Source organism: Archocentrus centrarchus, unplaced genomic scaffold (assembly GCF_007364275.1).
Source record: "Archocentrus centrarchus isolate MPI-CPG fArcCen1 unplaced genomic scaffold, fArcCen1 scaffold_52_ctg1, whole genome shotgun sequence".
Classification (NCBI taxonomy): domain Eukaryota; kingdom Metazoa; phylum Chordata; class Actinopteri; order Cichliformes; family Cichlidae; genus Archocentrus; species Archocentrus centrarchus.
In genome coordinates, this window is record NW_022060274.1 from 570,412 (window position 1) to 714,590 (window position 144,179).

General features: G+C 40.3%; 3 protein-coding genes across 4 annotated transcripts in view; 1 reads left to right on the forward strand and 2 right to left on the reverse strand.

Annotated features, from left to right (window-relative positions):
• Positions 1-23,237: 23,237 nt before the first annotated feature.
• Positions 23,238-112,478, reverse strand: chst11 (carbohydrate (chondroitin 4) sulfotransferase 11). The gene is made up of 4 exons (XM_030725315.1): positions 112,311-112,478; positions 46,652-46,737; positions 24,779-25,008; positions 23,238-24,612 (listed from the first exon to the last, which is right to left on the reverse strand). Exons 1-4 carry the CDS (start codon positions 112,426-112,428, stop codon positions 23,988-23,990), a joined length of 1,059 nt encoding a protein of 352 aa, XP_030581175.1. The 5' UTR covers positions 112,429-112,478; the 3' UTR covers positions 23,238-23,987.
• An 18,421-nt stretch (positions 112,479-130,899) lies between these two features.
• On the forward strand, positions 130,900-138,523 carry LOC115777389 (nuclear transcription factor Y subunit beta-like). 2 transcript variants are annotated; one of them, XM_030725289.1, is made up of 7 exons: positions 130,900-131,031; positions 134,283-134,376; positions 134,464-134,594; positions 135,264-135,461; positions 136,217-136,295; positions 136,405-136,484; positions 137,976-138,523. In XM_030725289.1, the coding sequence occupies exons 2-7, from the start codon at positions 134,283-134,285 to the stop codon at positions 138,006-138,008; spliced, it is 615 nt and encodes a 204-aa protein (XP_030581149.1). In that variant the 5' UTR covers positions 130,900-131,031; the 3' UTR covers positions 138,009-138,523. The 2 variants fall into 2 exon arrangements, with proteins under 2 accessions (XP_030581149.1, XP_030581150.1); XM_030725290.1 differs by lacking the exon at positions 130,900-131,031 and adding an exon at positions 131,092-131,325.
• A 4,257-nt stretch (positions 138,524-142,780) lies between these two features.
• Positions 142,781-144,179, reverse strand: part of LOC115777374 (inward rectifier potassium channel 13-like) — a 1,918-nt gene continuing 519 nt past the window's right edge. The window contains exon 2 of the mRNA XM_030725271.1: positions 142,781-143,364. Within this exon, the coding sequence (XP_030581131.1) occupies positions 142,781-143,364 (584 nt within the window). The remainder of the gene's footprint in view (positions 143,365-144,179) is intronic.

Consider the following 144,179-nt stretch of genomic DNA (forward strand, 5'->3'; position numbering starts at 1 on the left):
GTGAAGCAGAAATAATGAAATCCTCAATAAAAAACGTGATGTTGTTGCAGGGACTTCAAAAAGTAATGGTCATAAACTGTGGCAAAAACTTTATTAATCTAAAATATTTTAACTTAGTTCAAAACATTCAGACATCAGTTTTGAGCAATTAAGCTCAAAATCATTATTTACAGCTCAGATGAACCAAACTAAGGAAACCAGTCAGACTGTCTTAAATTCAGGTTTGGAGTTATAAACATCCTCATACGTCCCACCCACCCCACAGACAGAGTGTAAATGTGTGGGAACCACTGAGAACTGTTTGACTCACTGAGTAAGAAACTGCTTCAGATTCTGTTTGCATCTCCAGACATAAATCTCTGCTTCATCTCTTAGTCCACTTTATAGGAAATGTCAGATATTCACATGTCTAACATGTGGAGCAGCAGCAGCAGCATCTTCTTGCACAGGGACAGCAGCACACCTTCTTCTATGTGCTGCAGGTTGAAGGCTTTAGGATGTCATCAGGGGCAGCCTGGGAACCACGACTCTGCAGCTGTAATCACACAAGCAGCAACACTTCAGTGAACCTCCACTGAACACATCATTTTATAGTGTTAGAGTCAGCAGCAGTCTGACCCATGCAACCCATGCATAAATATAATACTTAATAATTTGCTTATTTAATAATTTGCTTCAAAGAGATCTGTGTGTTTGAGGTCTTAATAGATGTCAGTAAAATGTGTAACCACTGAACTTGATAATCCTGCACTGCTGGGAAAACTCTGGAAAGCTGTCGCAGCTAAAAGTTTGTTTTTTCTTCTATAATAAGAAGTGTAATGTAAAAATGAAGTCACAGAGTCACCATAAACTGCCATGAACTGCTGTGTGGAAGTCTGGATCCTAATGCAGACTCGTAAGACAAGACTGAACTGAGAAACATGCAGCTTTATATGCTGGTAAACTCCGGGAAGGGATACAAAATATAAACTGGGCTGGACAGGAGCCAGGAATACACTAACCAGGAAGAAACTAGGAAACACAGCGGAACACACAGTGTAGGAAAGCCACTGCGGACACACCAAAGAACTGAAGACAACACAGACGATATTTTCAAAGATGTAACGAGAGGAGAGGAAACTAAGAATCAAACAGAATCTGAAAGACCAAAAGAGGAAACTCTGGCTCACAGACCCAGGACAGAAACAGGCACAGGCACATATCAGGACCAGCTTAAAGCTCTGCTGGACGACGTTCTGCTGCTTGGTGGAAAACCCAGAGTCTGATGCGACTTTTTAGTTTTTTTGGAACTGCATAGTTGACTCATAATTCATATTTTACAGGTGGAAAAATAGACCCACTGCTGAAGAAAGAAAAGACTCAGCGACTGAGACTAATTAATTTTTTAGATAGATTCCAGATGCAGACAGACCCTATTCACACAATATTTGAACAAAGAGTCAATCAAAGTTCAGATTGTATTGACCTTAACGAGGCAGCATGCAGACATGAGACGGCCAGAATAAGATCAACAACAGTGAGCTGCAGGCTGCAACACAACATAGATGTATAATATTAATAAAGATGATTCATCTGAAAGAAACTGATGACATTTCTATATCCTGGAGTCCGCTCAGATCAACATCCAGATTCTCCTTGATTATTTAACTGTTCTTTAACTCTGGGAAATGACAGGATTTATGTGTACAGACAGGAACACTTAACAGCAAGGAAGCAAAACTTGAGCTCAAGGTCAGGAAATAAAAGAGCTGCTGAATTTGAGTGAAATAAATAAATTAAGCCCTTTGCAGATCAAACATGTCTCAGTGTGATGAAGCATTCAGAGGATGACTGCTGATTTAAATCGCTGCATTTCTGCTAAATTGAGCTAACTCCTCATATTTCTTAATAAAAATGACAAACATTATCTCTTACCAGGATAAACAGGTAACGCCATGAATGAAGCCTATTTAACAGAGTAGTTTACAGTAGTTACCTTAGAGAAGCGCTGCCGTCCAGTCCCTGCTTTGTGTGGGAGCGGCCGGTGTTGTGCCAAAAAGTGATTTCTGCTGTTTCTATGTGATTTTTATGTGTAATGTCGTTGCCTTCAAGGGTAAACAGACTGTAGTCAACAAGATTTATGAAGGATTTATATATAAAATGAAGAGATTATGAGTTTTGCAAGTATCTTTATGACTCTGTGTTATTACAATCAATCCAGAACTTTAGGCCACTTCAAATATCCTTATACAGCTGCAATGTTATATTTGTTGTAATTGCTGCTGCCCTCTTGGCCAGATCTGTCTTTAAAACATTTTTAATTTCACTTTTTAACCTGATAAGTAAACAATAGAAGCCACTTTGACAAAAAGTGATTGAAGCTTCTACCTTGTGACAGGAATGTTGTTCTGGCTCAAAGTAACTTGATATCATTCATGAGAGATAAGTTTGACATATGTTTCACAGATTATGGGCCAAAAAGTCATTTACAATAGTTTAAATACAGCCAGTCATTTTTTGGCCAGTACCAGAAATCTTTTTTGGCACAACACTGGTAAGTTGAAAAGGAAAAAAAGGGGGGGAGGCATGTTTGCTGAGGGGCTCCGCTGTGGGAGTGGAGCCGCTGTTTGATGATCTGCTGTCTGTAGGTGGGCTGGATCCTGTCCGGAGGGCCAGAAATGAGTGACAGGGAGGGGCAGATCAGTTCACACTCATCAAAAATACAAGAGAAACTGATGCATTTCCTTGAAAATTGTATTTAAAAAAACACAAACAACACAGGCTGTTGCTGTAAATTGCTAACACTACCCAGTCATATGTAAAGTGCCAATACCAATATGTGACCCACTCGCCACTGGAACACAAACTTCAATACAAGAGCCGTAAATTTAGGTCAGAGTAATGAGTCATTTCACAAACAAACCACCTTCTATTACCAGATCCAATTCACTTTTTACCTAAATAAATACATTTGTATAAATATGTAACTATGCAGACTTGTGCGTGGCTCACCTGCGGTACCTTCACGAGCCACCAGGGGCCCTGTTCCTGTTCAGGAATACCACAAGTGAGGATTTACGCTTCTCTCTCATAACAAATGGAGACCTGCTCACTCTTGGCCATTACTGACGTCTCCTCTCTGCTCTGGCAGAATGCCCGGTTCCCCTCCTGTAGAGCTAGCGTCTTCCCCAGTTACTCACCTGCGCTCCACAAATATCCTCTATCTCTTCAATAAAGCCATTAACAGTCACGGGAGCCTTCTCCTTGGGTCTGATTTGCAGTTAAACATGACAATTAATATGTATTGAACTTCCAATCGGATTTGTTTGTATAATTATCAGAAGTGCCAGAACAAAAGAAAAAGAACCTGGTGTAACAGTAGCACGTGTTAGGTGTACGTACTAATATAACTCTGTAACTTTAAGTGTGTATATAGATTTACACAGATATCTCAGTTCCTGTACTGTTATTTTAGAGTTATTTTATTCTAACTGCAGAAACTTCTGTTATTTTGTTTTCTTACCTCATTAAAATCTCTTTGATTTACTCCCAGCCTCACTGATATCCTGCATTTAAGAATGTTCCTGACAACAACATAAAACAGTAAATACATTCTGAACATTGCTTACCTGTGAAATGATTATTCATTATCATAATTTGCTTCATTTGGCCTGATAACATAAGGAAAGAGAGCTGTAACCCTGTTTTATTTCATCCCATTCATGTGTGCAGGGAACCAGCAGGAAGTCAAACTGGCATGCTCCCTTTTAGAGCCCCTGGGAAAAAAGATCAATGTGTACATCTGACTGTGAACAGTGCAAGCAGTTTTGCAATCTGCGGCAATAAATTTGTAAAGTGTGTGTTTGAGCTGCAAATGACTTGTTCCTTCAGGGAGCAGAGATTTTCATGCTAACCTCAAACTAAAAGGCTCTTTCTGGAGTAAAATGTACAATAAATATATTACACACTGAAAGGTGTGAAAGGTGTAAAACACAATCAACTTTTAAATCTCCACAGAGTGGACATGATGGATGATGGAGCAGTCGAAATGCAGAAGAAATGATTTGTTATGCAAATGAAAATACAAGCAAAGATGATTCATATTAAACAGTTTTAATCCATCATAATGCTCTGCAATTAGTAGCTATTAATCTACTTGGCCCATAACATGTTTAAACTCTTTAGCGTTAAACTAACGAACCTGTAAGCACCCCTTGGCTGGCCCAGCTGACTTGATGGGTTGTATCTTAATACCATTCTTATAGTTATGGATCATTATCACACATATAGGCACCAGTTAAATCAGAAACCTTTCTGACCTACTGCACCTTCAAAGATGAATTCAGTCTTGTTCAAACTGGTTTGATATGCAGCCTCATCTGAATTCCATGGTCTGCTAAGTTGTCCAGCCACTTTTGTTGGATTAATTAGTTCATTAATAAGTTAATGAATTCATTTATGCATATGAATTTGTAACTATGAAAGTACAGACAATTCTTCCGTTTTGTCAGCTATTTTAAGTTGGACCCAGTGTTTTGGCTTCCTAGAACCCCTTCCACTGTTTTCTTCAACAACACAGAGTACAGCTCAGTCAGCCTCAGCTACCTCACCTGAGGCGCCAGTGGTGTCCTGCACCTGGTGAAACAAATGCAAACGCTGCAGCAACAGTTAGTAGGGTTACTTAGAAGGGTAACCAAGTCTGCACTAACAGGCAGTCTAGTTGGTGGAGGGTTAAACTCCACCACTAATCATTTAAAATTTTGATCCAAATGTTAAGCCCCTATTTAGTATTGTTGCTCCTCACTGTTTGGTTGGGATCATATGTTTGGATCAAAACTACGTATTCATGTTCAGGTACTAAAACTACTTTTTTAACTATCAGCCTCCTTTTATTTATTTTTTCCATGGTTAAAAAATGAAGCTGCTGATTTTCAGCCTCCCCTGAGAAACACACACACACACACACACACACACACACACACACACACACACACACACACACACACACACAAATTGCTGTGGGCCTCCCTCTAATGACAGGGTGTGTGGTTGAGAGGTTAGCAAGGCCAATGTGTATTTCAGAGTTGGGACCGCAAGGTCAGCCAGGAGGCGGAACGCCTCCAAGCCGGTGTATTTCTGAATGCATATGTGCTGAAAAGGTGGACAGGCAACACTCAGAGGTCCATCAAAATAACAGCAGCACTCCCTGTCCTCTCTGTGTGCCTTGTTTACAGGGAGGAGTGTTTACATATTACAGTGCTACTGCTACAGTGGTGCTGTGTAGGGATGACAAAGTTTGTCAGCACTTCTATTTGAGGCCAAAACTCAGTGTATCATCTGTGTCATCAGTGTAAATGAATGCACTGATATAGTGTTTTTGTATCAGAACAGAACACACACACACACACACACACACACACACACACACACACACACACACACACACACACACACACACACACACACACAGACAGATCATCACTGGAAATATTTTGAGTTCTACTCAAGGTCACAACAGCCTGAAGAGTAATGTAGTGGATTAAACCATAGGCTAAATAATTAATGGAACATCATCTATTATGTGCAGAGGTCTGACTAAAAAAAACAAACAGCATTTAACCACAGTATGCTAACTATTAGTTTGAGTAGTAGTAGTTTTTAAATATGCAAATGTCCATAGTTTTCTTAAACTCTTCACAGAGCCAGAGGAGATTGGTTAAAGGGTTAAATTTGACCTGGGGTCCCTGCACACAGATTGTGTGTAGAGGTCAGAGGTCAGTCAGTGGGTTGCATATTTACTAAACACACTGTCTGTGGTGTTCGAGGATTAGAGCAATGTTTCTCAGCCTCTTTTTGTTTTGATTTTTTCTGTTTTTAATGTGGTATTTTTTGCCCCTGGGCTGTTTATTTAAGGCAGGCATCTTTAAAGCAACCACAGCGTGTGGCAGAGAACAGTGTTGGCGTAATGAGAAAGATGATGGTCTCTGCAGTGATGCAGAAACTCAGATGCAGGCAGAGATACAAACACAGCTGCTGCAGCTCTAATGAGAAGGAGTAAGAACCGGCAGGTGCATCAGAGGCAGGAACCATACGAGCTACTGGAGACTACTACTTATGCCAAAATCTGACTGTGTGAATATTAGACTAGCATTAACCAGTGATATCTGAAAGGATTATTTAATTACAGTAATACAAAAAATTTAAAAAGTTGTTAAGACACCATATCACATAAAAACATACTTCATTTATTTATTATAGCATGCTTATAATTTTATGTGCATAGGTTTTGAGGCATCAGTTGTCCCACTATTAGAAAACCTTGTATAGAAATAATGTGTTTCAAAGCTATATGGACATCAGTGTGAGGTTCTATCTCTGTGCCTTTTTCCCTCATAGTTCTTGTGATAGTCTACTTCAGCCTCTTCCAGGTGTCCACTTTATCGCCCTTGTGATTGCTATTGATTCACATGAGGCTGAAAAAATAACGAGTCCCTCCACAGTTTGAGAGTACGATGATTCACCTGACTTTTCATGCTCCTTAGAATCCTGCACACTTTCATTATGGATGCTTCTGTGGTTGAGAAATTTTATAGACTATAGGTCTTCTTGGCTTCTCACTGGTTCCAGCTGGATTTCTGGTTGACATACTTGCCCTTCATCATCTATCAACCATCTGCAGTACTTAAGGAGCAGCTTATCCACCCACTCTCTGCCAGGTCATTACAGCAGTCATAGTGGTAGCACATTCAAGTGCCTGTCCTGTTTTCAAGTTGCTTTTATACTTCCCTGTACTTACTTTTGATTCTTTTCTGTGCTCTAGAACTCCCACTTGTGTCAGCCAGCAATCAGCCATGTCTCTGGAGCCGTGGCTCTCAAGAAACTTAACTGCCAACTCACTTTCCATGACTCCTTCAGCCACAGTCTGACTCAGATTCACGCCTTAAAATAAATATCGTTGCACATAGCAGGGACCTGTGTCACAGAGCAAACATATGTTTTCTTTGTTTGGCTTCACTTACTTTAAAAATGGCAATTATGCCAAGTGGTCACATAAAAGTGGTTGTCAAAATAAAAACAGAATTCAAACTGGAAAGGATCATATCAACTTTTGATGCTAGGTGGTCCCGCCTCTCCCTGGGATACAGTTGGGATACTCGACTCTGAACAAAAGGATAAGTGGAAGAGAATGGATGGTTAGTTATTTAACTATTATTAGCTGAAACTGATGAGTGATTGAGCAATAATTTTGAACAAAAGCAGCAATAAAACACTATGAAAACACCTCACCACACATAAAACTGTATTACTAGCAAATTCTACATAAAGTGTCAAAAACAAAAACATTTATTCTGCAGATAAAATATTCCCCATCAGTATTATATGGATCAGTATTACTGCTGCACATGTTTAAGGCTGAGCTTGTTTTAAAGACCAAACATGTTAAAGGAACTTTGCACACGATCAGTTAACTGATGATTAATTTTTAAAAAAAGGAAGGTTGGAAATCATCTGGCTCAAGTAAGGGCCTTTAAAGTATTGGTTTAATATGGCCACTTTAAACATCTGTGGTATATAGCCTGTTAATAAATCTACATTAATCAAATCTGCAATATCTGCAACAACCAATAGCAGCGCTCTGGAGTTCTTCTTCAGCAGAGAAGATTATCTGGCTCTGAATGACTCCTTTATTTTCACACGTCACAATAAGAAATACTGATTGTGCAAACCTTGCTAATGACAGATGTTGGATTTATGAACAGATTTATAACACAATCTTCTAGCACTTACCCCTACAGAAGAATAATTGAATGCTTAATTAACTACGGCAAGGACACGCTGGACACACAGTTCACCATGAGTTAATTGTGTAAAGATACATTCTCGCATGAATGATGTCTCCTTTGAAGGAAATAATCAGTGGCTGGTAGCCAGACATACACTGCAAACAGCCGAATTGTGGAATTAATTGCACTGACACATGTTGATTTGTTATTTCAACTGCTGCTTAATGGCATTGACCTGTCTCTAAAATTCATGAGATTTAAAGATGAATTTTTTTAAAATCCCCTGGCGTGCACCATGAATCTCACATGTTACTCTGTTTTTCAAATCAAATCAAAGTTTATTTGTCACATGCATAGTCATACAAGGTACAACTAACAGTAAAATGCTTTGACAACTATCCTTACACAATAGCATAAGATGAAGATATAAATAGAATAATTTAAAGAATTTAATCAAGATATACTCAGAATGTACACTAAGATAAAGTGAAAGTAGAATAATTAACATAATGTAGTCAAAATAAAATATAATATAAAATGTAACAAATATATATACACTCAAGACAGGGTATGTTGTGGGAGGGGGTGTAGGGTGCATATTAAAGTGCAAATAATGCAGTGCATATAGCATGACATGATTGTCCAGATCAGTGGGAGAGTCAGTGAATGATGAATGGCACGTGTGTGTGTGTGTGTGTGTGTGTGTGTGTGTGTGTGTGTGTGTGTGTGTGTGTGTGTGTGTGTGTGTGTGTGTGTGTGTAGGGGTAGTCCATCAGCTGTCCTGATTCAGGGTCCAAATAGCCTGTGGAAAGAAGCTCCTCCTCAGCCTCTAGTTGGGTGTTTCTTTTGATTCAGTTATTGAAATGTCAAACATGTAACAAGTACTTCTACAGTCAACACTGTAGAATTAACCTGCATTGTTAAAAGAAGAATTATTAAGGGCACATATTTTCTGGCTGTCTTAGCGTGTAAACAACACCTGCCACAGACTACTGATGCATTTCCATGGCTGAGCTTTGTAAACAGACCCATCTACCTTACCTGGAGAGCAGTTATAAATGGTAAATGGACTGGATCTTTAAAGTGCTTTTCTACTCTACTTGAGCACTCAAAGCAGTTTACACAACACATCGTCATTCACCCATTCACACACATTCACACACATTCACACACATTCATAGAAGCACTTTTTTTCTACACCTCTGCATCTAATGCTTTCCATCTAACATTTGCGTACACATTCACGCTCCGATTAACACATCGAGAGCGACTTGGGGTTCAGTATCTTGCCCGAGGATACAGGCTGGAGCAGCCAGGGATCCAATCACCAACCTTCCAATTAGCAGATGACCTACATACAGCAAGTTACCTTCCTAAGCCACAAATCCTGCTGTGTGGTGCTGGCCTCGTCTCTTGTACCAAATGTTCAAATGAAAATCAAAATGCTGTCAATGCTGCATTCCTAAAAACAAAATCCACCTTTACAATCTTACTACATTTTGGACACAGAAAAAGCTTAATTTCAGGTTTTTATCATCGCATTTAATAATAACAACAATAACAACAACAACAATAATCATAATATAGGGATAGGCCATAGACATAGAAAGTTCTTATTTTCTTTTCATATTGCTTTGTGTTTTTACTGTAATGCATTTATTAAGGGAGTACTTTTAACAGACTAATTGTATTGATTAATTTTACAGGTCTTCTTAAGAGTTCAGCTGAATCCATTAGTTGATTACATGACTTATCAAACTGACAAATGCACTCACTGGGCACTTTATTAGGCACACCTTGCTAATACTGGTTTGGCCCCTTTTTGCCTTCAGAACTATGTCATTCTTTGTTGCACAGATTCATCCAAGGTGCTGGAAACATTCATCAGCAATTTTGAAATTTCTGGAGATTTATTGATAGCACATCTATATTGTAAATTTTCCATTCAATCACATTCCAAAGATGCTCTATTAGATGTGCTGACGGAGGGCCATTTGAGTACAGTTAACACATTGTCACTTCAAGAAACCAGTTTCAGATGATTTGAGCATTGATACATTGGGTGTTAAGCTACAGTCACCGGAGCCAGCAGCACAGCACAGACTGGGTCACTGAAATGGGGAAAATTTATCAGAAATTTATAAACACCCAGACACAGCTAGTTCATGTCATTGGTGACTAGCAGTCTACTAAGAGCAGCACAAATTTATGGCTCAAAAATGAGAGCGCAAGTAACGCAATAACAAAATATTAATGTCAGCACAGATTCTATGCATGTTTCGACTGCCTCGCGAGTTTGCAGCAGTGTTTGTCATGGCTGTTTACATGCTGCTGGGTACTAAGGCTAACGAGGCACTGAAGGAGCTACACAACACCATTAGCTCGCTTCAGAACAAGCACCCAGAGGCATGTTATGTGGTAGCGGGGGACTTTAACCACGTAAACCTGACAGACATTCTGCCAAAGCTTTACCAGCAGGTCACCATACCAACACGGGGAAATAACACACTTGACTGTGTTTACACCAACAAACGAGACACATTCAAAGCCATCCCCCGCCCCCGCCCCCACCTCGGCCTCTCTGACCATATCTCCATCATGCTGGTCCCGGCCTATCACTCCCTGCTGAGATGCTCCAGACCAACAAAGAAGACCCACTGATGTTGCCTCTGTACTGCAGGGCTGTTTTTAATATACAGACTGGCAGGTCTTCAGGGAGGCTGCTGTCTGTGAGGGAACAGTGGATCTGGAGGACTATACATCTGTTGTCCTAGGTTATATAAACAAGTGTGTTGGGGATGTTACCACCACCAGGACTGTGATGTACAACGCAAACCAGAAACCCTGGCTGGATGCAGAGGTTCGCTCTCTCTCAGCTAAAAGTAAGGGATGCTGCCTTCAGGTTTGGTGACTCACATGCACTGAGGAGGGCCAGAAGAGAGCTGACTGCTGGCATAAAGAGGGCCAAAGCCACATATGCTCAGAAGATCCAGAGACTCTTCTTCTCCCAGGATCATGTAGAAGGGCATCAAGTGCATCACAGACTATAACACCAGAGATGCACAATGCCCTATGGACCCCTCTCTGCCTGACATTCTAAACAGGTTATACCCAAGTAACGACCTCACCTGGGGCAACAACACTTCCAGTCTGGACAGGAAGGCACAAGAGCCTCTACTTCCTCAGGAGGCTGAGACGCGCTGGATTTGAAAGCTCAGTCCTCTCCTCATTCTACAGTTGTGTGGTGGAGAGCGTCCTGGGCTCCTGCATCACTGTGTGGCACGGAAGCTGCTCTGCAGCAGAGAAGAACGATCTGCAGCGGGTGGTGAAGGCTGCACAGAGGACTGTTGGAGCCAGCTTCTCCACCACCACTGACATTTACACCTCCAGATGCAGGAAAAGGGCCACGTGCATCCACACACCCACCACACACACTCTTTGTTCCACTCCCCTCAGGCAGGAGGCTGAGGAGCATCAAGAGCAGGACCACCAGACTGAGGAACAGCTTCTTCCCTGAAGCTGTAAGACCGCTGAACTCTGGTGGGGCTGTGTAGCTGGACTGCTCTTGCACAGCTCTGTATACATTCACACAGCTGTTGCTGCTGTCATTTTTATACTGTAGTCCATATTAATTTTTATGTATGATACATGAATGTGTGTATATACATTTCCTTTAAATTATTGTGAGTTATATTTATATCTATTCTTCTTTCATCACTGAAACTAAATCATAACTATTCTATTTTATTCTAAGTGCTTATTATCTAACATTATTGCTCCAACACTTGCATTGGAGAGCAACTTGGGGTTCAGTATTTTGCCCAAGGATACTTTGGCATGCAGCCCAGAGCAGCCGGGAATCAAACCACCAACCTTCCGATTAGTAGATGACCTGCTCTACCAACCGAGCCACAGCAAAGGTGATGTGAATGACAATAAAGAATCCTTGAATCCTTGAAATAGTGTGGCAGTTCAGACAAATGAGAGAATGCCGAAGAAGCATCAATACATGTATGATATGAGGTTGAACACATCAAAATGCTGCGCACTGTGTGTGGTCCTGAGAGCTGAAATTCAAGTGGAGTGCAGGATTTCTCTATAGAGTTGCTATACTTAATCTGGATGGCATTACCTTGGCCTCCAGTAACACTGTGAGGAATCTTGGAGTATTTATCAATGCACATATTAAACAAATATGTAGGACTGCTTTCTTGCATTTGCGCAATATCTCTAAAATTAGAAACATCTTGTCTCCGAGTGATCATGATAAGCTAACTATGCATTTATTCAATTCAATTCAATTCAATTCAATTCAATTCAATTCAATTCAATTCAATTCAATTCAATTCAATTCAATTCAATTCAATTTTATTTATATAGCGCCAAATCACAACAAACAGTTGCCTGAAGGTGCTTTAAGGTAAAGACCCTACAATAATTACAGAGAACCCCCAACAGTGAAAATGACCCCCTATGAGCAGCATTTGGTGACAGTGGGAAGGAAAAACTCCCTTTTAACAGGAAGAAACCTCCAGCAGGAACAGGCTCAGGGAGGGGGGGTCATCTGCTGTGACCTTTTGGGGGTGAGGGAAGGGAGACAGTACAAAAGATGCTGTAGAAAAGAGAGCCAGGAATTAATAATAAGTAATGATTAAATGCAGAGTGTAGTATAAACAGAATAAAAAGAGCTGAATGTAAAATAAATACTCATCATGGGAGTATTCCTTTAACTTAAATATTTTATGGTCTTTACCTTATAATATAAAGCATCTTGAGACAACTGTTAGTTGTTATCTGGCACTATATAAATAAAACTGAATTGAATGAATGAAGATGCTGACACTGTGCCACCTGCATAGTTTGCTTTTATGACTTATGCACTTGAACTGGTATCACACATCCTGCAGTTAGAAATCCTTGCAGACACACTTCTGAGTGACAAGATCAACTCTAACCTGTCATTCACTGCAGTATTTGCAGTTAGAACGTGCAGTCCATGATACAGAAAACCACATTACAGAGCTGAATTCATTTTTTTTAAAACTCTACCTGAAACTCAAAAAGTCTGCTGTTGAGTTCAGTCAGTGGAACATGATGCCCCTTATTTTGTTCTTTAAACTAACGGCATTTTGTGCTGTTAAACTGTTTGTATTGCTGCATTTGATTGCAAGTGTCTGAAGAGGAAAGCTTGAGACTCTGAATATTGCCCATATAAATTTAACTAATGTGAAGATATAAAACACAGATCCATTAATTTTACCTAATAGTGGCTATTGAGGGAAAGTCGGAAACATGAATCTTGCTCTGTGAAAGGACAGGGAGAGATGTTTTCATTGTGTACTGATCTCTGTGCAGAGCTGTGAGTAAAAGCCTGGAAACACTGGATCCTGCTCTGCTGACTGTAAAAAGGTAAACAAGATGTATCCTTGTATGCATCTTGCATTGGAATTCTCACCCCCCTCCTATGCTCTGTTCTGCTCTGTTTCAGTAAAATACCAGTATATGTGGGGCTTGGTTCTAAAAATTCAAAGTGAGCACTGAGTAAAGAGCGACAGAACAGAGCCAAAACTTTGGCGCACAGCTTTTACAGCATTTGGGCCATCCAGCAACTATCACACACAAATATCAGGTGCAATCTAAGACATGGTTGTTGGTGCTGAATTTAGCAGAATTTACAGTAAATTCCCTGCTACAAACCTTAGTAACTCAGGTTTGTGTGTTTCTGTCATGGCTTGGCTGTGTGGCAGGCTGAATGTGGACCCAAATGCAGGACTTGGGAGATAGACATAAACTCAAAAAGCAGCTTTAATGCTGAGCTTCTTCACAACATACAACAATACGCAGGGTAGCTGAAAATTTAATAAATGCCAAAAGCAAAGAATCTCTGGGGAAACATGGAACAAGGAAACACACAACTTTGAGGGAGAACAATGAACTAAAACAAACTGAGGGAATAAATACACAAGGAGATGAGGGCAAACAGGAGACACATCACACGACAGCTGAACCTAACAGAGGAAATGAAACAAGGGATGTAAAAGGCTGGACTATTGGGTAACGCTTTCTTTTAAGGTCCACCCTTAGGCCGTAACTATCCTGTAAGTACATTTTAGTTATGTGGAATTACGCCGTAATTATTTTTAATTCCGCTCGAATTATTTTTAATTCCGCCATAATTATTTTTACTACAGCTGAATTATTTTAAATTCCGCCTTAATTGTTTTTAATTCCACTGTAATAATTTTTTAATTCCGCCATAATTATTTTTAATTCTGCCTTAATTGTTTTTAATTCTGCTGTAATTATTTTTAATTCCGCCATAATTATTTTTACTACGGCTGAATTATTTTTAATTCCGCCTTAATTGTTTTTAATTCCACTGTAATTATTTTTTAATTCTGCCATAATTATTTTTACTACGGCTGAATTAAAAATAATTACGGTGTAATTCCACATAACTAAAATTTACTTACAGAATAGTTACGGCCTAAGGGCGGGCCTTAAAAGAAAGCGTTACCGACTTTGTAATTCATTATTATCAGGCTGTCCTAAAAGCTCCCTGAAAAGCCTTCAGCTGATCCAAACTGCTGCAGCTAGAGTACTGACAGGGACTAGAAAGAGAGAGCAGATTTCTCCCATATTGGCTTCTCTTCATTGGCTCCCTGTTAAATCTAGAATAGAATTTAAAATCCTTCTCCTTCTCTCACATACAAGGTCTTGAATAATCAGGCCCCACCTTATCTCAAAGACCTCATAGTACCATATCACCCCAATAGAGCACTTCGCTCTCAGACTGCTGGCTTACTTGTGGTTCCTAGGATACTTAAGAGTAGAATGGGAGGCAGAGCCTTCAGCTTTCAGGCCCCTCTTCTGAGGAACCAGCTCCCAGTTTGGATTCAGGAGACAGACACCCTCTCTATTTTTAAGATTAGGCTGAAAACTTTCCTTTATGATAAAGCTTATAGTTAGGGCTGGATCAGGTGACCCTGAACCACCCTTTAGTTACGCTGCTATAGGCCTAGGCTGCTGGGGTGTTCCCATCATGCACTGTTTCTTTTCATTCACCTTATTTAGTTTGTTTATACTCCACTCTGCATTTAATCATTAATTATTATTAATCTCTGGCTCTCTTCCACAGCATGTCATTTGTCCTGTCTCCCTCCCCTCAGCCCCCTCACAGCAGATGACCCCCCCTCCCTGAGCCTGGTTCTGCTGCAGGTTTCTTCCTGTTAAAGGGAGTTTTTCCTTTCCACTGTCACCAAGTGCTGCTCATAGGGGGTCGTTTTGACTGTTGGGTTTTCTCTGTATTATTGTAGGGTCTTTAACCACAATACAAAGCGCCATGAGGCGACTGTTTGCTGTGATTTAGCGCTATATAAATAAAATTGAATTGAATTTAATTGAATTGAACTGAATTAAAACTAAATACAAATCACAAAACTGAGAATAAAGTCATAGTCAGAGAAATAAGCTGGAACTGTGACTGAAGAAACACAAAACATTGGGCAGAAGACCCAGCACCATGACAGTTTTATTATTTGATGGAGCAGACAAGCTGTACTCATTGGTAATAATTCCAATGCATTGGCAATCTGACTGCATCTATAAATTAGATGGCAATTAATTTCAAACCTCGCCAATCTGTTTGAGAGTGACTGCAGTCAGTCCCAGCCAGATTGAGACAGATTGCATCCCAGCAGGGAACCTGTGCAACTGCCTTGCAACAAAAAGTGGTTGACCAGAGGGGTTGAGGGTGCTACACGCTAACCCCTGGGTGATCAGTTGGTCACTGTGACTACTTACAATCAGTCCAAAAAATGTAAAAATAAAAGTCAGTGCACTCAACCACTGGTACTATGTGGTTGCGTGGAGGTTGCTGTCCTATTTTTACCCTAGTGTGACTGAGGCTTTATCCTATTGGAAGCAGCCATCAAAAGGGATGGACATGGTCAACATGTTAGGCTTTTATGTTTAAAGGATGCTCAATTTGTACAAAGGAGCCCCACACCATTACACCACCCATGCAACTGGGGATTGATGCAACCATTGATACAAGACAAGATAAATCTTTGCTTTCACATTGCTTACACCAAATTCTGACCCGACCAGTCGAATGTGGCAGAAAATGAGACTCAGACTGGGCAACCTTCTTCTTTCTGTTGTCCAATTTTGGAAAGCCTGTGTGAACTGTAGCCTCAGTTTCCTGTTCTTAGCTGACAGGCAGAAACAATGAAAACACTTTAGAACACTCATATGGTGTCAATAGGTACTCACCACTGCATACTGGGAATGCTCCTTAAAGACCTGCTGTTTTGGAGATGTTCTTGTAGTGTATCATATGTACCAAAATATGCGTGGAACTGTGTCAGAGCTCTCCTCCATATATACTTTACAGCATATATGAAATCTACACACGACAGAAGCAGGCACAGGCAATGTTTCAGTGTCATTTTATTGTGAAAACATCAGACAGGATAAACTGCGGGTCACGCTGCTGTAGGATCCACACCACTCTCCCAGACTCAGTGTACAGTACACAGTCAATTATTCATGATTCTGGAAATTACGCCTGAAAATTAACGGAGTAAAAGGGAATAGTGAGAGGCTGTCCCAGGAGGAAAAGCACGATACAGAAGGTTTGGGTGTGTTGCCATGGTGAGGTGAGCAGGAAAGCAGTGTGGGCAGTTATCTTGGAATAAATAAATAAATAAATGGTGCATGCTGGAACGAGGGACTTGACTTCCTGGGACATGGAGCGGTGGTAACACGCACACGTGTGCAGAAACTCCACCTACACATGGCCGCCATCTAGCCTCCCCAGCTTTTTGATACAGCACAAGCATTTTACACACGTGGTGAAAAATGCTGATTACATGGTAGAACTCAGCATCAGACACTGATGATTTATAAGTTAAAAGGTCACCCACACATTACAGCACAACGTCCGTGCCATCTGGCAGCACAGGAAGCAGCTGGAAACACAAGAGGTGTGTGACCTCTGCTGAAGGAGGACATACATGATGCCAGGGCAACACAGAGACACGTGAAACCTGTCTGACCAGGTAAGGCCATGGCCATGCTAATGTTAACACATTTGAAAAATTGCTTAAATGGCACTGGGCATGTGAAGGGCAGGGCCTATTCTACTGTACATACTGTGCAACTGAGAACTTTTCAAAAATGGCATAGATCACTTGTATATAATGTGCTTTGTAGTCATGGCTATGAAATATTTACTGGCAAGAGTAACATTGTTACAACTAACTTTAACCAAAGTTAAAATCAAAGCTTTTCTAGATGCGAATAGCGCACACAATCAAGCAGTAACTACAACGAGATGATCAGCTTTTATGGAAATCGGACTCATCTGACTTTAATGGAAGTTATGGCAAAAAACAAATAAACACAGATGGCTCATATTTTTAAGATTGTTGTTAAAGGCAATTATACAATGAAAATGAACAGTTTTATTTTTTAAATTTGCAATGTAGGTGACATTATAAGGGGCCATCTGACATCTTCCATACAAACCACAGCTCACTGCTGCAATCCAGTGACTAAGTAATCGCAAGGAAATCTTCAGTGCAGCACGTATACCTATACCGATTTTTCCCTAGTGATCGGTGGTTGCCAGGCAGTCACCAACCAGTCTATAAGCCAGTGATACTAGGGCCTTAGACACTGTGGATAAAATGTGAACTGCCTGTTTGTTCTGATTTATGCGTCTTTCACATTGTTCTGTAGCTGAACAAAAATATGGAAATATATGATTCAAGCTGAAATAAACTGAGGAACTTCTGAAGAACGCTCTTTTGAACTGGACCACAAGACTGTAGTTACTTATGTGAAGTCAGGATTCAAATGAAAATTATGCTACAGCATTTTCCCCTCAGACGTGAAACTCTTCCGATCAGTTTTAATGTGTAACACAGTCATTCATCCTTGAGAAGAAAACTTTTCTCAGCTCTCTGTGGATGTGGGTGCAGTCACATGGACCTCTACAGGTGCCTCACTGCATCATATTTCAGCAAGTGCATTTATGTGTGTGTGTGTATTAGGGTTTAATCCCGGGATCCGGGATTCCCGGGAAATGCGATCAGAACCATTTCCCGTTTCCCGGGAAACGTTAGACGGGAAACCGGGAAAAAAGTCGCGCGCGTCGATTTGACTTTCAGAAAGAAAAGAAAGCTTCAGAAAGTTAAATTTAAGGAAATATTGAGAGAAGGGTACGTTTAATGCGAAAAGCATTACTCTTCATTTCAGGCACGTTCAGCCTCCGTTTAAGGCTTCAGCTTCATCTCAAGCGTTTTAATAGAGGTATTACACAGTTGTACTTTTTTCCTCTTTAATTTGTTGAAATCGTAGGCAATGTGTTTACCCTAAGGTATTTTGTATTATATAATTTTATATTATATATTGTTATATTGCATTATATAGCCTATAAAATATGCCTGCCCTGAACAATAAAGAAATATCTGTTTAACTTCGAGTGTTTCTTTTCCTCGTTTGCAGCCGCTTACTAACATATCATGAATTAGGATACGGGCCTAATGTGTGAAGAAATTATCATGAAATAGATTGCTTTAACATATTTCGCTTTTAAAATGGAGTTGAGTAAAATGTATATTTTTTAGGCTATAATGATTGGCCAGTTTTTCAAAAGACGATTCACAGCGAACCTACTTTAACCCTCAGACACGGTGTTATAAATTTGCTGTTGCCAGAATGGCAATGACCAAGTCGTAGTGCATTACTCAAGGCCCTGTGTTATGCCATATTATAGTGTAGTACGGTAGTTAACTTTTCAATGACTATTACAGCGTTCCTCTGGTGGAGATATAGCGCAACAGATGTCGCCACGACAGCGTGGCTGAGCCTTTATCAATGCTGTGGAGATGAACCGTATTGTTTTGCACCAGCAGTTGTAAAATAGCTTGGTATAATTCCATGTACAATGGAGGAATATTCTAATTATATTTGTTAAGGGAGTGTTGAGGAACGATACAACACCGCATAGCTCGAGCACTCGAATGTCCAGATGTAGGTTTTATGGCATTAATCAAGCCGACGTTGCCCCCTACTGGGCATAACAGGACATAGCTGGAAAGCTACCTCTACAATATCACAATAGGTTAAGGCCGACACAGGCTACAGAAGGCCTAATTAAAATAAAAAAAGAAATAAACTTTTTCCCGGGATTCCCGGGAAATGGCTCGTCATTTCCCGGGATTTGATTCATGTCATTTTCGGGAAAAATATTAAACCCTAGTGTGTATGCAAGTACTGTAGCAGTTTGTTATGTGAGAAGTGAATTTTAGGAGTTTTAATAAGTAGTGAAAACTCTTCAAGTAATCACTGCAATCATTATGTTTCTGTCTAAAATTGAACTTGGGTGCGTTCTCTTGGTTTTACATGTTCCTGTTGTTATTGAAAGTTTGCACAAAAGGCAAAAAAGGCCATGTTCTTATGACCAAGACACACTAACCCATTCATATGAATGGAATTTATATATATATATATATATATATATATATATATATATATATATATATATATATATATATATATATATATATATATATATATATATATATATATATATATATATATATATATATATATATATATATATTTATATATTATATGGGTATAACTCAGTGTGTGTCCCTCCCGTCCTAACAGCCCGTGTGACTGCAGAAAATAGCTGCTCTGGATCACTGTGTCTCTGTGTTGCCAGTGAATGAAAGGCACAGAGAAATGAGAGTTCCACACAGCAGTAGCGTGTGTCTGTGTGCGTATGTGTGAGGCAACCAAAGTAAGTAATCAATATCACATACAAACATGACACCTCAAAAAACAACAGCAGAATGAATGGAGTCATGTCTACACTGTACAAAAATCTCCTGCATTGGGAGCATAGAAATGTCTGACATGAAACAGGCATAGAATGAATATAAAAAATAATCCTGGCTTTGTCCTTCTGTGCTGATAACGAATGATATGTACATTTTCAAATATTGTGTCTCTGTTGATGAAAAGGCTAATGACAATGTCTAATGACATGTTAGCCAATGAGCGTGTGAATCCACACACTCATTGGCTAACATGTTGAAACCACACTCAGGTCCACCAGCTCCAGGCTACAAAGCTGAATGTCACTAACCAGTAGGTCCAGTCAAACTGGATATGTCCATCTTTTATACTGTTTATAGTCTCAGCCAGCTAGATCACCACAGAAACTGAACTGAATCAGTATTCCATTTTAACTTTCTAACCATCAAACACAATTTCCCTCCTCAAGAAATGATTGTGGATTGTAATTACCAAATGTACTAATCTAAGTGTCAATAGAATAAAAAAAACTGAAGCAAAAAGACAAATCACATCATTCATCCCTGAGAGGAAAATGATGTCAGAAGATGGTAAATATGTAGCTCAGTCTAAAAGTAGACATCGTCCAAAAACAACATAACTAGCTTGTCTTGAATAGAGACACTGCTAGGGAGCCTAAAAAAAAAAAAAGAAACTTAAAATGTGGCTTCTTGTTTTTAACTGAGACACTGAGACAGCAGGGGCCCCTCAGTGCAGCTTAATTCCCCGTGGGCCTTTTTAAACCAGCTGTTTGTTTAACCAGCTGTTTGTTTAACCAGCTACCTTTTTCCTGCATGAACAGTACTGATCGGGTACATCGGGTTTTTTTGTTCTGTTTTTGTTTTTAAACCAGGAGGCCACTTTTGGAGAATGTAGGAGGAGAGAAAATGGAGCAAGAAGAGGGATCTCTGTAATAGCTTGTTTGCAGGTTAAGAGGTCCTCTGTGCACTGTTCGTGTTTCATTCTGGGAGCAAAATGAGCAGTTTAAACTCAGCTCTGACTAAAGTGGAGAGGTTCTGCCTGCTGCTGCCTTTTCCTACAACTGCTGAGTAAGATGCTGCGTGGCATTAACCTCAGCAGTGCTAATGTGCAAGCTCTGTGTGTGTCTGTGTGAGTGTGAGTGTGTTTTTGTGTGCCTGACCCAGGAGGAGGCCCAGATGAAAATATAGCCATTGTTTCTTCTAGAGGACTGAGGCTACAGGCCAGGCCAGTAGCTTTTGTCCTTTATTACAGCCAGATGTCTGTGTGGGTGTAAAAAAAAGATGGGAAAGAAAACTGAGGTTACTTTACTATAACCTCCAGACACAGGCATAATTTAAACTTTATGCTGTGGTTCTGCTGACATTTGACTAACCAGGGGTCATGACTACATTTAAAGTGAAGTGGATCTACAGTTATTGTTTCAACAAAAAGATTTTAAAGGTGGTATTCCAGTGATTTCTTATTGCACTTCCAGAAAGTTAGGGAACTCAAAGGAGCCATTAAAAAATGTAAATGATCAGTCAGAAGTGAAGGAGAGGCTCAGACATCCTGACTCAAACACCATCAGAATTCTAAATTAACTGTTGTACAGTGAGTATGATTTATTTATTTTAGTTTGGCCCGTTTTGTTTGCTAAACACCTGTCTGTTCATCAAAATCTGTGACATCATCACAGTTGGAGCTTCAGGGCCAAAGAAGACACTGAACCACAATGAAAAACTGTGCTTGAAGTGAAAAATCTGTGGAGAGCCATTTGGAAAATAACTTGATCCACTTACACTTAAATATGCCAGTTTGTGTAATAGCTTTCATGTAATGGAATAATTTTTTTTCCAAAAAAAAGTTTGGCAGTGCACTCATACAGCTTTTTTATATCCTTACTTATGCTGGAATAATAGCCACCGGACTGACAATGAGAATTTGAATAAACACAAATGTAAGTAAGTACGAAAGTTAAAGAGCACTTTATATTGTCTTCTGTGTACTTAATTTAATATTATAATGTGTAGTTATTATTTTTTCTATATATTTTGCAAGTGCACTGAATTCAAGGCTCTCCATCCAGCTGATCCTGTGTGGACACCACCTGAAAGGAGGGAAGCACCTTTCCTTGTTTCCTGTGCTTTTACTATCCCAGTGCAAACTGAGGGTCAACAGATAGTGTTAGACTTTATGCTATACACATTTTTCAGCCCCTTCAGATCAGTTTGTAATATGGAACCATCAAAATAACACGTCTTCGAAATCTGATAATAAGCCAGGGTGCACATGCAAGGTCCTCATCACTATACGGATTCTCTTCATCAGGGTCTCAAGATCAGGTAATGGGACCAACCTCGACGTCATTATTATGTCAGTTCAAATTTAGTGGGGGGCAAATTATTACCATTAACACACTGCCCCTCATAGAGCGTGAGGTTTATGGGGTTCTATGGGAGTTTAGCACTCCTTTACAACATGGCAACCCAGCAGTATCAGCAGTGTGTGAATCTACTGGGTTAAAAGCTTTGATGGGTGGTTAGTCATCGTTAGCAATAGATCCAGGATGCATTAACCCATGACAAATATTACATTTCTGGTTCAGCCATGGGCACTGCTACTTTTCTTAGAAAAAAAGGAGTCTCTTACTTTGAAGCTGAAGTGGATTCAAATTTACAAAGAGGTGTAAAAAACCAAAATGATGCCTCTTTTGCTACAGTGTGAGACGGGAAGGCCAGATGTTCTCTCCCTCTCTCCCTCCTGTGTAAATGCTTATACACCAGGCAGTGATCCAATTCACAGTTTGATGAAGAGTGCAGTTATTAACCTTGACATTGCTTAACATTAATCACATTACAGTATCGCATACATTATCTTCTCTCTGCTATGCGGGCAGTAGACTGTTGATATGTACACTAGAAGAAGCATCTAATTCTAAAGTTCTGGTCTGTGCATGCTCACTGAACACTGACTGTGGAGCTCTGAGGCCCTCAGCCATTTTGGCACGAAATGTTTGTCAACAGGAAATGTAAAAGAACCTATTAATTTCTAATGATCACAAGCACAGAAAGACAAAGCCAGGGGCCAAACATTGATTATACACCCATCAGAAATGAAAATGCTGACAGTGTATCAGAGGCAAACTGTGAAGGAGGAAACCAGAATGACAAAACGTCTTCAGTGTCCTAAAATGTTCATCAGCCCATGAAAATAAAATATTAAATTCATTCCATCTTAGTTTAATCAACAAAGCGAATTAAATAATCTTTTTATTGCTGCTCGCAGCAATTATTCATAAGACAATAAAAACAAATAAAGTATGAAGACAAGTGGAGAAGATCTTAATTTGCTGAAAGACATGTTGGAGCAGGGCCCTTGAAGATGTGGCCCTGGGCAAGTCCACTGAGCTCCTATGCAGGGTATGGCGGTTATGAGATTCAGTGCCTTTAACCCTTTTAACAACCTAACAGGCTGTGTCGTCTTTTAGAAGCAGACTGTTGTGTCCAACTTCTGAGCGAATCCTGTACTTTTCCAGACACGTCCTGTAGCTCAAAGTGTTAAGGATGTTTGGTGTTACAGGCAATGATACATAAGCACTTCACTGCTGCAGCAGGAGTTTCTTTCAGGGGGTAACACAAGAGGTCCCATCTGCCAACAACCTAATGTTAGAAACCAGTGACAGTGAAACTTGGTTTGTTACAGCCGTGGGCTGCAGGCTACACCACCACACTTACAGATGTAGAGGTCTTGAGGGTGAAATCAGTAGCCATCAACTGCAGGCAATCCTTGAGGTGGTGATGAGTCAATTTCCCTCTTAACTGTAGGAATCCAATGAGGCCAAGCATAATGGGCATTAGCTCACCACGCTCAGAGCGTGGCGATGGACATGACTGCGTTTTACAATTTGACGGAGTTTCTCTATTGATCAGAGGGAGGGGGAGACAAGCTTAGCTCCCACAATGCATTGGGGTCAGGGCACGTGCGAGGATGCTGTTTGCTTTGCAGAATCTGAAGCAGCCTAATTTGTCAGCAGTTTGCTTAAATGTGTAGGGAACAACATCTGGAGAATCCCTCATTCAGTCCATCCTCTGAGGATAAGAACCTTGAAGACCTGCTTCACCCACACATTTCAGTCTTTGCATGCGTCTGGTCCATTTAGCCCACATTCTTGTCCAATAAGTATTGATTGGACATCCTCTGAATTATTCCCAGAAAATCACACAATACCGCAATCTTTCAGCACCTGTTTACATATCAATTTAACAACCTAAGCCTGAAAGGTACAACAGTTTTTTAAATTAAGTTTGCTTCCATAAAATTTTGCCCTTCGCTCATGTTGTTGTATCTCTTTGACCAAGGCAGCCACTCTCAGAGTCCCAGCTCTGTCCTCCATTAGTCCAACCTCAGGTAACTGGGTATGGAGTAGTTGAACATGAGGAAGTCTAACTTGTAAAGCTGGTAGAGCTGGATCTGCTGTTGAGTGCTGATATTGCTGAAGAACTGAGCCGTCATAGCATCTGTGGTGCGAGTAGACTTGGCATAGCTCGGGAAGCGCAGGGAGTCACCTACACCTACCAGCTGCAACACATAGTTTGCATCCTCCTCCAGCGTCTCGTACTTGCCCACCATGTCATAGTGGATGTGACATGGGTGACAGAGCTGGTACACAGTCTGCCAGTGCTCGTTTAGCGGGCCATCCCGCTGCGTGGCCGGGTCCACCAGATACTCAACAAATTCTTTGAATTTAACATCAGCACCGTTGAGCAGGGCATCCTGTGTGGCATTCTTGCGGTAGCGCCGGACGATGCGGGTGCCAAAGCGCTTGTGGAAGGATGAGTTGTACTTGAGGGTAAACTTGTTGCGATACGCAGAGACCAGCCTCTCGAAGGGCTCACGAACAAAAAGGAACTTGAGGTAGTTCTTGAGGCGGTGATTGATCTCGGCAATGCTGTACTGATTCAGTGTCTTAAGGTTGGAGGGAACATGGGCTTCATTGGAAGGAATTTCCATTGGGTTACTGTATAAGAGAGGCATCAAGACAGTGAAGAACAATAGAAACAACAATAATACGTCTATACCATGTATTCATTGTTATTTTTTTCCCTGTATGTCACAGAATAGAGATTTAGAGACTCCTTCCTGCCTCTCTGTCCATTTTTTAATCAACTAGGTACCAGACTCACCTGTATTTGCCCCGGCCTGTAAGCACCATCATGACACGTTTCCAGTTGGTACAGGCTACCTTGGGGACATAGCAGTAGATAAGCTCGTGGTCTTCATCCACCACAAGGTGTTTGAGGTCTCCAGGTGTCAGGACTCTCCGCTTACGACTGGATGCACTGTAGACCCGACAGGCATCAACTACCTGATCCCTCCTGGCCTGGTGGAGGACAGCGGCTCCTGATAACTCCGGCTGAGCCGGAAAAAAACAGAGGGGGGGCGAAGAAGAGAGATAGGATCACAACTGTGAAATGTGAGGGTAAGTATAGCATAAGATGGGAGTGCTGCTGTTTTACTTTAATTATGAAGTTTGCAGCGAAGAGTTGAAAAGAATCCACGAGTAAACAATGCATGATAAATGATGTGCAATGAAGGTCCCTGGCTAAATTTCAGTCAGGAACACTGTGGTTCCCAGCTGACATATTATGGTTAGCCAAATCAAGCTTTTATGTTACTTACCAAATAAACTGATGAACCTTTAAAACCTTTTTAATTAAAACAAATATATATTCTCAGTCGCTGTTTGATTAGTTTTAACTAACCACAAGATTTGGAGAAGAAAAAAAAAATCCCCAACATAGTTTGGGTTATGATAGAAGAAAAAAAAAAAGTTCTCTTTAAAATTGTTCAGCGTTTTTTAAGCTCTGAATAATTTCAGCTAATAAATCAGCTGATTTTGAAACATTTACAAAGAACATATTTTGTCACCAAAATTTATATTTATCTCATAAAAACTGATTCAAGTGGAGAATGTAGAAAATTTTAGTTTTACTTTGTTGTCATAGTGGAATAAAATATTATTATTGTTATTTGTACTTTAATTTAAAGAAATTTTAATATCATCTTGGCCATAAGCAGGTAGCCACGAATCTTTCAGCTGCAGTAAAGCACTGTAGAAAACTGAACTGAATCAGACAGGCAGATAGATAGTTATTAATCTCAGCTTTATTATCATACTCATCTCTTTATTGACTCTATCTTTTTCCCTTATTTGAGTTGCTCCACAGACTGTGGTAGAGATTAGTCCATGGGTATAGAGGGAAATAATGATATCGGAGAATATTACGGATATTGAGTGTTCAGTGTGAGTAGTTCCAGTTGGCAATCATTTATCTGAGGCGTATTCCATCTTCCCAGTGATGGCTGTGATGAAGCGGACCACGGCAGGAGAGAAAGGATGAGAGGTGACGGGGAGGAATGAGAACACTAAGAGCAGTCTGAAGGCTGCATTTTAGGGTCAGGAATGTTTGCTCATGCCTCTTGATTTTTTTTTCCTCTGGGTCTAAATTCCCCTGTAGGGCAGTGCCCCAGGTTCCTCACAGGATCTAAATTGATTTTACTGTGGCCTGCAGCCTTACCACTCTGTCCCACTCCAAACAGGCATGGCCTTTCAGTAATACACTGTGAAGGGCTGAGAGGGAGGGAGAGGTGCTGACATGAAGTAGTGAAACAACTCGGGGACTACCAGTTGGGCTCTGTACATGAAGGCAACTTGACTAAAGAGGTTTTATACGGGATTCTCTTTGAAGCTCATCTTCAAACGTCTCCAAGTGGGCAATTCATCATACGCACAGCTTGCTACAAGAACATGGGGGGAGATAATATTTTACACCTTTTTATCTTGTAATGACAATACACAGTACTGCAGCATTATCTAGCATGAAAATACCATAACTAACAAGAAATAAAGCAATCAGCCAAACACGTGACAAAATGTGACTAATTTCAGGATGAAATAGTAGTGCAGTAAATAAATTAATTTATGAATTAAAATATATGTGTTAATCTTGCTCTCTGCACCAGAAAATGACTTGTTGCCACACTCCAAAAATGTAAATAACTTGTTGGCAATATGACGTAGATAATACTCACGTGTGAAAGCATTTAGATTTTATCATGTGAGACAGCAGAACAGAGCTTATCACTGCACACAACAATCATTTGTTGGTTCTTTTTTTGCACAAGACATAATATTTTATTCCCACAACATATCTTTTGTAAAAAAAGTAATATCTAGGTACAATAAAATAAAAAAAATCTTTTCCCCACTGTTAATGGGGAGAAAACTTTTATTTTCAAACTTTACTGTCTTTATTAGAATAAATGCAGTTCATGCCTTCCCTTCTTCATGCTCTTAACCCGCTTTAGGGAAGTGGAAGGATGGATATAATGAACGTTTCTGCTCAAGAAGATTCTTTTATACCTCTGCCACTGTTTTGCTCTTCTGCGCGTCCTCCAACCCTCCTTACTCATGTTAACTCCAAACATCAAAGCCCACTAAGGCCCAACAGTGCTAAGCAAACAGCAGCTCTTTGCTGATAAAAATCTCTTTAAAAAAAAAAAAAAGGAAGAAGGCGAAGCATCAACTTATGATTCCCATAAATGTCGCAGCAGGCATGCAGCCTGTTTAAACAGTGCATTTAAAAAGACAAGGGGATCCTGTCATGTCTTGCTTGGCCTCAGTTTTCCTCTTCTTATATAAATTCTTTCTATGGGATTATTTTCTATCACTTATCTCATCTTCAGGCAGCCCTGTGACGTCTCTTGTGTAGTTTTGATGAAGGGAGGAAGAGATGTGGTGGAGGTCACTGACCTCTGGCCATTCCAAGCTGTTCCCATGGGAGAGCAGACTCCATTACTAACCAATACGCTTGCACATTTCTGCCCTGATACTCGGTGGAACTAGTGAAACAGCATCAAATAAGAGCCGGCGCCATAAAGTGTCATAAAACCACAGCTATAAAAGTAGTTAGCAGCTTCACATGATATGGTCAATTTAGTTTGATCTCTTCCGATAAGGGCCTCAAATATTCAGCTCAGCAGTTTCCCCGTGCAGCTCCACTCTATGATGCATTACTTAGTGTTACAGCACGCAGGCACTACATATTGATATAGATGTGATGGTGTGTGACAAATATTATAGTCTCTGTTTCTCTCCAGCAAACATCATCAAAACTTTGAGATAAGTAAAAATGCTGGGGGTGGTGTGGGGGTCCTTAATCTCACTATGAAAGTCATTGTCAGCAGTATATTTGCAAACAGGGAAGACTTTAATTCCTTATCCTCAGATTTTGGGAGGATGAGAAATGCACGCTCTCTTTTTATTGCACATTTGTTGTTAAAATGTGAGAGAAACTGATGAAAGGGCGACATGGAGACCGTGTTTCCATATTTCAAGTCTTCATTTCCTCGCTACGGCTGTGTTATTGTCTCTGAAAGTTGTTATGAGTTTGAAATATGATCTGAGGATCAGCACTGAGCGGACTTGTCGCAGCGTTGGTAATGAATAGCTTCCTCCTAATCTGCTGATGGTAGCAAAGAAAGAGATAAAGAAAGGAAGCCAGGAAGTGATTACAGAAAGATAGAAGAAAAAAGATTGAATCTACATATTCCAAGGAAATTCAGTGTAGTCGGCTACATACTGAGGTAAATCCATGGCTAGAGTATCAATAAAACAAAGCAAGGCTACTGGCTATCATATTTGCCTGTAAAGTACAACATCAACTTACAAGAGCCTTCAGTTAGTAACTGTAGTCCTCCTCCAATCCTTTGAGCATCAGAAAAATGTATAAAAATCTTGATTAATCATCCCCATTCAGTCACTAACAGTCTGGTCCCAGTACAGGGACCAGTCCAAAATGTAAGGGGTTAGGAGCCCATTCATCATGTCATGCATTTTGCATACTGCTATAAAAAACAGTTCTGGTGTCAGTGCAGCTATTATTGCAGGGTCTTTACCTACAATATAAAGCGCCTTGAGGTGACTGTTGTGAATATAAATATAAATAAATTGAAGTGAAGTGACCAGTGGCCGGTATATAGTGACAAATTTAAATAATGGAAACTTTATAGTTAGTAAGTAGAATTAGTTCCTGTTAAAAGCTAGTTCGTCCTCCCCACTGTTATCAAGGAGATCGAAGGGTTTTACAGACATAATGTATTTTAACAAAAGGTTTTGAAGGTTCTGAGTTTAAAACTAAAATAAAGATTAAACCAGCCAAATTTCTGACAGTAAAAGGTGTTTAAGGATCCTTTGCAATCCCCTGAAAGTTAAACTGGGCTAATCAAACACTTATAGTACAGATTAGGTCTTAAAACCTTGGAACGTGCAGCAAAAAATACACTGATGCACTAACAAAATATTCCAGTTGGAGCTTTTATTCATGAATTTTCATGGAGCACAATGACATTAACAAAAATAAATAGTCAAAACTGTCATAAGATGAATGCGGCATGTTATCAGAAAATACTGGAGGAAAATATGCACTCATCAGATGGGACGTTTCAATATGACAATGATCCAGAAAACAAGGCCAAGTCAACCTGTCATTGGCTAGAGAAGAAAAAGTGTAGGTTTTGGAGTGGAGGCTCCTGACCTTAATATCACTGAGTCACTTTGGGGAGATCTCAAACGTGCAGTTCATTCAAAGGAGCCCAAGAATTTACAGGAACTAGAGGCATTTTATCGAGAAGAAAGTGCAGATTCACCATCTGAGAAAACAAAGAGCCGCATCCACAACTACCACAAAAGACCAACAGCTAACACTGATGTTAAAGGAGGCGATACACGGTATTAAGAACTAGGGTATGTAAACTTTTGATCCAGGTCACGTGGGTAGTTTCTGTTGTCATTAGGATTTTAAAAAAGCAAACACAATTGTCTGATAATAGATGGCTTCACCCCACCACTAACAAAAGACCCAAAGCTAACCACGAGTTAAAGAAAAGCTCATTCATATTCCTGGAAAAATGGACAAAAAAATTTTTTAAATCACATATTCTGCCAGGATGTGTAAACTTATGAGCACAACTGTAGGCAGCAGATTTATGGATCTTTATTTGTGATAAATATCAGAGGTAATGATGTTCTCAGAAAAGTATCCAACTAAAATTAAAAATATGTGTATCTGTGTGTTCAGATTGGACTGATTCACACATCATGCATTAAGAGTAGGGGTGTAACGGCACAAAATTCCACAGTTTTGGTTCGGGTCATTTGCAAAAAAGAAAATTTCTGGATCAAATGAAGATTTATGTGACTAAAACAAACAAATTACTTCTTTATTCATTGGAAACAACAACAAAAAACTTTCAATGAAAATAAAAGACACATTTGTCTAGAAAACAAATGAAAATTGAGTATGAAAATAACTGATGATCAATTGATCATCATCATCATTGATCAATTAAAAAAAAAGAAAAATTTAAAAAAATAATAATTGGACTCCTGTCTACATATCACCGGAGGGGTTTGTTATTGTTTCACTAACAAAACACAATGCAACACAACGTTCCTCAGAAAATAAAGCTGACAAAATTATCCTATTCATGAGATTCATGAGAATAAAATGTATCCGTGTCTACATGTTACCCTAGTATCACCTCATGCTTATATATTCCAAATATTTTCAGCAGATGACGTACCTGTGGAGGTACAGAGATGTCTGGGAGAGAGGGCAGTGGACTTTTTTAACCAGACTGTTTAACACAATCTTGGAGAATGAGAGGAATGGAGAAGAAGTGTCCTGGTGAAGAACAAGGGTGTTGAGCAGAGCTGTAGTAACTACAGAGGGATAAAGTTGATGAGCCATACCATGAAGCTATGAGAAAGAGTTGTTAAAGCTAGGCTGAGAAGCGATGTGATGATCAGTGAGCAGCAGAATGGCTTCATGCTGATGACGAGCACTGCAGATGCAATGTTTGCTTTGAGTGTTGAAGTGCAGAGAAGGTCAGAAGGAGTTGCACTGTGTCTTTGTAAATCTATAGAAAGCATATGATAGAGTGCCAAGACACGAACTGTATGAGGGGGACAGAAGTGGCAGAGAAGTATGTGAGGGTGGTGCAGGACCTGCATGAGGACAGTGAGACACTGCATTGGTCATTATTGCTCTTTAAATGTAACTGTAACTGTGCTGTCCTGTTTACTTTGTGTACAGATGCTCTGCTGCAGCTTCTTAGGTATTTATACTCTTCTGTCTCTGGAAGACTGAACACTTGGTATATAGAAAAATGACTGTGTGGGTGAACTGGTTGTGTCCAATGAGAGGGTGAAGTACAGATGCAGAATTTATCCTCAATTTAGCGTGATGGTGTTTAATGTTTTAAGCATGCCTTTTCCATTTTGTCTCCTAAAAACGGATCCATCTGCACTCCTCGTCTTGGGTTTGGTGAATCAGCTTCTCTCTCTGCTCGCCAGCTGTGAAGACAGCTAAACAAAGATCAATAGGATTCATCAAAGCACCTCTCTTTCACACACACTGAGCACTAAAGGCAGTCTCTGTCTCTGCTCACAGGCTGGCATTCATAAAGCAGGCAGGCACAAAGCTGCCAGTGTACCACAACTGTACCAAATACACACCTGATTTTCAACTATGTAGAGCTTTACGGGAATCTGTGTAAATGGTAACAAGGTGAGGCTCTGCTGTTAAACCTGGATAGTTTACGAGGCAGATTTATTCTTTTCCAATAAAGCCAGCAGTACATTTCCAGTATTAATGAGTAGTGCTGTAGCTACTGATGAGAAACTGGGCCAGTCATCATGACACAATGACCGCCTGCACCCATGGTGACACAGAACAGACCTCAGGAAAAGTTTCTCTTTACCTGTAGTTTTCCAGTGGGATGACTGAGAATGCGTGCTTTTACTGAAACTCTCTGCTTCATATTCATTCATTCCTCATATATTCATACCTGGAAAAAGCATGACCACAGATGTCCACAGAGCTGCTGTGAAGGAGGAATAGGTGGAGTAAATGCATTTACTCAAAGCACCTCAGTGGCAAATATAGAAAACTGCAGGAAATAAAAAGCTACAAATTGACTATTTGATTCTGAAGCAAGATATTTTTGATAGTAAATTTGAAAAGTATTGCTTGTGTTTGATTAGAGATCAGCTGATAGATGTTTCATTCTAAGTTGCAACTGTTACATTGTAACTCCATAAACTTTATTTACTTATTTATTTACTAATTTTAGTCCTGCCCTCTCTGTCTTTGCTACACTATAACTATAATATCATATTACTGGATGAGTGAATAAGTATAAAATGTACTTAAATTCAGTTCAATTTATTTAGTGCTAAATCAGAACAAACATTTTAAAAATCCTGAAGGAGAATGTCTGACCATCAGTTTGTGCCCTGGTGGTCAAGCGCACGTGGAGAAGCTAAAGAAGTAATCAGTGCATTAGAAGGCCTTTTACCAACGGTCACCAGAGGCAAGTTAGAACAAGAACAAGAATGCCGTTGACCTCTGCCTTGGTCTCCTACTAGTTGGATACAACCAGAAGGCATCGTGACCAGATAACTAAATCACATAAATTGGGTCCTGGTGATTCTGCCATCATTACTGATGCTATGCCAATGTGCCCGTAACCTCATATTCACTTACTGATACACACTTACTTACCACAAATGCCTAAAGTCAGACTGAACTATGTTTATCTTACACATAGCCAGTGCATCAGGGGTTAAATCCTTCAACCTCACAAAACCAGCTTTTCTAACCTACAACTTAAATCACTGAATCTACTGATTCATGATTTTTGTGCTGACGCTGTTATATAAGGGCAGTGTGGGAAGATCATGAATGGAGACAGTGTTTGTGCCAGGAGCTAAAAGCACTGGGCTTCCCTGCCAGGGGCCAACAAGATCAAACAAACATGCAAACACAAACATGATATGATGCGTTTTGCTGCAGGGTTTAGTTCACTTCTTAACTGAATCTCAGTACCAGTTAAAAACACTACTAATAATGCAAGAATAATCTGGTAACAAAACACCACCCTCGGCAGAACTGAGGCACAAACGTTTCATTAGAGTGTGCGTACATTGTTACACATGACCCTTCCTGGATGCTAAAAGCAGCAGTGAAACCTTGAGACCTCACCGTCCCTAAAGGAGCTGTTAACAGACCATCATAAAAACTTAACTAGCAGAGGTTTTAATGGAGAGTTTTTAGTGTCTTCTCATGATCTGTAGCTTTTCAACCCAGACAGTGTCATAATTCTGGGGGAAGCAGTGAATCCTTCTCATGCGATGTGAGCACAGGATTATGTTGAGGTCAGTGAACTCTGTAGCATGGCCACTGCACTTTAAATCGCCAGGATATTGGACACCTGGGTAAGCCCGGCTGTCCCTGTCCCACGGTAACATTAAACCAGCAACCTGAACCTAGAGGCAGGCCTCCGTCCCAGGGGAAAGTTAGCCCACAAAGACAGAGATAAACTTTTACACTCCTTTATCTCTGATGCCAACCCATTACGTTTAAAAGGTCCTGTGAAAAACATGACAGTGGAGAAAGAAACTATGTTGTTACTCAGCTGTACCATATATAAAGCTCTGTTCAGAGAGCATGTGGAAAAAGGAGAGTCAAAAAATGTGTCTGTTTTGTTTGGATAGAGAGAAACATTTTCTATTACAAACAGGCCATTTGAAATAGAAAAAAAAGAGAGACGTTTGGTAAATGGCATACCAGCCAATCATTTGTGCCCGTTGTTTATGGCCTAAATTTGTTTACAACTGCTAAATTGGCATCTTTATAAATAAGCAGAATCAACTATTAGAAGCAATGTAACATGGCTTTATGACAACTTGAACTAACATGCTGAAGAAAATCTCAAAATCTGATCACGTTAAGGGGAGACTTTTTACCCTGATGCTTTCTAAACAGCTTTCTAAACATTTAATATTAATGGGTTTAGAAGATAATGACTAATAATGCCTTCCACTGATTGTTAAAACATGAGTTATAACCCCAAAAGATGTAATATATTTACTCATATTCATTGCATGAGGCAGCTACTTTAAACTCTGGAGGAGAGGCTTGTGCCTGTCTCTTCTGGCTTTATCATGCTGAACGTATACGCCTGTTATAGACTACCCTGTAATTTCACCAGGGTTAAAAAGCCACTTGGAACAAAGAGTTCAATTATACAGGCAGTGCAGTGACATAAGAGAATTAACCCAGTGGCCATAAATTTATGCACTGATAGATGTTTACTGTTTGTGTATGTATAATGTGTGGGCTGCTGTACATCTCCGGATCCAGAATGTGTTGTGCTTAAATAAATACTTGCAATGTGCAGAAAGCCAGCATGTGTACGTCTGAGTAAATCTCAAAGAGAAAAGTGTGGGGTATAATTATAGCACCAAAGACAAGATAATGACAAAGTGCTCTGACTTTCCCTCAGAGCCATCAAAGTTTCTCTCTCCTCTCATGAGCACTTTACATTTTTTTTCTCTCTACCCCTCAGGGAGAAAAAAATCAGACAAGAAAGAGACAGAAGGAAAAAGTGAGAAATATGATTTGTTTTTTTTTTCCCATTCCACTGGGATAGTTTTTAAGTTGTTGGACTCAAACGCAGCAAAGAAGAATTTGTTTGGGTTTAGAAGGCTTCATTATCAACAAAATTATGCAATATGTTTCAAAGCTAGCAAACATCAGTGTACTGAGAGTTTTTTTTACTGTTACTCAACCCCATCATAAGACTAAAAAGAATAGTTTACCACAAAGATCGACAAACTTTGTTGTGAGTAGAGATACTGTGGTATCAGTCAAGTCTTGATTCAGAAAACTGGATTAGGCATCTGTCATAACAGGTTGATGTATTCAGTTTCAGTCTAGCTGCAGTTAATGTTTTCAGCTAGGGAAAACTTTTCCCCTTCAGCCACGCTCCGAGCTTCGTTTGGTAAGAACATGCACTCACTGGCCACTTTATGCATGGTCAACTGCTTGTCAATGCAAATACGCAATCAGTCAATAAGACGGCAGCAACTCGGTGCATTTGTGAATGTAGATATGATCAAGACGGCCTGCTGAAGTTCAAGCTGAGCATCAAAAAGAGAGGATTTAAGAGACTTTTAATGTGACATCACTGTTGTTACCAGACAGACTGGTCTGAGTATTTCAGAACCTGCTGATCTTTATTAGTTGGCTATGTCCCACAGGCCTTCAAGGTGGCTGTTATTAAACCGCTACTTAAAAAGCCATCACTGACCAGAAACAGCATTAGTGAAGGTTACAAATGATCTTCTTACAGCCTCTGACAGTGGACTCATCTCTGTGCTTGTCCTGTTGGACCTCAGTGCAGCTTTGATACTGTTGACCATAACAGATTAGAGCATACTATAGGTATTAAAGGTACTGCACTGCAGTGGTTTGAATCATATTTATAATAGACTCCAATTTGTTCATGTAAATGGGGAGTCTTCTTCACACACTAAGGTTAATTATGGAGTTCCACAGGGTTCTGTGCTAGGACCAATTCTATTTACATTATACATGCTTCCCTTAGGCAGTATTATTAGAAAGCATTGCATCAATTTTCATTGTTATGCAGATGATACTCAGCTTTATCTATCAATGAAGCCAGATGACACACATCAATTAGTTAAGCTGCAGGAATGTCTTAAAGACATTAAGGCCTGGATGACCTCTAATTTCCTGCTTCTAAATTCAGATCAAACTGAAGTTCTTGTACTCGGCCCCACAAATCTTAGAAACATGGTGTCTAACCAGATACTTCCTCTGGATGGCATTACTTTGGCCTCCAGTAACACTGTGAGAAATCTTGGAGTCATTTTTGACCAGGATATGTCCTTCAATGCACATATTAAACAAATATGTAGGACCGCTTTCCTGCATATGTGCAATATTTCTAAAATTAGAAACATCCTTTCTCAGAGTGATGCTGAAAAGCTAATTCATGCATTTATTACTTCTAGGCTGGACTATTGTAATTCATTATTATCAGGCTGTCCTAAAAGCTCCCTGAAAAGCCTTCAGCTGATCCAAAATGCTGCAGCTAGAGTACTGACAGGGACTAGAAAGAGAGAGCAGATGTCTCCCATATTGGCTTCTCTTCATTGGCTCCCTGTTAAATCTAGAATAGAATTTAAAATCCTTCTCCTCACATACAAGGTCTTGAATGATCAGGCCCCATCTTATCTCAAAGACCTCATAGTACCATATCACCCCAACAGAGCACTTTGCTCTCAGACTGCTGGCTTACTTGTGGTTCCTAGGATACTTAAGAGTAGAATGGGAGGCAGAGCCTTCAGCTTTCAGGCCCCTCTTCTGTGGAACCAGCTCCCAGCTTGGATTCAGGAGACAGACACCCTCTCTATTTTTAAGATTAGGCTTGAAACTTTCCTTTATGATCAAGGTTATAGTTAGGGCTGGATCAGGTGACCCTGAACCCTCCCTTAGTTATGCTGCTATAGGCCTAGTCTGCTGGGGGTCCCCATGATGCACTGAATGTTTCTTTACATTCACCTCTTTTTACTCTGTTTATACTCCACTCTGCATTTAATCATTAATTATTATTAATCTCTGTCTCTCCCCCCTCAGCAGATGACCCCCCCTCCCTGAGCCTGGTTCTGCTGGAGGTTTCTTCCTGTTAAAGTGAGTTTTTCCTTCACACTGTCACCAAGTACTTGCTCACTGATTGTTGTTTTTTCTCTTTATTATTGTAGGGTCTTCACCTTACAATATAAAGCGCCTTGACTGTTTGTTGTGATTTTATTCTATATAAATAAAATTGAATTGAATTCAGCTTGGTATTATTTTGCAGATTTTTAATTTATGGTGTACATCATAATATCTGTCAGTTTAATCACTGTTGCGGTAAAAAAATTATACAAGAATTCATTTCATATATTAGATACTTTAGACAATATGAAAAACATTGTTATATTTTCTTATACCTCCAGTAGGGGTATCTCAGAAAATTTGGGACATTTCCACTGCACTATAAAAATGGTAAGCAGTAATGCAATTGAGGAAAATACCATGTACTGAGAGCACTACACTAAGAAGAGCAGTTATAAACATGAGGAAACCCTGAATAAATAGGCCCTCGGTCTGTGCAAAAAACCCAAAAATATATATATTAAGCTGTACTGACTCACTACTTTAATACACAGCTATAAGAAAGATCATTGTGGTATGGAAGCTGGAATCACAAAACCAATTCAAAATTAGTTTGTAAAAACTATATTAGGTTTTAAATACACATTTCAGTCCCATACCTGTGTGCTAAGGCTTTTCTCATTATATATTTCTATTAATCACAGGCAATTCTACCATCTTAAACTATTGCAATCAAAATGTAACTTTGTTGGGTCTTAATAAGCAACAAATTTATCTTTGTTCTAGATTTTTGCTTTACTTTCATATACCAGAACCTTTGAACATCACTGTGTTCCTTTCTGAGTAAGCGTGGGTATGTTTTTCTGCAAAGACTGGTAACAAAAGTAATGAACCTAATGCCTTCTGGGAAGATATGGGGATGACATGCTACAAAGACCTCTGCTGGAAGTGAGCTTGGTTTGACCTGAGTATATTGTGAGGAACACAATATAATTATTTTATGATTTTAAGTAAACAAACTTGTAATTTCAAGATCATGAAACTTGTGATCTTGATGATACACAAAGTCTTATTTATCCATTTCTCTATGGTCTTATGTACCATAGCTCCTCTTCCATACACAGTTTATCTTCTCAGAGAGCAAAACAGAGCACGCATCTCCTCTAAATCCCTTTGTCTCTCTCCTTTCACCGCCTTTCTTCAGCCCTGTTTATATGCGGCCTCTGGAGATAGACGGAGACAAAAAAAGAGCAAAGCCTCCTCCTCTAAATCCCTTTGTCTTTAAACCCAGAATGACTTATCCAGCTCTCCTGCACACACATCTTAGAACCCACACCCACAGCGTATGGCTGTGCTCTGGTCTGATGGGTTTACAGCAGAGGAACACTCGAGACAGCTGCTTTGGCTTCTTTGCTGTGGGTGAAAGGTGTGACGCTTCTTTCAAGTCTGTGCCAGTCTCAGCTGCTGTGTTCCTGCATAATCTGGACCAGGGTGCCAATTCCAGGGAGTGCAGGAGAGGAAGCATGAGAAAACACGCACACGCAGACACACATACGATTAACGTGTGGGGATTGCAGGGTTAGAAGCTGAATCTGCAGCTGGTGAAACATCCAGACAGGTATTATCTACTGGCACAGACACTTTCCTCCCTTCACTGATTACATTTATTTATGAAGCACTAAAATTACCTGTCTCCACAACATGATTAAAGTCTGAAAATCTGGCCTGAAAAGCCCCTCTGAAACATGCAACCTTATTTGTACTTAATATTCTGCACAAAATAATGTACAGTTCTGTCTACAACAACCTCCTTTACATGTAAGACGAGGATCCTCTGTTCACGTCCAGTTTAGCTTAGCTGACACTGCAAATATTCATATATCGTGTGCATGAAGAAGACAGGGGTTCTTGTGTTGAGCCTTGATGATTGGTGGATGGATTTGGTATGGTGAGTCATGGAGCTTTGAGTTACGAAATGTAATACTCACTCATATCAAACTATTTCCAATTACAGTTGCTGTTTTTTCAACTGACTAATGACCTGCTCATTTCATGGCAAATGTCCGTCTCAGCTGTAATTTCAGTGGATCAACCGTTACCAAGTAGTTACCTTCCAGCCTGGTATAATTGTCATTACTGGTCAATTTATTATTCAAGGCTACCATCCAGTGTTTATCCTGAGCTCTGAGTATGTTTTTCATGTGATTTCCCTCAGAAATTCAGTAATGTGGGAATAAACTGTAAGTTGAGTGTCAGTATGAGGACAGAGGTTCTGGTTCTTCACACTGAAGCAGCTTTTTACACCCAAAATACTTTTCTGGTTTATGAGCTGCTTCCATTCAGAATTCTGAGAAACTTGATGTACGTGCATCAACTAGCCCACGTTTCCATCAGTTTGGGATGTGTCATCCGTGGGGGGTATTGCAAATCCTCTAATTCAGAACTTTTACAGTTTAACACACTGAACTTACCATGGTTCATACTTCAAACTTTTTATTCTAGCTTTCAAACTAATTTATTTTTTCAGTCATTCAAAATCAGATCAGGAACAGAATGGAAACCATTTGGAGTTAGTATGAAAGGGCGGCTGTGCCAGAATGCAGCATATTGCCTGAAGAAGTTTGATTCTTTTATAATGAATGACCCTGTGTTTTTTGCTTGTTTTTTTATGGATCACGCTGCTGTGTCAGTACAGTGCTGAAATGAAGGAGAATGAATAAATGTAGCTGTAAAAAACACTCCTTTGACAGAACGGTATCTTTCCAGTTCTCTGTGAGGTTGGGCCATTCATTGGGTTTTAATTCCAGTTACAATTTTCAACCATTATGAAAGCCAGAGAACAGGGATGAAGCTATTTCACAGCTCCTTTGTTTCGTCTTGTGTTATAAATCAAACAGTGGCACACTTTCATCCAAACTCGCTCACTGCTTAGATCAGCAAGTTTTACAAATCATCTTGAAACAGCTCCTTGCAGTCATCTGAGCAGTTGTTTTGTGACATTATTTAAGTAAACTGCAATGACCACAAATAGTGAAACCTGATAAAAAGTAGTTTGACTACTTCTTTTCTCCTGGAAAAGCTACTCTATCCACAGTTTTTGCTGGTGTGGAATCCTCTCAGAAATTTAAATTCTTTGTGCTGTGTGTGTCTTTCTTATAAAGTCTCTGTAGTGGAGTTCCACAGAACCAAGGCCACAAAATTTAATACGATGTTCTCTGAGGATAACAAATATGGAGAAAGATGTTTAACAGATTTTTAACTCTGTTGTCAGTGCTAACTTAGGAAATCTAGGAAAAAGCTTGAATCTTTTGCTATTATTTTTTTCTCCCCTTCTTTGAGCACCATACGGACATCAGTCAGAAGCAGTTTTCTCATATTTCTGTATAACTTACCTATCCCTTCAAAAAATATATTTTATTCCAATAAAAAGTATTTATTCAAGGAAAAAAGTAAAAAATGAGACAACCGCCTTTTTTTTGTAAACAGGCAGCTGAAAGAAAGAGCATGAAATGGGAAGCATGGAGACACAACAGGAATTAAAGAGAAGGAGCCTCAGAAGAAAAAACTCTGAGATACAAGAAGAACAACAACAGAAACTGGATTATAGTGAACCTTCTTCATAGCATCATTTAACCTGATTCTCATGTATTACTGCTTTACATATCATGTGTTTTACGTCCACATCTCTGGTTTTAAAGGAACTGCTATCATTTTTTTGCCCTGTGTATGTTTTATAATGAACATACGTAGAGCTGGGAAATCTCATCATTTGTGGCGGGATCCCCTCGAGCCCCTCTAGCAAACTCAGTTTTGGACATTTCAAATGTAAATGTTAAGTGGATTGGTACATATAAATCACTTTTTTACTCTGAGCATTCAAAGCACTTTTTACTACAAGCCTCATTCCCCCCAGTCACACACATATTCATACAAGCACTTTTATTCTATGCCTAAGTGCCCTTTCTAACATTAACACACACACTTACACTGTGATGAATGCATCAAGGGGAACTCAGGGTTCAGTATCATGCAGAGTGGAAGAGCTGGGGATTGAACCCACCCCCAGTTTAAAAACTCTTCATATAGCCATGCATGCATATCTGAACTGTTTGGCTTTCAAGAGAAAAAGTCACCAACAAGCCAAGAAACCCGTAAAACTCTGAACTGTTACATTGTTTCCTATCGGAGTTGCTAGAAGGAAAATTGTGTTACTTTTGGATAAACTTCTGGACAGTGTTTCCTGTGCTTCCAGTCTTGCTGCTGATACGCTCACAGGCAGCAGAACGCCCTGGTTTTAAAGAGGAGCTTGCTAGCAGTAATAACAAGATTTTAAACCTTTTATTATGTACATCTTGGGGAAAAAAATCCCAACATCTGGACTTCAGTGATCTCAGTGGTGGAGATGGACATAATTAGGAGACATCTGTGTGTCCTTGGATCCTTCGATGCACACGTATAACGAATACACACAGACGAGGAACACATTTCCACTCCAGTGATTCTATATTAGTGCTCACATTAGCTGAGTCTCGCTGAGTCATTTCTCATATGGCACAAAGCTGAAGATCCTTTCCCACCAGCCTCAGGTCTGATCTCTGATTCAGTATTTACATGTGAACTGTGCCCTGCTCAGTTATAATGTTGCCTCTGTGAGGCAGCCTGTCATTACTGGTCAAAGAAAAAAGAGGAAGCACAATCATTATATCCGACTACATGTGCGGCCACATTAAATTACTTTATTACATTCAGCATCTGATATTCATTGTGGTTAATGAAACCAGCATTAGCCCTGAGGACTCATATCTTAGCTTCACTGTAATGTATTCTAAACACATGGGTTCAAATTGAAGAAGAAGGTGTCATTGAGCTTCTGGAAGCCTGCGAGAGACCTTGTTGCTCCCTGCCTTCTGTGCCTCCAGGGCTCAGCAAGAGGGAAGTTAAGCCCTGAATTAAACACTTGACTTCAGATTTATTTAAAGTGAGCTTTTTTGTAAGAAAACCACTGAGCCTGTATTAGCTAAAAGCAAAAACATCCTAAACAGAAAAAAAGGCGAGAAGTGAGAGGAGTGCAGATTAAAACGCAGCTGAATATTAAAGGGTTGTGAGAAGCTGAGTGGGTAAATGAAAATACTGCAAGGGAAGCTTTCATTTATTTTCATTTAATATACTCTGCCACAATAAAGTGAAGCTCTGAAATTATACAAATGCATATGCTTAACTTCCTAAAACTATGTAAAAATCTCTATATGTAAATAAAGAAGTTGGAGCTGCAGGCTTGTCAACAAGCGATCCTGCTCTGTGAAGGTTTTATTTGCCAGCCAAATATTAATCATGTCTTCTGTCACAATGGGCATGCTAACAGAGTCCTGAAGGATGAGACATGCTCAGGACATGACCTTTTCCTTCTTACTTCCTGCATATATGGTTAATACAATATCTGGATTTCTGATAATCTTTGAGCCACTGTGTTGTTCACTGATCTAATGCCAGGACTTCAAGTACAATATCCAGACTTCTTCAATCTGGATAAGACCTTATCCTTACATACAGTAGCAATCTGCCGTGCATCTATCACAGCCTTGCTTCTATTCTTGCTGCAGAAGATTTTGCCAGTTTTCAAGCAAAAGAATAATCAAAATTTTAACAGAAAATTGGCAGATCAAAAATTTAAATTAATTTCTGTTTTTTTCCATTGCTAGGAGCTTGCTCACTGAACGGTGGATGGGGTTATTCTTCAGTTGGGCGCACAATAAAACTAGCGCTAGTCAAGGCTTTGTCGGTGAAAAACAATGTTGAAAATATGACAGAAGTCAAGCTCTGTTTTACGTTTAGGAAGCTCATAGTTTCCTAGTTGCTCCACACAGATCTTTGCTAGCATCGTGTGGTTCTTGTACATCATCATTCTTACATCTCTGCCCCGGTCTGTCAGCAGGGTTATGTAAAAACTGCCAAACTTGCTAAAATAATAGATGCATGAGCAAAAGAAAAAACAATACATTTTGTGTTTCCACCTCTGCAGACCTTTTCTACAATATTTTGAAGTTTCATGAACTTTGCTGCATTTCCATCCCCAAAATTCTATGCTTAAGTTAAAATAAAAACATTTGGATAGAAACATGCCTACAGTAGATCAGCATGGGTTCTTAACCTTACCTTTGTCTTTACCTTACTGTATAAAGCACCTTGAGGCAACTGACTGTTGTGATTTGGCACAAATGTGATGGTACCTAAACCAGCTGTTTGCTTCTACAGAAACATGGACTAAAAACACAAATTGGCCTTTTTTTTATTATCTTAAGTTTGTTATTCTCACTTTCTCTCTCACACACACACACACACACACACACACACACACACACACACACACACACACACCTCTTTCTTGACCACTGACCCCAAGCACCAAACTAAAATTTACTCTAGCTGCACTAACACCCTCCTCTGCACACACAAATATATCAATGGTGCTTCACATGAGTGAGAAGGTGTGGAAAAAATCATCCATGGAAAATTAACCCATGGTGAGTCCATGTGCACCTGGTCTAATCTTAGCTGTCCAGAAAACCATTTAAACCCCCCCACGGTACGCTTTTAAAAGGTTCTGGGTGATAAATGGCCAACAGCAAAATGGAAACAAGAGAGAGAGGATGTGAGAAGGATAGGGTAGCTTGAGACAGCAAAAGACAGAAAAGGCAGAGCAGAGGAAAGAAAGGAGAGTTGGAAGTGTAAGGTAAAAGACTGGTTGGTGTTAGTAGCAGAAGAAAGAGGCAGGCAGACAGGAAGTGACAGCTAGTGAGGAGGACATTGAAGACAGAACAGAAGAGGAGCAGAAACTATCCAATCTATCACCATGATAGCATCACCTCCAGCAGTGTCCTCCTGTCATGCTCCTCTCTTCAGTGACTGCACTGCACTATTCACAGGCCATGCTCAAATACAAGAGCCATCGCTGCACAAAGGGCGGTTTTTCTTAACTTATATCTCCACAGTGCTCCAAAATGTGTAGTTTGTGTCATGGTCCTGGGCCGTCTGCCCAGCGTTTTGTGTTTTTTAGTTTATTTTCCCTGAGTGTTTAATTCCCGGTGTGTTTGGATGATCTTGTTCCCTTTGTCTCTGTCTCCCCTGCTCCATGGTCTTGTCTGTTTTGTCCTGATGTCTTGTCCCTGACCTCCTGTGTTTTCATGTTGAGTTATTCCTAGTGTTGTGACTAGTCTGCGTCTCTGCCCCGTGTCTGTGTGCCAGTATGTAGTCTGCGTGCACCTTGGTTAGTCACTTCCTGTATTATTTTGACAGTCTTGTGTTCCCTGTGCTTTGTGTCTAGTTTTGCTAACCCCTGTTATTAGTTTCATTTGCTTCACCTGTTGCTCCCTGCTGTTTCCTCTTGCCCTGATTACCTGCTGTGTATTTAAGCCCTCAGTGTTCATCTGTTTCTTGTCGCGTCGTCTTCAGTGTTCCCTCGTTGTGTATGTTCCTTCTCTGTAGTTACTTTAGTTTAGTTTTGGCATCTGTCCAGCCCCTGCCTAGCTGTGTTCTGGTTCCTGTTATGTTTTCCCAATAAATCCTCTAAGTCCTGTTTTATGAGTCTGCATCCTGGGGTCCAATCCTGCCTGCCACACACACGCCATGACAGTTTGGTTTTGCCCGATTTAGTCCATAAACTACAAAATGTGTATACTTTCCATCCTTTCCGACCATTTTCTGAACATTAAGTTGTTGAATTGATTTCCTACCTTCGAGGCACTCATTGGTTTCAGCTCACTTACTTGAGGCTGGTAATCCATCACAGTGAACATCGAGGCGCTTTGCTTTTTTTGTCAGAGTTTCATTATCACTGCAAGCAGCGTTTCTTTGAAAGGTGCCCTCGCTGATGAAAGGACTGTCTGAGGTCAAAAAGAAGAACGCTACATGTACAAGAGAAAACAAAATAACACTTCCAGCCCAGACTAGCTTACAGCCGCACTCATGTGTTCAACTCTGGCCTACTTTACTTGCTGTAGTTTAACTTGCATCCTAATAGGGATGCGCTAAGACAGCAAAAGAAATTCTTGGTTACAAGCAGATCAAACATCCAGAATCATAAATATCTTTGGCCTAAATTAATCCAATCCTTCATTATGTTAACTAATGCCACATATTCACCTATTATTTGCCTATTTCCATCAAGCTCTGTTCAGCAAAAAGCAAGCCACCGAAGGACTCAGAGACTTCAGAAACTGCCTATGAATTAAACAAAATCCCGTATAAAAAAGTAACTCCTAACAATTAATTACACTTTAAACCAAACAAATTGGATATAAGAGAGTGTTTACGGTGTAACTCGGTGCACCATGAATAGCTGAAGCTATTTGTTATTTAGCCTGTGTTATTGCACTGTTTCTTCAGGCTGCTCCTTTATTCACACACGGTCACTACAGCAGATGAATTGACATATGTGATTTTACACAAACCTCCATGGGAATTTGTGGACCTTTTACCATGTTAGGCAAATGTGTTAACCACTACAATATTACTGCACTGAAAGTGACCACTTAGAAGAGGGCCAATTCCTCTCTGGGTTTCAGGACAGGTAGATTTCACATGCAGATTTCAACCTTGATAATAATGTGACCTCCAGGACTCCACCACCAAGCTGAAACTCTTGCACACATGGTGGCTGCACTTCTTCAGCCAGTTCTACATGCACAATTGTCTCAGGTGTACACAAGGATGTGTGTTATGCCAGTAGCAGTGAATTCCTACCTGGAACACTGTAAAAATCAATCCTATACTAGCACCAAATAATTTGGAACTGTTAATCTTGTTAATCTGTTCATTTGTATAATCTTTAATGTCCTTGTGTCTATTGTAACTCACTTATAACATGCATTTCTCAGTCCTCCCTTGCTGAGATCTGGATCAATTACAGATGGGAACCTGATCATCTGATAACAGCCTTTGGATGGATGGATGGATGGATAGATGGATGGATAGATGGATGGGAGCCCATATGCATGTGTTCCTTAATGTCAGTGACTTAATGAGTCTGTACTTGTATCCTGGGACATGTACATATCTTTAATGTATGTTTTATTATTATTACCTGGATGGGTGAAATAATATTATTTGCTCGAGCTTTATTGTGCTGTTGGCTTGTGATCAAACCACGTGTGAGAATTCACAGATTATCCCAGTTTTCACTAGATTAGACAAAGTTTTCCATGAAACAAAAAACTGTTGCAAAAACTTGACAGAATATTCTACACGTAGCAGTTTTAAGGTAGTACAGTTAGAAATTGCTTTGCTGGTGTCAATCTTTTAAAAACATTTGCTTTGTGTTCCAAATCTGATTTCCCTTCAATATAACTTATGAATGCAGCACTTTTTGGCAGCTACATATAAACTGACTTTGCTGCCAAAAAGCTTCTTTTTAACCTTAAATTAAATAACTGTCTGGCCAGTAGGAAATCATTCTAAAACATAGTTTATGGTGTGGAACATGGTCAAGAGTAATGAACAACACCACCACCTGTACCTAAAGGACTGAACTGTGCAAAACCACTGATACAGTTCTTTGATTAATTTTATCTTATCACATCTATAATGCAGCATTTTATCCCACACTGTGACTTGTAAAGTTGTTCATATAATTCATATGGTAGGTATCTTTCTATACATTTTATTTTGTCCTTTGCTGCTATAATAATAGCTGTTAACACAAGGTGTCTTGCTAGCTCAGCAGGCTAAGTCCTTTGTCTTCATCTCCTAATTTTTCCTGTCAGTCTCTCTTCACTGTAAACTGCCCAATAAAATGTGAAACTCGTTTAAACGGCAACCCATAATATGCTTTAATTTCATGCCAGCAGTCTCACCGTTATAGCGGGTGTCATGTTATCAGATGGTTGCCATTTTGTAAAGCTGTTTAAATTGTGAAATACTAAATTAAACAAGGCTTCACTGGCTAGAACAGACACTGACAACATAGTAATAGTCCTGCTGCTCATGGCGACATGTACAGAATACTATCTGCTCATGCTAAACACTTGACTGCAGGAGTTTGTTATTTCCTCTGTCCTTGAGAAAGGCGAATTTTTAGACCTGAACAAATCGTCTGTCATTTGTTGTTTCCTCTCATTCCTCATAGACTGTAACATATTCTGACCACCAGACGGAGAATCATCAATGGTCGTCATGCTGAAGCTGACCCTGGAGTTTTCACAAGCAGTCAGGCTGCTGTTACTTTAGGTCCCGATGCACCTCACAGGAAATAAAGACTGCGCATCAATCCCATGTGGGAATAATAGGAAGGCAAAAACCTGGCTTCTAAACATGCAGGCAAAAACAAATACAGTAGTTGGGGTCAACGCCTCCGACAGTCATTTTCAGGTTGGCCCTCAAGCAAGGCAAGGAGCAGAATACAAAAAGGAAAGAAGATGCAGGTGGAGAAAGATAGATGGCAAGAGCACTTATAGGACTGGGTTAGCTTCCTACCTGTGTGGGGTTGTAGAGCTCTTGCAGGGCATTGCGGGATCCTTTCCTACAGCAGCCTTCCACCATGAAGGGGTTCCTCCGCATGACTGTAAAACAGATATGCACTAATAAGAATGGAGGCATTCCAACTGACTGCAATTGCAAAATTCTGACATGTAATCGTTTTGACAGGATGTAGTGAGGATGAGATGCAGTACAAACTATCACATATGAGACGTATCTTTTGGGATGGGTTATTTTTTGTGCAGGTATCAATGTGAAAATGCCAACCACTGCTCCTGAAGTGGACACTTGGGGTTGACTCCAAAAGAGAGCCGATCCTTACAGGCCATCTATGATCTAACCACACAGTATCTCTTGCTTGACAGCGCCCACTGTGGCCACATGTGGTAATTACACAATAGTGATGCAATTGGTTTGTCACACTTAAACTGAGTCCATCAACATCCATGGGGGGGCTGATATCCTGTGACTGATGGAAGATTAAAATCCAACTACCCTTTATTTTTCCTCCATGGGCCTTTCCTCAAGCACACCACATTTGGAAGCATCGCCTTGAACAACCAACTGCTGCAAGTGGGAAGCAGAAAGCTACAGGGATAAATTATAAGAGCAGCGACTATATGCCAAGGGCAAAGCCACAGTTCAGTGTTTGTTTGGCTGATTCTCAGCTCTTTATACAACTCGATACAGAGCAGTAGCTGCTGGCAGCAGCTCAGTGGGAGCAGCCAGCGCAACACTTTGCCTCCGCCAACACACTCTCTCCAATTACTCTGGATGGAAAAGCACTGAAGGACAACACAGGATCAACAGGAAAGGAAACGAACCACTAACAAGAAAGCCAAGGACTTAATGGCATTTTATTCTGCACGTCATCTGCCTCATGTTCATGGATGAACACGTGTTCCTGCCATCAGGGAAGCCGATGATGAGAATAACAAAAGATGTAAATTTGCACCTCTGAATCCAGTGTGACAGTGTGTTTCCATTAGTGAATCTTATCAGTCAGGTTTCAGTGCATGTTTGCCATTCACACTGCAACAAACGAAGTTTACAACAGATTATGTAGTTCTTAAACACACTGATATACTTTTACATTGATCAGCTAAAGAGCGAGAATTTAAAAGCAGGTGAGCATGGAAGCCAAACAACTAAAGAAATGCAGCAGGGGTTCAAGATTAAGCATCACAATCATTTCTATGGCCATAGTTTGCAGCCATCTTTCTAAACTGCAAAGAATTTTTATGAGCGACATATATCAAAACTAATATAAGTATATGAAAACAAACTGTATGTATTTGCAATCAAAAATACAGTTTTATAATACACTACATTTCCAAATGGGAATGGTTAATATTTCTTACTTCAGAAATAATGTAGTTCAAATCAAGAAAGAGACGGGCCCAGAGGCTGAGGCAGCCCCTCTGTATCAGTGACCACAAACACAAACGCAAAGAAACGAAGGAGAAAAAACTGCACAGAGATGAAAAACAACCAGAAGGACACAAATTACCACAGAGACACAAGCTGTACATAAAAAAGCAACCACAAAACACAAAAAGAAAACAAAGAGACAGAATGACCTGAAATAGAGACAAAATCACAACAAAGACTCAAAAAAATACAACCCCCGCAACACACACACACACACACACAAAGACAGACAAAGCACCTGTGAAATGATAAAACAAAGTCACAAAACAACAGAGATGCAAAATTAACACAAATAAAGACAAAGCTCTGTCACAAAGTGATCACAAAGAGACACAAAATGACTGAAAATGTGCTAAATGGCCACAAAGAGCAGCAACTCTAGAGCACAAAGACCTCATTTTGGCAGTTTGTGCAACTCTGATGTGTGGAGCTGATAATGTCAGAATTCATATTTGCTCAACTGCACAGCAGCTCATGCGCTAACAAATCTGTTGACTACAAACATGTAAATCGGTCTCTGCTTTCTGGCTAGTGTACACAATACCAGATGAAGACGTTGGTTGCGCGTGTCATTGTTATTTATTTTATTGGCTGATTCACTGGACAACTTCCCCGTCAATAAGGGGGTGCCTTCTCCTCTCTCATCCCCACATCAGACGAACATCAAAGCAAAAAAGAAAAAAAGAAGCCACTTAATTTTTTAAAATCCTGTTTAACAATTGAAGACTGGAGTGTGAGAGGACTGGCGCTGACCACAGATCTGCCCAGGATCCCTGTCAGAGAAGTGTAATCCCTCTGCTCGCCTGAATCAGATCCTTTGACCGAACCCTAGGGAGCGAGCTGGGTGCTTGTTAGTGTAACGAGCCCCAACAGACAGCAATGACCTTCAAACATAGAGAGAGGAGGAATGCCTTTTACACACACTATGTGCAATTAAAAACACACAGACACACACGAGAACGTGATTGATAAGGGTATTGCTAAAGCTCATCTTTAATAATGCAGTTCAGCACTCCATCCTACTGTGGACATTGTAAATAGGCAATTAATGCTGGCTCCGAGAACAAGCGCTCACAGCATAATAATGCAATCATGTAGTATTTGCTTTTCAGGCTTGCTTTCACAAAAAAAAGCTGAAACCCAACACATGCACACACATTTCCAGTACCAGCAAGCTGAATCAGCAGAGCAGTGGTGATTGCTGACTGCTGTGGACACAGCCCTGAGGTGGGTCTCAAGGTAATGAGGATTCGGTCTCTGTGTGGGTGTGTGATTGCATGGAGTAGCACTGACAGGTCACAGAGCTGTGGTGATCTTTATCCATTAGCACCAGCGAAAAACACAAAGAAACCACAGCGACAAACAGTCAGCAACTAACAAGAGATGCAGAATAACTCAGAAGTGATATTAAGTGACCAAAAAAACAGGTCCAATCTCACAACTGGAGGGAGGGCTATCTCGGCTGTCATGGGACAAGAGACAGAGTACACCCTGATCAGGTCTATGGGCAATTTAGAATCACCAATTAACCTTACCCCACTAACTGAATGTCTTTGGACTGTGTGAGGAAGCTGGAGCACCCTGAGAGGACCCACACAGATACGGGGAGAACATGCAGACTCCACACAGAAAGGCCTGGATTTGAACCGAGGACCTTCTTGCTGTGGGGCAACAGTGCTAACCACCATGCAACCCACAATGTCATTATCATGTTATATAAGTATATAGAATGTAACCATAAATATGCTGGAGATGCAATACAAGTGCATTAGTTATATATAACAAACAAAGACATAATGTGAATCTCATCTCCCTTGGCAGCTCACTGTTTACTCTTGGCAGTCACTCAGGACATATATAAAAATGTATAGCTATATAAAACATGTATTTAAAACCCCGATCTGACCAAAATCAATTGGAGGCAACTGTTGTATTCAGCCACATAGGTGCTTCCATCTGTTTTAAAGGTGAAACTAATTTCTCTGAAGGTTTAAGCAGATGAGCCCACCCAGGAGAAAGAAGTGAGAAAAGCTCATCTTTCTAAATCCCTTTGTCCTTACATGTGCAGAACTTCCCCCAAGCACACACACACACACACACACACACACACACACACACACACACACACACACACACACACACACACACACACACACACACACAAAATCTAATGTACAAGATATATTAAATCTCACCACACAGGCCTCATGTCTCTGTGCTGTGGTCTGTTCTAATGCCTCCAGGTTTATGCACACATACACACAGCCAGCGTGCACAGACGTACAGATGAAGTGGTTAATCTAGCAGTAATCCTGCCTGTGGGCTGTCTGTTACCTGTAACACTTCAGCCCACAGCCACTCTGAAGGCTCTGGGACCTTTACCATGAGGGTAAAAACTAGCTTCCAGAACTCAGAATGTAACCCAGTCACCGAGAACACAAGGTCACCTCTACCAACACCTGGCTCATTGATTGGTGGGAACTGAGCTGAACCTCTACCGTTCACCATCCTCTCACCTGCACCAGCTGGCTGGATGCCTAAGCTCTGGAATCCAGTAAGGTCACGGGAGAAAGCAGAACCTTTTTCATTTCCTCAGTGCTGACAGGTATTGATTATGCTCTGTCATAATGTACAATCACACTCACACACATGCTTACAATGTGGATGCTAATAAGCTCAAATTTTAAAATAAAGATGAAGCTAATAGTGCTGACTCAAAGAGTATCAGCTTACTGGTGAACACGTACATTTCTAATGCTGCAGCTAGCAGAGCATGTTGAATAACAGGAGAGCTCTTTTGTGTTTAGAAAATAAACTGGAAGTCCATTGAGAAAGTTTTTCTAAGCAGAAGATTTGGACAAAATAAGAAAGACTGTAGGGCTGCGGTGGGTATGCAAAATACCCCCCCCCCCCCCCCCCCCCCAAAAAAAAAAAAAAGATCAGAGTTGTCCCTTCTCAAAATTTGGCTACTTGTAAAATCAAACTTTTAAAATAACCACACTTTCAGCCCTGTTTGGTATTCTTAATTTCTTAACGTAAATAAGCACAGTTTGCTTTTGACAGTTCCTTCTTACATTGTAACATTGTAGCAACTGTTATTGAATAACTTGAATATGTACATACCTGACAAATCTCAGGCAAGTTAAGCCTTGTTTACCAACTATGACACTGTGACATCACCACAGGCCTGTCATTATTAATACTGGCACTCCAGGTGTAATGGACACACTGCAGTGTTCTTCTGAATGACTCAGAAAAAGGAGTAGGTATAGGAGTAGTCACGATAATCGCATCTGCAGCCTCCAATAAGCAGTTCTTTGTTTTAGATCAGCCACTTTGTGCTATTCTCAAACTAGTACTGTTAGCTGAAAGCTGGTTATTTGTCTGAATGAAATGCAAGGACCTGGTTTGAGATAAGGCACCAGCTGCAAACTGGCACCTGAATTTCCTTGCGATATATGAAACGTTTTTTAGAGCCAGCAGATGCAAAGGCACATGAATGAAAAATTTGGCTAGAAGCATCTGAAACACATCAGAGGTACTGAGACAGACTGATACAGAGTCCCACTTTCAACATTGTCACAGTTCCTGCCTCCTCCTCACTCAGTAATACTCACTCCCCTGCCAGCCCAAATGCCAGCAGCCTACTCAGTCTCAATCTGAATCTTGAAAGTAAGAGATGCTCTGTGCACTGCACAAACATCCACACACATCACAGATAAACAGTGCACACAGTACTCAGCACTCATCAGTCAAAGCAGGAATGCTGTCACAGTGACATGCCTCCGCCTCTCCTCCTCCATGTTGTCACCATCATCCCACTGTTGAAAATGCTCCAAAAATGTTTTGATTTGGAGATTTGGAGTCCTTGCAAAAGCAGGTGGCGAAAAACCTGAATCATTTACCAGTGAAATCTGATGTTTCTCCTTCACGAGGCACAGATTCTCGAAATGAAGCAACATTATGAAAAAGAAGATCAAAAGCAGACTGATTTCACAATTCACTTAAAACATAAAACAAAACATTTGCTGGCAAAAGAGTCACAATTTTCTGAGAGTACGATGGAGAGCTGATTTAATAGCTCATCAGCAGAGACAAACACGAGTGTTCAGAATAAAGTGTGTGCCACTCTACATTATCCACTTCTTCTTCAAAAGAAGCTGTGACCTTCTTATGTGGAAGACCATTTAAGGCCAGTAAAATCAAAAATAAAGTGTATAAAAATATCAAGTCACCAAAAATTCTATAACTTATGAATAAATGCATTTATTCATAATCCATATTCCTGTCTGTTTAATCTGCAAATTAAACTGATTTAATCTCTGAAAGGCTTTAGGAGTGAAAAGGGAGATTAAAAAAGGGTCAGAATAAACTTTTAAATTATGTTTCCACTTTATTTTAATTTATCATTTTTTAACCTATCACTTCACATGTAGTTTTGTTGTTATAATGTGCTGAAAAGTCAAGCGGGAACACCTCCTGTGTTGTCACGTTGTTAGTATTGTGTTTTTAGCTACTTTTGTGTTTTGGTTTCACAGCCCAACACTTTAACAGTCACTGTAACCTCTCTGTGTAAACAGATTCCAGCAGCAGCAGAAAACTGTTTTCAGTTATTAAACTTTTAAGATACCAGAAAAAAAAAACCTCGTAAAGTGTCCAAAAATATGACCTAGAAGGAATGCTATTGATCCTAATATATATTGTAATACCAATTAATGCTTCTTTGCTTTGTGATTAGGAAGAAAAAGTTTCAGATCAAACATTATGGGCTATGACCTGACATCTAATAAAGTCCAAAAATAATAGTATAGAGTTTAAAATGAGGTCCTTTAAAAAGCATCATAATTAGTGAGACAAAAAACAAGAATACAAAATAAATCAAGAACTTTCATGAACTAAGCAAACATTTGATGAACCCGTGTCTGGTTTTTTTGAGACTGCCATTTATTTTACAGTCTCAGTTGACAAGCTTTAAAGTGGCCTAATGCAAAACAAGCACTGCAGCACTGCAAGTATTACACTGCATTAAATTTCCTCACCATTTGATTATGCACAAGGCACCTTATAAACAGTGGGGCTGCTTTTGCACATGGTGGGTATGGGTCTGCAATCATGCAAAACATCTGCCGTCATCTATCAGCAGAGGATTATGGGCTACTGGAGGATTAATTTGTCACTAATCTTACCTTCACAGTGGGAAAGAGAGGAGAGGCCATTCGCACTGGGCCGCCTGCACATAATAATCAGCCAACACACACACACACACACACACACACACACACACACACACACACACACACATGCATGCACGCACGCATGCACACACACACAGAGGGTTGATTTGGTGTGTGTGTGTGTAAGGTTTGTTATCGTCGTACACAAAACTAAAGTGCTACAGTCTAATTGGGATTTAAATGAACAATGCAACTGGAGCAGAGAAGTAGAGATACAGGTGATTAGCAATGTTGGCACAACTTCATTAAACAAAGCTCAGTAAGAACTTGGGGAAGTGATTTTCTCAGTGTGAGTGGGTAGGCTATAAAACCAATCAAGTCTCCAGTGATGATTGACTGCATGTGTCTCTTCCTGGTTGGAGTGCTCGGTCTAATCCCCTTAATGATGATTACTAACGCGATGATAATACGAGAGCAATTATGGCTCCGACAGTCCTCACCTGAGGCTTACAGGCAGAATCCGGAATGAAAAAAATATATTTCTCCAAACTCCATTTCTACTCTACTAAGTCTTATTGTCAGCATGCATCATAATAAGCTTTGACTGATGGCTGAGTGCAGCAGGGAGTAAGAAATGCCCCTGCTGCACTCAACTTGTTTGAAGATATGCCATATTGCCAAAAGTATTCATTTACCCATCCCAATCACTGAATCCAGTCACTTCCATGGCCACAGGTGTATTAAACCAAGCACCTGGGCATGCAGACATTTGTGAATGAATGGGTCGCTCTCAGGAGCTCAGTGAATTCCAGCGTGGTACCGTGATAGGATGATACCTGTGCAACACGTCCAATTGTGAAATTTCCTCACAACTAAATATTCCACAGTCAACTGTTAGTGGGATTATAACAAAGTAGAAGTGATTGGGAATGACAGCAAATCACCCATGAAGTAGTAGGCCACATAAAATCACAGTGGGGTCAACAGATGCTGAGGGTCATAGTGCACAGAGGTCACCAACTTTCTGCAGAGTCAATCACTACAGACCTTCAAATGTCATGTGGGCTTCAGATCAGCCCAAGAACAGTGTGCAGAGAGCTTCATGGAATTGATTTCCGTGAAGCTGCATCCAAGCCTTACATCACCAAGCTCAGTGTTAGTACTAACTAGATCAGTAAATACCACAGGTGATACACTATTGCTAAAAAATAATAAATGAATACTCAACACTATGTACATGTAAGGGAATATAATATGTAGCCAAAATAGTTATGTGTTGTATTCTTCACTTCCCCACAGTGAAGTTCCAGTGTCCTCTAGAACATTCTTCAGTGATTAGATTGAGACAAATCCATCTTTGCAGCAGAAATTAGGTGTCCTGTCCCCTGTGCATCAGATGCGCTGACCTCTGTCCCCGGAAACATTCAACTGCATAAAGTCTGAATACTTTTAAAATAAGAATAAGACCAAACTGACCTGATTTTCCTAGCATCAACTAAAGAGTACTGTGTAGTGACAGAATTGGACTGGGACATAAAAGCAGCCCTGAAGTGTGACCCACAGTGATAAATGCCCCCCCCCCCCCCCCCCCCCGCCCTCTTGTGACTATCTTGATCTGTCTGTCTCCTGCAGCCTGGCTTCCTGCTCCTTCCTGCTGCTGCTGACAAATAAAACATTGAACACATCTGCTGCTCTTCTCCCCCTTAACCTTCTGTGAATGACATGCTAAATTTATTTGCATATATCCCAGTATCGTGACTCCAACACCAAATATTAGTAATAAGGAGACCTTTAATAGTATCTGCCTGGAAATTGCTTTGTATCAGTTACCCCAAATCAAAATTGAACAATTTTGAACTGGAGGAGTACTGTTAGTGTTTGCTGCAAAGGAAATGTGCAGTTACTAAATAACAGCAAGAATGTTTTGGGTTTAAATATCTTTGTGCACTTTCGCTCTGTAAAGTTTGCGTGTTCTCCCTGTGCCTGCATAGGTGTCCTGCAGGTCCTCCGTGTCCTCCCACAGTCTAAAGACAAGAATTTAAATGAGTGATTCTGATTCTAACTTGACCGTAGGTGTAGGTGCATGATAGATAAAGTGTTTAAATGCACAGAGCATGTGCAATGTGACTTGTAATGTGGAGCACTTTGAATGATCAGTCAGACTAGAAAAGAACTATATACAAACTAGTATGTTCCAAATGTCAGTCTACAGTAAATGCAATTATGCAAGTGATCTCATGTTCTATCAGATGTATCCAATCAGATTACTGAAGCATAATGAAGCTAAGCTAAACAGCATCCAGGAAATTGGCAGATATGCATTACTCCAACTACATTTATAATCTACAGTACAGTGCAAAGTCTTGAGTCACCTCTAATTTTGTTTTTATATTTCACTAATAAAATGGGAAATGAATGAATGCAGAAATTTATTGAAACGTGTGCAAACAAACATGGAAATACTGCATATAAGGCAAAAACAGAGTTTGTACCATTCTTGAAAATATATATTTGGTATGACCACTTTTATTCTTCCACACAGCCTGAACTCTCTTAGATGAGCTTTCTTATAATTTCCTTTCAGTAGATTTCAGAAATAATTCTCCAGACTTCTTGAAGGACATCCTAAACCTCTTTTGACAAGATCCCCCAAATCACTGCCTGCAATGCAGCTCCCGATCATGACAGAGCCTCCACCATGTTTTACAGATGGCTGTAGACAGTCACTGTTGTACCTCTCTCCTGACCTCCACATATTCACGTACCATTCAGATACTGTTCATCTGCTGTAGATAGGATAGCTCCTCGGGCTTGCCCCTTCTTCTTTTGTCCTCCACTTGTCTGGTTTCTTCAGTCTTTTTGCACACCATGCTGTCAAACTATGTTATTTTTGACATTTTTATAGATTCAACTAAAGAAATGGGGACAAATGATGTGTTTTCACAACAGGCTGCTAGTAACAAAGTGCCTAAAATTAAAATTTTAAAATTAAAACAACACTGGTTTATGAACCTTGAGTTAGATGCCTTTTTATATTTTAAATGATTCACAGGTCGGTGTTAAGTGGCTTAACGAAAAAAAAATAAAATCTAAAATTGGTGAGGTACAAGGACTGGACTGAAAATGAGTAAAAAAAAACAAACAGCAGCCATGTCCAAAGAAAAACGACATTCAGAAAGATGAAGAACTATTTATTGCTCAAGACCACTTTAAAAATGAAAGTCTGGCTCCTTGAAAACAAAATATAAAGGAATGAGGGGTTTTCAAGACTTTTGCAGAGTACTATAAATTTAAAATTTCCACATGCACACTTATTTAAAGGAGTTAAAATCCCTTCTAACCATCCAACAGTTATGCCCACTTTGTCCTATGGACAGCCACAAAGGAGGGTGTCACAACAACCACGCTGTGGTGCCGCTGCAGGAATGCACTGCCCCCAGAACCAATGCAGCGAACTCATCCATTTTATGGGAATGAATTATAAAGATATGCGTGTGCCATGCTGTCCACCCACTCTTCTAACTTCCGCCTTCTCAGCTTCTTTCTTACTGAGCAAAATCAAGGCTACTTATATTGAAGCCAGATTAATAATCCAAAACAAATGTTGCTTGACAACATTACTCATCTTACATAAGAAAAAGAACTTGATTATTTTTGGAGAGCTGAACTCGACTAAATGCACTCTGTAGTCGCATGCTGCTGCCTACTTTACTGCGCATTCTTTATTGCTTATTTACATCACATGTGAGCTCTTGTAATCCTATATCAAGTATATATATTTTACATATCACTTCCAGCCCTGATGTGACTGAGACAAACTCCTGTGAAAAAAGTAACTTAGAGTGCACATGACAAGAGAAGAGGAAAAGTGTGGATTGAATTCACAAGCAGTGCAGACAAAGACAGCTTCTAAACATCTATATCATAGCACAGGAACAGTTGACCAGGCTTCTCAGGCCTCCTTTAACTCATCAGAGCTGTTACTGAGCACAGTGGAGCATGAAACACAAAAGAAGTGGCAGCAGGTCCGGAGGAGGCAGGGTGAGGAGGAACAAGAGTACTGGTGGAGCTCACGTCCAGTCACTCAGATAACCTCTGCATCATCAGCTTTCATTCATTTAACATGTGGTGTACCATTACTGATGCATTATTCCAGTGTAGCTGCTACAGTATGTAGACAACGTACATGGAACCAGAATCAAATCCTGCTGTGCTGCTATACTATAGTCTATATCCAATAAATATATTCACAGCAATAGGATCACTGTCATTTCTCCACTGGCTCAGGCCTCGATACACCAAAAAGCAAAGCAGCCACCAGAGAGGAATGGTTCCTAAAATACATGCTTAATAAATAAAGTTATTATTATGTTAGAATCTTGTAGATAAAGGTTGTTTCTGAGAAAAAAATAAATAATGCATTCACAGCTTCAAGGCCATTTTTACTCGTTAGCTTAATAATTAAAGACTTATGGGGAAATTAATATAATATTAATATTTTGCAGTGGATGCAAAACAGAATGCAGAATAATTATGGTTTCCTATTCCAAGGTGGCTGTGAATGCCAGAAGTGAAGGACATGCAACCATCTTTGTCTTTTATTGCCTTTATCCATCTTCATTCTGACGTCCACTCATGTACAACAGATCAGTTCACCTGTGGATGTATTTCAGCAGCTTGAGTGGTACCTCCAGCACATGAGCTGGTGGTTTTAATGTTGTGGCTGACATACAACCCTGATGACTGATTTTATTCTGTATGCAGTACTTGTTAGAACTTGATGCATATTTTTAACAAAGTTTTGAAAGAAAAACAACACCAATCAGCACAGTGGCTGATGCTGAGCTGTATTCCCAAGGAAGATCTTGGGAAACTGAAGGTCAGAAGAGCAAAAACATAATCTGAGTCAGTCAGTTTATCCCAGATGTATGCGCCCAGAACACTTCCCATGGGAAGTACTGAGATGGGATCCTAAACCACCTCATCTGGCCTCCCTTCTAATGTGTGACCTTCTCTGAAGAGTAAACTCATTTTAGTCTTTATCACCAGCCAGAGGTCATCATTACAAGTTGGGATATAAACTTATATGAATCAGTAAAGTGAGACCTTTCAATTTAGTCCAATTCAATTTCACTGATATAGCCCAAATCACAACAACAGTTGCCACAAACGCTGCAGTGTAGGTGTATTTATGTTGCACTACTGATCCCAATAATGTGTGTTATCCAAACAAATTTAAAGGGGCCATTCAACCAAATCTTTATTCTAAATAAACTTTCTTATGCCTTGTGGCATATAGCAATAGAAATGGTGCTGGTTGTTTTTAACTTTGACATACCTATTATTATTTTTTGCCATCACATTTTTTAAACTTTTAGGTAAAATGTTTGAGAACCAGTTCTCATTTACAAACATGACCTGACATCAATACAAAAACATCTATCTTAAAAATGACATCACAGATGGGGGTTTCTGCTTCCACGTCTGCTCATTCCCGCTCCTCCAGAACCCCTGAGTCACAGCCCTCTACATGACTCAACATTCCCTCAACAAAAAGGAAAGGAATTCATACTCAGTAGCCTTCAGATGGGAATAAAGACCTCAAATGTCCACTTAAGTCTTAAGTCTGGAAACTGAGCATGACTCAGTCAGACAGAGGAAACTTGAAGATTTGCATGCCAGACTTTTAGTGGCAGTCTCCAGAATAATCAGTTACAACGGAAAGATTTGGAACCTGAATTTAGAGCAGTGCATGATGGGAAAATCTGCCACTAATGAAATTCTAAAAATGTGTATTTCCTAAAATTATTTGGAGTTTTCCCTCCAAATGATTATTGAATAAGAAATTTAAGAAATAAAATATGCAAACAATATAAATTTTATGAGAGCATTCCATCATATCAGTTTGCAATATAATAATTTCAGTAGGTGGAGGGAGACGGAGACCCCACACACTTAATGCAGCTCAGGGTTTTGATGGATGGCAGAAAGTGAACAAGTGATGACTGCTTATACTCCACCTCTCCCTCGGGACACACACACACACACACACACACACACACACACACACACACACACACACACTGTGACTGAGGGGAAATGGAACAGTGGTGAAATGCGGCCAAGCAAGGACTAATTTGGTCGAAAGGTGGCCAAGCGTGGAGACAGACCCGGGCACATGAGTAGGGCCAACCAGGGGCATCGGAGCAGACACCACAAAAACCACGAGATCACCGGGTGCAGACACACAGGAGAGAGTCATGAGGAGAGTGAGAGAGAAAGAGAGAGGGAGAGAGAGAATTCTGCCTGGATACAGACCGGAAAGCTTAAATTGAACTCACTGAACCTCTTCACACATGCCCTGCGGGAGTCACACATCCACACATTTCATGTCTTTTACCCTCCACCTCCCCAAACTCCACCCTTCATGAAAAAAGCATGCATGGAAGCAAAAATCAACTATGTGAAGAAGAAAGACATGCTGGGATTAGGTATCTGAAGCAAGCTGACAATTTGAGCTTTCACCTGTGAACCATCACACACTGGCAGACACAGGCAGCATGCAAGGAGACGAATAAGTTAGACAGGAAAAGGCAGCAGCAACGTCACTAAATTCTCAACATACTACAGGGTGAAATGATCTTTGTCTTCCTTGGTGCTCTCCGCCTGGACTCCAGGCTCTTATGCATTAAACATCTTAAGTTGGAGAAATGCTCTCAGAAGAGAGAAACTAGTGAGTAATTCATGAGGGTTTTTAACCGTGAGAATCCTTCAAGGAAGGGGCGATATTGAGCTGTAATAATGAATAACTGCAGTTGTGTTCTGTTAGCAGGGGCAAGCCTTAACACCCACTAACACATACACATTAACCCTCTCAGGTCTAACCTCCAACCCCAACCCTGTGTTTAGAAGACAAGCAAAAAGTAATTAACATAAATTAAAATGTAAAAAGTTTCGGATGCACGTCGGAAAAATTATTTTTGTCCCTTGACTCCCAAGGTTTGGAAGAACATTTTTTAAAAAGAACAAAAATTAGATATTCTGATAGCACAGGGTTAGAGTTCGGGTAATCACAGATGATGACTTAGACCTCAGAGGCTTAACTTGAGTAAACATTATAAATTAGGGATGTCTTAATACCAGAAATGCAGTAGTCAGTACTAATTACTGAATTGATTTGATACCGAAAAAAAAAAGATCATCACACATACTTAAACATAAAGTCCTATATTTAAAAAAAAAAAGTAAAAACATTAACATGGTGGCAGGTCATTTATTTAAACTGTTAACATTATATTCTGTTGACAAGACAGATTGAAATGGTAGTTGCAAAGTAGCCTACGAGTGTTGCGGTTATATTACGTTATCATAAGCATTTAATGTTAGCCATTGCAAACAATTTATCCCATGGAACAAAGTTTATTTCACAGCAGCACTTGATGATGCACCTGGCTTGAAGTTGGCCTTGAGTGTTGTTTTCCACATCACCACTGACTTCATGATGAAGGCTCTTAGGGTCCTGTTGATCCTGCACAGTTCTTATAATCAGGCAGTGCACAGGTTAGTCAGTCTTAAGTGACTGCTCTATCTACCAGTAGCTGGTGTTTTGCTCCTCTGGTGTTACTGCTAATTCCTTTCCGGGCCATGTGCCACGTGCCTGTTCATTTTAGCCACTATGATGCCTGACAGGACTTTCCATGTTGTGGTTATTGGCCGGTAGCTGGATTGGACAGGTCCCTTCTGGGGATCCTTGAGAATCAGGAATGTTAGCCTTCAGTCTGCCATTCAATTCAATTCAATTCAATTCAATTTTATTTATATAGCGCCAAATCACAACAAACTGTCGCCTCAAGGCGCTTTGTATTGTGGGTAAAGACCCTACAATAATACAGAGAAAACCCAACAATCAAAAACGACCCCCTATGAGCAGCACTTGGTGACAGTGGAAAGGAAAAACTCCCTTTTAACAGGAAGAAACCTCCAGCAGAACCAGGCTCAGGGAGGGGCAGTCATCTGCCGCGACCGGTTGGGCTGAGGGGAGAGAAAGACATGCTGTGGAAGAGAGCCAGAGATTAATATCAATTAATGATTAAATGCAGAGTGGAGTATAAACAAAGTAAATAAGGTGAATGAGAAGAAACAGTGCATTATGTGAACCCCCCAGCAGACTAGGCCTATAGCAGCATAACTAAGGGATGGTTCAGGGTCACCTGATCCAGCCCTAACTATAAGCTTGATCATAAAGGAAAGTTTTAAGCCTAATCTTAAAAATAGAGAGGGTGTCTGTCTCCCGAATCCAAGCTGGAAGCTGGTTCCACAGAAGAGGCACCTGAAAGCTGAAGGCTCTGTCTCCCATTCTACTCTTAAGTATCCTAGGAACCACAAGTAAGCCAGCAGTCTGAGAGCGAAGTGCTCTATTGGGGTGATATGGTACTATGAGGTCTTTGAGATAAGATGGTGCCTGATTATTCAAGACCTTGTAGGTGAGGAGAAGAATTTTAAATTCTATTCTAGATTTAACAGGGAGCCAATGAAGAGAAGCCAATATGGGAGAAATCTGCTCTCTCTTTCTAGTCCCTGTCAGTACTCTAGCTGCAGCATTTTGGATCAGCTGAAGGCTTTTCAGGGAGCTTTTAGGACAGCCTGATAATAATGAATTACAATAGTCCAGCCTAGAAGTAATAAATGCATGAATTAGCTTTTCAGCATCACTCTGAGAAAGGATGTTTCTAATTTTAGAAATATTGCGCAAATGCAAAAAAGCGGTCCTACATATAAAGTCCATTCTGGGTGTGTCTTATCCATTGGCAGCAGCCAGAAACGGTGGGCCTAAAGGACAACACTCTCATGTTAGTACTGACCCAACTCTCCGAGAATGGTGTCAGCGATATGGGGGCTCAGCATTGCCCTGATCTGGACCAGCCGGGGTTTCCAGAGACGCTAATTGTTTTGCAATGAACCAGCCCAGCAGGGCCTGAGCTGTACTGGTTGGAGGCAGATCGTTTCAGCTGGCCTGGTGATGACTTTATCTTTCTGAGAGTGTGTGAAGACAGCGAAAGTAAAAACTGGTGGCTAAACCCATTTCCCCTGACAAGTGGCAGTGGTGCAGTGGGTAGGCGCTCGCCTTCCAGCCAGAAGGTTGCAGGTTCGAGCCCCTATCCCTGCGTTGCGTTGTGTCCTTGGGCAAGACACTTAAACTGCATTGCCTAATGGTAGTGCCGGTCTCTGGCTGCATGACCGCAGATGCCCGTCTCTGGATGAGTGATCTGGAACCATCATTTCGTTGTGTGCACAATGAGTTGAATCTAACATCTAAAAATGGAAGAAGGTATGTCTTGGTTTATGGACTTGTTTTTTATTCCGTGGGCAGACTGGAGAGCGCTGCAGTGTGTTTAGTGAGGTCAACGGTGCGATCAAGAAGGACAGGCTCAACTCTGCTTATGAGAGCATCAGTAAATGTCTGGATTTTGACGATTTTGTGTGTGGCCTGGGGACTGGTTAGCCTTCTGATATACCCGCATCGAATGTTATCAGTCCATTAAATGCACGTTATCAACAGTTATTAGACCCATAATTAAGGGCCAGGAGGGGCTGTCTCCACCTCCTAGCCGGTCAAAAAGGTTGTTATCATCGTTCTGATCCACTCCAGACATCCACTCCAGTCCACGTCACACCGGAACAGTGATCCTCGATTACAACGATGATAACAACCTTTTTGCCGGCTAGGAGGTGGCAGAGAGAGAGAGTTAGATATAACACTAATAATAACAATAATAATATATGCATCGAGGAGTCCCCTAAGTCTCCCCGTCCATCAACGTTGGGACAGACCTGGGACATGACAATGACCACGATATTAATCCAGCACTGTTTCACATGACTGGGAACTATTGGAGTGGGCTGCATAAGATTTAATGTGTTATAATCTTACTGTACACATCTTAGTATTTTGTGTGGTGGAGATAAAAATAAAATAAAAAGACTTGTTAACACTTAGAGGCTGCTCATTTGTATCTCACTGCGATCATGCAAAACGCTCTGCGTGAAGGTATCATAACCCTGCTCAACCTGCAGGTTTGGGAGGTGTGAATAACTTCGAGATGCTGTCAGGGAGTTAACAGGGGTGACACCGACATTACAGGAGGTGAAACATTATTTAAAGGGGGGAGGACACTTATGCTCTTCATAAACCTATGAGGATACATTTCCCCAGAAACCGAGTATTGGTTAGAGGAATTGACAAACAATTTAGCGGAGATGCGTGAATATTCCACAGATAATGATATGTAAGATACTTGCTGGCAAGTATAGATGTATTCTCTAAGTATGCATGGGTTAGGTGTCTTAAAAACAAGTCAGGCGTATCTGTTACGGCAGCTTTGGAGGATATTCTGAGTGAGAGGCGTGTACTCTTAACACATCAAACAGAGTTCTACAACTCACATTTTCAACGGCTAATGGCTCGGTATAATATCACACGTTTCTCAACATCAAGCGAGATTAAATCCGGGGTCACCGAGCAGTTTAACAGAAGCCTGAAGTCTCATATGATGAAATACTTGACATCTGTTAACTCTCAAAGATATGTACACGTGATCCAGGATCTTGTACAGGCCTCCAGTCTTATCACAGATCTGTCAAAAGGCTCCAGCTGAGGGGAACAAAGATAATGAGAAAGAAGTCTGTAACACGCTGTACAAGGCAACACCCCAGAAGATGGTGGCTTTTAAATTTAATGTGGGTGATGCGGTGAGAATATCAAGGATTGTTTAGAAAGGGTTATGAACAGACATTCACAGATGAGTTCTTCACCATAAAAGAGCGTTTAGGGAGACACACAGACTGGCAGATCTCACAGGTTAGTGAAAGGTGCATTTAATGAGCCAGAGGTACAACATGTGATTAGTGAACAAAACCTTTAAAACAGAAAAAATATCTTCCAGAAAAAAAGTGGGGTGGAAAAAGATAGTGTTGGGGAAATGGCTTGGATGGCCTCCCCATTTTAATTTGTGGGTCTCCAAAAAGGATACTGTTGATGTCCGATAAAAGGAGGGCCAGGCGCGCATGTTAATTCACTTTACACCACAATGATACGATGGACGAGAAGAATGGGTTTTATGTCACATTACCGTCTAATGCTTCAGGACATGTTCATCCAAATAATAAGGTATGGAATTGCAGGACAAAACTAGCTAAGCCGATCATTGTGAATGAGCCTTATGAAGCTCGTTATCAAACAAGGACGAGCACGGCCGCCACTTCTTGGGGAAGTGCACACATACACGAACATGGACGAGCACGATGGGGGTGGGGGCAAAAGCCGCCATAACATTATTACTTATATATAAGGTCACCTTCAGTCTTCAGCTGAAGAAGCTCTTTTTCACACGAAGAATTTTCATGACTAAATTCTGTGCTAATACTCCAGGATATGTTTTTAAATCACCAGCATTTAGAAAAATCTTCCTCCTAAAGTTTTCTGTTGGGCTGGAGACAGAAAACCCGAGGGAGTCTCAGAAATACAGCTTCTGCTGCATTTACATTACAGTCTAGCTATTTACAGTGTCAGGAGAGTTTAACAGCAACTGCAAGCTTATAAAAGCCTTCATTCCCCCCAAATCACCAACCCACAATACAGAGGCCAAGGCTCAAAACCCACAGGGGTGTGATAATAGATGTAAGAAATAGAGCTGAATATTTCAGTGTCCTTAGTGAGACAAAGGACTGCCACATGAAGATAGATGAGTCAGACACAAGCAGTAGAAGAGGGGGACGTGAAGTGATTCGTAAAGAGATGAGTTATCAGTTCAAACTAAAAACAAGGAGCGACTGCAGCTTCCCCCGAAGCTCGGCAGAGTAAGACGAATGAAACACAGGTGGAGTAATGCCTCAGCTGCTGCTTGCAAGAGAGGACTGCGTTTATGCTAACAGCTCAGAGTTCAACTCATCTGGTAATGTGAGGTTGTAGCTCCTGCAAAGGCCGGATACACTGGAGGCGCCCCACCCCCCCAAAACACTCACACTGTCTGTGCGCCCGTTAACACACTCCATGGGTCCTTTGATAATGTGGGATCTACTTCTCAATGAACAACCTTTCCTCGCAGCCCCTGCTGTAGTTAGTGATGTCCTACATTTCCTCGACATTTCTTCTCTTCCTGACTTTTCTTTACTATTGCTGTGTTTATGGCAAAGTGTTTGTATGAGGTAAAAGCTAAAGACATACATTTGTGGAAAAAATTTAAAGCCGTTTAAATCAGTATTTTTACATCAGCCATAGTTAAAATGGCTGAGCTTGACATGAAAGAGGGAAAAATGTCTTCCAACTCTATTTTTTTCCCATTTTTAGCTCATTATTGTGCTTCATGTAACAACTTTGCAAAACATATTTGATCCTTATAATGATGGTGATACAGCCTATTAAACAGAAATATTACCAGGGTGTTAACTACTTTTCAGTGGCTGCAAATGCATTTTAATTATAATAATATCATGTTTTTGTATGGTTATTGAATTATAGAGCCCAACTTGGACTCAAACCTGCTGCTGACCTTCTACCGCTCATCCATTGAGAGCCTGCTGACGTACTGTATCACAGTATGGTACGGCAGCTGCACTGAGGCAGACAGGGTCAGGCTTCAGAGGGTAGTCAAGACAGCACAAAGAATCGTTGGCTGCCCTGCATCAGGTGCATCAAAGCCAGAACAAACAGACTCAAGAACGGTTTCTTCGCCAGAGCAATCACCACCCTGAACTCTCACACTCACCCACTGTAACTGTGCAACACCCACATCTCTATGCAATATTAGATTATTCATACTGAACAATATCCAACATTCCTGTATTGTGTAATATCCAGTATTCATTCACTAGTGCAATATTCATCATCTTCATTATTATATGTATACACTTATTTACTTTTCTTACAATGTACAGATGCACCAATGTATGTACCGTATTTTCCGGACTATAGAGCGCACCATACTATAAGCCGCACCTACAAATTTTTTGGAAAAAACTGGAAACGTACATATATAAGCCGCACCGGGCTATAAGCCGCTGGTATCTCCGCCGCTCTCGGTTTTCCACAATTACTCGGCACTCAGCAGAGGGGGACAGACAACCCCAAATTTGAGTTATAACAAGTCAATTCACCATTGATTCGTTCACGCCGAGCTTACGTGCAGCGGCTCTATTTCCCTCCTGTAGTGCCAGGTCGATAGCCCTCAACTTAAAAGCGGCATCATAGGAAGTTCTTTTTGTGGTTTCCATGATGAGGGAGTTTGAAAAAAATCTCTTTTGTGCCTGCTGCTAGCACTTGTTGGCGCTTTCTTCTTTGATTTCCAACTTTGACGTCCCATGATTCATATCCTGCTAAAGAGCCCCCTGGTGGTTAAAGAAAATCCACAGAAACGCCGCACCGGGCTATAAGCCGCATGGTTCAAAACGTGGGAAAAAAGTAGCGGCTTATAGTCCGAAAAATACGGTATATATTTTTATACATTCTATTTTTTGTATATTTTATACATTGTTATTTTCTGTATATTTCTTGATTATACTAGATTATAATATTTTTATTTTTATTTTAGAGAGTTTGATTTTCTGTTGCATGGCACTGAACAGGAGTGGCCCTCCAATCTCATTGTACATCCTGTATAATGACAATAAAGGCATTCTATTCTATTCTATTCTATTCTATTCTATTCTATTCTATTTATTGGTATCAACATTTAAAACAACCAAAAAAAAAAAATAAAGAGAATGGGAGAAATACCCTTGATGGGGGTTAGTTTGTCCACTAGAAGCCAACTCTTTTTTTTTCTGTTTGTTTTTTCTTTTTAAAATAAACTTTCATAATAACTGAAACCCATCACAGTCTAATAGCTTTAAGAATAGTAAAAGTCAAAAAGCCCACATTAAATGTTATCCTGGCTAACGTCCAGACACAGACTTTCACTGCCAGCAGTGTTGGCGGTGACGCCAAACGAGTTTGTCCACTGGATCACTTGTGTGTAAGCATGCATGCTAACCATAGCTAATGAGGTCTCAGCAAAATTAAGTAAATGGAGAATGTAAAGAATCACTTACAGGAATGATAAATAAAAATGAAAACATAAAAAAAAAAACTTAATCACTGTTGATTTTCAAATTCATACTCATATAGTACTTTTGTCAAAGCTATGGGAGATGGGCAAAAGAGCTGCAGGTTCAAGACCCCACCTAGTCGTTGCAAACTGCTGTTGATGATGTAAGGCTATGTCATTACCAAGGCTTGTAAGAGACTTCACCTTCCAGCATGGTACAGGGTTTAGCACTGTTGCCTCATGGCAAGAAGGTTGTGGTCAAATGGGGCCTATTTCCCTGTGCCTACATGGGTTTTCTCACTTTCTTTGTAGATCACAGTCTTTCTTTCTTTCTCTTTCATGTAATGTGCTGTGATTTTCCCTTTTTGTGTTATTTCTTACTATCTGACATTCATCATCACATTTGCCAACAAAATTGGTTGGTGTTGAAGTGTGTATGAGTGGTTTTCCTCCATCAGCCACAGGGGGAGAGTGAAAGAGAGAGAGTTAGTCTACATGTACAGAAAAAATGACTAAACACATCTAATATAATTGGACGGAGTTATAAATCATAACAATCTGGCTTGATGCTTTAAGGAGCAGATTTTTAAAAGTGCTATTTGAAACTAAGATTAACACCCTGACACGCTGCATTTAAATCACCATTCCACATGTCCTACACCAGGGCTCTTCAACTCCAGGCCTCGGGAGCCCCTGTCCTGCAGGTTTTAGATGTGTCCCTGATCCAACACACCTGAATCAAATGGCTGCATTACCTCCTCAGTATGCAGTCAAGTTCTCCAGAGTCCTGCTAACGACTTCTATATTTGACTCAGGTGTGTTGAAGCAGAGACACATCTATCCTGCTGCACAGGAGCTCTCAGTTGTAACACAAATGCAGGCATGGTTGTCTACACATGGTCAGTATGTCTCACTGGGTAGCCTGAAAATATGTATCACATCCAAAAGAAAGACATTCAGTATGCTTAAAACTGCTCCCAAGTAACGTGAATATATTAACAAGAAATCTATGATAAAAGCACTTGATATTTCTGCAGCAACAAATCATCAGGGACCATTTCATCAAACACGGAAAACTGATAAAGCTTGATTGGATGTTTGATGAAACTTATTTTTTAATTGTTTAAATAACTCAAACCTTTGAAAGTGCTCAGATTATTCATCTTTAAAACTACTGCAGGTCTAATCTAATGCTACTAACACTCAATATTTTTTAAGATTAGAAATAAATAATTAATAATTAATAAATGATTATTTTGTATGAAAAGGGTAAACTCATCTTCTAGCTCTGCTGTTTTTCTCCTGCTTATAGCCTGTTTGTGTTTTTGTTTTTGATTTTCAGACTACTTTTCATTTTTTTAGTTTTTTTCTCACTGCTCTGATCAAACAGAACTGTTTTCATCATAAAACCTCTTAAGTTGGCAAATATGTGCAAATAGCTACTTATTTCCTAACATCCACCCATTAATCCATCCATGATCTACCACTTAATTCCAAGTTGGATTGGCAGTTGTTTGCCCAGACCGCCTTCTTACCTGCCAGCACTTCCAGCTTGTGTGGGTATTTACTGAAGTGTTCCCAGTTCTGTCAGGGGACATAATCTCTCCAGCATATCCTGGGTGTCCTCCAGAATGCCCAAAATATCTCACCATGAGTGCTAACATGTTGGCTTAAAGACTTGCGCAGAATAAAACTATATAAATATGCTGCTCAAAAAAATTAAAGGAACACTTTGAAAACATCAGATTGCAATGAGAAAAAAAAAAATCATTGTGGATATCTGTACTGATATGGACTGGATAATGTGCTAGGAATGAAAGGATGCCTCATCATTTGATGGAAATCAAAATTATTAACCTACAGAGGTTGAATTCAAAGACACCTGAAAATCAAACTGAAAAACTGATGCAGCAGGCGAGTTAATCTTGCCAAAATTTTATTGCTCCAACTCAAAATGATACTCAGTAGTTTGTATGACCCCCCATCCACTTGTATGCATGCATGACATTGAGGAATGTCCTTGGGGATCTCTCCCCAGATCTGCACCAGGGCCTCACTGAACTCCTGGACAGTCTGAAGTGCAACCTGGCGGCGTAAGATGGACCAAAACATAATGTCTAAGAGGTGTTTTATTGGATTTAGGTAGGCGAGGGTCACTCAATGGTATGAATTCCTTCATCCTCCACTAAATGCCTGCATACTCTCACCACCACATGAGGCTGGGCATTGTGGTGCATAAAGACAAACACAGGAAACACTGCATCAGTGTAGGATCTGACAGTGGGTCCAAAGTTTTCAACCTGATACCTAATAGCAGTCAGGGTGCTGCTGCCTAGCCTGTAGAGGTCTGTGTGTCCCTCCATAGAAATGCCTCCCCAGATCATCACTGGCCCAGCACCACACCAGTCATGCTGAACGATGTTACAGGCAGCATAACATTTTCCATGACTTCTCCAGACCCTTTCTGTCACATATGCTCAGGGTGAACCTGCTCTCATCTGTGAAAAGCACGTGGTGCCAGTGGTGGACCTGCCAATTCTGGTATTCTATGGCAAATACAATTGGACTCCAAAGTGCCGGGCAGTGAGCAGAGGGCCCACGTACAGGACGTTGGGCCCCAGGCCACCCTCATGAAGTCTGTTTCTGATTATTTGATCAGAGACATTCACACCAGTGGCTGCTGGAGGTCAGTTTGCAGGGCTGCTGATGGGTTAAGGACCTTCTACGGCCCTGTCCAGCTCTCCTAGAGTAACTGCCTGTCTCCTGGAATCTCCTCCATGCTCTTGAGACTGTGCTGGAGACACAGCAAACCTTCTAGTAAAGGCACGTATTGATGTGCCATTCTGGAGGAGTTGGGCTACCTGGGTAACCTCTGCAGGGTCCAGCTATGGCCTCATGCTGCCAGTAGTGACACTGACCCAAGCCTAATGCAAAACTAGTGAAAAAACAGTGAGAAAAAACAAGAAGGGACAAAATGTGAGTGATATCCACCTTTAAAACCATCCCTGTTTGGGGGTTGTCACCTTGTTGCCCCTCTAGTGCACCTATTGTTAATTTCCTTAATACCAAAGCAGCTGAAACTGATTAACAACCCCCTCTGATACTTAACTGACCAGATCAATATCCCAGAAGTTTAACTGACTTGATTCACTTTTTTATAACAGGTTTGTTCACTAAAAACAACAAAAAGTTAATAAATCAATCTTACAGGAACCAAGATACTGGATTTAAATGTCCATGTTAAAACTAAACTGAATCATATTTGGTTAGCTAATGTGTTAATATTATATAAAGTGTGCACAGAATAAAAGGTCATTGTGTCAGCATTGCAACATCAGAACTAATCTATATCTGGTGATTCTTTTTAAAAATAAACTGAGAGTGAAAAATCCCACAAACACATCTACTTCTCTTGGTTTTTGGGAAGCTGAAAGATGCAAAGCTGCAAAGATGCAAATGCAGCCTCTTGGACTAGTTATGAACACATGGAAAAAACGAGTTTCTTTGAAGCATGTTGAAGCCTTTACTTTCTGTGTTTTTGGCCAAAATGTACAATTAAAGTGAAAAGTGAGCCTGGACATTGAAAAGTTTGAGCATCAAGCTTAAAAGAGACAACAGCTCAGAGTAGTGTTTCATACTCACAGATCAGCTGTCTGCCTCTCCAGCTTTTAGATCTCTGTCAATTAGTCCAAGCCTCTTTTAAGACTCTCAGCCTTTCAATATGCCATTTTTAAGAACTTGTGTCCAAACTGCCTGCTCGCTATTTACATTTCCCAGTGGAAGGTGATGAGTTTATGATCATCATTGCATCGTTTCATGTTTTAAGCACACCCTTCTTCATCTTTTTGAAGCTCCTCTGCATCGTTTTGTTATGTCTACTGGGGCCACCCATGCTAAAAATACATGCCTGTTCCATTACAGAATGGTTTTAGATGAAAGTGAATGTTATGTTTCCACAATGCAGAACCAATAAATACTTCATTTTTAAAGTTCTGCAAAAGGATACAGGATTTACGAGCGTGACCCCTCATTCCACAGCAGGGAGGACAAAAGACAGATAAGCAGTCATAATGCAGGTTTTACATACTGTGCAAAAATTACCACAGGGTAAATAAATCTACCAGAAACAGAGAATCATCCTTAGTGACTGGACTCTGCAGCGTGGCCAAACACACACACACAGTCAGCCACTTTCATTATAGTCCTAGATCTGATAACAACCCGCTCATCAGCATAAATACGACAACACTTACTGGTTAAAACCCTTTAAAACCTTACACAGCACACCGATCTGCAAACAGCTTAACACAGGAAAGCACACACACACACACACACACACACTTTATCTCAGCATCCTTGAAGAGATGAGGCGATAGGCCTGTGTGATGTTATGATGTCTACAGTATGTCACTGCTCATTTCTACAGTGATGGGCAAAAGCTGAAAGATTTGACGTGAGTATCTAAAACACTGTTCTTGGGGATAAGACAGGTTTATAACACTGTTCACAGAACTCTACGTTCTTAAAAAGACTCTAAAGCTACAGGAGCTTTTTTAAAAAATCTTAAATATGCTGTAAAAGATAAAACACCAACACACCCAGTGAAAAGTGACTCTCCCCTGTGAGATCTGTTTCTGGCCTTCAGAATATCTGATGATATTTCTGGGTTTCCTAATTGTGACCTTCTAACTGACTAGCTAGTCACTAACTCTGCCTGTCATTGGCTGCTGGGCAAACAGCGTGTTTTATCAGAGTGATTCTGGTTGAAAACAGGAAACCAGGGTGATGATAGAAACAATACACACAGCATTCTGAGCGGACTAAAGTACTGAGGGAGCTATGGGAAAGAACGGAGTCGGGAGATAATTTTGCCCTTAATCATTTGATATAGTGTTAATACAAACCCATACAGTATTAGTGCATATTTAATAGTAATAAGACAGTGTTGGAATATATTTACAGGGTCCAATCATGCTGCCTAAGGGATGAAAGTTATATTCATGACCTTGTTTTGTCTTCCTTGTAGTACCACCCTATGAAAAAAATGATTTCTTAGCATTTTTAATCTAAGTAAAATTTTACACTTTAGGGAACACCAGTGGGATTTAGGCTTTTATTCCTATTATCAGCTCTACCCAGTTCTATAAGTGCCTGCATGAAATATTTAACAGACCCTGGCATAGGCCAAAGGTCAAAGTGCATTAGTCAAATATAAAGTTGTTCTTCATACCACAAGTGTTGCTGGAGCTTAAACCTCTTTTGAAATATTTAACAGCACAGTAGCTCTCTGTCCAGATCTCAGCTGAGCATCCCTGCAGCAATATGCATTTCAAGGTGATGCACACACACACACACACACACACACACACACACACACACACACACACACACACACACACACACACACACACACACACACACACACACACACACACACACACACAGAGCTCCTGTTAATTCTTCAGTTATGCATGCTGTGATTTGAGTCCAGTTCGTACTTCATTCAGTGTGTCTGTGTTTCTCTGAAGAGACCAACTTAGACCTGTACTGCTGTAAAACAAAGAAGGGAATACATGTGCCTCTGCATGTATGCACTCAAGCACATGTTCCAGCAATTTCCATTTCTGAATCACATTTTTTGTCCAGACCAGACTGTTTTTTTCCCCCCAGAAATGTCCTTATGTGGAAAAGCTTCTGGGAAAAGCATTTAAATGATTTTAGGATGCTAAAACCCTCCATTACAGATGAAATCCCCAACTTTCCCAACAACACCATCCTCATCAGTGTAGAGAGGTAACTGAAGAAGTGCTGGAACCAAAGCAAAGGTGTAGGATTAGCTGTGTGGAAGCCTGCTGTCTGAATCAGCCACGGCAACATTTCCAAAACTCTAGGAGCTGGTAATGTGTGAAACTGCGAGGGTTTATGCTGCAGATTTAAATGGAAATGCAAGAAAATGCAAAAACGGTATAGAGTTCCTCAGTATGCTATTCTGAACACATTTTATTGGTACTGCTATAACCCAAAATTCTCCACAGAGAATGAAGGGTTGTATACTTTATCATAAAGATGGATGGATTATACGACAGTAGTTGCCCTCCTGCCCTCCTGCCATGCTTTTTTTTTTAGATCCAGGGTTGCAAATCTCTTCTTATTCAGGAGCGCTGAGACTACCCATCCTGCTTCAGTTTTAGACCTGTTATTCAAACTGGGCTGGGAATCAAAAAAGGCTTTGGGCCAGTTTGATTAAGGCTCCAGTCACACAACTAGTTAGTGACCACCTGGCAACCACCAGTCTCTAGGAAAAAATTCCCAGAGAGCAGTAAGTGGTTTCTGGAGGTTCCTCACAGTCACTGTGAAATCAACTGCTGAAGTCCCAGCCACGCAGGCCTGAGACCAGTCTGTGACCCCCTGGTAACCATCAGCCACTAGGTAAAAGAGTGTGTTCCCCAACCATCGCTTGCTGTTGCTAGGTGAAATTACATGTCGTTGCAACAACGAGGTCTCTGTGACCTTTGTTTTGAACCAACTAATATTTTCTCATTAACTCAACATTAATACATACGTTTATTCAATTTCTAGGTAATTCAACTTTAAATGTTGAAAAAAGTCATGAACATGAGCTCTTCAAACTTCAGCCCTTGGAGTTTGAACTGGAGGTGGAAGTTGGAGCTGAATCAATGAACCTGAGTCACTCTTCTTCTCCGTAGTTTGCAGAAAACATAAAAGAAGAAAACTTGGTCCTTGTTTTCAGTCCATCAGAAGTGGATGGTTGCTCATAGAATAGGTAATAGGTGTAATAACTGCTGAAGTGTGCGACTTTCTATGCCTGGCTGAATTAATTGGCTTTCTTTGTTCTACTGGCAAACAATGGGCAACTTGGCTGCAGAACCCATACCTGCTGGGCCCAAGCTCTGCTGCAACACCAACCCAAGCTCCAGTTCTCTGAAAGGAACCAACCTTTTTTTTATGTAAAAATGCAGTTCATTAAGCCTCCTGAATCATCTTGCAGCAACTACACAGTGCACATCACACAACAGAAACCATTAGAGCCACTGCAAACATTCACTCAGTCTTGGGAAGTTAAGTATCTGCCTCGGTCAGGACTATTGTTCTAATCTGGATCTGGATAATCTGCCCAGCAGCAATTAATCAATTATTCCTCGGCCAAAAGCCTAAGCATTCCCCAGTATACACAGAAATCCATTCAGCATCTTGGTGAAAGACAAACTAATAAAAACAAACATGCATGAATTAGGTAATGAAAGAAGTTTCTGACACTTATATTACAGCCAACATTACCCAGGATGTGGATGTGAAAAATATAAATTTGTATTAAAGTCATTCAAAACTTTGGAATCAAAAGTCAACACTGCTGTCAAAAGAACCCAAAAAATACACAACAGAACTATCCCGTTTTTAAAATAAGGTTATCTGTACTTCATCACATTCTCTCTGTACATTGTGTACTTCAGTGGAGCTGAGCTGTGACATCTGACCTTCCAGTCTGTCTTAATGTGGTTCACTGGACACATTGATTACCGGATAATTAAAAAATCATGCTGGTTAATGCCCAGATGACTCCCACACAACAGCCTCATCAGGAATAATAGATAATCACTTTGTAAAACACACACACACACACACACACACACACACACACACACACACACACACACACACACACACACACACACACACACACACACACACACACACACACACACAAAGCTCTTTATAGTCCTAATGACTGTCAATGACTTAATGGGTTGGGAACATGGCAGTTATGAATTATCCTCCCACTGGGGCAACATATGTGAAAAACACTACAGACCAGTACAGACTGACATTGAACTAATATGGCAACCATATGGCAGCAGAAATAAACTTCTCAAACCCCTGAAGCAAAGACATGTGACAAAAGTTCAAACTGGACTGGACATGTTAATTCCATTAAGATGCATTTGAATGAAGCTAATCCACTGCCTTTAGCTGTGCTTTGGCCTTTTGCTAATTTAGCAGTTAAATGCTGAACTACTATATGTTTACCTGCTAGCAGCTAACATGGTCCACTGTTCTCTTTGCTACTGGGTGGGCAGCATACAGAGGGTTTAATGGTTTTTGCTGTAAATAGTTGCCTGCTGTGACCGGCAGTCGATGAAAGCCAGACAAGTGAATCTAAAGAGTGAAACAGTTGGCAATAAAAAAAGAAACATTGAACAGGAAAATGCTTTAATGCACATAGCCATTAGATCACTTTTCAGTATTTTTAAGTAGATAAACACATACCCAGCACTTTTAGATGCAGGTGCACTAAAAGGTATCAGCTCAGAAATGAAAACACTCCACAGTGGCCTTGCTCAGCATCGCTTACATATAAAATCTTTTTTAGCCCAGCTTTCACTGAGAGAGGGTAGAGAGTGCTGAAGGAAAGGTTTTCATCTCTCTTTAGAAAGTTTAAACTTACTAAACTTGCTAAATTTAAATGTCTTGAGGAAACTGTTTGTTGTGGTTTGGCACTGCATAAATGAAAGGAAACTAAACTGAAACACAAATTATATTTTGAAAACGTCACACTGTCGGCTCAGAGACATTATCTCATTATCTCCTGTCTGAGTAGGCTTAAAGTCTGTCGTGTCACTGAGCCAGATGCATGTTTATATTAACGTGTTAAGATAAGTCAACTAAAACACAGACAAATTAAAGCTGTATGGAATTTTACACAACTTCTTTCACAGGGAAAGCAGCAACCTTTGTGATGAGCAACTTCACATTTACTTGGAAAATCATGACAATCCCAGTTTAAGAGTTCTGGAATTTGTACTGTAAGACTAAAGTTACATATGCAAAACATTTCCAACAGACAGACTAGGCTTTGCAGCTAAGTCTCCACTATAATCCCTTAATGGTGCATAAATGCATTTTTGTTACTTCTTGTGCGCCACATAGCTTATTTTCAGTTTATGAGCCCATACTTATTTCTCTACATTTCCTGACTCCTAGCTGAGCAAACATGCTTACATGCTCCTTAGATCAAACCATAAAGCTGTTGTGTTTATGACCTGCACCCTGTGGAGAAGTGCATTGTTTCATGGAGGCCTCCTACAGTGCTCAGGGGCACCATATCCACCAAGTCCAAGCCATCTGCCATGCGGTAGGTCCCCAACAACAGCACCACCAGAGCACCTTTTGAAACGCATCACTGGTTTGGTTAGAACATTTACCATGTTCAGATTTGAGGCATGTGCACTGCTGGAGTGTCCTTGAGGCATGGAGACACTGAATCTACATCAAGCTGACTCTGACAATTCTGCAGAGTGAGATGCATTCATAAAAGCTGCTGCTACAAATTAATTACCATAATAATATGCTTGTACATGACTATGTGAAACCACATGCACCATCTATCAGACGTCTGACATCACAAAGGCTTGTAAAAGGCCCAGTGGGGGCCATCTTAAATGTTTTCATAGGTAATGGCTTGTAGACTCCATTAGCTTCATCCACTGGTACCAGGTGTCATTTTTTTTTATTTTAAAGTTTATAGATCTTTTGCTATACATGGTATGATCAGTTCTTCAAATACCTCGCCGGAGTCTGAAGATCTTGGCAATGTGTCCCAGCTTAATTTAAGGACAGTGGATTGATTGATGAAGGACACTACAAAAAATATTCCTTCACAAGTCCAGACCAACTTTGGAGGAAAAATCCTCCTGGATTTTGTTCTGAAATAGAAAGTGAGTCCTTGTCGTCCAACTGAACAGTGACCTCTTGTGTCTTTGGCCATGAGACGTAATTAGGTGACCCTGAATCATTCCTTAGTTATGTGGTTATAGACCTATGCTGCTGGGGGTTTGTTTCCCAGGATGCACTGAGTATTTCTTTTTCATTCATCTCTATTTAATCCGTTTAAACACCCCGTCTTAATGTTTAATCATTAGTTATTATTAATCTCTGTCTCTCTTCCACAGCTTGTCTTTTGTCCTGTCTCCTGGTCACAGCAGATGACCCCCCCTCCCTGAGCCTGGTTCTGCTGGAGGTTTCTTCCTGTTAAAGTGAGTTTTTCCTTCCCACTGTCACCAAGTGCTGCTCACAGGGGGTCGTTGTGACTGTTGGGTTTTCTCTGTATTATTGTAGGGTCTTTACAATATAAAGTGCCTTGAGGTGACTGCTTGTTGTGATTTGGTGCTATATAAATAAAATTGGATTGAATTGAAATGACAGAATAATGGTAAGGAAGAGGAAGCGCTAAATCATTAAACTGAAATAGTAATTTCAGTTACACAACTTTTAATATTAAAATGTATATTAAATATAATTAAGCAGTGAAACTACCGAAACCCCGTCTTAATGTTTTTTAGACATGAAAATAAATGGAAACCAACTGCAGGGAACACTGCAGGCATGGTTTGTTAAGTAGTCCAGATTTATATAAAGTGTTCATGATTTGTAAGAAATGGGCTCCAATGTGCAAAATCCTATTAATTAAGTAACTTTCTTGGAGCTTATTGATTTTTCAGGCTTAATGAACTACAGGATAGCCATACATAACCACTGACAAATTCATCACAGGGCACAGGAAGCCTTGTGCTTCCAGCTTTCCAATTGCTCTTTGTGGAAGAGCCTGCTTAGTTGACATCACCTTAGCATTAGCGTTCTGTTGACACAACATCTTGATCTACGTCATCAAGTGCCGTCTTTCAGAAGGGAAAGTGCAAAAGGGGGAGGGAGAGAAGGGGAGTGGAAAGCCAGAGTCAGCAAAAAAAAAAGCTGGCTGTAAAATATGTGATGACATTCTGACAAAGCACAGGGTATATGTGTCTCAGGGCAGTACGAGGCAGTGAAGCAGACAGTACTTGTCCCTGTCAGAAGCTTCAATGTCAGCCATTCTGGTGGAGGCACGGCTGACAGACACGCAGACATATTATTATGTTCTCGTGCTGCGGGGATCTTGCCTCTACAAGTCACCTGGAGGCCACTTTTAAAGTCCGTCACTGTCTCTCTTATTTCTCATTTCTGTGTTTGTAGCTGTACATGCACCGTGGAGAGCTCAGAAGCAGGGAGGTAAACTTTGTCAAAGGGCGTCTCTTTTCACTTTGTATCTTTATCCTTGTGAGAAGCAGCTTGAGCTTGAGGTCATGTTTGCTGATCCTTCGAGGAGCAAGATTAAAGTTCAGACTGAAGTTGGGGTGATGATTAGAACTGGAATTAATTGGGCTTATTGGACGGTGCTGCTGAGACGCTTCAAACAAAATCACCTGAAATAAATGTCAGTTCAGTTTGTTTAATGACGTTCACATCGGTCTGATAATCTGAATCTGGGGGGAAGAAGATATAATGCGCAAGACCTTCAAACCAAAATATCAAAATATTCTTAACACATTTGTGTAGTTTTTCTTGATGTTGGCACTAGAAGTCTTAAGCAAATGAAACTGTCATTTTGTGTATTTTCTGTTGGCTAAACTAACTGTGTTCAGATGCCATAGAGAGGATCACACAACTAAAAAGGCAAAAAAGTAAAAGTCCTGATAACAGTGATTAATTATTTCAGCTATACTGAAGGTGGTCTTCATTTTGCAGTTAATGTGAGTCACTGTCATATATGGCATATATGTCATATCAGGGGTGGCTGTAGCTCAGTAGGTAGAGCAGGTCACCTACTGATCGGAAGGTCAGGGGTTCGATTCCTGGCTACTCCAGGCTACATGCCAATGTATCCTTGGGCAAGATACTTAACCCCAAGTTGCTCTCCGACCGTTCCGTCGGAGTGTGAATGTGTGTGAATGTTATATAATTAAAAAGCACTTAGCTTAGTTAACATGGAAGTGCTTGTATGAATGGGTGTGCATGGGTGAATGTAAAACATGTTGTATAAGCGCTTTGAGTGCTCTGACTGAGTAGAAAAGCGCTATATAAGAACTAGTCCATTTACCATATGATCTTATTAGATTGTTAATACTGGTGTTACATTTACAAATTGCACTTTAGACCAATGGTTTCCAAATTTAATGGGGGCCATGAGATGATTAATTGGACCTGTCTCTAATCTTTGATTTTATTGTAAAATTAGGGGCAATTACAGTTATGTTAATGAAACCAGTTCAGAGGGGAACAGTGGCAGGCGACGCACATCGAAGAAACATATATTTCTCTCTCTCGCTCGCTCTCACTGCTCGAGGACTAATCTGAGATAGGTCGCCTGCTGAAATGAGTGGTCTAAAGGAAAGTCAGTGCCAGTGAGGGACCAGGTCAGTTAAAAACACTAGCCAAACACATGCACTTAGCCTAGGTATGTTCTTGTGGCTGAAGCTCAGTGAATGCATATGCAAAGTTTTATGATACTTTATGACTGACTATAAAGATAAGTTTGCACCCATAGCCTTAATTTACCCTGAAAACAAGTCTTGTGAGATGCTGGTTAGTTAGTCCCAATTTCTGCATTTCTAATCTGGATAATTTGCACCCCAGATGAACACAGAAGTCAAATTCCAGTGCTGTCACTACACCATACTATATATTTTCAAAATTAAATGTTGATATTATGTTATTATAGCCAATAATATGCTTTTCACAGGCACAGACTCCGAGCCTACCTGCCTTCACTGATTGCAATTTAGTTGGCAAAAAAAGAATAAAAACACACAATAACCAAAGTTAAATATGAATCTGATAAATACAATATTTCTGTCTTTTTCAAATTTTCTGTACACTGCCAACAGTGTAATTAAAGTGAATTCTTACTGCCATGATGATCACGTAGGAAAAAGCCTGGAATCATGACAGCCCTAACTAACACACAGCGATATCCTACAACATTAGCAATCTAGTGGTGTGGGTGAGTCACATTTCTGGCCTGAAATAGTGTTTCAGTGCAGCCCAGAAGCAAAACCACTTTTACTTGAACTGCTAACATCTGATAGACATCTGGGTCTATCAGACTCACACTCAAAGCTTCTTTAAACATGTAATATATGTATGTATATATATTCCACTGTCATGGTCCTGGGCCTTTTGCCCAGCGTTCTTGTGTTTTGAGGTTTTGTCTCATTATTTAGTGATCCCTGGTTTTTGGTTTCTTGTCCTTTGCTTCCATTTGAGTTTATTTAATTGGTAAATCTTGCACTTGATGGTGGCTTGTGCAGTTGGTTGATGAAGGCTCTTAGGGTCCTGTTGATCTTGTACAGTTCTAGCAATTCCAGGATTCACGTGTGAGGCATCGAGTCACAGGATTTCTTGTAGTCAATCAGGCGGTGCACAGGTTGGTCGGTCTGGTCTTATAGTTTTTTCTGCTCTATCTACCAGTAGCTGGTGTTTTGCTCCTCTGGTGTTACTGCTAATTCCTTTCTGGGCCCCGCTCATGTATTGAGCCATGTGCCTGCTCATCTTAGCTGATATGATGTCTGACAGGAGTTTCCATGTTGTGCTGAGGCTGGTTACTGGCCGGCAGTTGGATGGGACGCCTCTTCTGGGGATCCTTGGGCGTCAGGACTGTCCTTGGAAAAGAAGGCTAGATACAGACCTCTTTTCAATGGAGAATAATCTTTTGGGAAGTTGACAGTATGTTGGTGGGCTGGTGGGTGGATGACAATACTGACAAACATTGACAATTCTAGTTATTCAACCTACACACAATGGTGTTTGGAAATCAGATGCAGACCTTCAAAAACATCACATCTCTAGCTCCATGTTCCAGATAATCTGAAAGCTAAAAGAAAACTCTGTCCTCACTTACTATGTCAAACATGAGCTTATATACTGTCACTCTGTGGTGTTCATTGCATTCAAAAAGTTATTTATGAAATGAAGTCTTATAATTAACTTTTGCGGTCTATCTCATCTTGCCTCATCTGTTTCTGCCTCAGCTCAGTGGTTTCCTACATTTCCCAGAATGCTTTTCATCAGCCCACAGAGTGTAGGTCTGAACCACAAAACTATCCCACAGCTCAGATTTTTTTTTTTTTTTACTAGTGGGCTTTAAAACCAGAACTGACCAGTATTTCAGTGATACTTAAATTTGGATGGTGTCCTTCAACAGACAGTTATATAATAACATTTATAGATGGATGTTAGGACCGAGCAGTTGACAGTTTCTGCCCAAAAGAGGCATGGCACAATCTATATAAGGAAAGAAGTGGGAGTCAGACATTTGGCTTTGTACCTATAAACACTTTTATACACCCTGAAATGTGATCCATTCAGCTGTGGGTGAGATATGTAACTGAAGGCAGCAGCAGTGATGACAAAAACAAAAAGTTTTCCACTTTAGAAAAACAGTTGTTCTGGTCCTCTGCCTGCCGTTGGTGTAGAAACGAGTCTCTGCCTTTCTGATGGATTTTATAACTGAAGGATTGTTGATTTTTCCTGGAAAGTGTTCGCTCTCACTCTGTAACTCGCTAAAAACCACATTGTATATAGGTCATTTAGCCAGCTGTTGTTATATGAATCATGCTGTAACATTTGGCCTGAGATGTGAATCGTTTTAAGATATTGGATTCATGTTTTTCATATCTTTGTTAGCTAGAATATGGTGTCCAAGTTCCTTTTAACTGGCCAAAACTTTAAAACAAAGTACATGGACTGTTGAGTCTTGCTTTGTCTGCATCTGAACCCTGAATAGGGACATTTTTTGACATTTTGTGCATCTGAGTTGGATAAGTGGGTATATCAGTAACTATAAATATGAATTTGATGGGAAAACAGAAAAATCATTGAAACTAATGAGGAAATTGTGACTTTTTCAAAGCAGCGCATGAAATGAGAAAAATACCACATTTTTAATTCCTTTCGTTTAAGGTTCTCTGCCATTCTTTAGACTCTGTGACTTAGTCTGGGCCGTCCTGCAACACTTTAATCACATTGAACTAAAAACAACAACAACAAAAATTCAGTTTATGACTTGGGTTAATTTTTAAATGTTTTAATTCTTATGCAGTAAGTATAAATGAGAATCCTAGTCGCATTTAGACAGTAGCTGGAAGTAGCTTCTAAGACAGAAAAATGAGGCCAATGCAGAAGTGCCTTAAACTTGCATTTTATTTGAAGACCACCAGATGGCAAAGCTGTGGTTGCAGAAGGATGAACAGAAATCTCTGGGAAAACAGCTTTCTGACTTGACCTCTGTAAACACTTTCCTGCAGAGTTTATGGGCTCAGGCAGTCATACAGAATAAAAAATTAAATCTGTATTATGAAATCACATGCTCATTGGTAACACATCAATCACAAGTTATTGGTTATCCATTCATTCTCTTCTGCGTATCCTGTACAGGGTCGCGGGGGGGCTGGAGCCTATCTCAGCTGTCATAGGGCGAGAGGCAGGGTACACCTGTACAGGTCGCCAGCCTGTTGCAGGGGTAACACAGAGAGACAGACAACCATTCACATCTATGGGCAATTTAGAGTCACCAATTAACCTAACCCCAGTAACTGCATGTCTTTGGACTGTGGGAGGAAACCAGAACACCTGGAGAAAACCCACGCAGACACAGAGAGAACATGCAAACTCCACACAGAAAGGCCCTGGCCAAGGTGGATTTGAACCCTGACCTTCTCTGTGAAGCAGCAGTGCTAACCACCACACCGCCCAGTGCCTAATTATGTATTTTACAGTCATAATGGCTGTTTGTTGGGGTTCATCACATCCTTTTTTTTGCAACCAAGATGGCTCATCTCGAGGCTTCAAAACAGGACTTCACTAACCACTGTGTGATGTCTTGGTAGCTACATCTGTCTTTTATACTGCCGATGCATTTTCATAGTCAGCTTGTTGGCATGCTAACCTCACTCTTCAAGGAGCAGCTACCATGGCCTTAGACTGAAACTAGTTTCAAAATTAGAAAGAATTGATGGTTGAAGCCAAAAATAAATACATAAATAAACAACTATACCTGTACATGTTGCTAATAACTTGTGAAGGAATTTTTTGTGACTGAAATGTTTGATGGAGCCTTTAGTTGGCAGCAGTGAAAACACAGAAGCCTGGTGAAGTCCTCACAAGTATATTTGAGTATATGTGCTTTTCTGTGGTGGGCCTTGCTGATCTGTGTGCCAGTACTTTTTCTTTTTTCTCCTCTGAAAATGAGATTTCAACACAAAGCTAATGAGCTGCTTTTATGGGCTCATTTTCAACCTTTCTCTCCCCCATTCTTTATTTCCCCCCATTTACACACTTGTTCTTTCAAATCTACTTTTCAGCTTTTTCCTAACATGCAGTCTTTTCTTTCTCCCGCTCTTCTTTCCAGCATCTCATTCATGCTGCTGTCTGGGGTGCGGCCCATCCGATTAAGGGTTTTGTGGGAGAGCTGAGCCCCAGTGAGGGCTGCTCTCAGCCAGATCAGCCCCCTCCGGAGCCACAGCTGGCCTCAGGGACTAAATATAGAGAGCGAGCTTAGGGCTTGGCAATTTAGAGAGAAAAAAACAGAGGCTCAAGGACACAGAGAGGGAGAGGGAGATCAATTCAGATAACTCCCCAAAGGTTTATTGCACAGAGTGACAGGAAAGAAATATAATAAAAACAGCGAGAAGGATATGAGAGTCCAACAGGGCATGTTTTGTATTCCTGATCTCCACAGTGGACTATGGTGATTTAAGGAACATGGCTGGGGACTGCTCTGGCCATGCTATCTATCTGTGCTCTCTGGCCCCAAGGCTGAAAAGGCTCAGTAGATCACAGCAGCAGCAGCAGCATGACAACCTCTGTACCAACTACAGAAAGAGGGCCAAAGCCAGTGGCTCCAGGAGCACATTTCACTGAGCACACTGCTGTTTGTGTATGTGTACCGGACATCATTGGGCTATAATCCATATTACACTGCATGCATCATTCTGACTGGGAAAAAATTAGAGAAATTGTACAGAATATGCAAAAATGCACACAGTCCCTGTCAACCTGCAAAACAGATGAAGGGGAAAATCTGACAATTATATTTAATCATGTATATTCTGATGGTTGTGGCCAACAAATATGGGCCCCAAGATTTTCAATATCAATAATAAGCCATAATGAAAATAGAAAAAATGTATATTTAAACAGTGTTTAAATATATATTTAAATAGTATTTAAAGTGTTCTCTAACATTTTTTTAATTTATTTTCTGTTCTTTATGTTTTGCACTAATATTGTTTGACAATATTAAATGCTTAATCAAAAAAGCCCTGGCTGTAATCATGTTTTATATATATAGGGTTGGGGTTAGGGTTTTTTTTTTTACAAAATAAAATAAATGATGCATTACATTCCACAACAAACATTTATTTTATAATAATGTTAAGGAACAAACTTTTATATGTGTAACATTTGTTTTCATACACATTCCCTGAATAACTGGCCTCAGTTCTAAAGATTCCTCAAAACACTGTTTGTCTTATGCATTGAATACAGTTGTGGTCAGAAGCTTGCATACATTCATCATGGACAATTCTGAGCTTTTAATTATTTCTTTGAACTGTTCTTTTTCCAGGGGGAGATGACTGTACAGCACACACATTTAATGACTTTACAAAGCAGAAGTGGGTGCACAAGTCTGAACTTACTTTGGATTTTCTCTAATCCACACAGGCTCAAATAAACACATACATCCCCAATAATATTTGGTAAGTGTCCCTTAGCAAGTTAGCCCTAACGCTGGTAAAGAGAAACTACCAATTGTGGTCAATCACAATGAAAATTTAATAAGCCTTTGATTTGTTAAGTTAAAAGATATTGTAGGACCTTCAGCTCCAGCTGCTAACTGGCTTTGGCCCTCACTGTATATATTTGAGCCTGTATGTATATTTTGACCGTGTGCGAATGTGTCAAAATCTAAAAGAAATTCAACCTTGTGCATCCAGTTCTTGTTTTTTAAAGTCATTAAAGATGTGTGCTGTGCAATCATTCCACCCTGGAAAAAGAACTGTTCAAAGAAATAATTATAAGCCCAAAATTACCATGAGGTTCATGATGAGCATTTGTAAACTTCTGACCACGGCTATAAGTTTATGCAATGAAAGGAAATAAATATCCTCACATTCCATAAGAAGAAATAGCCAAGAGGAGTTTTCCCCCTCATAAAGAAAACACTGAGACCAACAAAAACTTCCTTGAAAACCAAATTCACTCATGCCAAAAACATCAATATCCACCAGCAGAGAAACAAAATGAAATCTATCCTCAGTTCAGATTACTTTGCAGCCTCAGCTGGGAGCTAACTTCCTGTGTCAGCTCTATTTGTGCCTCGTCACAAGTGCGACTGATGCTGCTGAAGCATAAAATAGAGAGGTAAGGACCCCAGTTCAGCCAAAAAAAAAGAAAACAAATTTCATGTGGTGATGCAGCTGACACGAAGAGTAACGGGGCTGATTTTACACTGGCACTCACTCAGCATCCAGGCTGGCTTAAGAAGAGGAGGGACTTCCCAACCGCCTGCTAAATGGCCAGTAGTTGCAGCTGACCTGCAGCACAATGCAATATACATTTCCCAAGCAAATCAAACAGTTCTGCTGTGTAAGCACTTCTGTTTCACTCTGTGTCTTTTGTGGGTTGATTCCAAATTATTTAAATCATCAGATCTTAAGATGAACTTTTTAGGACTAGGATTATTCAAAGAAAGAAATTAGAAAGAAATGTCACTGAAAATGATAAGGCTGACACAGGTATAAAATAGGCAACAAATGTAGCAGCTCCTTGAGTAAAAATGTATCTGGCTCTAATCTCAGATTATATTTTCATAAAATTATAATCTCAGAGCATATCCCTCATACATTTACCACGTTAATCTCTGATTATTTTTATTTGTGTGTGTGTGTGTGTGGGGGGGGGGGGGGGGTAGTATTTTTTCAACCTAGTGACTCAAGTGTATTGTACATTTTAAGATTTTTATTTTTTTTATTTTTTTTATTTGACTTAGTGCAAACATCTGCAGTTTTGTTTTTTCTAAATGTTTTCCCAGGTTTCGCTGTATTCTCAAAAATACAATGACAATAAAGCTTCTTCTTGTTTGTACACTATGTATGTTCTTTTTGCAACATGCATAAATGTTTAAACAAAGAGAAAGAAGTTGCCATTATTTGACACAATGTGAAATCTAATTCCTGCAGGATGATTTGAAACAGATAAAACCAAGCATTGATTCTTTCAGCGTCCTCTCCTTACTGCTGCATTGTCTTTTCAAAGTATGACGCCCACAAGCATGAATCTCAAAAACTGTGAGCTGGGAGAGGAACATTTGGAGTGGACATGTGTGTGTGTTTAATTCCCTGATCACTGCATTCATTCATCAGTTCCTATCAGAGAGGACTGAACCATAAAAGCACATTAGGCTCAGGAAAGAGGAAAAAAGGAGCAAAGAAGATAATGATGACAGACTGATTGGAGTGAAATCATAGGATGTCTTGAATAATGCTGCTGCTCCTTTCCTCCTCCAATCACGGACATTCAACTTTGAAGTGTGAACAAGTTGGGCAGTCGGAGGGCTGTAATTATAAAAGCCATAATCAGCAGGGAGCAGAGAGGAAACGTGTGTGTGTGTGTGTGTGTGTGTGTGTGTGTGTGTGTGTTTGAAAATGGAAACAAAATAACTGTTGGACTGTGTGCGTGTCTTTGAGCCTATAGGATTGTGTATATACCCCTAAATTGATGTGCACAGCTAAAATATATGGTGTGCCTGTGGCTGAGGATCGTGTGTGTGTGTGTGTGTGTGTGTGTGTGTGTGTGTGTGTGTGTGTGTGTGTGTGTATCTGAATGTGTGGTTGCAAAAAGCCCTAAGGTGATTGTGTTTGTCCTCACATTGAATGCATATGTGCAGTATGTCACAGGTGTTGTATTTGTGTGTGTGGTCATTTGTGTGTGAACAATGAATAGAAAATATTAACAGCATGTGTGAAGGAGAGGAGTACATGTGTGTATTCATATGTGTGTATACAGCAGTGTGCATAGTGCGTTATAAGGATAACAAGTTGAGTCACATCATTCATTCCCATAGTCTTCCTTATTACCTTTAAATTGTTTTCCAGGCAGGTGAAAAAGCAAAAAAACAAAAACCACTCATCATTGTGTGTTTGTGGGAAGTGTAATTCTTTTAATAGTTTGTTTATCTCACATTATGTCCCTGACATGCAGGAGTGCATGTTGTCATTTTCTTCTTCATTAGTTTCTTCAGCGGCCAGCACTTTCTCAGCAGCGAGCTGCCACTTTGGTTTCATTTCATTTGGTTTCATTTCTCCACTTACATTTAGGGAAATGAACTCCTCATTATGCCACCAAATGAAATGAACCTATTACCTTTTGGCTGTCTTCTCCATTCTTTCTTCATTATACCAGGCTATTCTTTCCATTCACACACACAAGATAAGCGGTGCTTTTAGTAAACCATCTGTAGTGTGTTTCTATAATATGGGAGCATATTTGAGTTAACAGTATAATAGTGCTCTTATAGTGATAAGTCACATAATCTAAAACCTCTGAACTGCAGCAACCATCTCTGATTTAGCCAATAATTAAAATACTACTGGAATGTCTTGTGTTTACGTGGCACATTCAGCCACGTAAGGCATGATTCAAGGCGGTAACAACATCTTGGTTTGCTACTCAAAACTGCAAGAAGGCATGGATAAGAAAGGGGCTGCTTCATGCTTCCCATGAATAGAACTGAGTTTCTACAATAAATATCTCAAACATTTGGTGAGGCCAAAAAATATATCTTGCATGCAAGACTAAGAATGTAACACAACAACTATCCAACCACAAGTGTTCTGCAAAAAAGTAATTGCCTCCTGCCTGATTTTTGCAAATTTGTCAAAATTTGATGTCTCAGATTATCAAACAAATTTTTATATTAAACAAAGAAACCCTGAGTAAATACAAAATGTAAAATGACGAGTTCATTTTTTAAGGGAAAGAAGCTATTCAAAACCTATCTGGGCCTATGGGATGAACTAATTGCTCCTTAAACTAACAACTGGTTATGCCACACTTGGCAGCAAGAGCTGCAATAAAGTCTTTGTGATAACTGGCAATGAGTCTTTCACATCGGAGGAACTTTGACCCACTCTTCTTTGAAGAATTGGAGAATTGTTTTTGAATTTAAATAATTCTTCTTTCAATAAGAATTCCAAATTTTCTCTGTTTGTGTATAATGGAGCTCACCATGGTTTGCTGGCATCCCAAAGCCTTAATAATGGTATTATAACTTTTTCTGGGCTGATAGATTTTAATGACTTTGTTTCTTATCTGATCTTGAATTTCTTCAGATTGTGGCATGATGTGTTGTTTTTTGAGATCTTTTAGATTACTTCACTTTGTCAGACAAATTTAAGAGATTTCTTGATTCAGACAGACAGACCTGTCTGATGACAGCAGTGGGGGAAATAATTGTTCGATCCCCTGCTGAATTTGTATGTTTGCTTACTTATAAAGAAATGAACAGTCGCTACTTTTCATGATAGATTAATTTTAATGGCGACAGACAGAATATCAACCAAAAATCCAGGAAAAGCATTACATAAAAATTAGGAATTGATTTGCATTGAGTGAATTAAGTATTTGATCCCCTTACAACCCAGCCAGATTGGCTGAGCGCCCAGAGAGTGAGCATACAGATTACAATCATTCAATCAATCAGTCAATTACAAATACTCTTCATCTCAACTCATTATGTGTATAAAGCACACCTATCCACAGAATAATTTTTTTCCATTCAAACCACTCCACCACTGTGGACAAGACCAAAGAGCTGTCAAAGGACATCAGGAACAAAACTGAAGACCTACACAAGGCTGGAATGGGCCAGAAGACCATCAGCAAGAAGCTTGGTGAGAAGGTGACAGCTGTTGGTGTGATTAACTAAACTAAAGAAATGTAAAATGTCAGTTGACTGATGCAAGATCTTCCTCATGGGGTGAGGATAATGATGAGGTGATGGATCAGCCCAAAACTACATGGGAGGCCCTTGTTAATGATGGCAGTTGGAACCACAGTCACCTAGAACACCACTGGTAACACACTACACTGTGGTTCAGGAGGTAGACCAGGTCACCTATTAATGGGAAGTTGGTGGTTTGATTCCTGCCTGCTCCGGGCTGCATGCCAAAGTATACTTGGGCAAGATACTGAACCCCAAGTTGCTCTCTGACGCAAGCGTTGGAGTATGGATGTGTGTGAATGGTAGACAGTAAGAACTTAGCTTAGTTTCATATGGAAGTGCTTGTATGAATGGGTAAATGTGTTGTATAAGTGCTTTGAGTGCTTGGTCAGAGTAGGAAAGCACTATGTGAGATCTAGTCCATTTACCATCCATTTACACTACCCCATAATGGACTGAAAGCTAGAGACACCAGCAACCATTGCTGATTGTCTTCCAGAGGCCAAAGCAGGCAACATAGAAGTATTTCACATCCTCAACTTCCCCCAAAGGGTAAAACAGTTAAATGTGGATCATTAAACATTAGAGCTCTCTCTTCTAAGAGAGTAAATGATTTAATAATTGATCAACATATGATTTATTCTGCATTACAGAGACCTGGTTACAGCAGGATGAATATGTTAGTGATCAGTACCCATACTAGCTGTCAGAATCCTTGAAGCACAAGCCGAGGAGGAGGAGAAGCAGCAATCTTCCACTCCAGCTTATTAATCAACCAAAGACCCAGACAGAGTTTTAATTGACAGTACACAAGTTTAAGGATATAATTCCTCCACTATTACTTTCTTCTGTGTCATGTGTAAGCACAGTGTAGTGCAGCTACATAAACTCTCACAGAGGCTGGTTATCTTCTTAATAGTGTTAACCATTTCACCTGGAAAAAGAGTTTCTTGCTCTCTAAAAAAAAAGAAAAGAAAAAGCCCTCTGTAAAGCTAGGACATCAAACGTCAAAGCTCTGTTGAGCCGAATATTCCTTTAACCTCAACTAGTAATGACTTCATGAATTTCTTCACAAATAAAATTTTAACCATCACAGAAAAAATGATCCATAACTATCTCACAGACGTATCACTACGTACAGATACTTACTCTGGATGGCATTACTTTGGCCTCCAGTAACACTGTGAGGAATCTTGGAGTCATTTTTGACCAGGATATGTCCTTCAATGCACATATTAAACAAATATGTAGGACCGCTTTTTTGCATTTGTGCAATATTTCTAAAATTAGAAACATCCTTTCTCAGAGTGATGCTGAAAAGCTAATTCATGCATTTATTACTTCTAGGCTGGACTATTGTAATTCATTATATTCAGGCTGTCCTAAAAGCTCCCTGAAAAGCCTTCAGCTGATCCAAAATGCTGCAGCTAGAGTACTGACAGGGACTAGAAAGAGAGAGCAGATTTCTCCCATATTGGCTTCTCTTCATTGGCTCCCTGTTAAATCTAGAATAGAATTTAAAATCCTTCTCCTCACCTACAAGGTCTTGAATAATCAGGCACCATCTTATCTCAAAGACCTCATAGTACCATCTCACCCCAACAGAGCACTTCCCTCTCAGACTGCTGGCTTACTTGTGGTTCCTAGGATACTTAAGAGTAGAATGGGAGGCAGAGCCTTCAGCTTTCAGGCCCCTCTTCTGTGGAACCAGCTTCCAGCTTGGATTCAGGAGACAGACACCCTCTCTATTTTTAAGATTAGGCTTAAGACTTTCCTTTATGATCAAGCTTATAGTTAGGACTGGATCAGGTGACCCTGAACCCTCCCTTAGTTATGCTGCTATAGGCCTAGGCTGCTGGGGGGTTCCCATGATGCATTGAGTGTGTATACACCACTCCGCATATAATCATTAGTTATTATTAATCTCTGGCTGATGATGCCCACCCACATAGAAACAGGAAGACAGACTACCGGACATGCTATTACTTTGTCTTTCTCTGTATGAGCACAAAACCACTACAACTACTTCAGAGGATATTGTGACTTTTTTAAAAAGTAACTTACAGGAAATCCAAAGAGCTAATTTGCAAGAATACTGTAGCACATAAATGAGGGATACTGACTCATATGGATGCGTGTTGTCCTGTTCTGTCTTTCTGTCGGCCTGGCCTTTTTTCTCTGTGCACTCAGATACCTTTAATGCTGGCTGCTCCTGCAACACTACAGTTATGCACTGCTAAATTACAGTGTGTGTGTTTTCTTTCTGAGGATTCCAAGTCTTCTTAAAATAGATGGCAGGGGAAATTATGGTTCTGTGTGCCCATGTGTTAGTATGTGTGTGAGTGACTGAGTATGATTCAACAAGGGACAGAATAGAAGCTGCATCTTGGGTGTTTCTGTTGTCTGCCAATAAGGTCTACGCCAGACCACAACTGTGACTTGGCAAGGGGATGTGTGGGAAATCAATTCAAAATGGCACGTGAAAACATGTGTCCAGAAAACATGTGTCCAGCTCATCACAACTCAAAATCAGAGAGAAAGGATACAGAGATGGACATAGACGCAAGGGGCATTCAAAGACTGGGATTCTGAATTAACAGCTTGGCATCTGTCCTGTAAATAACCAGCGTACTTGCATAACACTGGGGTGCAATAACTTTAGCAAAGATGATGACATTAGCAGCATCTCCACAAATGTGCAGATTGTAACTGACCTCAGATCGGTGAAAACAGAGCCAGGAGCAGTTTGATAGACAAGCCTGAAGAAGATGATATCTCTGGTTCTGCTGCATAAAATCTGATCTGTTATTTGAAAGCTGTCCATCTAGAGTCCAACAATGTTCACAGGGCAAAGCGAAATTAGTGCATTTAAGGGTAAGACTTTTTTCACTTCTGCAGATCTCTCAGTGAGAGAGTGACATTTCTCACTCTGGTTTATTACTGCAGTTGTCACTCCTGTTGTCAAAATTTATAATAACTTTGTTTAAAATGTATATTAGAGTGAGAGGTGCAAGCCTCCTGGAGCTTTCAAATACTGGAAAGAAGATACTAAAAATGTATAAGTATATATATGCTTATCTTGAGTAGTTTCAATATTTAGCCTTTTTACCTTAGTGCAGAGATCTACTTCAGGGCAGCAGCTTATCAAGTCTGCTGCTCTTTAAAACTGCTCATGTCAGTTTGATTGGTGTTTAGGGAGGTAGCAAAAAGGACAAAGGATGAACACTATGTCAAGTCACTGTATTGCTTTTAATGCTAATATTGATAAACATACTATGGTAATTCAGATTAAAAGCTAAGATTTAGCCCTTTAGTCTGCTAGAAGACCTTAAATGAGAAGCACTTGAGCAGGAAATGTTAGATTTTATTGCTGAACCTTGAACCAAAAAAGGTCGGTGTAGAACTGACCACTATGAGAGTGGTCTGGGTATTTCAGTCCTTGTGTAAATTTACAGCACTAAAGACAAAAGGGAACTGCATCAGAAGTATTCCCTTTGCAGTGAAAGCATACTGTAACAGTAAGTTAAAAAGGGAGTGGATCAGAAAACAGTAAAAGATCTTCCTAAAATGTGGTTCTGGCACACAGAGAGTGTGGCGCATGGCTCTTTTATTCAAACCTCAATTTCTAGCTGTTACATCACAAACGCCACATGGCAACCTCATGTTTCTAAATTTGCTCTTTTTTTCAACCCCAAGTAAAAGATTAAACTGTTCTTTATGGGTTGAGAAAAATGTAATATATAATGCTTGTGCTGATGAAACCCTTTCAAACCCCACTGGATAAACTCACAAATGCACCGTGGCCATGCAGTAAACAGGACTATTACTGTCAGCCTTCTAAAGGTTGACACAAGGCTTTTTTACCTCATAGTAAATACAGGCACTGTTCTGTAATTTATTCATTGTCTTTATCTTCTCACATTTTGGATGTGTTGTAACCAAAAATATGAGGTGAAAATAGATTCCAACAAAACCCTTCAGACTCACTATCAGAAGTCACACTTCTGCTATGCTACTGTGTCAGGAGGACCCCCAGCCAACTGGGACGCCCATTACTATGGCAACCCCATCCTGCCTGAAAAGCAAGCTGGTAGTAGGAGGAAGGTGTAAATGCTTTGTGCATTTGTTTCTCTCCTTCTTCTGCCATCTCTTTCTGTCATGCTTTGCACCTCTTCCTACCAGACTCCGCCTCCATCTTTCCCCCCTTTCTGTCAGTGCGTAACAGAGGCCCAGCTATTCCTCATGAATATCTACTAATCACTATCACCAGTGATTCATGAAGAACACAGATATATAACTTTTAGGGTCATATACAATTCTGCTGCATACACACATGCAGAGGACAGATGGATCTTAGTGAGACTTTGAGGTTCTCCTGGACAGTTTGTATAGGCACCAGGAGAGAGGAGAGGAGTGGAGAGGAGAGGAGAGGAGAGGAGAGGAGTGGAGAGGAGAGGAGAGGAAGGAAAAAGGATCAGGATCAAAGTGTAGAATAGAAGAAAGAGGAGGAAAAGCCAGAGGCGAGCACAGAAAAGATGAGAGGAGAAAGTAATATGAGTTCCACACACATTCAGTCACAGCAGTATTTGACCATTTATGCCAGACTACAGTGTTAGTCATAGGTAAATACCTGGTCATTCATTCACTCATACTCTGTTGCACTGTAACCTATAATTTCAAACCACATAATTTTTCACCTTTTCATTTTCTACTGAAAAACACTACTGCATTTGCAATGCAGATGAATTTTGATCAGTGTCTTTCAAACAAATTTTGTGTCGCCTATTAATGGCTAAATATCCTCAAAGTGAGGAGGCCACAGTGTGCTGCACGAGTGGCAGATATGCTGCAGAGGTGTTCTGCAAAGTTGTATGGACATTTAATCCTATTTTCCCTGATTCTGAGTCACAACTGAAATTCAATATAACTGCTAGAGCTCAATATTTACTCAAAGGAAAGCTTTTAAATTACATGGTCCTCTAAGGCCCAAACCAAAACAGTTATGCTGTGTTGTTGTGTGTGGAGAGCTGGTAGAGCATTCAGATTTTGTTTTCTATAAGCAGCAGCTGTGTAAAAAGTGACTGCAGCAAAGAATGCTCTGAAATAGTAGATCAACATTCATGCTTCAGAAGGACAGTATTTGCTTACTTATGCATACTAACTACACATGTAGCTACCCATTTTTACTTTTACTTAATTTCAGCATAATACAAATCTGAATTTGGCTGAATAATTTATATTGATACATTCATATCAATGACAAATAGCTGAAAAGAGATGTGCAAATAGTGGAAATTTAAATATTACAGAAAAGAGAATACAACAGAAGAGATGAGCCTGAGCAGACTACAGCAGGGATCAGAGGAGCAGACAGCTGTTATTAAGTCTGATATTATGATGTTCTGCTGTGCTTGTCTGGATGTGGTTTGACTGGAGTCTGGGTCTGACTCCCTTGTACAGAACGCAGACTCACAAAGAACTCAGCCTTGTCTTTTAAAGGTACTACGTGTAGTGTTACCATATCAACAAGGCATAAATACATTCATTTTCAGATATTATGTAGTATAATTACTGTAATGAGAGGCGCTTGTAGAGATGATTGTTGAGGGCTAATTTTTTTTTTCAAAGCCTAAGTTGAAGTTTTTCAGGTTAGATCATATCAAAAAGCTGCAAGGAGCCAAAATGCTTTCAAGACTTTGCAGAAACAACTTTAAATATCCATGCTGGAAGCCACTGGCTCTGATGGTTAACGTCTCTTGTTGACTTCAAAGCATAGTTCAGCAATTTGGAAAGATTATTTGCCTTCTTGCAGAACATTAGACGAGAAGCTGCGGTTCACTTAGTTTCACTTTTAGTTTTAGTGGAATGAGAAGATTACAGAAAGCTCCAAATAAATAGTTATACCATAAACCTGCCTCAACAGGTAGATCAACTTATATACTAAAACATTATTAGAGTCACTTCTGTTATAAAATTCTAAAGGAAGTGGAAGGACTTCCTGCCCCCATGTCTGATCTCTCTTCTGGTTTCTTTGACTTCATCTTCCCTCCTGCTCTTCCACTTTGTCTCTGCCTTTATTCCCCTCCTTCCCTTGCCATGGGAAGGTCAAGGTGGCCACCACCACACAACAGATGCTTCATTTAAAGTTGCATTTCATTGGAATTTGTCTGTGTAAGTGTATGTTTGTTTTTGGGTGGGTGGGGGGATGGAAATTCAAACAAGTGGTTGTGGATTGCGAAGACTGTTTGATTCAAATAATCCACTCAGTCTGTTTCACTGTTCAGTTTAAGCATCTTCTAATTATCTTCTTTCTGTGCTGAAAGGTTCATGATATAGTGATTTCTTGAAGCTACTCTTTGTCACTGTCAGTTTGCGTGGCCAGCAACGCAACTTATACTGTCCCTGCATAAATTAGCTTTGACTATGTTCACACTGATTGTGAAAAGTCACTGCAGGGTTCCAGTTTTGCACCACAAAAACGATGTCGGCCTCTGACAAAGACGTTCCTCCCGAGCACACCTACTCTCCCAAAACAACAGAGCTTCAGTCAGCTGTGAGCTGTTTCACTGGGCACAGACACAGTCACAGGTCTGGAGACTGGTCAGTGACCCTCTAGCAAACACTGGCTGCAAAATGGGAATTTCCCAACCAGATGGTGCATGGTTGAGAGAGGCTGCTATGACATCAAAGCCCCATTCATGCAAACCTAGAGACCAGCCAGTGACCGCCTGGCAACCGCCCGCTGCTAGTGACAAATGTGTATTCTGCAACCGGTTGATGAATGGTTGCTGGAGGTTGCTGGCAGTCAGTAGTACGAAACTAGAGATGTAAGGGTTAACTGATATAGAAGCCATGGTTCGGTCAACAGAACCATAAATGAATCACATTCATTTTGACATATTTTTACAACGTCAACACTTATCAAAAAATTAGGAATAAAAGCAGATATCTGTTAATTAAATATTTTTCCTTTTTTACTCCCAAGTCACTGGCCAGCGTTTATCTAGTGAGTGCAGGCTCTAAGATCACTGTTTATCTGATGAAGCGGCCACGTCTATTTACTCTGGAGGAGGCTGTAAAACTTTGTGAAAGGAGTCCAAAATGAGTCGATGAGTCAGAGAAGCTCATTTGTGTCCAATTGCAATAGCAGTCCTGAGGTGTGTTGTTGAGGATTTCCAGAACTTCATCTGTTTTTGCAGCAGTTAGCTAATGTTAGCCGCCGTCACCGAACCTTTCTTTGAAGTGGATCTAATGTTGGCAGACTCGGACACTGAGTGAATAAACTCTCATATGATGTGAAAATGTAATCAAACTGTTTGTCAGAGGGAAAGTGTGATTTGTTGGAAGCTCGAGCCAAACATTAGCCAGCATAAAGTTAGCTTATAACTAGCTGCTGCTGTTTAGTGATGTTTTGCAATAAAATGATTGAAATAATTGCCTGCCAAAAAAAATATCAGAAGTGTATTTGTTAATTAGAGATGGCACGGGAACTACACACTTCATATTATTCTGTGGAAACTGTGTTTCTAACCTCAGATAAAAACGCTCTTCACTTGATTCCTCTCTTTAAACGGCAACTTAAACCCAGTGAGCCAGATATGGAATTATGATTAGAGGGGCTTTTTTGACTGTACATCATGGGACATTTTCATAGACATAGAACATGGATGAACACAATACTGTGGTAATGGACCACATAGAGTTCTGTGCTGATTATATTATACCAAAGAAATCCATCAAGATGTTTGCAAAGGATGAACTGTGGCTAAATGGAGCACTGAAAAAGGAAAGCCTTCCAGGAGGATGATGACGGGCAGGTTAGACTGATGCAGGAGGAAATTAGACAATTTGGTGTAAATATAAGTATAAGCAGACAATAGAACACAAAATAAATACAAAAATGCAAGACAGGCATGGCAGCAGGGAATGTACTCAGGAAAGAAACAAATAAATCACTAGGGATGATCGGACCTTTGCAAATTAATCAAGTAAATTATACGGGAGGCTTCTAACAACAGCGCTGAATACAGAACATTTATATTAGGCTACAACTTGTCTCTGGCCAGGGTGTTATAGCAACAGCAGAGGAACTTAGTCAAACTTTTAAAAAAATATTAGAAAGGCAGCTGAGACTGATGGACTAACAAAGGAGTGCAGGGAATGTTTTAGTTTTATCTACAAGCGTGTTTCAGATCCTGTTTGATGCACATTCCCACAGCCAGGAAATTCTCCCTAATAGATCCTGTACCAAAATCATCAAAACATGGGCCTTAAGTGTTATTGTCCAATATCACTAACAATGATTGCAATGAAGAGTGTCAGATCATATTCTCAGAGTGAAGTGCAAAACAATCTGGATCCACTTGAGTTTCATTTCATGAGTAAAATTACAGGTCTACAACATCATAGTCTGACACAACTTTATGAGTGATTATTACACCCTCTTTTTGGAGAATGTGTGTTACTACCATCAGGTGAGAAGTACGGGGTAAAACATTTGCAAACTTCCCATGCCAAGAGATCTTTTATACCTTCTAGAAGATCTAATTTGACCAAATTCAGGTGACATGGGAGGTGTGGGATCTTGCACATTGTGGTCCTTTGATTCTTGGTGATTTTGTTGACATTGTTATGCAGGACTTTGTTGTTGTTTGTATGTAATGTCTGTAATTGTGATGCCTTCTTTGTTCTTGTTGTAGTTAACTGACAGCTGCCACAAACACAAATATAACTTCCAAAAAGAGAGTACACAACTAACTCCCTATCAGCTCAAACACAGGAATGAGAACTTTCTGAGATGCTCGCTGCAGCAAGATTGCCTTGTAAAACTGGTCTGCAGCTCTTTCTTCAAGGTTTGCAGAGGAAGTGGTGTGTGGGTGTGGGTGTCTGCCTGTGTGTGTGCCTGTGTGCATGTGTATTCCTACTTCTTGCTGAGTCATTGATGAGAAGAATTTTGTTTGCTGGACACTGCCAACATGACCGTCCTGACCTCCTTGTAGGGACATGAGACGAGTCTTTGAGACTCCATCAGAGTGGCTGGCTGAGCAGGCCATGCTGCACCCTGGAATCTGCAGCAAGGCCAGTGGCACCATCCACTAGCTCCACAGGCCAAACTGGCCAGGCTGACAGGAAAAATATGGCTGGAAAACCTCCTGCAACACTGAGCTCAGAGATAGTGGCAGAGAGCGATGCATGGAGGAAATGAGAAAAGCACTGTGGTAAGAAGCAAAAGTGATTTCAATGATTGGGGAAACATTAAATCAATCAAGCAGAAATTAATAGAATGACTTCATATCCATATATTGGCATGTAAGCCGTTTTGAAGAAAAGTCATTTTCTCTATAACAGTGAAGGGGAACATGCACCCAAAAGGAGGATACACTCTCACTTTATTTAATTCATTCTAAAATAATACGGTATATAAGGTGTTCCTCAACAAACATTTTATTTTGTCAAGTACAAAATCCCATGGCAATATTAACAGCTGTCTCTGTCAACTGTCCATCCAACCGTGGCAGGAGAGACTCTATGAAGATGCAGCTGAATGATATCAAGGACTGCTGCACAGCAGCCTAGTCAGCTGATAGCTTGTAGGAAAGCACTTTAAAAATATGATAAATGGACTGCTATTTGTGTAGCACTTTTCTGGTGTTATTGATCACTCAAAGCATGTTTATACTACACACATTTTTCAATCACGCACATACACTCACTCGCCTCATTAACACTGACTTTTTCAAAAGAAACCTAGGAAAACTGGCCTCAGCCCTGACTGTGACACAGGTAACAAATTACCACTATTTCTTACCCGTGTTGTCTATGATAACAGCTGTTGTGCAGTTCAATTCTGCATTTTTTTATCATGCTGCTGCAGGTGCTGCTTTTGGGCTCAGGAGCCATGTGTGGTTGTGTGTTTACAGGCCTGTTAAACTGGACACAGATCATTTTCATTTTAAAAAATGTTCAGATGTAGCCTGTGGCACTAACATCATACGCCACTCATACTGCAATCATTGTGTTGTTTTTTACACCCTGTATCATTGTTATGCCTGTGATTCATTACAGAGTCTTCTGTTTCAGTCTAAACAGAAATATTTCCATAGATATCCTTACACTGTGTTACACTAGGCCATCTTCTCAGGCTCCCCCAGAGCCACAGAATAAGTTTTACATAATTTTTTTTTTCTTAGAATGAGCAATATATCACATGGTAGGTTAACAGGCCTGGAGGAGTATTCCTTTAGGAAAAAGCCAGGACTTAAATTGTATCTATTATCCTTCTAATTATCTGGAAATCTCCTAGTAAAGTAGAGCTGGACAGGACACAGTGAAAGTGCGTCCACAAAAAAAAAAGAAAAAAAAGAAGTTAACTGCAACATTTTATCATACAGTGACGAAAGAGTTCCAAAGGAAATGACAGCAGTGCTCAAAGAGTACACAGGGCAGATAATTCCTTTTCTCTAGCAAGCAGAATGAGTCAGGAGAGGCTAGAGGAAGAAGAGTAGAAGGAGTGGGAGGAGTGGAAATTCCCTCCTGTTGTTCTGTAAAGTGTCCCAGTAGCTGATGTAGAACAGGAAAGTTTAAATGTTCTTCCACCAGCCATTTAATGAGACACAGCTCAGCCCTCCTCCTCTTAATTAAAGCCATGATTCACTTACGCAATACAGTCTACAGTAGATCTGGCAGCCAGAAACACACTGTGACCCTCTTTATTTTCTCACATTTTTACACATGTTCTGTACACTGTAGTTTGCTGACTTTCAAAGACCTGAGCACCTCGCCATGCCCATTTACTGTACTTTCCCTAATTCATAAATCAATTCGGTGACATTCCAAAAGATAAGGATTTAAGGTGCATACACTTGCTGATTTGCCCTCAGGAGGCAACACGGCCAACTGTATGCCTACTCAGACTTCTTGAGCAGGCACACAAAACCACACACACTCCTCTGACTCCTTGCACTCCAGGAGTAAACAGGTCTGAAAGCAGTTCTGTCACTTCCTAAATATGCCCCCATCCTGGACTGCAGTTTCTAATGCCCAAATGTGGCAAACACACACCACTTGATGTACTACTTGAGGCTAAAACCTAACAACCAAATCGATATTTATCGGCAGGGGTGTTGTGATTACATTCCCATCTCCACTTGCTGCTGTTGCTGTTGTGTGCCTGCAGATGCGCGGGGGCACTGTGCATGATGGCCATCAAGAACCATCCATTCCCATTACAAGCTACACTGCAAGCAGCATGCTAGTAAATACACAAACCCAGTCGTGCAGCACACCTCACTTCCAATCAACTCACACATCTCATTTATAGCTGCTCTGGATTTTCCTGTAATTATTCAATTATTCCTATCAGTCACAATTAAACAGTCTCAACTGTCTCCTCTACGTAGTTAAGATGTTACAGCACGGATCATTCTCAAACACTGTATAATTCACCCAAAGTAATGCTTTATGTCACGCTCAAGGTAATGATTGCATATGTGAGCTACATGTTGGAGAAATCCAAGGTAAGCACAATTAACTTGGAAAACATTCCATACAAAAAGGTAGATCATTCCATAGCCAAATATAGCTGTTCACTCAAGTGAATTAAAATTCTCACTTGCGTCGCTGTATTTTAAGCTGCTGTCTTACATCCACTTTTATTTTAAGCACTGGTACTCTTCCTTCCTGTAGCAGACACCTTTTTCTAACAAAGACAACCACAGATATCACTGCAGACCATTGATGTGTGACACATGGTAGCCATGCTTCAGTTTACTGCCATACACTGTTGTACTCAGAGAGAAGATTAGAATTTTTTGGCACAATCTGCTCCTTGCCTTGACGGATGAATAGCCATCAAAACATGCATTAAACAAGCTGATCTCCTGAGACGCATTTTACGATCCGTGCCGGGCAGATGTTGAGATGCAGGCTACATGACTGGGGCTGAAATTTCCTAACATTAGGAACATTGTGTGTCTGACACATGATTCTTTGGATCACCAAGAATCATTTTCTCCATCTCCTCATCAATCAGAATCTACAAGGATGAACTTTAGATTCAGATTTTTAATTCTTCCTGCCTTTTTTTTTTTTTTTTACAAATTAAAAGTGCAAAACTAAAAGATTCTCAACCATGTGGGACACCATCAATTCTTAGATGCAGACGTCTGCACCACAACTTGCCCCACCTTTCAGCAGTTGTGTGAGCACATGCTTACAGCATCCAGTTTTATGGTGTGTTCTGGTTGCAGTCACAGACTCACACAAGTTACACTTGAATCAAGAGGACCACAGATAAAGCAGACCTCTCTTCTCCAGACATTGGGTGGTTTTTAAAGGGTGGGAAAGAAAGCGGGCTGATTGCAGTTTTCCCTTTGTGCAATGTTACAAGTATGTGTCTCTGCAAGTGATTTTGCATTTCAGATCCCTTCAGGCAAGGAAGGCTTGCTGATGATGGTCCAGTGAAGTTACTGGAGAGGTAAAAGTGGAAGTGGATTGGTCTCACACACACACACACACACACACACACACACACACACACTGAGCTATGAGAATGTCTCACTATGTCTGTTAATAGCCATAAAATCTTTGTTATTGTTTGTGTGCAAATTATTTTCTTACTGACAAAAATGTCAAGAGGAAATCTGTGCAGTTGTAGCAAACGTGTATCATGATTCTGTAAATCTCAAGGTTCAAAAAGGGCATGCGTGAGTGTTGTGTAACTTCAAGTGTCTTTCTTTGTGGCAGCCCTTTCATCGCCTCACTAATGAAGTCCAGACGCTCATGCAGATGGTCACCAACTCACTCTAGTAAATGAGTCTTCAATGTCACGGCTCCGGCTGCTGCCTGACTCAAAGTCCAGGCTGCCAAGTGGCGCTGTGGTTCTGCTCTGAGTTTTACAGATAGAGATTTTACAGCAAGGAAGACACTACATGCATAGAGAGCTGAGCCACGTTTGACCAGCTTTTAGAAATTTAGAGAACATTCTGTGCAGTCAGAATACAGAGGCAGGGTACACCCTGGGCCGTCTGCGCAGACAGAACTAATGCAGACGGGGGGGACAACATGCAGCCTCCACACAGAAAGGCCCGGGTCAGATGGTGGATTCGAACAACCTTCTTATTGTGAGTCAGCAGTGCTAACAACCACACCACCATGCTGCCCCCAGAATATCCAATTTTTGTTAATAATATTCTATAATTTTTATTCATTCATGCACTTGAAAATAGACTCACATTTGTATATTGCTTTTCTAGTCTTATGAGCATCAGTGCTTTATCTATGTGGCCAGAAGAAATGATGTGTCTAGCTTTGACTGTATGTATGTACGATTTCTGGCCCTCAAAAAGGTAACCACAGTTACCCCGAGGTCCAACGATTGGCCCTCGGGTAAGGTGTTGTGGAGACTGTGACTGTAGGGACAGACCTTCCTGCACATATTGAAAGCAATCTCAAACATTAACTCAACACTGGAACAGTGAGATTTGAGATTTCACCCAGTGGTGAATATCATGATGCTTATGCATGGGAGTTCATGGGTGCACTGGCAGTTAATGAAATGGTAAAAAGTCACAACCCACTGTGTTTGATGCAGGATTTAGCAGCAGAGAAGGACAGCAAAACAGCAGCAGAACTAAGATTACACAAACAGGACATCTGAGATACACTCTCACAATACACAGAGACGCACATACAGCCCAGGAGCAGAGGTGGGAGAGAGGACAAAGACTGGGGGTGAACAAGGTACACCAACACACCCACAAGTGTGAATGCAATCCAAGACACAAACACAGAAGTCAGCTATCTTGTTTCTTCTTTTTGTGTGATGACATCAGCCAGGCTCTATGAGGAACCCTAAATAGAACATATACACAGGAAACCTGAGAAGTGCAACAGGCTTTACAAGCAGCAGTTACTCAAAAGAGAACCAGGGGGGACATAATGTATGTTGTTGAAAGGGAGCACGTGGTTCGGTCACAGCAGCAGTTTGAGCTGCAGTCAAATCGTTAATATGGAACTGCCATAACTGGTTAATACTGCTCTCAGAAGAGAAGCAAATCTGTGCACCGTTTTGTGCATTTTTTCAAACGTTTTGAATTGTATAGAAAATCGGGATTTGTACTGCTGCAAACTGTCCTGAAAGCACAAACCTTTGAGTATCACTCATTTAAATGTTAATGCAGTAAGAATGATAGTGATCGATCATCACCTATACATCACTGATGTTAACTGAACATAGAAATGTAATCTGCAAAGTCTATTCAAGTTTATTTTTAGATTTATTGTCTGAAGCTCTTGGAGCCAAAAATGCTAACTGGAAGTGGCGGATCGACTGTCAGGACTGTGGAACAGTGCAAGCACTAGTTAATTAACCTGACCAGCAATGCTACAGCAAGCAGGACTGAATTGATGGGCTCTTGGTGCAACTCTCCCACTCGTCCCTGTTTCACTGGCACTAAAAATGCACATGCCTGTGTGGTGTCTGATCTACTGTGACTTAAACTGCTGTGTTAAACTGCACCTATGTATGAGTTTTCTCCTTTAGGATGAAGGCCTCGAGTTCAGGCCTGCTTTGACCTTGTCTAAAAAAGGATAGCTCAGAATGAGCATATAGTGTCCATCAGTAAATGGTATGAGAGAGTGTAACCCCTTGTTGCTCTGTCTCTCCAAAAAGGGAATGACCTTACATACATGCAGGAAACAAGCTATATCTGGTTCTCCATAAAATACTACATGTGGTACAATGTCAAAGGTCAAGAAAGTGGGTGCTGGCTATATAACTCTTCCCAGTCCCTTTGTCTCACGAATTAGGGCGATTGGGAATTCCCTCTCCCAGGCTGCAAAGGAAAAAGCGCCTGTTTTGACACTGTCTGTTTTTGCAGTAAGCTCTGTATATGCATTAAGACTTTGTCAGCGAGGATTTTTTCTCCAAGAACACATCCACTCAAGACACAGCACCTGCTTCATAGATGCTGTGGTTCCTAAATTAGAAATATCAGACAAGTCCCTTGCCAACAGCCTCCTCCTGAGGCCAGGGATTTGGAGACCTTGTTAATGTATACATAAAAAAATGAAAAGAGAAAAAAAATCTGAGTGAACCACAATTTCTGTGCAGCGTGTTTTCAAAGGTGATTAGACAAGTTCACCTCTGACACACACAAACCTGCATGCTGACAGGTTGTCTAAAATGGAAAAAGATGACAAAATAAAAGCTATGTTGCAAAAGTACATAAGTAGCACTAACAAAAAGAAACACACACACTCTGTACAATGCTGTGAATGTGCATGACCTTTTTTTATACTTTTGCATGATGCTCAAATAAAACTTTCAAAGTCTGAGATAAGTCTGTGTCTCACTCTTGGTTTAAAAGTAAAGGCTAATCGTCTTGTGTCAAAGCTTGTGTGTGCAATGACTACAATATTGTTAATGACTATTTGAGGGTGCACCCTTGTCCATAGCATACCTTGAATAGTCAGTATTCAGGTTACTCGCTCGTCAGTCGTGACATTTTTGTATTTTTTAATCCTGGATGAACATAGTCGTCAAATTTGCACTCGTTACATCAACACACAGGGTTACTCTAAAAACGTTTGTTTGGTGGTTTGTGTGAACAGGGGGGCCTGGGGGCCCTCGCCTGAGCTGTTGTTACAGTCAGTCGCTGTTCACCAGCATTTCCAGCAGAAAAACCAGACTGAAAACAGTCCAATTCATTTACCTTAAAATCAGCTTTAAATCAGTTTGATGGTGTACACTGACTTGTAATAAGGAGATCTTAAATATCAGTCGTAGGTTTATCCAACACTACTAAAATCTGCAGGTGTTCAGGTTGCAACCAAAAAAGTCAACAAATTCCTAAATTTCCAAAAGTAGGACCTGAGAATTCTGGCATTTCTTTTCCCAAATAAACGTTCCAGTAAGACATTTTCAACAACTCATTCAGGAATTTCACAGTTTTACTTTCTGGTCTAACAAGACCATTAATGTTTGTTACTGAAGTTTTGTTGGACTATTTATGAAGCTTTTTCATATTGTTTTATTATGTTAAAAATGATAATAAAATAATGAGAGCACAGAAACTGTCTTCATGTTATCATGGTGCCATGATGAAAAAAGTACTGATGTCTTATATGAAAAAAACCACAAGAGAAACACGCTGATAAGAATGAAGTGGTTCGAAATATTTATCTGTTTTATATGATATTAAATTCAATTTAATTGGCTTTTAAACTATAAGGGAAAAGAAGGTCTTATAAAAGGCGTTTTTCTCAGTTTGTTGGAATTTTTTCAGATTACAAGGTCCCATAATTGAGGTCACTGACCCCAGTGACTCAGCACTCTCTCTTTGCATCAGCTACAGCTGACAGTGCCACCACAGACCAATGAAGGTGAGGAATTTCGAGTTTCCTGTAGAGATTCTAGGCAGGAATATTTTATTCTTTCTCAAGACGGTCCCATTCCTGCTTCACATCAGTGCACTGTTTCATTTCTGTTGTCATCATAAATCTCTGTCTCTCCCACAAAAATGCATGCACACACACACAATAGAAAAAAAATAATAATGTTGAGATTTCTAATGAGGTCACTGAGGTCTTTCTCTGGGAGCAGCTGGCTTCTCCAGTGGCACAAGAGCTTTTTAGCATACGTGAAATGTGAGCATGCAACTTTGAAGCCTGGGTGCACAAGCAGGTTACTGCTCACAGGCTGAGAAAAGACACTGTACAGTGGGTGAGCAGGGCTGCAGTCTCACAACACGTGCTCTCAAACTATCCCAGAGGCGCTTCACAAAGAAACCAAACAAGAAGCCCACAGAGCAAACTGCCTTATTAGCTGTGCTGATTTCTGCAGTTAAAATGCCTTTAAAGGACCAGCGGCAAGTCAGCTTGATGAGGCAGATGAGATCTGTCACAGGCACAATGTAACCTTAGGCTCAAAGTGAATGTACAGAGATAGGATTAAGGTGGAAGGCCAGAGGTGCTTGCTGAGGACTGTCAGCAAGCTAAACTACACAAGCCGGTTCTTCCAGATGAAATAACAACAGCTGTGATAGTCTCCGTTCAGCATGAAAGGCCTGCGTGTTCCCGGCCGGCTGTTGCATTTGTGTGATCATAGAAATGTGTACCGTACCACTAATCTACTGTATGCCTCTTAAAACCTTATATGGTCATTTTGGAAAACCCATTCGAATATGTGATGAGAGGTTTGGCAAATATAGTGATATAGTATTACAGATGCTGCAGTGTATAGAATATGTGTTCGGCCAAAGCTCTCACCTCTGCTGGTAAATGTTTTAAACCTGACAGATCATTTCTACCTCAACCCCAATCAGTATTAGGACAACAATTTATGACAGCACCTAACAGTGCATTCCACATAAATTATTTAAAGACTTGTTTATGTCATAAGGCAAAATGCCAGTGAAATGGAGGAACCAGAGAGGACTTGGTTATGAGCTTTGAAACGATAGAATTTTGAGTTTGGTAATGAATAATATTCCTAAATCTTGATTTAGAGTACAACAATAAATCAAAGTAACTACATTGTAGCTGCACACCATATACACCCAATATTTCTTATGCACTGTAGCCTAACAAGCACCTTCCAAGCTACAGCAACCAAGAGCCAAACAATTGTGATTGGTCTGCTTGGTAGTAATATGTGGTGTAAACAGTGTATCGATCAACACAAGAATGAAGCCCCTTTAATGAAAACGTGAAAGGTTGTAATTGTATCTGACCGCTCACATTGCTTATGCAATAGCTGGTATTCTTCCAGTGTACTCCTGTAATTTTCTTCCTTCATCGCTCTCACAATGATCGTGTATACACTCAGAAGTCTTTCCTGTAGTTCAGTTGAGATTAACAGCTGTTCAGTATTTATGAGCTACAAGTCCAACAGGATCAGCTCTGTTTATGTCCTGATGGCAGAGCAATGCAGACACACCAGCACATAAGTATAAGTGCAAACCGTGGAAGCTGCCTACTATGGTGTAGGCTGTACTGGATTGACCTGAATATAAATCAAGCTTAATGCTACAGTAAAAATACCTTATAAAAGCCACAAAAAGCCCCCCTCCCCTCACAGCAGTGTGATTCAGGCCCTTCAAAATATCCATACTTTAATCTAGCAGTGCAAAGTTTTGGATGTCTTATTTAGTCTGATTAACAATGAAAAGCACAGATATTCCCACTGCTGTCACACATGACAAAGGAAAGCAGCAGGCATCTGTGAAGCTAAAATGAAAGAACATTTTTGACTTAATCAAAAAAGTTTCTGAATGCTTGTTAATAAATGCTGTGTGGATTAACTCTCCCATCCACTGCTCTGTGGATTGTTTAGTGTTTGTTTATAGGTTTTTCAGTAGTTTGATCATCAGGAGTCACAATTACAGAAGCAGAGTGTTATAATATCACAATGTCACAATATATTTTCTGAGAACAACAGTACTGAGACAGTAATTCTGTGATACTCGATACACTGAAAGAAAATCATTTATTTGATGAATACATCATGAAGAGTCATGTATTAGTGACTCTAATTGCCAGAGGAAGTCATCTAGAGTATCAGCTGTTAATAATAATATTGACGTCTAGGAGGAAACTGATAGATGTGTTACTGTATTGATCCGCCCCTATTGATTTCAAAAAAAAAAAAAATCATGTCTAAGATTATATTTGGGAAGGCAGAAAATCAAAACTCTTGGTAGTATAGAATACAGAGTGGGTGGGAAAATGTATATTTTTCTAGTTTATGGAAACCTGAAAATGACTGATACCTAAAAACCTAAATGTACCATGAGAATATAACTTAGGAATCAAAGGCTAATTATTTTCTTAATTCACCCCGGACGCAGACAGTTATCACATTTAGCACAGGTGCAAATAGTCTAACTGGACTCTGAGCATGAGAACTGGCAGGGTTTGCACTGTCGCCATGCTTTCTGCCTGCTTTGACTAAGCTGGCAGTGCGCTCCAAACAAAATCTAATTTGGCTTGCTCTCAAAAAGCTGTTGAATACAGAGCTGCAGGCTAATGCCAGTGCACTCGCAGCATTACCAGGGCATCTCCATGCCAGAGCTTATGAATTGCAATGGAAGCAGAAAAGACCACAAGTAAAACACAAGTCGCTATACAGCTGCAAAATTCCTCTTCACACTTTCATTCAGGCCAAATGCTTTTTCTTTCTGAGTGCACACCTGACATTTCTGCAGTGTGAACACACCAAAATCTCTTCTCACTCAGAATAAACTTGAGTCTTTAAGCCTTCTGTAGGTGTATTAGCAAAAACTAATGTGTGACATCACTGTGACCTCTCTTCCCACCGCCACCCCCCTACCCAGCTCACCACCACCCTACCCTTACCCTCCCTTCTTCTATCTCTTCTGCGAGAGGTCATGATCCTGCAAGCCCTGGAAGAGAGGTGAGAGTTTACACTGGCCTGAGGCCTGATGGGATTCCCAGGCCAGCTAAACATGCCTGAACCTCGGAGACACTGCCTGGAACTTTATCGGAAGAACAATAATGGTGCTGCTGTGTGTTTGAAAGAGAGGAATGAAATGGCAGAGTGAAAGGGAGGGGCAGGATAGAGGGACTGCAAAGGGTGATTAAGTCATTTCAGAAAGGGGGTCAACATGGCAAAGACAGAGATGAGGACAAGTGTTAAAGGAAGTCAACAACAGTAAACACACCAGTGTCCGCCTCATCTGTGTAATCAAGCACAAACACACATTCCAGCATTAAAACTTTTATACAAGCTCCAACCAACAAATGCACTGCTTTAAACTTCTCCTCTTCAATCAGAGCGTCCCTGGTGAAGTACCATGTCATCATCGTGACGAAATTAAACATCCACTTTGTAATCTGTGTGTGTGTGTGTGTGTGTGTGTGTGTGTGTGTGTGTGTGTGTGTGTGTGTGTGTGTGTGTGTGTGTGTGTGTGTGTGTGTGTGTGTGTGTGTGAGAAGCAGAAACTGATGCAACATCTGTAGAGATTGGCACAACTCTTGGAGCATGATCCAGGGGTCCTTGAGAACACTTTAATGGAGTCTCGGTTCAATTTTTACAATCAATTCGCTCCCTAGAAGCTCATTTAATGATGTACAACAGAGGAGAGGTCTCACTCTGTACAATGTTCCGGCCACAGGATACAGTTATGTAATTTTTAAATAAATCTTATCAGTCTACCAGGATACTCACAAACAGAGCGTCTTAAAAGGACGGGATCTTATTAAAGGCTTAAAGGGTCAGTTCGCTCATATTAAAAAATTTTCACTCTTACTTACAGTGGAGCCAGGCGGTTCCGCTCTGCTGCCGCCCAGTAACAGTGGAGGTCAGGGGGATTTCATTTGAAGTTTCAACATAAGCATCTGCATCCACAGCCAGTGCACATGCACCTCTGGATAATCCACACGACACTGTGAACCACTTTTAGCTGGACTGATTCTCTGTGAAACTGGAGTTGCACAGAAAACTGGACAACACAACAATTTATTTATTATAATTTGGACCCATGCTTTTATAATGTGCTCCATCACCATTTTATATAAACACCAAATAAGGGAATATTTTGTGGTGTAATGGTGTTTCATCCCTTCAGTACAGCTACAGAGACTTGGAGAATCAATGCCAAGGCTCTTTGAGCCTCTTCTGGCAGAACACATTATTAAGACACATCATTTCATCATTTTATTATCATCATCATCATAACTGTTGCATTCCTTTTTAAGAAAATTTTGAGTGGAGCTCCTTCCTAACTATAAGGCTATGACCAATTACTTTATTTACTTTAAGTATGAATAAAACATAAGAAATCGTCACAGTTACCCAGAACTCAAAGTGGTGCTACCCAACAACCCAAAGTCACAATAGTCACTTCAGTTTTTATATGCAGCTCATCCCATTTTTATATGTAAATGTCACAATTTCTGCTATTTTTTAAATGGCAAAGAGTTACCATCTAACCTTTCTGAGATCCAAAGTGTCAAGAGGCTGAAGTGAAATTGGTGAAAGTATTTAGTCATGATTATAGATCAGAAGTGAACCCGTAAGTCACACATTCTGTCCAAACAGAAGCCTAAATGAAATTTACTTTCAAGGAACAAATCCCGTTTCTCTCTCTAAGTAAAGCAACAACTTTGTTTTTACCTTATCGAACTGAATGCAACAGACAAGCATCTAAAGACGTTGGAAACTGCACATCATTGTGCTTTACCTTTTATTACTGCCTGTGGAAGTTGCATGAACCACTGGGCTCTGTATGTTGCTGCAAATGGCCGTGCCAATATATCTGCAGACTTTCCAGTTGGTTGTTTCTTAGATATAAATCTTTTCTTGAGTGTTTGTTCCCAGTGCCAGGACAGAATTGGGTAATTCAATTCGATTCACTTCAGTTCAGTTTAATATAAAGCTGTTAAATACGCTGTCCCTTTTTATTGGACTCATCTACCTGAACTGTCAGAACTGGTTACTGTGGAGCATTTCATGTACATTATAAAAGAACAAAGAAATTAACACTCTTGGTCAGTCTGATTGTTCTTAATGTTGCATGAAATTCATCTGAAACTGTAACAGTTTAATCCTTGATACATTATTTCATCAGGTCTGGATGTTGTGTTCACTTGCTTGTAGTGTGTGTCAGTTGTATTTGTGTGATTTCTTGATGTTTAGAAATGTTAGAATACCTGCTGCCCCGTTGGCCAGCTCACTCTTGGAAAAAAAAAAAAGAATTTTAATCTCAGTGATCCCTTTATACCTTTACCTTTATAAATAAAATGTATATGACATATTCAAGGTCAGCAAGCCCAGTAATATACTAATGGCTTATGAGAGAAGAAGTATATTATGGTAATAGTTCTTGAGGAGATTAGAAATAATGATTGTCCATCAGCGGTAGCAGCAGCCCCAGCCGCACTGGTGACTCACACAGTGCCACTGTGTGTACAGCAAAAACCCTCCCGAATCAGAGACATGACAGCACGTCCGTTCAGTTTCATGCTGCCTTAGATGGTATTAGCTCCCTTTCTCTGTCTACCTCATGTTTCATCGCTCTTTCATCCCAGCAGCCCCATCACTCACACACAGTAGCCATGTCTCCACATCATTACTATAGACTGATGAGCATTAATATGGTCTCTCCAGTGGACATGATGACATTTAACAAATGAAACTATTAAATCTAGACAGTTAGTGTAACCCTAAGTATCAGGCCTTATCCTGTCAATCAGAAATGAGCCGCTGAGCCGCGCAGACACCGTCTCCAACGGGCAGCAGCATTATGGAATTATCATCCCTGCTTCCGAATTATTAAATTTGCTAAGAGAAAGCGAATACCCTGAAACTATGATCTCTTTACAGCTTCAGTAGACCTGTTGTACAGCAGTTCGGCAGCGCTGAGCTTGAACAGTTGCTGCGCCTGTTTTACGCGCAGGCTTCCTCGATTTCGGTGGACGGATGGATGGAGGGATGGAAACGTTGCTGTCCAACCCATCCACCCAGGGGAGGTTTGGCAGGTCAACAGATCAGATTTCCTCATTTAACATAATTAGATGCAAATTATCTCACGGAGCTCCTGCTGAGATGGACAGAAATAATTAAACGCGGGTCTCCAGACGCGCAGAGCAAGACACGCTTCCTAAACGCTCCCTTCATTTTAGATATGATTCCACCTTAACTCTTAGGGACGATTTCATCACACTGCCAGTGCCCACGCTGCGTGCCACACTGCTGCCCCGTGCACCGGTTCCAATCGCCAAGCCACGTTTCTGAAGACAAAAAGCCCTCCCGGCCGTCGCTGCTGCCACCGTCATATCCATACATGCCACATGTCAGCTGAACAGCACCAGGTTACTCACACGCGCACACCAAACACTTCAACCCAAAAAGAACAGCCCAACAAAAGCCAGAAGGTGCAACAAGGCGACCAGTCCAAAGTGCTGTAAATGAATCACCTGGAAGATTGATTAAACCACTGTACTCCCTCTGGTTGATTTACGTCTTTACACCGCGCAAGTATCAATTATTTATCGGCCGCGTTACTGTACAGCCAGAACAAATCGATGTGTCAGCGTGCCAGGAGGCTGCCAGGCAAGATGCCATTCATCAACACACACTCACACACCCGAGAGAAAAGAGAACAGGGAGATCCTACCTGGTTGAAACATACTTTGGAAATAAAAGATGACCAGAATAAAGGATCCCAAACAAGTGGCAAATACCATCCGGCATATCCTGCTCATCCTCATCAGTTCGCTCAGAGTCTGTTTCATGGCGGGACGGAGAGGCTGGAGGATGCCGGGCGCTTTGTGCGGGAATGAAGGGCCGGTTTGTTGGAGGCTCCGGGAGCTCTGGTGGTACCAATGAGGATTGTCCGCCGGTCAATAAGCTGAACACATCCAACATGGAGCGTACCACTGCTGGGCTAAAAGAGGGGGGTTCGTTGGTACGGAAGGTGTGCTCGGAGAGAATGAGCGCGTCCACGTGTGCGCTTGAATTCAGGAGCATTACATGAAAACCTGTTGTTTAGGTATTTGTGGCATTACGGTGCCAGGCCTGTAAGGGCAATAAAACAATGCAGGAAAAAAATCACGTAGTCATATTTTCAGCGGGGAAACGTGTCGGTCACATTTTAAAATATAGATGAAATATAAAACTACAGGAATAAAATGATCAAGAAATAAAGTTCTGCTGTGATTGTAGCAGTGTTCACTATTATACAAGAGCGCATGTGTACTGCTATTCTACTGCATTTGACTGATACTTTTCAGATTCGGATGTTAAATACAAAGCGTATATTTAGCTTATAAAACAAGATGAGCTGTAGTTTAGAGTGGGCCCAAACCAGGTACTCACTTTGATACTGTCTCAATGATACTCCCATACTGTCACAGTTTCTAAGAGCACACTGAGGTAAAAGCTGTGTAGTATTCACCATACAGCAGAATGACTGTTTCCTTTTTATCCTGAAAGTTATATTATTGAATTCGTGTGTAGGCAGCATTTTTAAAGGCTAATTTTAATAATCAGTCTGTAACTATGTGAGTAACTGATGATGTGTTATGGATGTTGAATCCTAATCTGTGGTAACTGTGTCTGTATTACTTAAACTGATGTATTGTGGTTTTTAAAAGTCAAGCGCTTCTTTCTGAAATGCATGGCTTTAAAGCAGCATAAAAGAAATCAAATAAGGCCAAGTAATAAGCGCCACAGTATACTGTTAAGTTTCACCTTTCTTTGAATATCCACAATTTATGCAGTTTATATTTCTGTTTCATTACATATCAGCAGGAAATGATACACTTCTTAATTCACTTAAAATTGTATTTACTGCAGTGGTGTAAAGTAGCTAAGCACATTTTCTTAAGTACTGTAACTTTATCACAGTCTACTGCACTGTATTCATGGCTTGGAATGCAGGATTTATCTTATATTATAATCCACTATTTTAAAATAGTATTACTAGTTTTACTTAAGCTGAAGATCTGAGTATTTCTTCCACACTTGCTGTTAGAGAAACAAAATTATGACTCAGAGGGGAAAGGACCCAAATACAGGACACAGAAGCTGAGTGAAAGCCTAAACTAAAATTCTTTTTTTAAAACAGACAAATGTCTTACAAAGAAAGACAAGCATTGAGGCAAACAATCACCTGAGGAATAAGCAAAAGGCAAAATCCATCAATAACTGATTGAACATAGAGAGTGATTGTGGATAAGGAACAGATGTGAAAGACAGCACAGGTGGAACGGTAAGCAACTATAAAGATCTGAAAACATGACCAAATGAGGTCAAACTGACACAAATAGACAAAAACCAGTGATTACAAAATAAAACATCAAATACCTTGAAACAAAACATAACAAAATTATTAGGCATTCAAAGTGTGTAGTTTGGGTGTTTTTTCATGCTTCAGCTGATTGAATTGTTTTTCTAAGTACTAGAAGCGCTGCAAATGTTTCACCTGATTTCATATAAATAATCATTTTAGGTTTAAATGGTCAAATTATCCAGTATTTCACAAAACAAATGATATATGCCAAACTAACGATGGTACAACCATTTTATCCTGTGACCCTTTGGAGGTTTCTGGACCCTGTGGGTTAGCCACTGGAAGAAAATACTAACTGTGTGCAGAGACATTAAAACTGGCTCCACACTGAAGAGCAGCAAAGGAAAAATACTGCTCATATACATGAATAGATCTGCGTCACCTACATAAAGGAGTCACAATTATGTTGGATGCTTTAAGTGCATTTGCTGATAATACTTATGTGAACTTATGCTTGTGATGAAACAAAATTATTGTCAACCAATACACTTTTCTTTCTTTCTTTCTTTCTTTCTTTCTTTTAGTTTTAACAGAAATACAAGCTTCATTTGCAACATACAGCCACAGTCCCATCTAGTGGTTCAAGAGCATACTGCATGAAAGTCAGGCGAAACCTTTGAATGAAGTAGAAGCCAAGAGGCGGTGATAGATAGACCTCTACATGGCATCTTAACCTTGCTGTGACACATGCACAAAGTCACAGATGCTGCGTTGCTCTGATCAAATTATGCTCTAATGGCATTTTCAAGTACATGCCAGAAAGAGCCGGTCCTGTGCACTTTTTCTAATTAGGATATCTATCTTACACAAGCAGGTCTGTCACAGAGGCAGGCAGAAGGTGCTTTGGAGGATAACAATAGAAAATTTGCATCTAATCATTCTGCAGCCGTGTTCGTAGAGTTCATCAACATGGAGTGGATGGGAATCTGCGCACTTAAGACAAACTGCAACTCACCAAGAGAATCAAAATGATGCCCTTGCACAGGACACAGCCATGCTGTGAGCTCACAAATGTACTTTTTATTTGAATCCAAATACAGAGTGCAGAGCTGAGGTGATGTGCTGTGGGGTCAGAGAACTCTTTGTGTGCCCTGCCTTAATCTGTATGAGACACTTAACTTAATAACCTGTGCAAATATTCCACAGTTGCTTTAAAACAGCTGTTGTGCTCACTGATGCTGAATAAGAATATAAAAGAGGAAAAACAAACAGGGCACCGCATAGGGAACTCTAGCCTCTCAAATAAAGACTATGTGCAATAATTAAAGCAATACCATTCAGAAAGAAATACTATTAATTTGGATAATTCCATAATCCCCCGTCTAGTTCATTACATGAAATTAAGGCTGTAAAACCCCTGAGGCTTGTGCCAAGCAATAAAAACACAGAGTATAAGCCAGAGCTTTTACTCCATGTAAATGCAGCAAATCCCAGTCTTATCAGTATCTTGCAGCCTTTAAAATATTCTGCTATATTTAAGCTTACAGAGGCTTTCAAAGGCAGAACCTTAGGGAGCATCTTATCTTCCCTGAAGCTACGAGCCATAAAAATGCTTCAGTGGGACTCCATATTTTAAAGTTATGCTCAGAGCAAGCGGTTCATAAAAAACGCAAACAAACATAAAAAGCAGTACAGATATAAAGCCGTACAAAACAAGAAGCGTGTGAGCAGCAGACGATCAGGCTTCGCCCGCCTGTCCGTCAGGCTTCAGGTGAAAATGCCACTAGAAGGTCATTTGACCTTTCTGCCACCTTCACTAATCAGCTGATCACAAATGTGATCAGCTGTTCTGCACTGCAGGAGTACCAATATTGTAATGATCCAGAGACGCCAAATATGGAGGCAAACCTCCTACAAACAGTGGCAGTCTGACTTGGACTGCTCCACCTCCTGAGCTACAGCCACCCTGAGCATTGTGCGTGAAGTATTGTGATAATATTGTTTTGTTGGGTGTCTTGTGATTCCCACTTCTACTGTAAACTGTACTGACCTGCAAATGTTATAAGGTAAATGTCTTACTTTGTCTCTGTAACAAGAGACTTCACAATCATCTCATCTCATTTAGTTGGAAATCTAAGCCTAAATCATAACCTTTGACCTGCATAAAGTCAGCAGAGCTGTGCTTGAAGTGTCATTTCCTCCTTCACACCTCAAAGCAGCTATGAGTAGAACTTCCAAACTTTTTTAAATTGAGCCAGTTTTAACAAACATGTGGAAAGTTATGACCAACAAAAGTTATGACCAATAAGGCCCTTCTGAATGTTTTCAAATTTTATTTTGTTTAGAGACTGAAAACATTTAGGTTTGACATTTAAAACAATAACAACAACAAAAACAAGACAAAACATCTCAGCTTTTATTTCCAAGTATCTACATCTAGCACCTTTTGTCTGAACTCACCCATTTTCTTGTGAACAAAAGTTTTGGAACATGTGACTGACAGGTGTGTTTTGTTGCCCATTCCATTGATTATTCAAACAACAAATAGCGCTGAATGTGTGCACTCAGTTTCAGATTTGTGTTTTGCCTGTGCAGACTGTGCATTTATAGTTAAGAGTAACCCAACATGAAATCCTGTGAGCCGTCTATGAGTGAAAAACAAGCAGCTGTGAAGCTGAGAGAAGACGGAGAATCAATCAGAGCCTTTGCACAAACACTGACCACAGTCAGTACAGCTGTTTGGAAGGTCCTGAAGAAGAAAGTTGTCACTGGTGTCCTAAGTAACAGATGTGGAACAGGTGGACCAAGGAGAACAACACCAGCTGATGACAGAAACATTGTAAGGGCTCTAAAGAAAGACCCTAAAACAGCTGTTAGTGACATCAGCAACAACCTCCAGTGGGCAGGAGCGAAGGCATCACAGTCTACTGTTCACTTCATGAACAAAAGCACAGAGGCTTCACCAGAAGATGCAAACTAATATCATATGAGCATATGTTTTTTTTTTGTTTTTTATGCTGTCTGCAATGATCTGGACACAAGCAGCATGTGCCGATTTTGCCAAGTGATTAGCTAAGGCTTGATACTGAGCTTGTGCCTGTCAAAAATGAAAATACAGGCAGAAACTGAGGTATGGTGGGGCCCGTGCTCAAGCAGCCGTGGAAAAACAAACTCACTTTGCTGAGTCTGGAAACTCTCCATGGCAAATCTGATTGCAAATAGTGTGTTGCAATCATATGTCCCTAAAGATATGACATCAGACAAGAATGTAAAAATAAAACTGATAAAACATTAAATAACATTAAATAAATTGAAAATAAAATTGTTGTGTGCAATGAGTTGAAACTATCATCTAACATCTAAACACATGCAGACAGAGAAAGAGTTTAGGCCAAACACAGGTGGCATCTTAAGGAACCAGGAACTTGTATATACACACTGGTCAAAAAAAGTAAAGCAAAACTTTGACAACATGTCAGATCTCAATGGGGAAAAACTCGCACTGGATATCTGTACTGATATAACTGGGTAATGGCTTACTTGTGGTTCCTAGGATACTTAAGAGTAGAATGGGAGGCAGAGCCTTCAGCTTTCAGGCCCCTCTTCTGTGGAACCAGCTCCCAGCTTGGATTCAGGAGACAGACACCCTCTCTATTTTTAAGATTAGGCTTAAAACTTTCCTTTATGATCAAGTTAGGGCTGGATCAGGTGACCCTGAACCCTCCCTTAGTTATGCTGCTATAGGCCTAGGCTGCAGGGGGGGCACTGGTTCTTTTCATTCACCTCTTTTACTCTGTTTATACGTCACTTTGCATTTAATCATTAATTATTATAAATCTCTGTCTCTGTCCCCTCAGCGCCCTCAGCAGATGACCCCCCCCCTCCCTGAGCCTGGTTCTGCTGGAGGTTTCTTCCTGTTAAAGGGAGTTTTTCCTTCCCACTGTCACCAATCAGAACTATAAGATGATATTTTATATATCTATATAAAATATCATCTTATAGTTCTGAGATATATATATATATATATATATATATATATATATATATATATATATATATATATATATATATATATATATATATATATATATATATATATATATATATATATATATATAAAATCATTCACTGTGCAATCCTGCAGTGAATGATAATCTCTACTGGTTCATTGGTATGAGTCACATTACAAACAGTCACATTCAGTAATTACAGCATCTCTGGTTTGTCAGAGCAATCAGTCTCCAGTCCAGGAGAGGATATATATTTAGCCATTCATCAGATTCCCCAAACCCCTCTTAGCTGACACTGGCAGGCCGAGTGACCTCTATTTACCACTTCACTGAATGCTTTATTAATTAACTTTTGAAAATGTCAAATATTACCAGCTCATGTACTATGGGGTCAGTCTCTGCTGAGATAGGCCTTGAGCGACAGGTTTTTATTAAATATTGCCCATGAATAATTCAGACAGGATGGATCCAGAGCAGGAAACTCATTTAAATCTGCTACTCTGGCAATGACCCCAAACAGCAGAACTTTCCTAGGGCCTGAACACTGTAAAATCTCAAAAGTGAGCTCTCAGCACAGTTCTTCAAAACTAAGTGTAACAGGGCATCAAGGAGGCGACACTGAATTAATAACAATGAAGGGAAAAATAGGTGTCAGAAGCAGCAGTTTGTGATTTTTTGCCTTAATAGCCTTCAGATTAAGCTGTTTTTTGTTAAATATTATGGGAAAATGGGATACTGACCTGGGCTGATCTGGAGTGGATGCCCACTAGCTGTTGTTTGGTGAGACCACATTTCATTCCTGTCACAAAATATATTATTATTATTAATATTATTATAATTATATTAATCATTTTATAGTATTATAATATGGAAAATATTGGTAGGGGCAGCTTAATTATATCGATAAAGACTTAATGTTGCATATGTGATCTGGGATGTGGCAGATGATTTTACACAACAGGAATTTTTGTTCCTCGCAGTAGTAGCTGTGATACACCTGCAGTAGGGATGCTTTTTGTTGTTGTTGTCATTCTAAAAGAACTCCTCTTTGCTTGAATACGTCTGCTTGTGTGTGTGTGTTCACACCTCAGTGCTGGCTTCTCCAAATGTCAGACTGGATTTCTCCTTTTAGGCCAAACACAGGTGGCATTGATTGAGGTCTTTCCCATCATTCCCTGCTCGGATCTGTTGCTGCCTTCGTCTTTTGTCTGATAGGACCTATGGTTGCATATGTTGATTTCTCTAATATAATACTGTCATTGCTGTTATTTTATTTGTGTCATACTGTTTTTGTTGATTGGTACCTTAGAACCTGAGTTTAACCCAAGGGCTCGCTGTTGTAATTATTATGGCAGTGAACTGGTTTGTGCATGTGTGATTTGTAAGATTCAGACTATAGGGTCTTAGGAACAAACTGAGAACATAAGCTAGCCTTAGCCACATATTAGCACCACATGGCTGCTGTTTGGTCATCTTGCTTCAAGCTAGGTGCTCTTGGCTTCAGTGTCCTTTTAGTATCGCCTGATAGCTCCTGTATCCTTCTAAAAGCTACTTTTTGCTGCTCAAGGTCCTTAGGAAGGACACTGATTTTGTCCAGGACACTGAGAAGGAGGTGAGTCCTTGAATTCTTTTTCATTATATTTCCATGCTCACAACACGCTGTTCCAGCACCATATGAATCACCAACAGCCGATTATTTTTTTAATCTAAACTTAGCACAGAAAGTAATGAAATGTGTGCTTGGTTGCTGGCAATAAGTCTTACATCGCTGGAAAGCCTGTTGATTTCCCCTTAAATTATGCCACATTTGTAAGAAAATGCATTTGTGGGTTGAGCAGCAGAGCTGAGTTGTGAGTTGGGTCCATGAAAACTTGCCCAATCTTCAATCTTCAAATGATCAATGAAAATCATTGCCAAGCTCATTCAGTGATCGGTATGTTGCATACGCTGATCAATGAAGGACACCCTTCCCTGGCAGAGCAGCCTTTGTGTTGTCCCTCTCCCCCAGAGCTCCACAAGTTGCCCAGATGGTAGGTGAACTGCTTCAGTCTGATGTTCAGAACCAAACTTTATACAGAATTTCAGCTGCATTTTGTCTGCAGACTAACAGCACGGTGGAGGTTCTGGGTCAGCCGGAGGACCACCTGCTCCATTCTGGGAAATATATCCCATATTTTTTCTGTGAGGAAGAGGCTGCTGACTGTCCAACATGGAGGCTGATGGTTGGTTGGTTGGAGGTGGTTGATTCATTTTAAGTGAACTCTCCTGGTACAATTCTCATGTATGTTTCATTCTTTGAGGTACCAGAAAAAAACACAACTGCTGACAACATGAAAGCAGAAGAGAGGAGCAGCTTTATTGATCTACCCTGCTCTCGGGATGATCTGGTTCACACAGGTATTCTCTGCTGTGCTGCATAAGTAATGACAGCATCAGTAGTGGATACTGATCTATGTCTGAGAGGTAAGGAACTTATTAGCTCCCCTTACTCTGTTTCCAAACTTAGATCTATCCACAGGAAGAGGCTACAGAAGGTTTTTAGTGGACCTCCTGAAACGGATGCTCTATCTTGACAAATATCTCAGAACTCACCCAGTGAGGCTCTGCAGTACCCATTTATCATCATTTCTCCTATAATATTATCCAAAACATTTAAAAATGTAGCCTGTACAAGTTTCTTTCTAACTCATAAATTAAAACACGCTATATTTCAATAGTAGAAACTCATCCTAACCTTCAGCTTTTTCACTAAGTGCTCCATGTGTACTCCAGGCTGATGTTGCACTCCTCCTAACAGCAAACAGCACCTGCACCCAGTGGAAATGGGTGCAGGTGCTGCGCCCATGTTCCTGCTAAGCTTGGGCTTCCTTCGAGGTGATAGTCACTTGAAGTCTCCTCCTGGAAACCTTAAGCATCACCTGTGTAAAAACAATGAAATATTTACAGAATATATTAACATAAATATATGAATTTCACTTGAAATATAAGCAGCAGTCATAGTTGATATGTAAGGGTTGCAGGTGCTGTGTCAAAAAGTCACCCAAAACCCAAGGTGATTATTACACAGTACACTGGTGAGTATTCCCAGCATACAGGATGGTGTAGGTGTGTCAGTGTCAAAATCACTTGCGTGCTTATAGTAATAAAGTGTCAAAAAGTGTACTGCTGTGGTACAGAGAGATAAATCAGCTGTGTGCAGACTATACTTCTTGGTAGGATACGCTCCTTGCTGGTTTAACTCTATGCAATTTTGTAACCTCAGGAAATGTAAAATGATTCTTTCTTTTCAAATCCAGTAACATTTGTATTTTTACACACTCAAATTGAATTAAATGCCTATCTATTTGCAGCTTTAATAACAATTTTTTTTGCTAATATTCTGTCATATGTGGTACTTTTGAAACATTGGGTTCTGGACGATTACTGAGGCTATTTTCAGCATTTGATGTATAAAACATAGGATGATGGATGTTAAAGGACATTTAGCCAGTGGTCTAAAGTATAAATGTACAAATATGTATATTATAAATCTGTACAATGCATCTGAAAGTGCATTTAAGTAAATCTGCTCATTTATAAACTGAATGTGCACAGAAACAGCCCCTGTGGTTCATATATAGTTTTTTTGTAAACACTTTGGTATTCAGGTTCTGTTGTTTCCAAGCTTTTGGTCAGACACTCCAAAAGGTCACAAGATAAAGCTCAGGGATCATGAGATGATTAATGAGCGAGGACATTAAGTTTTTGGACTTTATCTAATCTTTGTTCTTTTTTAAATGGAGATTTTTTTTTAAACCTTGAAAAGGTTATTTAAAAAAAAAGTTTCTCCAAAGTTCTCTTAAAATGCTAGAAAGACTGGTCTTTTTGTAATCAATAATAATGTGCTAAATATGAACTGCAGCTATTAATGGTGTATCCATTCTTCCATTTAACCATCCATTGCTCATCTAGGCCAGAGTCATGGGACGAGCAGAGATACAGTCTCTCCGGCATGTGTTGTGTTGGTGCCAGTGTCTGCTCCTTGGACATGTCTGGAGCAAACACTGTCAATTGGCTGCAAAGTGCAAAGTAGAGATCACCAATCAAAGAAGCCAATTATCATTATCCACTTATCATTATCAGAAAAAGCAAAAATGTGATCTCCAGGCCATTCTCCACCTCTGAGTGGGCTTAGAAATTCCGTCCATAATGTTATGAACTGAGGCAAAGGGTAGCCCTAACCATAACCTACTGAGAACGTACTGGCCTCACAGCAAGAAAGTGCCTGGTTCAAACTTTGACTGGAGCCTTTCTGTGGTTTCCCCATTCCTGTGGAGGTTTCCTCTGGGTATTCCTGCTGAAAGATACGTTTTAGGTTAACTGTGATTCTAAGTTGACCATGGATGTCAGATAGATACGTTCTTCCAGAACTTGATCTGGTATTTTGTGGTTAAAAGTGTTCTGAGTGGTCAGTAAGAAGAGAACAGCGCTATAAAAGTACCAGTCTGTACAACTTCCAAATCAGTCTCTCAGTTCAAGTGTACATTGACCATATAGCCTGAAACAGTAGACGTGGTTCTCTATGCTGCCAAATATTTATCAGACAACAAGAGGAAAGTGGTCGTAGGCCTTCTCAATGTCTATATATAGCATATGTAAAATGTTTGGGCAAACTCCCACACTCTCCAGTATCTTTAATAGAGTAAAGAACTAGTACAGAGTTTCATAGCTGGTAGAAAAACCACATTTCCCTCTTGAATCTGAGGCTAAATAAACTTAGTGTCACAAAAGTTGAGACTGAACTATATTTCAGTACGTGCTTCTGGCTGCTCCTTTATTTCCCATAGGGGTTGCCACAGCAGATGGTTCTGTATGTTTGATTTGGCAGAGAATGCTCTTCCTGTTGCAGCCCTCCCATTTATCTAGGCTTGGTACTATCACTAAGAGTGCTCTAGCTTGTGACCCTCTGAGGCTGAGTTTGTGTGTCCTCCCTGTCTTGACGGAGGGATTTTTAGCAGGTAAAGCACATGTATTAACCACTACACCATGGAGTACTTGATTGCTCAGTTAATTGTTCAATGACTTTCCCCCCCCATTTGTTCTTTGCAGATATTAAATCTGGGATTTATGTAGGCCACAAATTAGGTTTATTTGATGCAGTAATATCAGTAAATTCTGTCTGAAATTAGACAAAAATCTGTTTCACTGAACAGAGGTAGAACTCAAATGAATGTCCATTTTTTAAGAGCTTAAGTAATTTTATTATGCTATAAGTTACAATTGATTATTCTGTTTCAATTCATTCTTATATAATAGGTTTATATTTGCCATACCTGAAAAGACTGCTCTACCTAAAACACACACAGAGACACTGAAAGATCTGATGACGTGTTATTAAACAGGGAATTCTGATGTTGGGATTTTCACACATCTTAGTGAGTGAACAGTGATAAAGGAAATCCACTCCTCCAACAGTCATATCATTTTCTATCTTTTTTGCCATTTTCTGGTCCGGTTGCAGCAGGAGAGAAGCCAGCACACTTCGGTCTGTCAGCAGAGCTGCCTACCACCAGGTTTTGACCTGGGGGGGTGAGGCAGGGAAAGGAGATCCTCACTGGAGTGGGGACAGAAGGAAGGTCTTGAAGATGATGTTCATTGCATTTTAGATGGTGCTGTTTCCTGTAGAGACTTGGTTGATAAGTTAGCCAGTACTCTCTTTCTCCAGCTATGCTAAGATACGGAGCTCTCTCTCCTGTAGCAATGAAAAGGTTTCTGCTGTCAGGTGCCCTTTCCTCACGTCTGTCACTGTGGCAGCTGCTGCGCTGTGTGTGCATGCTTGTGTGTGTTCTGTTCTTTCTCTCCTCCCTCTGCAGGATCTGTCATCCTTCCTCCAACAGCAGTGTGCCCATTCACAATCAAGGCCACAGTGTATAAAGAGGAAGTGGTGTGTGTGTGTGTGTGTGTGTGTGTGTGTGTGTGTGTGTGTGTGTGTGTGTGTGTGTGTGTGTGTGTGTGTGTGTGTGTGTGTGTGTGTTACTCCTGTTGGGGAGTGTGATCTTTGTGTGTGTGTTGTTTATTCGGTGGGAGTGTTTTGTTTGCCTGTTTTTGAGGATGTTTGACTTTCTTCCTCTCAGGAAGGGCTGCGTCTTCAGGCTGAAGATTGCTTTGAGTTATACTTATTACTTGGATGATACTGTTAAAATAAGCGCCATTAACAATTTGTGTTAACCCTGACTTTTCACTTCTTCTTTCAATCCCAGCTGTGTACTTTCTTTTATTCTTTTTTGTTTCTTGCATAATTATATGTTACTCCCTCATCCCCTAGATCCACGGGTCATAACAGTCACTTTAAACTGAGAAAGCAGCTTAGATTAGAATCATACGCAGCCAGTGAGATTACTAATGGCTCTGCAGCAACAGACGAGAAGACAAACAAATCAACAGGGGTGAAAACACAACCTCAGTCCACCTATATGTGGGCGAGGTAACAACCAACACATTAATGCCAAATATAATCCTTCCATGCATTAAGCTGCACTTCATCTAGTTGTCACTAGACAGTGATGCAAAAATATCTCCTGGTGCATGGATATGAATGCAAACATCTCTCAAATTCACTTAAGAAATAATCTTTTCTTTTTGTTTCTCTTTTTTTTCAATAATGAATTGTAGAGAAGGTGTACTTATAAAATCATTTTGGACTCTCTTCTTCTGGGGTGGCAGTGGAGAAAAATAGACTGTCCTTTAGTCAGTCTATTTGAGACATGATTGTCCTGCTTTCATTCACAGAACTGTTACCATGATGGTAGTATTGTCCTCATTTAGCCCACTCGCACAGCTGCTGGGCAGAACTTTGGCACTTCTTTCAACCAGATGTAGCTAGAGCCTCTCGTGAATTAATAAGAAACAGTGCAGCCAGTAAGTTCTGTAGATGACATGCCCAACAGGTTTGATCAGCATCAATGGATACTGGAAAGAAAATGTCCTTTTGGCCTATGCTGAGTTCTACGCCCTTACACACCTTATTATTAACATTCACACTCCAACACTTGTGTCAGAGAGCAACTTGGGATTTAGTATCTTGCCTTTGGCATGCAGCCTGGAGCAGCCAGAAATTGAACCACCGACCTTCCTATCAGTAGGTGACCTGCTCTACCTCCTGAGCTACAGCCACCCCAAAATGTTGGTAGCACATCATTATATCAAAGTTCAGCTAGCGTGTGGCCAAAGTAAGCTAATGGGTATTTATAATAGACATTCATGATGTCGCCTGGTTGGGGTGGACCCTGAATCCAGCAGAATAATTCCACCGTTTTCTTTCATTTTCTTTTTCACAGATGTGCAACTGTCCTGACTTATTATCTCAGCTTTGTGTTATCATAACTAACAGATCAAATGGCCAGAGATTCAAAACAAAACAAAACATAAATAAAGGATTCACTGAATGCCAAAAATGTTGCCACCCCACCTAAAGTGATTCTGGCATGACCTCAAAAGAAATCATGATTTTGAAAATATTCATTATTCATTTTTAAATTGACATTTTATTTACTTGGGCATAAAATACAATTTCTCTATCAGAAATAATAGGAAATTGTGGACCAGCTGTGCAGATGCACCACCCAAAAACCCTTTCTGAAACCCTGAAAATTTAAGTTTAAATCAGTTGTAGTAAGCTTTTACTTCCTAGTAGTTGCCAGTTTTTTAAAATTACTGACAAAAGAGAGGAGGTATTACCTGCATGTAACTCATATACGCGTATTGTCAACAAATATTTGAAACTGTGTCGTTAGCACTGAGCATGTGATCACAAATGCCAGAAAAGATCTGTGATCTGGGCACCTGGGCGGCTTAGTGGTGAAGCCGGCGACCACATACATAGGCTGCGTTGCGGCGTGGGTTCGCGTCCCGGCCTGTCGTCAATTTTCCCGCGTGTCTTCCCCTGTTTCTTTCCCTGTTTCCGGTCTCTCTCCACTGTCAATAAAAGCTGCTGTGGGCAAAAAAAAAAAAATTATACAAGAACTTAGTGGCTTGCATTTGATTTGAAATTGGGATGCTTCTACAATAAACATGTTGCTCTTATCTATAATTGAATGACAATAGGGGTCAAATAATTCATTTTACCACACAGAACAACAAAAATATTATAAAAGTGACTGCTGGGATAGGCTCCACCCCCACCCGACCCTGAACAGGATAAGCAGAAGATGATGGATGGATGGACAAAGTTACCCTCTTGTTTAAACTTCCAGTCATATATTTAAGAGTCTAGAGTGGCTTTTCCCAGCTTTAAAGGAAAGGAAAGGAAAGGAAAGGAAAGGAAAGGAAAGGAAAGGAAAGGAAAGGAAAGGAAAGGAAAGGAAAGGAAAGGAAAGGGCTATTTATCACCATAGCTCTTGACATTCAGCAAACTGAACACTAACCCCTCTTAGTACCTCTTGGAGAGGAGGCCATGAGGTCAAGGATAAGCACCTTTCCCCCCCCAACACTGCAGCTTTAAGAGGACAGAAAAACACTCAGAGAGCAACTCGGAGGAGAGAAATTAAATATTTAAATGGCCTAAACGTTTGTCCTTCTTAACAGTCCCAGCTCTTGCCCCTTCATCTCATTTCCACTCTTCTCAAGAGCTGCTCACACATCATCCCATTAGCATGAAGTCCATTAATATGCTAATTATCTGAGCTGGGCTTTGGCAAAGAAGCACATTCATTGACCAGATTAGCAGTAATTATGAGGTGCTGTTGGTGAAGTGTCCTCCAACTACAGGAACACAGCAGGAGTTAATGCTGGATGCATGCAGAGGAACATGGGGACGCATAAATATGAATAAAAGGATATCAGTATATGCCTTATAGGAGTCAGATAATGACTGACATTTGCAAATAGAAATTATAGAAGCTACGGTTACCTGAAATAACAGAAAATAACACAGTGCGCTTTGACTACAAAACTGTCTTCCTCAATACAAATCAACACAGATTATCTAAGTGCACTGAAAATGCTGAAAAATATAATTGCTCTTGATTAGTGAGATTGCATTCTTTCATTTTTTTCTAGTTACTTTACATCTGTGTCTGTTTCTGGTCATAGATGTAATCCCCTGGGAATGATAGCACTCTCATGAACCAGAACCTTTTCATGCATTTAAATGTTTTTTTAATGCAGTGTTTGTTTTCCTTATGAATTGAATTTTAGCTCTGCAAACTTTTACTCAGTCATTTTACACTCCACTGACTATAATAGGCACCTTTGCTGAAAGGTTTAGATGGCATAAGGGGATGCTTCTTGTCCTTGCTCCCTGCGAACCCGATGATGTCAATTATGCAACAATTATTTTTCTGTCAGTGTCTTATAGAATAGTTAGTTGGCATCATGGTATTTTAAATTGTGTTTAGCAAGCAAAGCAAAAAAGCGGTGCTCAAAAGAGGAAGGAGGGAGCAGGATGAGTACATGCCTGGACTTTGGATTTGCCTTTCCTGAGTGTAAGGACCAAACATGGAGATCTGATGGGTGAATAGTTTTTGTTTCTGTAAAGGAGAAAAACACTGTTACCACTTATATGCTGAAAATAGGGACTCATACTGTAATATGTGAGTGCAATATACAGCATGCAGAAGCTGGTCCACTGGAAACAATGATGAATGAGGAATTCTTTAAATGAGTGTGCTTGTTATACGGTGAGCCATCCAGTCCGTGTGTTAGGACCTTTGGTTACTGGGCTTCTCTTTTGCTGTTTTGTAGACATTAGAGTTGTCTTTATGTTACCTTAGCAAGGATAAATGTGTATTATTACTTACTTGTTTGCATAGTTAAATCCAGGTAGTGACTGTTTTGCCAGACAGCATATGTAATTTAGACTTTTAAAGTGTGGTCATTTGCTTACTTTATCTCTGTCAGTATGGCCCACTGAGAAAAGGTATTACCCGTCCCTGTTCTACATGCACTTATAAAGAAAAAACTTCCAAATGCTCCTAGTTTGTATTGTATTCTTTTCTTCTTCAAAATCTTTCTTGTGTATTTATTTCAGCATCTCTGTTACCCACATTCAATCATTAATTACTTGACTTAATATCATCTCCCAACACCTTTGCACTCATGCAGCCCCTTATTCTCACACTCCCACCTCCAATCTTCAGGATTGGCAATACATACACTCAGAGCAGGCTTCACTCACCTGCCTTCACACATACATATGAACTCAAGTTCATATATATGTCAAGTGACCTCCCATTCTTAATCCATAGGGTTGAACAATGTTGGCCCACCCTCTGCAGCTATAACAGCTTCAGCTCTTCTGGGAAGGCTTTCCACAGGTTTTAGGAGTGTTTATGACCATTCTTCCACAAGTGCATTTGTGAGGTCAGACACTGATGTTGAACAAGAAGGCCTGACTTTGCAGGCTCCACTCTAAAGGTGTTCTATTGGGTTGAGGTCAGGACTCTGTGCAAGCCAGTCAAGTTCTTCCACACCAAACTGGCTCATCCATGTCTTTATGGACTTTGCTTTGTGCAGTCATGTTGGAACAGGAAGGAGCCATCCCCAAACTGTTCCCACAAAGTTGGAAGCATCAAATTGTCCCAAATGTCTTGGTATGTTGAAGCATTAAGATTTCCTTTCACTGGAACTAAGGGACCGAGCCCAACTCCTGAAAAACAACCCCACACCATAATCCCCCCTCCACCAAACTTTACACTTGGCACAATGCAGTCAGACATGAAAGTCAACCCCTTGTCCTCGCAGACCATGTTCTCACCGCCCAATTCCATATCCTCCATGACTTCAAGCATGGTGCCATCGGCAGTCATCGGCATGCCGGGCTCCAGCCCCAACAGCCTCAATAACTTGAACAACCTCAGTAACCCGTCTCTCAACTCAGGTGTGTCCCTACACTCCTCCGACCCCTCCTTATGTGTACAGGGACACTTGTAACTCCAGCCTGGTCAGCCTGAGACTGAAAGCCAAGCAGCACTCGAGTTTTGGATACACCAGTGTGCAGAATCCAGCCACTAATCTGAGCGCTTGCCAATATGCCGTGGACAGGCCAGTCTAATGCCTACCTGTACTGCAAAAAATAACCACCTTAGTTACTTAGTAACACGTTACTCTGATCTAACTACTTTTTTTCAGTAATGAGAAATCTAACACATTACTATTTGCAGTCCAGTAATCAGATTAAAGTTACTTATCCAAGTCACTATTTTTGTCATTTTCCCCAGTAAAAAGATTTCTGCCTTCTTCTTGCGTCTCAGGGAGTGACGTCTGGCCAATGCGACAGTTAAGTCCTGTGTTGAGCATGAGGACAATAACAGCACACAGCGACACAGACATGGAGGGAGGAGAGAGATACACGGAAATTCAGGCACTGTTTCGAGTTTGTGTCAGCTAAAGATGACAATATCAAGGTTTGTGATCGTCTGCCAAAAAGCGATTTTCGGTGTTTGCCAAAAAATGATTGCCTGTATTTATTTATTTATGGCTGCAAATGACTTGTTGTCCTATAATCTGTGAAACATGTGTCAAACATCTCTCTCATGAATGATATCAGGTCATTTTGAGTGAGAAACAGCATTTCTATCACAAGGTAGAAGTTGCAAAGTGACTTTTATATATTTGTTTTGTTTTTTTTGTCTTTTTAAACAGAAATCTGGCTCAGAAGGCTGCAGAAATCACAACAAATATAACATCACTGATCTATAAAGATATTTGAAGTGGCCAAAAAGCTCTGGATTGATTATAATGTAGGTACAATAACACAGACTCCTAAAGATTGTTGAAAAACAGGTTATTTCTTCATTTATATATAAGCCCTTCATAAATCACTGACTGCACTCAGTTTACCAATTTAAGTAAAGACATTACACATAAAAGCACACAGAAACATCTGGATCACTTTATGGCAGACGATCACTTTTTGGCACAACACCGGCAGCTGTTGAATGTAACTAATAAAGTAACTTATAATCTAACTTACTTACTTTTAAAATTAAGTAATCAGTAAAGTAACTAAGTTACTTTTCCAAGGAGTAATCAGTAATCGGATTACTTTTTCAAAGTAACTATGCCATCACTGGTTGGTGGATCCATATTTTGCTGCTGTGAGCCTGGACACTGAGAAGTGTTAGAGCTAGGAATAAAGGCACACAAAATGAAAATGACAAACAGTCTCACAGGAGGGACCTTGACCTTTGTGCTCTCTGGTACTGAATGATGTCAGTTCATGGGGCATGTGAATGCCAATACCTGTCAGGGCTTTTTTTTTTTTGACTTAAAATAGAAGAGCTATAGAACTTACAAATGTTTTTTGTTTTTGTTTTGTTGTTTGCTTGTGTTTAAACACTATCATAGATCTGAACAGCTTTTTACCATAGACACTATTACACTTTTCTGTGGCTCCATCTTGTGATGAAAATCAAGAATAGCATGTTCAACTCCACGGCCACTTTTGGGGATCAAGTAAACAATAAGGTTTGGGGATTCTGAGGAAATTCACACAAAACTGTTACTGTTACTACGTTTTTCAACAGTTTTATATTTTAAAAAGAGTTCTTTATTTCATGTTATTATGCCAAATTAACTAATAAAACGATTGTGGCACAGGGCAGGTAAGCTCTCTGTTGGATTCAGTGCCTTCGCTAATGAGAACGGTATAAAAAGTCCGTTATTAATTCATTAATTAAACCAAAGAGCTGCGACGACGGGGAGACCACAGCAGTCTGGAAATCCACGCACCTGAAGATGCGTTCCTCTGCTGCCTAAATGTAAGAACTAATAAGCAACAAGAAATTTAATTTTCTGTGACAGTAAATTATACTTACAGATGTACTTTATCTAAAGCTATGCTGCGTGGGGGGTAAAAATAAAGACAAGTTTCTGTGAACGTTTTCTGCTTCATGGTGTCGTTCTTGGAAATATAATTTCGATAACAATGCCAACTTTAATTCCGAAGTAGACTTTGACCTGTGCGGGCTAGAAGGCCTTGAACGCAGCACGGGCCTCTACCGTTGAGTTGCGGTACTGCAGCCACGGCTCCGCGCTGGGACTGGTCCTTTTGCAGCCATTTTCTGTCCAACCAAACAGCCGTCTCAGGAAGGTAACCAACCAGGGCTTCATTGCAGGTTTGTTCCTGGCTCCGGCCAATGATTGCTAACCGATTTCTCGTTAGCTCGAATGGAAATGTCCGTCTCTGTCTGATTTTTTTTATTTGTTGTCTGGGTGAATGAGGGCTGCTCATCAGGAAGTATCCAGCGGGCGAAAGTTTAAAAATGACTACCAAACATTTCGGCCCCGGTCACGTCTTGCTGTGCTCTGCACGACAAAGAACAGGCCAAGGCGGACGCGAATTGCATTGGATTTGCAGTGAGAATGTATTCAAGGGACACATATATACCTGAATAGGTTAACTACTGAAGGTAATAGCCCACTGGATGACTTCTCTACATTGAAAACATTGTTTTTTCCAATACTAGCAAGCCCACAGGCTAGCTCTATCCCTGGGTTAACATTAGCTAACATTAGCTAAAAATTTCACAGCCGCGGCTGATATCCGGTACTTGGCATATGGTAGCCAAACACATGCCAGTGTGTTTAGCATGTGGCTAACGTAAGCTGACCTTTCTGCAGGCTTACAGTTGTTTAACTATCACACCTCTCCTTTTTAGCTAGATAGTAACAATGTAACAATATCAATGGCTAGCGAACTGTGTCATGCTAAATCGGGAATTTCGTAGTGCAAACACACAAGCGCGTACTAAAGTGCGTGCAGTATGAAGAAGCGCTCATATTTTGGCTGTCCTTGTTGTACACGTCTGAAAATATGTCTGACCACTAGAATACGCGACTTCACTGAGCTAGTGGGTATTTTAAAGTGGAAACGCAGAGTGCAGATAACCTCCCTCCAATTTAAAGAGTTGATAGTTGTTGCTATTTAGTGTACGTTGAAGGTGTGGAATGACCTATGATAGCCTTCTGTCCATGGTAGATGTCATAATAAACACAATACCACTGCCTATAAGTTAGGCTGACAGGAAGAGGTGGAGGCTTTGCGTTTACTTTACCAGTTTAATAACATTTAATAACTGAAGGATCTTGTTAATTATTGTGTAATGAAAGAACAAATAATTACATTTCACTTAAACTGACCTAACCTGCAACTAGTTCCCAGTAGTAATCACAGGTTTGCTCATAAATGCATGAAAATATAGACTATATGGATCCAGGTGATGGTTAATTTTTCAGCTAAAGCTGCTTTCAGCTGCTCCCTTATTCACCACAGCAGGTGGCTCTGCATGTTTGATTTGGCATAGTGTCTATGCAGAATGCCCATCCTGTCACTACCCCAAAAGGATCGCAGCTGTGCCTGGGATTGAACCATGGATCTTTCACTTTATAGGCAAATGTGTAAACCACTACACACTAAGGGGGGTCACCAACGTTCCATTAAATGTTAGGAAAAAAAATTTATTTGGCTGTTGATCACCGGGCTGGACATATAGCCTAAAATTTTATGATAAAAATGTTCACATCAGTTGACACTGATCATTATCATGATAGATGTTAAAACATTATTTCTTTATTTAGTGTAAAGGTTCTGTGCTGGAAAATACTGGCTCTGTTGTGGTGACAGGGTTAGTGCTGGTTGAGTCTACGTCCACTAACAGCACTATGTTGGATGATGTTTTAACTGGTGAAACAGATTTGTAGTGTTACCCATCTGCAGTGCACACAGAGTGAAAAATTATCTTCATTTACTTACACTTATAAATGATGCTGCTTGCAAGCTTCAATAAGACATTTTTCTACTTTTTTCTATATTGTCAGAAATATCATTATTGCACATTTTCTTGAATTAATGTGATATAATTTTGTGGCCCCTGCTTGTCGGTGTGAATAGTCAGTGAGCCTGCAGTTTCCCATGGCTTCTCAGTCAGATACACCCCTTGTTCATCACATCTGTTTCCAGAACACTCCAGTGGTGAAAAGGATAAGCTTGAAGCTTCAAAACAGGATTTCCTGTTAAAAGGGAGTTTTTACTTCCCACTGTCACCAAGTACTTGCTCACAGGAGGTCATGCAATTGTTGAGGTTTCTTCATAATATTGTATGAATATTGTATTCATAATATTGTTACCTTACAGTATAAAGCACCTTGAGGCAACAGTTGTTGCAAACTGGCACTATATAAATAAATTTGAACTAAATTGAATTTTTGTAGTTATGGCTAAGGAGGCGCAGTGGTCCCTTCAAATGTCCAGATTCACTGTTTTACATATTCTCTAACGTGTTCCATTAAAAAGGGTTGTCAAAAAAATAGATACTCGGATACTAATTGACACGAAAACTTGCTATTGGATTAGATAGTCATTTGTATCAATACCAGCAGTGCCATCTTTGCCTCCTCCAGCTGACACAGGACTTCACACAGTAGCACTATAAACAGCAGGTACCAGCCCCCTCATTCACAACACTGAACAGCACTTTATGAGGACTGTCAAGGGTCAGTAAAGCGCCCATTTCAGTAACATAGAAATATTAAACAGTTATCATAAACACTGTGAAACCCCTTTGGGAAATAAAAGAGCAGCCAATAGTATCTTTATTTAGACACATTAGCCATCTATTAAGTTATCCTTAAGATAGCAGCTGTGGCTAATAATAAAACTACTAGCACAAGCTAAGAAAGACAACTTAAAAATGGTGTTGCCATTGATTTTATTGTTTATATTATTCTTTGTAATTATTTGCCCCTATGGTATAAAAAATGGTATCTGAGTATTTATATTGAGTTTGAAATTATCATATTGTGACAACCCTATCATAAAATCAGTTTTGTTATCCTTTTTTTTTTATTTTTGCCAGCTGCTCATGACAAACAAACATAGCAGGACCATGAAGACAGTCCATCAGCAGGTCCCGATTATTACTGTAGTCAGATTATGTTCACTCATAATCTTAAAACTTACAAAAGCTCATTAAAACAGCAGCTTAACCAGTAAGTTACAACACGGGGTCAAACTCAGCTACTGTTGGACAAAAGAAACAGTCTGAAATGGATAAAATAGCGTGTCAACCGGTCATAGCTGTACTCTCTTTTGACATATCTAGGTCAGTCTGAGTGTTGAAGTCACAGTGAAGCTACAGCATGCTGTCATTATTTATTCCATTTCATAGCTCAGATCTTAGTAAAACAGCACGTGGATGAATCCCAAAGGAAACATCTCTGTTTTTGACAAGCGTGCGTGCAGGGCCCCTTCTTAATAACTCAGATCGTGACTAAGGTGTGACTCTTAGAAGCTTGCTACATTCAGCCGTTGCAGGTTGACTGTATTGCTACTGCTCCAGACAACTGAACGAGCTGTATTATGTTGCAGATGGACGGAGACAGCTCAACCACTGACGCCTCCCAGCTGGGCATCACTGGAGAATACATGGCTTCCAGTCACTATGTTCTCCAGTCTCAAGAAGGTGAGGAGAAAAACAGTGTCAGTAGACAGTCATTGCAGTGCTTTCTGGCTTCGTTCTTATAGAGCTGAGTGTCTGTGTGTTTTATAGATGATGGTGAGGAGAATCTGAATGACCATGAAGATGGCGGCATCAAGGAGAATTACAGGGAACAGGACATATATCTTCCCATTGCTAATGTGGCTCGCATCATGAAAAACGCCGTTCCTCAAACTGGAAAGGTGTGTGAGGGAGGACAGGGAGCAGAAATACCAGATTTTCTTTTAAGATGGTTAACATCTTGGTTATTTTAATGACAATAGTAATAACTTTGTCTGGAGAAGAAATGATTGACCCATAATAAGCTTTTTGGGTGTTACTCTGTCATTTACACTACAAGCCACACTCGCCCCGTCACACAGTGCTCACACAGATGGACATGTGGGAATTTGGTGTTCAGTATCTAGTCTGGAGGAACATAAAAGCCATTTTCTGGCTGAATAAATGTTTAAAAAAAGTTATATTTCAAACTCCTAGCATAGAGTTTGATTAGCAGTCTTTGCTAATCAAACTCTTAGATATTGCTAAGTGGTTGTTGGGCAAGAACCTTCAGGCCTAAAGTGTATCTGTGTGCCTGATTGTGTGTGAGCTGGTAGACGAAACAAACACACAGATTTCATGTATTATAGTTAGAGTCCAATCCCTGCTCAGCGGTCAAGGTTAAAGTAACATATGCACATAGCATATGCTAAATTTTTTTGTTTAGACATAATTGATGAGGAGTATAAGCAGAACTACCATCAGTACAGTATTTTTTAACGATTTCTCTTTGGCCTGATGAAAATGTGTTTTATTCTCAGACAGCTTTGAATCCTCTGTAATGTCTGCATCTCTTTTTTTTTTCCTCACAGATTGCAAAAGATGCCAAAGAGTGTGTGCAGGAGTGCGTGAGCGAGTTCATCAGCTTCATCACGTCCGAGGCGAGCGAGCGCTGTCACCAGGAAAAGAGGAAGACCATCAATGGGGAGGACATCTTGTTTGCAATGTCCACTTTGGGCTTTGACATGTACGTGGATCCGCTGAAGCTTTACCTGCAGAAGTTCAGAGAGGTGAGGCTCTCTCTTCTTCTAGAGCCCATTTCATTTGATATTTAAGTTCAGATTCTGAACTACGTCACGTTTCTGTGACTGCTCAGGTTTACTGGTCAGAACTGCTGTTTGATGAATTCAGAGCTTCCAGCGTGATTTAACCAACTAACACTTTTCAGAAGTAACCTGGTGTTATGAATGTAAAAAGCAGCAATGATGAGATACAGGTTTAATGTATGGTGCAGTGATTATGACCATATCTGTCAGTTGTGATACAAGGCAGCCCATTTTGGCAGCACCATAAGGCGGATAAACCAGATGTGTTTGGAACTCATGCAAGGATATCAGTAGACCTCCAACCTTCATGTGGCCTTCAGATCAGCTCAAGAACAGTGTAGATATGCACATGTGCCGCAGTGGATAGGGCCAGTCACACGGCTCTGCTTGCTGTGATGTGTGGTGACCTTTTGCACTATAGTCATTTAGGCTCACGATACATAACAATACACATAGGGCCTTTTGGGGGGGGGGGCAGGTGTATCATGCAGTGGTTAGTGAGTGAAGCTGCCGGCGTGGCCCCACTCGCCTCATCACTGCTCCCTGCTCCTCAATTTTATCTGCACCTGAGACACTGGGGGGGAAGCAGTAATGGTGCACTTGGTTTTTCACATGACTGCATGGAAAACAAACCTGAAAATGTTTTCAAATTGTGTTTAGTTTCAGGTGTTGCTGTGTTCATAACTGTAATGTTTCCTGCTGTCTCTGCTGTTTTCCAGGCAATGAAGGGGGAGAAGGGAATGGCAGGTATGTCAGGGGGAGAAGGCCTGAGTGAGGACCTCTCAGAGGACAGCTTCAGTAAGTGGAGCACAGGCCGTGTTTTCTCTTTAGGTTTTTGCCCTCTCACTCTTTTTCCTCCAAACTGTTCATGAGAAATCCTAATAAATTCCACTCTTTCTCTCATCAGCAAATCCACTGCCAGCCGGGATTATCACAGCAGATGGTCAGCAGCAGAATGTTATGGTGTACACCACTTCATATCAACAGGTAAAACTCACATAATTGTTGCATTTGCTGTTAGTATCAAACATTATGATTTGTTTCCTTTTATTACCACCATCTGGAATAAACAGATCAATTATTTCACCCTGAACTGAATAAACTCTGAAGTTTTGGAAAAGTCTTTAATATTAGCTGACATTAGTATATGTGCCTCAGTTAAAATCTATATGCAGTTAGTTATAGACTCTGACCTAAATTGCAGTGTGCACTTAGAGTATATATATTTTTATTAATGCTGGGAAAATGCAGTTTGGGTCCAGCTTCATTTGTAAAAGTATTAGGTGCTGCCAGGACCCAAGATGTGCAGCCTGTGGACTGTGAAGCAAAAGGTTAGATATGTCAAATATAGAGGAGGATGCACAGCTCGCCTTACTGACGGAGTTTATCTTCAGCTGCTGTTCTGCACGAAGCCGCTCTCAAACCTATCAGCAGCTTTTTCATCCCAGTGACATGTCACCCACTACAAGCTGCACTGCTTCACACAAGCAGCAACACAGTACTGGGTGCTGAAGGCATAAAGCAGCTGTCATAATGTAGCTGTTATGTTTCCAGTTTGAATCTGTTTTCATGGCAAAACGTGGTCCTGGAGACGCTTTCTGTGAACTGTCATGATGGTTTGGAGTAGTTCAGCAGGTGTTCTCACCTCTTTCTGTCTTGTGGGAAGCTCATGGAAAGCTACACACTGTTGCAGTCGTGTGCAGATGCTCCTTCCATTGAGGAGGAGCATCGTCAGAGCACAATCACTTTTGCAGGGCAGTGTGCTTGAACCACACAGATGTTATTGATATTAATACGTTGTCCCTGAAGAGAACATGCTTATATAGAACTCGAGGGGCAAATAAATATTACTCAACTCGTGTTTTCCAAAATGAAGGAATCAGGTGGGATTTTTTTAAATTGGCTGGCACAGGGGTGGGGATCAATAATCACAGGTCCTTCTAAAAATTCTATCAGAGTTACATAAATTGTTGGAAAATCTTTGAGGCTCTTGTGCAGCGCTCTGTGCCAAGATGAGACACTTTTAAATGAAAAACGATGCTGCGCAGGAGCCTGAAAATTTGTTAATGTTGAACAAGAGTATGGCACGGAGGTGGATGCATGATTGAAATCCTCTGCTCAGACTAAGGTTGTGATTGCTCTTATATGACGTGTAGTTTTTGTCAGCTAAAGAAAAACAGCTGCCATCTCGTTGCTGTTGACTGAGTCAAATAGGGAGCAACTTATTGCTGAGGCTGAATATCAGCAATAAATTTGCTTTTGGTAAATGTGATGACAGGGTTGAAAAAAGGCACATTTGTGTTTTTAACTGTGTGCACAACACTCCCAGTTGTGCTTTCATACATTTTCCCATGACCTTTTCATGTTATTTATATTTTGCATGTCTATAGATGTGTCTGATCATTTTTTATGAAACTTGCCTCGGTTTTGCTGGTAATGCTGTGTATGAATGCTCTTATCTAACACACTTTGTTCCAGATTCCCACTGTACAGCAGATCCAGTTTTCATGACGAGGCCTCACTCTCCCAGCCTGAGCACAGCGGCTCCGCGCAGAGCTCCACTCACCGGATGACCTGTGACCCGGCCACTGGGTAAAGGGTATCAGACAGAGAACAGGAGGCATCTGCAGAATCCCTCATGTACAGAGAAGTCACTACCTGTTTAGTAGAAAGTGTAGTTTCTAGTTTCAAGGTTCCAGATGTTTTGGAGAGCTTCCAAAGCAGCTGGAAAATTCAAGGCTTTATTTTTAAGGCTAGTCTTCATACATGATTTAGTGGTGGAATTCTTTTTTTGTGCGTGTTAATGTGTTTGCTTTTATGCATCTTTTTTCTGGGGCAGGGGCTGGAATAGAGGGGTTACAAAGGGAAATGTTGCATTGGATGCTTTTTTTTAATGTCTTCTCTGTTTGAATCAAGAGGAGCCATGTTGTTACTGTCATAATAGATGATGCAGCTCTTTTGTAAGTTCACAGTTTACCATGTGCTTTAATGTCATAAAAATCCTTTGAATAAAAATTCAAAAGTGATGTTTCAGAGTTTGTTTATTTCATTGTGTAAAGTGACCCCAGTTTGCACTTCTCAAAAGCTGAGTGGTTACTTGGTGTCCTACCTGACTGCAGAGTGTCGCAGCTTATAGAGCGGTGGTGGTCTTGAGAAGGATGCAAGACCTCCAGAGCGTAGCAGGCAGCCAGCAGCTACAGTGGGGGAAATATTTGACCCCCTGCTCAATTTGAGTTTGCTCACTTAAAAAGAAATGAAGTCTCATTTTAATAGAGTGAAGTAGAACATGAACCAAAGGTCCAGTAAAGTTATAAATTGATTTACATATCATTGAGTGAAATAAGGATTTGATCCCCAAGCAAAAGAAACCTGGGACCTTTCCTGATTGTGGTGTCAGTGAATCCGTTCTCTGTCACGTATGAGCTCGTCCTCTTGGCCAGTACAGAAAAGATCATTTTGGCTTCTACACTCGGCACTGTGTTGTTCTGAATTGGTCGACAGTTGAGGAGTTTCCTTCTTTTGGCACGAAACAGCCCTCAGCCTTCTTCAATAAACATCATCTTCAGAGAACTTGCAGTGCCATGGGAAGAGGGGTGCAAACACGCCTTTGAAAGGAAGAGTGCCAAGTACCAAGACCTCCTGCATGACTGCAGGGGAAAAGGATGGCAGGCACAGCTGTTCCCAGTCAAGGTTGGCTGTAGAGGATTCACCACCCAGTCACAGTCAGACCTCAGCTCCTCCACAAGCAGAAGATTCTGGGAGAGGACTTTTACATGCTGTAGGCTGATGTCAGTGAAACAATCTTGTTTGCTTCAGGAGTGGAAAACTAGCAGCTTCCATCGGGACCTATTTTTATGCATCTGACCATCAGCTTGCCTTTGCACCTGGGAGGACTAACAAGGCCCAAGGTTGCATTTTCCTCCAGCTGGCCGAGTAGATAATGACATAATTAGCAACTTAAAACACAGCTTTAAAAAAAAAAAAATCTAAATAAAATCAACATTGCTATAAGATATTTATTTTAATTATAGTTCTAATATTCTTCTTGTGCACTGGCCTAAACTTGAGGTGGAATGACCCAGGGAGCCAAGGTCACCTTAAACTGATGATAGGAGGACTGACAGTGTCACTCCCTGGACTGGTCAGCAGTCTGTCACTCAGCACTGTGTGTAGTCAGTCTGACCTACATGTCTTTGGGAAGAAATGGGAGCAACAAGATGAAACCCACACAAAGACTTGGAAAACATGCAAAGTCCACAGGAAAAGGCTCAGCTGCTCCGCAGGTCATCCTGCTCACTGTCAGGGAACAAAGCAGCCACAGCTAACTGAAGACATCGACCCTGAAACACTCCCATCACCTCCCTGCTGAGAATCTCTGTGGTCTGATCGTCTTCTGGTCAGAGACTGAACTACAGCAACAAACCTGCATTAACAGAAAGAATGCTGCATCAAACATAATGTGGGAGAAAAGGTATTAATAGTAATATATGACATTTAAAGAGTGTTCAGCATTCTAATATTACATATTTAAAAGTTTAATCAATATTTTAACAAATCAGTGAACTCGTGTTGTTTTCTTTCTCCCAGCCTTCAGTGTCCACACGGGAACCAGCTGGTTTGATATGGGATGAAATAAAATGCTTACATATGAAATGAGTTTTGTGTGTTTTGAGATCGTGTGTCCTCACTGATGGGGGGGGGGGGGTCAAGGACTTGTTAAAATACTGAATAACATGTCACATTTAAAGGGGGCCTCTGACAGAAGGTGTACTGAGATCTCACGCAGACTGCTCACAGTCTGATAGTGGATTAACCTGGAACATCTGTGCATGTTGCGCCTCCCAGTGGTCCATTTAAGCATTGTTCAAAGTGCCCTGAAAAACTCCCGTTTTCAAACATGGCAATAGAAGATGTGCAGATGTGGCATTTTATAAAGCATGAAAAAAACATAAATATTCTGCACACACTAATATCTTCTTAGGACTAGTTTGAGTAGATGGTAAAAAGAAGAGGCTTTTGTCATCTGTAAGCTTCTAGTAGTGTATAAATGGGGAAGCTGTATTTTCCCAGGCTCCACAAAGAAACCTTCCCATCTCAGGATCACTTGAGAACCAAAAGAAACGTTGCTGTATGTAAATGAGAGGTTGTGAGAGGATGCTTTATTAATCGGCTTGTAGATGATTGTTACTACTTCTACAAGGCTACAGGTACAATAATACTCAAATCAATTTTATCGATCATAGGTGTGGAGATGAATATCAGGCAACTGCTGGGGTTGTGTGAGGGGCACTAAGCACAACAATCAATTCAATTATATTGAACTGAATTGAATATAAATAATTTGTCTTTTGTGGATTTTGTTATGTAAATAAAAAATATTTTAATATTTTCGAATCCCGTATTAGTTCATTCACATAATCGGACATATAAAGCGCTTTATAAGAACTAGTCCATTTACCGTTTACATAATCTGCAAAATGTTGTTTTACCAAAGAATTTACTAAAACTAAACATCAGGACTCAATGAAAGGTTAATAAATTGAATTTACAAAACTGAATTAAATTTAACTTGCAACTCTATGTTCATATATTCATATGAATTTATCAAGATAGATTTAAGTACACTTGATTAGTTTAGACAGTAATATGGTAACTGTCATAATTACACAGAAGATGGACTCCAAAGACAGACTCAGCTCACAGATGGAAATTTAAAAGGTTTATTGAACAAGTTGTTGGAGAGTTATGGGGACTGGAAAGTGAGTGGCTTGGAAAGAGAAACAGGTTATCGATACACAAGTGGAGATTCTGCAGACGAGGAGAGAGGGTGTTATTCTTGAGAGTGAAGAACTGGAATTGCCTTATTTGGGATTATCCAGACATGATGCAATATAAACCATAGTGCTGTTGGTACAAATCCCTGTCTTACTACAGACACACATACAGCCAGTTTACATATGAACACAAAGAACATTTGAAAACCAACCCCTGCTCCTCCACGTATTGTGACTGGATCATTTTTTAAACTCAGTTTTCATCAGCCATTTGGACCACCTCATCTAAGTAAAGACTTGTTTTAGTTTCAGTCTGTTTTGCAGTCTGCAGTTTGTGTCTGAATTCCACTCACATTATGATGTATTTTTGATTGAAAACCTAGTCTGTTGGATGGGATAATAAAGATACAGAAGTAACTTCATAAACAGGGACTGTGGAGTTGCTATTGGGCACCCAGAGAAATCCCACACAGACATGAAGACAGCACACCTGCTCTTCCTGCTGGCTTCTCCACAACTGTGCCGTCTTCTGTGTGGTTCAGTTGTCACATACTGTGCTGCTCGTAGGTGGGAAGTGTAAAAGTTTATTCTGGCCTCCATCCATTAATGCTTGGTGTTCAGACACCATTATTCATGCCACAATTATCAGGACCTACCCTTTATTAGTCTGCAATATTTCAAAGATTACATTTAAATTGGTCCATCTGAATTTGTACACAGTATATTGTGTAATTTGAACTGAATATTTTCCCCTTTGTATATGAAGTGTGGAAATTCATTTATGACAATAACTAAAAACAGTAATTCTGTAACTTTCATTTAATTTTGGACAAAAGGATGAACCAAATCAGGCAAGTTGTGCAGCTAATAACAATTGTGTTAGTGTGACAAGTTTGAGGGTAAAACTGCAGATCCACACAGTCATCTGCAGTGTGGAGCAGAAAAGCTGCGATTATAGAGGTGCATCAGGTACCCATTTTGAAGGCTAAATTTAAATCCAATAATTTTCACGAGTGGAGTCACCAAACTTTTTGATTATACTTGGAATTTGTATAAGGTACAAAGTGTGATGTGTGAACAATTTAATATTCATCCTTTGAAGTGATTTAGGCCAAGGTTTGAGGTTGTCAGCAGTCTTCATTCAGTCACATGTAAATCTCTACATGTAAATTCCTCCATTGTCCTCATGATGTCATCATCTTAAACTGCTGTCCACTAAGTCAGAAAGGTTCAAACACACACCCTGCCCTGCACACTCCCTCCTCTATGGTCAGTCAGTAGTTACGGGTTCCCCTGCTTTGTGCAGTGAAGACTTGAAGTGATCTGAGGGAGGAGGTGAGGGAGCCTGCACCAGTACTTATAGTGTGTCTGACATAGATTTTATATATATATATATATTTGTTTTATGTTGAATCATAAATTCAGATTTACAAAAATCAAATATCTCCTGAGAAAAAAAAAAAAAAGTCACCCAGCCGCAGCTTCCCTCTTTCTCTTGAGATTTTTTCTTCAGCATCCTGACTCCATCCTGTTGCAGTCATCACTATTGGTCTGCCCCACACAGTCCTTGTTCATAGGCTCATTTGAAGAGGCTGTGCTAAAGTGCTGGGTGCTCACTGTGTACCTCCCTTGGGAATCGAACCCCAAAGCAGGGACAAAGCGGCAGTTGAACTCGATTTCTTGGCGCAGGTAGGAGGTTCTTTTCTTGCAGGAGTCCCCAGGTCCCTCCTGAAAGGCTGACAGAAAGACCACCAACTCAAAGTGGGTGGAGGAGCCCTCACAAAGGGCAGGGTAGAGGGGGCTCTGATGATCCAGGGGGTGGTAAAAGGTGAGTGGGAACATGAAGAAGGGGCATGCCTGCTGGCCCAAATCATCTAAATAGAAGCCCAGAGAGGTCTGGTGCAGAGCCTGACCTTCACGCTCCGCGTAAAGCACAGCACTCACCTTTACGTCAACCAGAGGTCTCTGCAGCACATTGGTGGCTCGAATCATGAGGCATGTCTGACCCAGGTGTTGGCCTACCACCGCTCGGCTGCTGAACTGGATGGCAGCAGCTCGCTTCTGGGGGCGTGCAATCTTGGCTACAAATGCACCTGAATGTTGAGACAAAGACACTTCATTCATGAAATATTTGGACCTTTTTTATTTATTTATTTTTTGTGGATCATGCCAGAAGAAACGTTGTTGGACAATATGGATTAGTAATGTGCCAACATTTGGATATTCTTAAAGATTGGAGCCAAAGTGGGAGGAAGTGGAACTGTTGCCGGCAGTGTGTCTTTATAGAAAGAAATGTTTTAAATTATCCTGATCAGATGTTTCTGATGGTGCAGATGTGCTTCTGTTTCATCACTGCCGCTCTCCAGCCAAATGACTTAATATTTTATCTGTCACTTGAATTTTGCATAAAGCAGTCTAATGTAGGATCAGTCAGTGTTACAGGAATGTCTGAATGAAGCAGAGATATATCCAAACAAAAGAGATCAGGGACTTTTTTTCCCCCATTTATAGATTTCTTCAGATGATTAATGGAACAAATAACTTATAATACAATAATCTCTTGTAATATAGCTAACATGTAACAACAGATCTAGTCTTCCACTTTAAAGATCTATGTTTAAGTTGTAGAGGTGGTTTTATAGGTAACTGGTTGGAGTTAAGCACTGTGAGGAAAATGAGAAAATGCCCACTTTCACAAACAAGCCAGTATGAGTTCATGAAAACACCTGCTGTTGTGAATATGTAAATGCTCATTTCTTTTAATATAAAAGAGCCCCGACTTTCTCAAAAAAAAAGAAAGTTAACTTTAACAAATGGAACAGTGTGGAAATTAGCTTCTCGTTTGTCTCACAATTTGTAAATTAAAGCCAGCGATGAGACTTGCATTAGAACAATTGATGTTTTAATC

Excerpts from the sequence above, each read along its gene's own strand:
- chst11 (XM_030725315.1), bottom strand. The coding sequence starts at position 112,428 with ATGAAACAGACTCTGAGCGAACTGATGAGGATGAGCAGGATATGCCGG. Across the intron at positions 46,738-112,310 it reads CCAAAGTATGTTTCAACCAG|TCATGCGGAGGAACCCCTTC; the intron begins GTAGGATCTCCC and ends TCTGTTTTACAG. Across the intron at positions 25,009-46,651 it reads AGCTCTACAACCCCACACAG|CCGGAGTTATCAGGAGCCGC; the intron begins GTAGGAAGCTAA and ends TTTCCGGCTCAG.
- LOC115777389 (XM_030725289.1), top strand. The coding sequence starts at position 134,283 with ATGGACGGAGACAGCTCAACCACTGACGCCTCCCAGCTGGGCATCACT. Across the intron at positions 134,595-135,263 it reads CCGTTCCTCAAACTGGAAAG|ATTGCAAAAGATGCCAAAGA; the intron begins GTGTGTGAGGGA and ends TTTTCCTCACAG. Across the intron at positions 136,296-136,404 it reads CCTCTCAGAGGACAGCTTCA|CAAATCCACTGCCAGCCGGG; the intron begins GTAAGTGGAGCA and ends TTCTCTCATCAG.